The 144,179-nt window shown below is 42.3% G+C and overlaps 1 protein-coding gene across 1 annotated transcript; it reads left to right on the forward strand.

Annotated features, from left to right (window-relative positions):
• The first annotated feature begins 46,326 nt into the window (after positions 1-46,326).
• HMA1 (heavy metal atpase 1) lies at positions 46,327-113,037 on the forward strand. Its single transcript, XM_086821175.1, has 13 exons — positions 46,327-47,209; positions 49,222-49,372; positions 49,535-49,722; positions 49,870-50,016; positions 89,040-89,235; positions 96,119-96,231; positions 98,078-98,322; positions 110,336-110,441; positions 110,572-110,730; positions 111,748-111,961; positions 112,095-112,294; positions 112,398-112,484; positions 112,561-113,037. The coding sequence occupies exons 1-13, from the start codon at positions 46,646-46,648 to the stop codon at positions 112,747-112,749; spliced, it is 2,559 nt and encodes an 852-aa protein (XP_086677301.1). The 5' UTR covers positions 46,327-46,645; the 3' UTR covers positions 112,750-113,037.
• Positions 113,038-144,179: the final 31,142 nt, after the last annotated feature.

Below are 144,179 nucleotides of genomic sequence, written 5' to 3' on the forward strand. Positions count from 1 at the left end.
TTCATTTGTGCACCTGGTATAATACAACAAGTGCATCCCATGCCTGTTTTGAAGTCTTACATGACTGAATATGAGGAATAATGCTTTGCTTCACAAATAGTGCAAGCAATTCATGTGCTTGTGCATCTCTTCCATCCCATCTCGTTTGAGCAGTAGTGGGAGGTACTAGTGGTGCATGTGGAGGAGCCACATGCACCACTAGTGGTGCATGTGGAGGAGCCACATTTGTATCAGATTCTACTTCAGATGTACCTGTAACACCTGTGTGCACTGGTACTTGTGAAACAAGACGAGTTTCACTACCATTGACCACATTCCAAAGGCCTTTAGCAACCAATACATTCCTCATCATATAGGACCACAATGGGTAGTTAGTCCCATCAAGTTTGTCCTCATCAGACATGTTGAATACATCACTACTGCCAGCCCACGACTTTTTGCCAAATGCAAAATCTTTCAACACACTGCAAGTACTTAGTATTCACTGAATACAACCCTAGATGGCTATCAACTAATTGAATCACCTACAAAGCATCTAGTCGGCCATCACCGGGGTGCTCCTGGCATCATCTGGCAGCCCTCCCAAGCCTCAGAAAAATGGGAAAAAATAGGGGAAAAATGCGGAGAGTGGGGAAAAATGGGAAAACACCTCATAAGGGCGGGCACACCCACAACAAAGGCCCTGGTGTATAAATCTAGACAGGAGATGACTTCTAACACCCCCTCTCAGCTCCTGGCTATGTAACCAACCATTGGGAGCTGGGGTGCCGCCTGAGCAAATCCTGAGAGAGCGACTTCGTGAAGAGGTCCACCGTACTGTCCTCCGTCGAACAGAACTCTAGCAAGATGTCATTAGCAACGATCTGTTCACGAACAAAGTGCCTCTGGATGACCATGGGTTCCTCCAGTGGAAGCCCAAACCTGCAATGTAACCTCCTCCTGCTCTGTAAAACTGCTCCTGGGCCATAAGTAGATCTCCTCGTGTCCGGATCTCCTCCCCAAACCGAGTCACTCCAACCAGTATGAAAAATAACACAAAGTAGAGAACAGAGTGTTACTAGTGAAAGTATGATGGTCGATGTTGTCAAAGACACTGTAGATGTTGCTGCACACCAAATCTTTGCCGCTACACAGCCCAAACACCCAAAATTGAGCAAAACCAATAAAAAATGACGCCTCTCCAGAACGTCTGCAGAAACCTTGTGGTGCCCAAAACGCGCCTGAAACGCGCTGCAGACCCCCAAAACTATGTGTACTTTGTATATAAAACACTATAGTATATACCTTCTTCTCCTAAGAGGGTATCTCAATCGAGGACAAAAAAAAAAAATAGGGTCATAAGGAGGGAGGCAAACTACTAGATCAAGTGTCAAAGAAGCTAGCTCTAATACCAATTGTTGGAATTAGGGTTAGGGTTGCAACAATGCACACACACAAGATAGAGAAGCTTGAGAGCATACAAACTCACTAGATTAGAATGAACAAATGTGTGCAAAAACAAAAGATAAGTACACACCCCAAAATGAGTAGATAAGAGGGTGTACATACGCACGGGAGAAAAGACCTCCTAGTGAGGGAAAAAGTGTCCCAGCGCGGTCCTAAGTGTGTTCACACATCACTACCATCATATAATGCAACATATAAAACAAATAGTTCAAACACATTGGATAAATTAACTTATTTCACATACATTTCAAATGGTCCAATGTACAAAAACAATCCTCCTATGGACAAAACGAGCCCTCAACTCAATGGTTTGATAGACAAATCTAACTACGAAATGTATGAAATCAACAAGGTCAATTGTTTCAATCCTTCTTTAAATAGTTCATTGTATAAAGTCCAAATGTTCATTACAATTAGTAAGGTAGTGGGAACTACAAGTGTACCATTATAAAAATAGGGATCTTGTCTCATTTGCAGTGTATGATTTCTAGTTTGGGAAAAACTATGTCAAATTTTTATATTTTCTCTATTTTTTTATTACATAGCAAGAGCATAACCCTATATCCTTAGCTCTTATCATTATCGATATCTCTTTTACAAGAAAGTTGACGTACGATCTACCATTAAATTCCTTGATGAGAATGTGATTACTCATTTTGGTTGCCCATTAGAATTAGGGAGCGATTGTGGTACACATTTTATAAATAAAGTGGTGGAGTTCTTGCTTAAAGAGTTCCTTGTGGTGCACACAGCCTCTAAATTATAGAGAGGCTAGTTGCCTTGAAGCAACTTAGTGAGCAAAGATTATGATCATCTTGTAGATTGATGGTTGAAAAACTATGGTGCAAGCAGTGGTTTGACGCCAACTAAAGGACAACCAATGCATGATGGAAGTAGGGGATATGGTGCTTGTATACAGTGTCAAGAACACTAAATAGAAACTTAAGTATAGAGGCCAAGGTCCCTATCAAGTCACAAAAATTTTCTCAAGGCATAATAAAAGATAGAAACCCTAGATGGGGTTGAGATGGAAGGTTACTTCAATGGTAGCAAGCTGAAGAAGTGCTACTATAGACCTCTCGCCCCAGAACATGCTCTTCCAAATCCATAAGAAAAAAGAGGAGAAACTAGAGGCTAACAAAATGAGAAATGGAGGGCACACCTTAAGGTAAATGCTTGACGAAAGAAGACCCAAAGAGGCCATAAAGCCCCTAGGGTAAATATCTCTATACATATGTAGCCGATCTCCACAATGTGGTGAAAGCAAAAACATAGGTGGAACGTGCTCGCCTTGAGCTAGAGTTCCTCCTAAAAGACCAACTGCTTAAGCCAAAAAAATCCAAGTGATGGCCTAGCACCCATAGTACAACCTCAAAAATCAATATTTCATCAAATTTCATCAAACTTGCTAGAAGAACAAGGGTTCTACGAAGGGAACCCCCACCTCTGGTGGGTGCCAAGATAAAAGAAACCCATGCCCCTGCACCCTTGAATGATATATCCCCAAGGCTATGCCTTTGACACCAATCCCCAAAACTAATCAGGAATGGAGAGCAATGGCAACACCCCCCATATGCATGTCAACCGCTACTAATGAAGCAAGTGGAAGAAACCATGCACGTGCCGCTAAATCAGCATCATGCGATGGGTTGCACCCCCAACAATCCTAAGTTTTTGATGAGCCACCTAAGGTGCCAAGTTTTCCACTATGTCTCACGAATACTCCCTAGACCTAGAAGGATTTCCATGGTCCCATGACACCCCTTGCGTCACACTACAACATTATCTTTCTAGCTAGAAGGCCAAAATTCAAACCTGTGCACCAGCAAAGCTGATAGCAGTAGCATCCACGCTTTTTTATGCAGATGGGAAAGACATTCTCTACCCTTGCTTGGCCGCCGCCAAAGCATGCATGGTAAGCCGTGAAGCCTATGCCCTTATTGTACATATGTAACATAGCATCCCGACTCAAATGTATAGTTATCTCTGCCAAGATTGATTAAAAACATAAAACGCCAAAAATAAAACTCAAAACATTAAAAAAAACCTAAAAACACGCACATGCACACTCACACAATGTACGTACACACACACTTTGCATAGGAGCGTGCATCCCATGCACTTGTATAATGCATATACATACACAATTACATAATGTGCACCTATCACACAGGACCTCATGTACTTCTTGAAGGATTAATCAAACTCACATACACATCAGGGAACAAAGCATAGACTTGAATCAAATTGACAAGATTAAAGTATAACATAAAATATGAAAATAGAGTAACCATCACCATCAACACACTATTGGGTGCAATCTCTCCCCTCATGCATGCAGCTCCACTTAATTAGGTGGCAAAATTGGAAAGGATGACTATGCAACAACCTTGATGATGTGGCCATATTTTTATTCCACATCATATTACCACAACAATTGATAATATGACATGGTTGCACATGTGGCAACAACTACCACGTGTGCAACCATGTCATATTATCGAGCGTCGATAATATGACATGGCATACAAATATGGCCACATCATCAAGGTTGTTGTGCATGTTTTTCCTTTCTTGGCCATGTCAAGATGAACTGCATATGCCACATGGAGGTTGTGCACCGTCGTTTCCATGCAACCGTGTATGCCAAGTGGCAAGTGACATGGCACTACCACGTCATATTGCTGAGCATCAACAATATGACATGGTTGTTAACTGCCACATCAACCAGTTGACTAGGCCACATCATGTAATTGACTAGGACACATCATGTAGTTGACATGCAATTGACTAGGACACATCATGTAGTTGCTAAAAATGACATTTCTAGCACATTTATTATCCTCTTGTTAGCACAATTGACTAGGACACATCATGTAGTTGCTAAAAATGACATTTCTAGCACATTTATTATCCTCTTGTTAGTATTTTTTTCATTTTTTATGGGAAATCTGAATGTGACCTTCATGTAACAACTTTCTTTGTGGAAACAAAGGTTGGTAACACACTTTCGATGATTTTTTAAGTGCAATGATTTTTTAAGCTTTCGATGATTTTTCCCCAGCCTTAAAAAATAAAAAAAGAATCTTCCAATAGTTGGGTCACCTTGTGCATCTTGGTCTATTGGATGTAAGCCCGAGAACTTTCTTTTCATCAACTTTTTTTTTCGCATGAAAAGGCCTACATAAAGCTTGATAGAAAGATCAAAGGCTCAGGTAAGGACAGTAAGTGTAGCATGAATGAACAAGATAGATGAATAAAACCCCCAAGATAAGCTATAGGAAAGACAAATTCAATATATAGTCTAAGAAGATAGGATTTGAGTTTTTTCACATTCGCTCTCCAAATTCACCAACGTATGGGAGAAAGCCTTTGCTTGAAGGAGCCCAAAGGGTGTGAAACTTTATTGGAAAGGTTAACAATAGCAAGGAGAACCTTGGTTGCTTTATTTGCAATAAATATAAGTCTCACACTATGATTATCAATGGTGGTGGCTATAGGATCAGTTTCTCCACTTACCTTTGAGTATCCACCTTGACTTTGTCTTTAGGTGCTTGAATTTGAGCTTCTCACTCCTTGTTGATCCTTTCAACGATTGCTAGCTTTTGGTTGATCTTATTCTTCCCTTTGGCCACACATAGGCAAGTAACTTGACTTAAGTGCAAGCGGCTAGTTTTGGCCTCAATATCTTTATAATGGCATGTCATAATAATTTTGGACATCTCTACTACATGGCTTAGAAGCTCCAGCCTCTTGGTGCCATCTGTGATAAATATGTTAGGGTACTCGGCATTGCACTTTGCAGTTTCTTCTTGTAAGATCAATTTTCCTTGGATAGATTATGAAAGTGCCTCTTATAAGGCTTGAAGCCAATAGTAGTGGAAACACTTGGGGTGTGACAAAGATATTATAGTTTTGCTTTTCATATATATGAAATGGTAGCTTTGCTAAAAATTAAGGCATATTCTTGAGTAGAGTTTTCATCCACTATATCACATGTATGATCACTATCACAAAATTTCAACAAGCTTAATTCAACTAGTCATTTCCAAAGCTTCTTATACCTTTGAGCTATCTCAATACCCATTTGGCTACACTATAATGACCTCATTTTGGTGGCTCGCACAATGTGTGATAATAGAAGAATTTGCATGGAATTTGTATATTTTGGTTGAAAGAGAAAGTATACATTGCTTGACTTGTATACTTTGGTTCTCAAAACATCTTGCAAGATCCCAAAACACAACCACCAGCTATTATAGACCCGTAGGATCTTACTTTTATGTCAAGAGTGTTGAAATTAGAGCAATGTGATGAGCTATGGTGGATCAAATACTAGAATCAACATCATTAACAAAGTGATTAGCAAATAATTAAGATGTAATTAGTGAGTAATTAATGTAGGCATGGATAATAAAAAACCAGCAAATTCTCACTCCCCCCACCTATTTTTCAGTTCTAATAAGGTACGTTATAATGTTGACTTGCCCCCCACATGCATTACACTAGGTTGGCAAAGATAATTGGAGACTTAAATAAGTCAAGAAATATAAGAAACCAACCATCATCTTTGGGAGAATGTTCAATGGTGTGGACAAATTTCCCAATAGGGTTGCTTATAGAGGGACAATCTTGTAGTCCTTCGCTCAAACGTTTGGAAGAAAGAACTTGCTAAGACTACATGTGTCCTTGCCAATGAGTTTTTAAGAGTCTTTACTTTTACAATATACTTAATATTGTATGTATGAATTGCGAAAGATGCTAAATATTATTCCTTGAATGTGTGTAGAGAGAAGTAGTAGGGTGTAATTATACTCAAGAAGAGCATGACTTCGCGTGGTCTCATGGAACAACGTCCTTGTTTGTTGACAAGATGGAGCAAGAAGGAAACAAGCTCAATTGGGCCATATTGTCAACTATGGTATGAATTTTTGGTAATGCCTTTTGGCCTTACCAATGCCCCGGTAACATTTAACCGTATGATGGACAAGATATTTCAACCCCATCGTAAATTCACAGGTGTATTCTTTGATACCCTTCAAAGTGGTTGACAAGATCAATGAAGTGTCCTTCAAGCTTGCTTTACCCAGTCATTGGAAGATTCACAATGCTTTTCACGTGAGTGTTTTGCAGAAGTATATGGGGCCAGATCCAGAGGAGCCTTTCACAGAAGATCCGCCAGAAGTTGATGAGCTAGAGGAAATCCTCTAGCCATAGTAGATTGTATTTCACAAGGAGAGAAAATTACCAAATAAGAAGCTTTCCAAGAGATACCTTGTGAAATTTAAAAATTATTTGCCAATTGATGCAAAGTGGGTAGACAAGGATTATTTTACTGACTACTCTACAGAAGTTCAAAAAGATTTTCAGAAGGTGCATTAGAAATCGATTATAATCTGCTCAAAAGGCCTTATCCTAGGGGTCTAAATTTTTTGAAAATTTTAAATTAATGTTTTGAGGGGCCATTCAGATTCATCCAAATGTGTGGAGGAGATAAATAGAAGAAATAAAGAAAATCCCCCCAAAAATGAGTAAATATTCACAGAAGAGTGGACTAAGGACCAAAGGAAATACTAAAAAAATAAAATTTTGACACCTTAGAGTGGGGATTCCCCCTCATGAAGGAGGCGCCTATTTCACATGTGTGGTGGAGTTTTAAATTCCTAAAAATTGAGATATTTCATCTCTCATGTCTCCTAATTCAAGTCTAGTTCCAAAAAGTAAGCTAAACTGACCCAAAAATGGTCAAAAATTGACCAAACTGATCTGGAAAATTCTAGAATCAGTTTGCTTGGTTAGAAGCTCACTTTTTCCTATAAATAGAAGCCTCCCCCTTTGTTGAAGCTTAATACTATTTTACGCACTGTTACTCTACTCCTCCCCATAGCCAAAAACTGTGAATTTATTAATAATTCATTAGTTTTTGACCATTCCCTCTTCTAAAGAATTGGTGGCCACTCTTGTTGCAAACAAGAGTAGATCCCTCAAACCATCAAGCCAAAGGAAAGCTCCCAGAAATTCATGTAAGTTAGAAATCCTACTTTTTCTTTATTCTTTTAATGGTTTTCTAATTTTTGGTATCTTTAAAATGATAAATTGATGCTATGCCTTGTTGGAAAGGCTTTCCCCCTCTCTTCATTCTTAAATTCAGCCTTTCTTTATCCTAGTTAAGTAATCAAATTGTTAGAATTAAACTTTTCATATTATTTCTCTTTTAAAAGTGGAGTTTGATTAGTTTAGAATGCTTTAAACCATTTGGGGATAATTTTTTAAGTAATTTAAGGTTAGGAAAATTTGAAAAATGGTCAGCCATACAAAGGAGGATATGGCAAAATTTTCTTAAATTTTGTGAAATAAGTTTTATCTTTTATTATTCAAAAAGAGTAATCCCCATCGTTTGTGTATTCTTAAAGTGTTATTTTCATTCTAGACATAGAAAAATGCATAGTAGAAATATTTTTATTATAAAAGTGTTATTTTCATTAAAATTAAATTCTATGCATAGAAAGATGCATATTGATTATTTTTTTATTATAAAAGAATGATTTTCATTAGATTTAAATTCTATGCATAGAAAGATGCATATTGATTATTATTATTATTTAGAAAAGAGTGATTTTCATCAGATCTAAATTCTATGCATCGAAAGATGCATATTGATTATTTTTTATTATTATAAAAGAGTGATTTTCATTAGATTTAAATTCTATGCATAGAAAGATGTATATTGGATATTTTTTTAATTCTAAAAGTGTTTTTTCATCAATATTGATTTTTATGCATAAAATATTACATAAAAGAATTTTTTTAATTAAAAGTATTACTTTCATCAATATTGAATTTTATGCATAAAAGAAATTTTTTTATTGCAAAAGTGTTGCTTTCACCAATATTGATTTTTATGCATAAAATGATGCAGAAAAGAATTTTTTTATTATAAAAGTGTTACTTTCATCAAAATTGATTTTTTTAAATGCATAAATAGATGCATAAAAGGATTTTTTTTATATAAAAGTGTTATTTCCATAGAAGTTGGATTTTAAGCATAAATAGATGCATACAGAATTTTTATATCAAAATAAGGGTTCTCTTTAATCCTATATTTAAATCTTATGAATATTGAAAAATGAATAACAAAATACTCAGTGAAGGAAAATTATACCGTTTCATATTCTCTAGGATGGTAATGAGAAAATTCAGAAAAACTATCGAAGTCGAAAGTTTAGATAAATGATTAATTTATTTCTCACCCATAGGAATTCGTGTGACTAGTTTTGAGTTCAGTTAAGCAAAATACTCAATGAATGAAATTCAGTAAAGTAGTAATTGAAATATTACCCTTCGAGAAAGATAGTTCAGGGAGAACCTTTCCAGACTCAAACCCTGAATCAGACTATGACCAAGATGTAACTCCTTCGTCAGTTTCAAGAAAAGACGATGTGACCAGTTCAGTAATCTACACTCAAATCACCCACTGAATCTGAAACTAAAATGAGACCTTTGATTTTGATATGAGGATCAAGAATTCAGAATTCGAGGAATTCTGCTTGGGAATCTAGACCTGTGATCTAGAAGTCTTGGGATACGAAATTAAGATATACTCATTATATTCAAAGAAAATCAAAACTGAAAACTTGCATAGAAACCCTGTTTTCTTAAAGGACTGTCTTACGCTAGAATGCTGGAGGGAGCATTGGTATATGTGTTTTATAAGGGAAGTTCGATTGCAACAGCTGGCGGGGGGAGTGTTCAAAGGACGACTCACGCGGCAAAAACTTGCACAGGTCTCTTGACCAGCCTGGGTATGGTGTAAAATGGTGTGCTTCCGATACGATGGGCAAGGGCCGACGAAGCGATCCCTGAGTGAAGTGCTAGGACACCTAAGGAGGATCCTGGAGGGTTCTGACTAGGCGATGCACGGGCTTGCGGTGCTTAGGACACCCATGCGTATGTCGTGGTGGAAGATATATATATGTATGATGACGAGAAAATTATTGTAATCTGTTATACTGGATCTCGTTGGGGTTGCTGACCTGCTGGTCTCAACGGAGAGTCCAGAGTGATACTGTTTTGTGAGAAACAAGGATTGAATGGAAATTTTGAGTTATGACATCTATAGCCCTTGTCAATGGATTGTTTTATAAATTAAAGTTTAATGAGGAGTGTGTGCGTATCTGTATTCTAAAACAAAAGTTAAGAAAGGCATTCAATTATGGGTAGGTGAGTACTTGTCTGGTTCTACCAATTCCAGTGGTTGGGCGGTGGCTAACCCATGGGCCGGATGGGGTTAGGCTGGAATCAGTAGAGTTTTAATAATAAAATTGATCAATAGGAATACGCTTAGAACTCGAATAGTTAAATAATAACCTGACTTCTCAAATGAATAGATCAATGGCTATACCTGATTCAATTAGGAAAAAAGCATTGATTCCTTCAAGTTAAGTCTGTAATAGTTTCCCTTCTATCTGGTTTATTCATATGAAGATTAGTTCAGTATCTTGATCTCATTAGAAAAATTCGTTAAGAAATTCAAAATGGTGAAATCGTCCCCATTTTCCGGGCATGGGAAATTTTCCCGGTTTCGGTTTTCGGAATGACCACTAGCTTAGTCTCGTGCCCGGACATTCGAGGGCGAGGCCCTGAGTGGGAAACCCTACCCCCCCATGCAAGAGGGAGCTGATTTCGCTGCCAACAATCGGGAATCCAATGTGCGCGGAGGGGGCAGTGGGATCTCACATGAATCATCCCATGTGGCTGTTTCTCCTTGTGCAGTTCCCTCATGTCTCCAAAAGATCTAGAGCCACTACATGTTATGCCAACATCTTATGTGAGATTAGAACCAAGTATATAAGCAAAAGAAAATCCCAAAGCAAGACATTGTCATTCAAGGCAATCAAATACGTACGCCCAATCACCTTCGAGGGTCTCCTAGAAGATAATTGGGCAAATGCAACTTGAAAATGCAAGTAACTCTCACAACCTATCCCTTTTTGTTACACTCCTTAACTTGCAATCCACAGCCTTTGTCCATGCACCATAACCTCCCAAGAGATGGGCTAATATGATGTCAATGCTACTGGCTCTAGTTATTATTCACAATTCTAGTTATGATCATCATCCAAGTGCCCGTAGGTCTTACTCATGGAGGTTTACAATGCCAATTATGATAACAAATGCTAGACATCTCGTTATGATTACATGTCACTTGGGTGACTACAAATAGGCTCGTTCTAGCTGGTCTAGAAAGCCCATTTGTCTTCCATGTAGTTATCCCCATATGAGGCTGCTTCTTCCTTGCTTGAAGATGCTTCCTTCTTGATCTTGATCTTTTCGATGTAGCTCTTGACCTTCTTCATGTTGATGTAGCTCTTGATCTTCTTCATCCTTGATTTCATTGTGTTTTAAAAACCATGTAGGCAAAGATAAATCATTTTCTTAATATGTTCATAAAGCCTTACATGATATGATGTCCATCCCTTTCAAAAGATAATGTAATAAATATGCATAAGGGGGTCTTAGCCTTATGAATGGCTAGTGTCTTGCCCTTTTACAAGTGATTTATGAGCATGATTAATGAATTATATGATGCATACAAGCTCAAAAATCCCATTGTCCTAAGCTATGCTAATGCAGATTATACCTTGTTTTGGATTAACAAATTGACCACTCAAATCAAGGGGAAAAATTTGATTTGATGCTTTATAGAGGTTTAGCAACACTTGAATGTCAAATATGAACCTCTAACGGTCCTTAAAAAAACCTCAAATGATTAGCACTAATGAAGGTATCAATGAAAGTAATTTTCTCTTAACTATGCAAAAAATACCTTGATTTGTAGAGCACCGTTGGAGGGGAAAATCAAGGGGCTTTTTCAATATGAAGCTTTGGCAAGTTATAGCAGGTCCCCAATTGTCGGATTGAACCCTTGATGGCCCAAAGAAACTAGGATTAGTGTTGATTAATTATTGATTAGTAAAGGTAATTTTTTTGTTTGCACTTAGAGAGAAGAGATCAACTTGAAGAGTAAAATTGAAGGCCTTTCTCAAATCTTCTTCAAAAAGCTTTAAGAGACACTTAGAGCAATGGGCTTAGATGTGTTTTAAGCCCATGAACATAAGATTAGCCGTAATATCCATACCTTGATCTCTCCTTTACCAAAAGTAGACTTTGTGAAGCACATAGTCTTGTATTGGCTACTATAGGCGCCTATTCGCAAAATGGACAATGCAATCGGATTCGCAAGGCCCAAAACCCCCTGGTCTTGATGGAATGGCTCCAATTTGCTGTGTATATCCCGGGATCTATGTCTAATGTCGATGATGAAGCGACACAGATATGTAGCATTGACGTGTTGGGCGGCAATGCCTATGAGCTAGGAAGAAGGCCCAACAAGAATCTTGAGCAATGGTTGAGGTTGGAGTGAGAAATCAAAGCTCCACGAAGAGGGAAAAGCTTAAGGTGAGATTAATTAGAGATTAAGCAAGGTTAGTGGAATTAATGAGGATGTAAATGAGATGAGGGAAGCCTAAATCTAGGCTTTGATACCATGTTGGATTTCATGGTGGCTTCCAAGTGATGATTAGACTCGTGGTGAAGGTACCATTAAGAATAAGCAAAAGATATTAAGAGATTAATCATATGATATTAAGAGTAATGACAACATAATGACAATGTGAGAGAGAATGAGAGTGTTTTATTCCATTGGATGATGAGAGCCTCTTATGCAAGCATGAGGACAAGTGATTAACAACATACATTTTGCTGTTTATTTGCATAAAAGAATGGGCTAAATTGAGTTCTCAACACAAAGACATCTCTACTCACCAAAATCCACTTTATGGCTGGATGGCATAGTCTATACCCTTTGCTTTCTGAGTTGTAGCCCACAAAAATACATTTTACTGCCTCATCATCCAGCTTATTATGTTGTTGCTCAGGCACAAGAGTATAAGTAAGACAACCAAAAACACACAAATGAGCCACAGAGGACTTCCTGCCATTCCAAGCTTCATAAGGGGTAATTGTTTGCAAGGCCTAACCACATTATTGTTTTCCAGCACTTTGTACCTAGCCTCTTGCTCCTCGGTGACCTTTAAACTCTTCATGATAACATCTCAATGCATGGCCTCTGCTACTATCAAGTGTTCTTTTAACGTTTATACTTGTGTGTTGTTGGACTCTTGAACTTGCTTCCAAAGTGCAGCATTACGATCATGAAGTATATGTGTAGTGAGGAGATGGCAGTGCCATACTCGTTGCTCTTGCTCCCAAAGTGGTGCACTTGTGCCCATTGCCCCTTCCAGTCCAGGATGCGGCAGGTTCAGTAGCCCATCCAACCTTCCATAGTTTCCTGCATGAACTGTTCATAGTCTATATTCTATAGGAATGACAGTTGTTGTATCCTCCAGAAGCCTTCTTTTGCTCAGACTAGATGTATCTTCATCTCTTAGTCTTTTACCTGTATCAAGTGGTGCTGTTAGATCTTGCACTAGGATTGATGTTACTGTTTCAAGATCTCGTGATTCTTCGACTGGCACGACTTCTGTTACTGTCTCTGGCTCCATTTCCTCAGGTGTGTCTGTCATAATAGAATCCTTGAGCGGAGACATGTTTTTGAATATAAGCTGAGCCGGGGCTCTGAGGAGGAGTCATCTGCTATGTTTGTTCTTATGTGGCCTCTCTGATAGTGGCTTCTTGCAATTCCAATACTTCCTGGTATGATTTAATCTCTTGTGCGAGCTCAGCCTCAATCCATTGTGTTTCCTCAGCCACATCTGGAATGATGCCCCTCATCTTTCTTTCCATCTTCTTTTTCCTTCCTTTCTTGATTTCCTTCATTATGGCTTGTGTTTCCATGAGGACAGCTTGCCCTTCTTGCATCTCTGTTAACTGTCAGCGCTAGTTGCTCTGGAAGGACTGCCAATTGCATTTGCTCTACTAGTTCGGGTTTTGGAAGGGTCCTCTTCGCCACATGCTTTAGGACTTGTGTCATGAGGTATGGGTTGCATATCTTGGATTGATGAGCTTTGAGTTCTCCATTTCCTGGTGTATGTCGTATGCCTAGTCCTCCAACTTCTCTCATAGACTTTTGTAATTCTGTTTAGCAGTATCTTGTTGTAGCGGTCCACTGGCTTCACCTGCATGATTAAAGGCATTGCCATGCATGCCTTCTCTGTGGCCTCATCTCTGATGTTCTCATATTTAACTCCATTGGAATTATAGGAGCTCTTCTTCAGCATAGCATCCAAGGGCATCTTGTCAAAGGCATGGGCGTGTATCTTGATTGGTGGTGTTATAGAGCGTCACGGATTAGATCTTTCATGATCAGGACCTACTCTGTTGTGCCATCAGCCTTCATTATTGTACCCCACTTGGTAGCTTTGTCATATGTTTTGATGTACTCGGCACAAAGCTCCATGTCGATATTCTTGGGAAGAATCTGTGCCATTTTGCCGAGGCCCACCTTCTCCAGTTTGTCCTTTACTTCTGCCTCTTTCGGATTTGGAGGCACTCTGGGCTGTGGTAGTGCAGCGCCACCTTTCCATGTGCCGTATGGATCTCCTTGCTGATGATGCCACCATGGAAGGCTTGGGCATATGGGCCCAGGTAATTCATCTTTGGTCCCCATGTTGGCCTCTTCTTTTGACTCAACCGGGGAGCCCATAGCACTGGCCTGTGTTATCGCGGGGGTCTCTGCGGCTTTGGGGTCTAAGGTCGACATCTGTACATGTAAAGAAGATCAGTCTGTAGACTGGTGGGGCAGGTACCACTCCCTATTTTTTTTTCTCTTTTTCTTTTTTTGAATGGCAAGAAGGTTAATCGTGATGAGAAGGCTGTTAGTGGTGGGAGCAATAGGGGAGCAATAAACAAGGTGTGTTAGTTGAAGAGGTCAAAGGTCTAGGTGCTCAAACCATGAAAGTGCAGGTCGTGGTGAGGAGTAATCTCGTGAGTCGGGGAAAACCCGTGAGACAGAAATCCATGAGTTAAAAGCGTAAAGTGGATTTTCGAAAATCTGTGAGAAGGATTTTTGTGAAAGTTAAAAGCGTGAAGGTTAAAAGTGTGAAAGTTAAAAGCGTGAGAAGGATTTCCGTGAGATGAAAATCTGTGAGAAGGATTTCCGTGAAAGTTAAAAGCGTGAGAAGGATTTCCGTGAAAGTTAAAAGCATGAGAAGCATTTCTGTGAGATGGAAATCCGTGAGTTTTAATAGCGTGAAACTGCAGGTTTTGGGCAGTTCTATGAAACTGTAGGTTTTTGATAGTTACGTATTTATGTTTTGTTTTTTCTCAAAGATTTAATTAGTGCATGTTCTGTGAAATTGTAGGTTTTGATAGTTACGTATTTATGTTTTGTTTTTTCTCAAAGATTTAATTAGTGCATGTTGGATGAGACCACCTAGCGGAGTTTAGAGAGCGAACACAGGAAATCATTTGATGATAATGCAAGACGGTTGTTTAATGTGCAAGACTTTGTGTGCCCAAGACATTCAATTGATCATGATCAAAGTTTGAAAGATGAAAAACAAAGAAGGGCCCAAGCTCCCACCTCATGTCGATTGGAGTTCAAAGAAGTGAGGAGTGAGGCGATGCAAGAAGACTGATTGCATTGAGCACACGATGGAAGACTGATTGCATTGAGCACACGATGGAAGACTTGCAAAATGACAAAAAAAGGAAAGATTTTCAAATTTATGGCGCATCCGTTGGCCTAGGCAGCTGCCTTAATGAAGAATGCCATGTGTCATCTTGTGATTGGTTGGTGAGAAGTGACCGTTTCACATCGTGAAGCATTTTGGACTAGTTCACGGCATGAACTATTTTGCACCAATTCACGGCATGAATTATTTTGGATTAGTTCACGGTGTGAACTTTTTAATATTGGTTCACGACGTGAACCTTTTTGTACTCGTTTCACAGTGTGAACCTTTTCAGATCATGAGTGTGCAAGATTGATACCTTCTATTTTTTTTCATGCTCAGCCTCAAACATGCATATAAAGGAGCGCATGATACCCAGTTTTACCTTGTATCCATTTTGTGACTAATGAATAATTTCATCTTTTATTGCCATGTAAACCATGGTGACACCTTGGCACTTCTGGGTAGGTGTTGTTTGCAGGCATTTTAGCTCCGTGTGGGAGTGTTTGATTCTTCCCTCCACCCAACTGAATAGTTTTACTACTGATTCCTCTGGATTGGGACTTTTATCCGTGTCCCTTTACTGAACTTCTTTTTTAATCCCGTCAGGGTCCTTGTCCAGCTCCTTGATCAAAGTGGTTATTGGTATTGTTTTAGAAATATTCATCCCATCTTGTTGAGTTGTCTTCTTCCTCCACATCAGTGTTTGTGCAGTTTGAGCATCGGTTTTAATTGGGAGTTGGTTACGCATGCTTTTACTACCCTTTCCTTTGTATTTGGAGCTGTTTGCAAACGGTGGCCACTTGGGTGGGGTTTGAGCACCCACACTGTCGTATTGCCTTGGTAGTATCCTTGTGCCAGTAGTAAATCCTTTTGGACCTATTGCTTACGAATGCCTTGTGGAATGTTGATTTGTCTGGAGTACTGCCAACCTGCTTGTGAAGGCCATTTCTGATTTTTACTCCCGTTTGAACCCTTCTTATCGTTTCCTTATTATTAACCTCCTTCTCCTCCTTGTGGGATGGTTTCTAAGTTGAACCTTGGGCACCCATTGCTATGTACCTTGTGACTTAGGATGGTTTTTGTGTAGGGATTGTGGAATTGCTGCTTTTTTCTCTTTATGAGTTGCTGTCACCGTGCTTGGTGTTGCTATCTCCTCATCATGGCATGCTTCCTTGTGTTTGTTGAGCTCCATAAGGGTACGAACATGACAATATCGCCCACGATCGGCAGTGCTATCCTCTCTTCCCATTAGATATTACATTTGTTGGTGCAAATTCAGGATCGTCCTAGGATCATTTCCTCTTCCATGGAACCTACAGGCATGACAAATACCTTTCCAACCAAGGAATTATTTCTGATGAAAATGTTAACACTTAAAAATCCCTCATCTTTTGTAGTTGTCAAGTGCACACTGCGTACTTGTGCATTGGTGGGTTTAAGGTACGGTTTATCTAAGGCTATCCATGTCTCATATGAGATCAGGTTATGACTTGATCCCATATCTATTAGTGCAATGCTCGTTGCATGGCATTTAGCCATAGAGAGTTCCAACCTAAGTCGTGCTGGCTCAATGTTCAATTCCTCTTCATCTAGGAGAGTTAAGGAAGCCATGTTCACGTGCAACATTCTCTTCTGGAATAATTGTTAGCTTTGGCCTTTAGCTTTGGCCTCCCTTGCCTTTAGCTTTGGCCTTTAGCTTTGGCCTTTAGCTTTGGCCTCCCTTGCCTTGGCCTCTTCTTGAGCTTACTAGATTTTTTCCTTTGCGAGCTGTTTTTGTTGTTTTAAGAGATGTTCTTACAAGAGCATCTCTTGGGTCAGTGGTCCAAAATATTTTTTGAGTTTGCTCCCATTAACATAACCCTCCATTTGTAAGTCGTCAATTGTCTCAATTCTAATTGGCCCCTGAGGTGTGATCTCAGACACTCGGAAGGGTCCTAGGCCTCTGTACTTGAGTTTCTTTTTCTTGGTGCTTCCTACACCATACATGAGGACAAGGTCCCCTGCTTCCAATTCTTTTTGTTTCAAGTTTATGTGGAACCAATGCTTTCGACCATGATTCCATGCGATGTAATTAGTCTGGTCTCATCAAACTTCTCTAAATCGATTAGCCTTTCAGTGCATTCTCCGTCATTAGATGTTCTTGCATTGCAATCCTTAAGCTCGGAACTAGGTATTCCATAAGCATTACTACCTCAACACCATAAGCTAGACAGAAGGGAGTGTATCCCGTCGCTACCTTATATGATGTTCGATATGCCCATAAGGTTGCTATCAACTTATGCTCCCAGTTTGTTCGACTTACTTGTTTCCAAGGTTTTCGTCAAGATAGTACACAAAATTTTATTTGTACTCTCTGCTTAACCATTAGCCTATGGATAATAAGGTGATGATTTTCGATGGACTACTAAGAATTTAGTAAGTAAATGATCAATCACCTCATTAATGAAATGTGAGTCGTGATCACTAATTAATTCTAAGGGGTAGCCGAATCGTGAGATAATTTGCTCATATAAGAATTTTGATGTTGTTCGTGCATCATCTTGCTTCGAGGATCTGGCTTCTGCCCATTTGGTGAAATATTCTGTGGCCACGATCACATATATGCCTTGTGATGGATGTGCCACTGGACTAATAGGTCTAACAAAATCTATTTCTCAAAGGGTTGTCTTACAATAATAGGGGTGAGCGACATCTTGTCCCTTTGTTATGTGGGATAGCAAATCTCTGACATTCCTCGTACCTTTTGACAAATTCTATGGTGTTCTTGAACAATGTAGACCACCATAATCCTACTTCTTAAAGTACCTTGTGAGCCATAATCTCCCCAGCAAAATGCCCTCTGGTTAGCCCTGAATGAGCTTCATCCAATATCATGACGAACTCATCTTCTCTCACACATCTTCTTAGGACATTGTCTTTACCTAGCTTATATAGTTCTCCTATAATTAATTGATAAGGTGCAACAAGCTAGTCACCGCATTTTATCTTTGTTCAAGGGTGTTTCATGTGAAAAACTACAAGCTAGATAATCTGATATCTCCTCGCTCCATTGCTGGTTCCCCATTTGGAATTCTTGACATATAATTGGCTAACACATGCTATGTCCCTTTCCTTACCATAATTGTAAAGTCAAATTCCAATAGTAATAGCAACTAGCGTGTGATTCTTCCCGTGGTGCAAGGTTTGTTCACCAAGTAGTATAATAAGGCCTGATGGTCCACGAAGAATACGAATTTGTTGGCCAATAGGTAATGTCACCTCTGCATCATTCAATTAATAACTAGCAAAGCAGACTTGATAGTCCAATTTGAACTCATCAGGCTGTGCTAGTACGCATCCAATAGCAAAGTTTGATGCATCGATATGCACATGAAATATGAGGTCCCAATTGGGAAGCCTTAGAATTGGCGCACTAGCCAATGCCTGCTTCAATTGATCATATGCTTCCTGGCACTCCTTAGTCCATTCAAAGACAATGAGTTGCTTGTACAATGTCCTAGCGATTTCAGCATAGAAGATTATGAAGCGGCGATAATACCCAACGTGGCCCATAAATCTTTGAACACCTTTGTAATTAGTGGGTGGTGGTAGCTCCAAGATCAACTTGACCTTGGTGTCATCCGTGGATATACCGTTCTTTGAGACAATGTGTCCCAATATCACACCATGTTTGACCCGAAATTGGCACTTTAAAGGATTTAGGGATATACGATATAATCAACATCTCTCAAGCACCTTCCTTAAGCAAGCCAAATGGTCTGCCTATCGAGAGTGTGCACACAAATCATCAATGAATACCTCCAACCACTTTTGCAAGTAGTCCTTGAAGGGTGTGCACATCAATTGTTGGAATGTTGCTAGGCATTGGTGAGACCGAAGGGCATGACTTTGTATACAAATGTCCCCCACATTGTATTGAAAGCTGTCTTATGTTGGTTCTCTGGTGCTATCGACACTTGATTGTAGCCTAAAAATCCGTCCAAGAAGCTGTAAGCTTCTTCACTAGCCACTCTCTCCAAAACATGTTTCGTATAGGGCAATGGATAAGGTCTTTCCTAGTAGCTAAGTTGACCTTTTTAAGATCGATTCATACCCTAAGTTTCTCATTCTTTTTTAGCACTATTATGATTGGTGACAACCAATCCGTATGTTCTATCTCATAAATGAAATCTGTAGAAATGAGTTTATCTATTTCATCCTTTACAATTGCTGCATACTTAGGATTCATCTAGTATGGTTTCTACCTGGTTGGTCTTGATCCTTCCATGATTGGGATCGTATGTTGCACCACCTCAGTTGGTACACCCTTCATCTCCTTATAATTCCAGGCGAAACAATCCTTAAATTCCTTAAGGAGGGTAACGAGCTCATTTTCTTTAGCCTGAAGTCAAGCCCTTAGCAATATATATGGGTTTGGCTTACTCCCTTGGCCCCACAATATCAACTTCCTTGAGGCCATTGTATGATGTGGACAACCCCTTAACCCTTTTTTCCATTAGTCGAACCACTTTTAGTTCGTCACAACAACAATGTAGGTTTTGAAGTGGTCTGGCTAGTTTATCCTCATTCTCACTTTTTGTTTAAGCCATGACTTTTTTGGCCTCTCGCTTGGCTTTTGCCCCAGAGCTTTGTTCCGTTTTTTCCCATCTCTTGTAAGCTTAGGTGTTTCTGGCTCTTGAAGGATGACTTTCTCCTTATGTTTCCCATCTAGTGATATCTTACTCAATTCCTCACCCCAATCCTTAGAAAACTCATCGTGTGCCTTAATGGCTTCGAGGTATCTCATAATAGGGCATTTCGTCGGGTAATATATCTTTTCTGTTTTTGCCATCTTCTGAGGCGTTAAGCATTGTATGGCCTTGTGATCCAGTCCCTTCTATGCTAGAGGCCTCCTCTTTTGATTCTTCATCAATGGTTTTCCAACTAAACATACAGACAGAGGTCATGGGAACAATACCAGATTCCACATATTGGGTCCCTCTGGGTTGCATCACATCTATCTATGGTAGCTAGCACATGCATCCAGTATTCACAGAAATCCGGAGGAGGAAGTGATGCAAACATTTTCATTTCCTCTTCCTCTTTGGAATTTTCCATCTAAGGCTAGCATATTTGTATGGATGTGGTCTGCTCAATTGCAACCAAATCATTATCGAACAGTTGCCCTTCCATGGGGTGTGCTCTTCACGTCCTTAGATCTATCTTTAAAATTGTGAATCCCTACACACATACACATGATCTAATGCCCAATTGTACACCAATTTGGATTCCCTCATGAAGGGTCTCCCCAATATTATGTCATATGAGTCTGGTTGGTGCAATATGTCCATTACCACAAATGTGTGATGGTGGGGAAACGTAAATAGTTTGAGTTTCACATTCTCCAAAAGTCCAATGGGTCTTGAAGATGTTCCATCTGCCATTTTAACGATTAGATCTACTCTTTTTAGATCGGGTTTTCCCCAATTTTCCCAGCAATGTTTTGTGATGATGCTAACCCCCGCCCCACCAACCAGGATACCCAGTGCCTGGTACCCTTCATGATGAATCGGGATTGTAGCATTTGTGTCATCACTTTCATAATAACGTCCCAATTGATTAACTGGTATCTTGACGACTCTAGTTTTCCTTGTGTGTTTTAGGATTCTTTCTGCGCCAGAGGTGGCAGAACATCCTCTGTAGTGTCGGCTGCCGCCTTCTACCCATTCCTTTATGTCTGTCCATAGTGTTGGTGAACTGCATAGCAATTTCCCCAATGGAATTTGCATAGACGTGGACAGTACAGCCACGAGGCTTCCTATGTCTCTGGGCTCTTTGGAAATTGAGGGTTCCCTCCATGTGTGTGTCTCATATCCATCCCTAGTGAAGGAATGGATGGACCCACCCTACGCATTTTCCTCAAGCATCCTGGACATTGTGTTTGCTTGAGATCCCTCTTCCATTTCTTCTGGAATTGGAGTAGGTACGCCCAATTCTCTTTCCCTTGTTGGCTCGTTTCTTGGATACATTGTATCCCTGACCCACTTAGCCCTTAGCTGGCTTCATGAAGCTGTTGACATTTTTCTAGTAAGGTCCATGCATCTTTGAGCTTCCTTATCTCCTCTTCAGCATTTGGGTACTCACCGACTCCTTTAGGGGTTGATGGTGTTTCCCCTTGCTCCTCTAGGTCAGGCTCTTTTTGGTTGATTGCTTGATCTCCTTTTTCTCTCGATTGGGTGGATCTGGTGTTGATTGTATCTGGTGTTGGTTGTATCTTCTTCAGATCTATCTTGGATTGTGACCGTAGTGTCAGCCTTACCCACTTTTTTCACTCTTCTCCTCCGGCCAGTTCTAGAAATGGCCGCATCTGCTCGGTTCTTCCCCTTGTCCCCCAATTGGGCCTGGGCTCGTGTCAGGAAATTGAGTGGTGTGATATTTCCAGGCTGTACACTAATGGTCCAGATGGTGGCCTAATTAGAAGTGGAAGTCGAACCACTTGTGCGGTATGGACAATCCTAGTACTGTCATCATTGAGTGGAGCAGTCAATTTTTGGGGTTGGTGTGCATATGAACTACATTCTTGTTTGGACACTCAGCGATTCGATGCAGCCCACCATAGCTAAAACATTGTAGCGGTCCTCTCCTCATGTTTGAGTTCATGTCCTTACCCTTCCATTGTAATGTGGTTTGAAACATAGGTACTGGCGTGTTATTCTATAGGACATAGAATTCAGGTACGATCTCTGCAGCTTCCTTATAGTACTCTCCACTAAGTTCTACTTCACATACCATATCAATATCTTCTGATGGCTCTTCAATCAATACTTAGTTGATTTTAGCTTGTGGTGGTTGTGGTGATAGAATAGGTGGTGGTAGAGGTGAAGTGTTCTGTACCCGAAATATCTCCCTAGGTAAATAGGAAGAGTTGGGTTGTCTTGCAGCTTGTCTTGCAGCTGTAGTAATTTGCACAGGTAGTGCTGGTAAGGCCAATGGAGCTCTAGGTGGTGCTGGCAGCTGTGCAATTGTTTGGAACCTTGGATATATGCACATTGAAGTGTCATAATTCCCTAGTTTTACATAGTGTGCACAATAGAGTAGTGGCCTTGCTCTTAACTGTGGACATTCAGTGGTAGTGTGATTTAATCTACACATGGAGCACTACACCAATTCCCTAAGGGTTAAAGATGGTTATGCACATGCCCAGATGTTTCTCTTCCCTCCTTTACCTTCAATTTCTCTAGTATTGCATTACTGAGCTCGTCCACAGTCATGTTTCTGACTTGCTTGCTCCGAGTTCCAATCACTTGGTGACTCGAAACATGCAAAGTCATTATTGCCGAAGATATTTTGACATCTTTTGGTTGCGGCAGCGATTCCAACATATAATCTTCATATTCAATTGCCAGTTTGCAACATGCATCTAGAGTGGCCGATCGGGCTAGTACCAGATAATCATGCATCTTGTGATCTCTAATTCCTCTCCGAAAGCAAGGCAATAACTAATCGTCAATTAGCCTCTTACGTAGTTTTCACCTTTAATTTAAGTACTTTAGTCGAGACACATAGTCTCTCATCGACTCCATTTCCTTTTGTTTTGATATTGTGCAGTTGTGCCATCTGTTGCCACCTTTGGCAAAGCTGGGCACAAACACATTCTTGAGTCATGTGAAGTTAACCTTATCCTTGGGTTTGAGAGTTCAGAACCACTGATGCGCTTTCCCTTCTAGGATCAGTGAGAAAGCATGAATCATGTCACATCACTGACAGGCCCGCAGGTTTCGCATGTGGATTCAAAACTCTCTACATGTTGAATAGGATCCCCATCCCCATAGAATTTTTTGACGAGCTTGGAAATGATGTGTGGCTTCATCTGGGAGGGTCAAGATTCTAGAGCATTGCCTAGTTCCCTGACCATTCCTCGGCCCATTTCTACGGCCATATTCAAACAGATCTGTCCTTGTGGCTGCATTAAGATCAAGGGTTGGATCCATCCTTGGACTTTGAGGAATTTATCCCCCCTACCTAGACCTCGTCCTCTTCCTGTGTTGGCTCTTCTAGGCATCTCTGGTCCATGGGATGGTCCTGTCTCTACACCTTGGAATGGCTCATCATTAGTTGCCTCTGTACACCTCGAAGAATTAAGAGTTCCATGTCTTGTAGGAATGTAGGATGATTGATCATTTGCTCAATGTCCTTTTTAGTGTGTATAAACGGTCCTCCACTTTCTTCTCTTGCTAAATTATCCTGTTCTTCTAGGGTTACAAATCCTTCCTCTGCTTTGGGCTCTTCATTAATGGGTTCTAAGTTTAGAATTTCTCCCTCACTTCTTCCCATGACTATTTTTGGCTCTTTACCACCCTGTGATTGGAGTAAGTTTACACTTCCCATCTCCTTTTGTTCGGCTCTCACTCTTCGAGTATCGAGCTCTTGTTTCCTTAAGCTCAACTTTCATAACTGTCGTTCCACCTCGATCCTCTTTAGATCTAACTCTACTTTCTCTAAGGTTGGGAAGAATACTTAACCCGTCATGGCCGCACTTTCCAAGTCTTTTCTCATTCTTCGGGGGGTGCCAGTGTTTGACAGCCTCGAATTTGATGTTTGGATGGGCACTTCTTGCCTTGGACCAAGTCCAGCGCTGGTTGACAGACCCAAGCCTGCAAATTGTGCTTCTTCGTCATGGCTGGTTTGGAGACCAAAAAATCGCCGGGTAATATCAATGATACTGCTAGATCTGTTTGGGGAGGGTGGTTTCTCCTCTTCCCTAAACCCAGAGTATCGCAACCCTTCTTCCATGGATTTTTTACTACTAGTTTCAACGGCAGTCAGATTCCTTAAGACACTCAAGTGAGTGCTTACTAAGTGGCCTAAACCCACACTTTTTTTATAGGAATATCTTGGGTGATTTGATACACTATCGCTAGGTGTAAGGTCATCTTCGATGAGCTTTCCAAACTTAAGTGCATGTATATATGATTTGATAAGCTATTTTGTTGTCTTAATTAAATTTTGATCAAATTCTGTTGACCTGTTTTTGAGGCCGTGAGATTGCAGAGAACAGTTCATGGCATGAAGTGTCAGAAAATAGTTCACGTCGTGAATGATTTTCTACGTGCAGAGAACAGTTCATGGCATAAAGTGTTAGAAAACAGTTCACATCGTGAACGATTTTCTACACTTTCATGTGTCTAAAATTTTTGCTTTTGGACTCAAAATTCCACATTACCTTGTTATGATTTTCAATGGTCTCAAGACTTCCTTAGCCTTAATCCGACAATACCACGTTTGTGAGTTGGATTTGATTGAGGCGTGAAATTGTAGAAAAAGTTCATGCTGTGAGAAGAGAAAAGGTTTCACGTCGTGAACTAAAAATGGTTCACACCGTGAAGGGTTCCAAAATGGTTCATGTCGTCAACTAAAAATGGTTCATGTCGTGAAGTGTTCTGAAATATTTCACGTTGTGAACGATTTTCTGCACGTTCATAATTCTTAATTTTGTCAAACCTCGTGGTGTCAGATTAAGGCTACCTATTTTTGGCAAGGTAATCCCATGAATTGCATCACTGGAATTATCAACGTGAACAAGCAGGTTGGTGTTCTATTTTTTCTTCTTTTTAAAAAACTAGAAAAAACAGTGAAGCTCTCTTCCAAGACTACTCCATCACTGGAATTATCAACGTGAACAAGCAGGTTGGTGTTCTGTTTTTTCTTCTTTTTAAAAAACTAGAAAAAACAGTGAAGCTCTCTTCCAAGACTACTCCACCACCACACACATACACAACAAACACAACCAATTTCTCATGATTTTTTTAATTCCACACAAATCTTATCCATTCATTTCTTACACAATGCACTACCAGAATGCAAAGGCAATCAAGAATCTTCTGCAACGGGAGCTGAAACTCCAAGAGGAAGGAAGAAACAAAGGTGTTTCCCCGGCACAGCGGCGCCAAAAATGTTATGGGCTACCATACTTCCAAGAGGGAACTCAATGCATTCACCTAAAAGAAGAGCAATATAACACAACTGTCATAGGGCACTTACCAATGCTTTGATGAACTTGAGTCCCTTGAGGCCTCCAAGCTCACTTGTTAAGCTCCAGACCTCCAAGCTCCACCTCCACCTCCATGCTGTCACTGTAGAGTCGCTCACACCGTCGCATAAAGCAATCACTCTCTCTCACTCTCCCACACGAGCATGAAACATACAAGCATAAAAGAGACACAAATGCTAGAATTGTCTCTCTCAATATCTCTCAATCTCTCTCAAGACACAAAGAAGAGCCCTCAATAGCACAAAGGGGGATTGTGTCTTTTGATTAAGAAAATGCCTTATATACATTTGGCCCTTATTCATACTTGGGCGCCTAAAACTCACTTAACTAAGGCCTTGGGTGGCCAATATCTCATAATGTACAACTTTTATAATGCCTTTTCATGACACTTATTAATATCCTCAATTAGAGAAGCATACTTGTTAATCCAAAATGGGATTAACATAAACACATAATTAACATGCAGCCAAGCATTCAGAAGATCATGTGGCTTATAATCAGCTAAGTGTAACTAAAAAGATATCAAAGCCAATTCAATATCCTAGTGGGTTTTAGCCATGGACCTAGCCATATTTGTTCAAAGGTTCCTCATAATTGTCTCATCAAAAAGCTAACTCCAATATGCCCAATCCCACAAAATCATAGAAAACAATTGTATAAGTTTCTACAGGACACATCACGAGTGGGTTCATCTATCATAGAGAAAATATCTCGGTGCTGGGTCTGAGATCAAGATAGCTATGCGAGATAGTCAACCATTTATCACAAATGAAGACAAAGCAACGCCCTCATAGAGAAGTTAGACTTAATCAAGGGTGCTAAGTATTATTAGAGATACAAATATAGAACCCGAAGGCATGCACTGAACCTAGCCAACAAAATATATATATTTTTAGAGATTACTCACTGTTACGCTTATCTCAAAAACTGGCCTCATATATAGTTAATACATCGTTTAATCATAATTCAAGAGAATACATAGCACATGTACCCATTAATTCACGAGACAGCATAATACACAGTTTAAAGCATGGGACATAATTTCAAAAACAACCACACGAGACAAGTCCCCGTAGGTAGTCGATATTAAAGGTCCATTGCCTGAGATGCATTAGGGCTACCATTCGCAAAAATCAGAGGAGCAAAATCAAAAGCTTTTTCTAGAATATATATGCGTGGCATGAGGATGTGTATGCCAGAGTATTAATACCCCAAGAAAAACCTTTTAGATGGGATTCATAAAATCATTCTCCCATAAGCACCCTACCTTCATGAGCAAAATACGTATGTGTCAAAATCGAAGGGTTTCATTAATCACAAGTGTTAAGAGCCCTTTGCATGACATGACAACGCATTACTAGGGCAAATCGATGCAGTATTCAGAGAAATACGGCCAAAACCAAAGTCTATATGGAGCATGCAACAACAAGATGTGTATGCCCTAACATCAAAGAGAAAAAATTAAAATATCATCAGGTACCGTTAATCATCGATTTTAATAATCCTTTGCATGACGTGTATGCTAGGGTAAATAGTAGCAATATTCAGAGACATAAGAACATAACCAAAATCTATATGGGTCATGCGGCAGCAAGATGCATATGTCCAAAAATCACAAAGCCTTCGTGCTTGTAATCAGCAAAAAGGGATTCAAGTAATCATTATCCCATGCAATAAGAATGCCATCGGTAGCATAGACAATACATCAAACCCTTATAGAATAGTAAGTACCTGAGAGGATGACTTCCCAGCTCTGCTGATGAAGAGCAAGTACGCTAGACATGGCCGGAGAAAAACCAACAATGCACAATACACGCTAAGTGAGTTTGTGTAACTCACCCTATATGGTGTCCATTTTATAGTCGAGGCCGAGTAGAGAGTGCCAGCTACCATCACCATGAGCTTTCAGTCGGCGTGTGCAGAGCGATTATGCGCATGTAGCTAGAGTAGCCAATGTAATAGCCAGAGGTGCATAGCCCCCATTATGGTAATAAACCAAAGATATTTTAGCCAAGTTAAAAGCCCTTGATAAAAACAGCAACATGAGCATGTGTGTGTGTGTGTGTGTGTGTGTGTGTGTGTGTGTGAGAGAGAGAGAGAGAGAGAGAGAGAGAGAGAGAGAGAGAGAGAGAGAGAGAGAGAGAGAGAGAGAGAGAGAAAGAGAGAGAGAGAGAGTTGAATGTGTATTGATATTAGCTATGGAAGCCCAATAACTTATCGACAAGAAATGAAATCCCTTAAGATCATAGAATTTTTGAATATAGTACTTGGAGATTTAGTTTGTGCATTGTTGTTTGGTTTCTTTCATTTGATTTGAAATTGAAATTCAAGAATTTTAATAAGACAACATGATTTTTTTAGAAGATTCAATAATTCTAAGGTATAAAATTTTTACCAAAAACATGTTACTATCTACTCTACTCAATCACGTGTACAATCTAAGGCCTTCCTCTTTATAGTTATAGTGGCCACCTAATACACTATAGCAACTTGACTTTTGGCTTTAACTATAAGATTCCTCCCTCTAGCTTTTGAGGTGTACAGGTTTAAGAACCTCCCCTTTTAATCTTATAATTATTCCCCTCTCTGAAATAAAAGACCTGTTTTACCCTGTGTTGGACTAGAGAGACAAAATGTCTAGAGGGAGATAATTCAAAATTGAGATATATATATATATATAAATCCTCCTAGTGTTTAAAATGATTTTCTCTGAAACAAAAATTCAAAAAGAACTTTCCAATGTGCAATTGGAATTAATTGAAAATAGGTAAAAAGGACCTTATCTTGAGGGTCCAGATTTTTTAAAAATTTTGGATTAAGGTTCCTATGGACCAATAAGATTAATCCAAATGTAGGGAGGAGATAAATTGAATAATAAAAGAAAATCCCCCCAAAATGAGTAAATACTCACATAAGATGAAGAGTTGACTAAGGACAAGGTTTATTAGTTAAAAAGAAGAGATATTTAGAGGACATGATGCATTTTTGACACCTTAGTGTGGGGAATTTCCCTCATGAATGAGGTACCTATTTCACATGTGTGGATGAGTTTTAAACTCACAAATAATGAGATATTTTCATCTCTTCTCTCTCCTGTTTCAACTAGCTCCAAAAAGTAAGCTAAATTGACCTAAAAATGGTCAAAAAGTGACCAAACTGATCTGGAAAATTTTAGAATCAATTTGCTTGGTTAGAGGCTCACTTTTTTCTATAAATATAAGCCTCCCCCTTTGTAAAAGCTTAATAGTGTTTATGCACTGTTACTCTGCTTCTGTCCTAAGCCATTTAGCATTGAATTTCTTGATAATTCAATTGTTTTTTGGCCTAATCCTCTCCAAGTGAATTTGGTGGCCACTCTTGCTTCAAACAAGAGTAGAACCCTCAATCCCTCAAGCCAAAGGAAAGCTTACAAGCTCCATGTAAGCTTAATTCTTACTTATTGTGAATTTTTAAATCTATGGTTTTCTCAAATTTTATGCTTTGTAAATGTTGAATTAAAATCTGATGCTATGCCTTGATGGAAAGGCCACCCCCTTCTCTTCTTTACAATTCAGCCCTTCTCAATCCTAGAAAGTTTAATTGAAAGATTGATTAAACTCTTTTCATTGTTTACTCTCTTGATTTTTGGAAAATGGAGTAGATTAGAGATATTAGAATTCAAATTGGATTAATTCAAGTCATAAATTGAATGATAAAATTGAGAAATGGTCAGCCATACAAAGGAGGTTATGGCAAACTTTTCTTAAATTTTGTGGAACTAAAGTTTATCATTAGGTTATTCTAAAAGAGTAATTCCCTCCGTTTGTGCATTCTAAAAGATTTATTTTTATATCAAAAGTTCTATTCTCATTAAAATTGAATTAAGGATGCATAAAAGATTTATTTTTATTTCAAAAGTGTCATTCTCATTAAAATTGAATTTATGCATAGGAAGATACATAAAAGATTTATTTTTATTTCAAAAGTGTCATTCTCATTAAAATTGAATTTATGCATAGGAAGATGAATAAAGGATTTATTTTTATTTCAAAAGTGTTATTTTTCTTAAAATTAAATTATGCATAAATAGATGCGTAAAGAATCCTTATATCAAAAATTAGAATCCTCTTAAATTCTATGTTTAAATTCTATCAATAGAAGTGATGAGAATATGAGGCGAATAGATGTGATGAGATAAGATGTGAATCAGATAGATGATTGGATGGATGGTGTGATGTGAATAGAGGTGATGAGATATGAGGCGAATAGATGTGATGAGATAAGATATGAATCAGATAGATGATTAGATGGATGGGTGTGATGTGAATAGAGGTGATGAGATGTGAGGCGAATAGATGTGATGAGATAAGATGTGAATCAGATAGATGATTGGATGGATGGGTGTGATGTGAATAGAGGTGATGAGATGTGAGGCGAATATGTGATGAGATAAGATGTGAATCAGATAGATGATTGGATGGATGGGTGTGATGTGAATAGAGGTGATGAGATGTGAGGTGAATAGATGTGATGAGATAAGATGTGAATCAAATAGATGATTGGATAGATATGATGTGAATAGAAGTGATGATAACATGAGGTGAATAGATGTGATGAGATAAGATGTGAATTAGATAGATGATGATTGGATGGATGGATGGATGGATGGATGTGATGTGAATTAGATAGATGATGATTGGATGGATGTGATGTGAATAGAAGTGATGAGAATATGAGGTGAATAGATGTGATGGGAATTAGATAGATGAGAAGAACGGATGGATGGATGTGGTGTGAATAGAGGTGATGAGAATATGAGGTGAATAGATGTGATGAGATAAGATGTGAATCAGATAGATGATGATTGGATGGATGGATGTGATGTGAATTAGATAGATGTGAATGAATGGATGAATGGATGTGATGTGAATAGAGGTGATGAGATGAGAGGTAAATAGATGTGATGAGATGTGACGTGAATTAGATAGATGTGAATGGATGGATGGATGTGATGTGAATAGAGGTGATGAGATGTGATGTGAATAGATGTGAGATGTGATGTGAATCAGATAGATGGGAATGAATGAATGGATGGATGTGATGTGAATAGAGATGATGAGAATGTGAGGTGAATATGTGATGTGAATTAGATATATGGGAATGAATGGATGGATGGATGCGATGTGAATAGAGGTGATGAGATGTGAGGTGAATAGATGTGATGTGAATTAGATAAATATGAATGAATGGATGAGATGTCATGTCATGTGAATCAGAATGTAAATGAATGATATGAGATGTGAGTGAATGTGTATGTGAAGAATGGATGTGAATGAGTATGTGAAAGAATGGATAAGGATGTGTATGTGAAGAATGGATGTGAATGTGTATGAGAAGAATGGATGTGAATGAGTATGTGAAAGAATGGATGTGGATGTATGTGAAAGAATGGATATAGATGTGTATGTGAAAGAATGTGATGTGATGTAAAGAGATGAATGATTGGATGGATGTGGATGAATGAGATGAGATGTGTATGAATGAGATATGATGTGGATAGAAGTGATGTGATATAATGGTGATGACAATGAATATGATGGATATGAATGAAAGTGAATGTGATGGATATGAATGAATGTGATGTGATGGGATGTGAATCGGGATAGATGTGAATGAATGAGATGTGAGGTAAAATGAATGAGATGTGATGTGATGTGAGTGAATGTGATGTGGTCTGAATGGATGAGATGTGAGTGAATGTGATGTGGTCTGAATGGATGAGATGTGAATGAATGTGATGTGATGAGATGTAGATATATACGGGTAGATGCGAGTGGATGAGATCTGATGAGGATAAATTGAGGAAATATGTGATGAGATGAAAATGATGTGATTGGATGAGAATAGGAATACTCATGAAATGATTGTGGAATTATAATTAATGTGGTTTGATGTGGAGCAATGTGGAAAGACGAGAGTTCGTTATAGAAACTGTATTTTTGAACTGTTTTTAAATGATTGTTTTATGTCAAGAATGCTGGAGAAGCATTTTGACCGTCTTGTGAATGAGGTCGTGGAGACCTAATCTGATAAAGTTGCAACAGCTAACCGAGAGTCATTGGAGGACGTCTCGCGTAGTAGCAAGGTCTCGGCCGAGGTCTTGACCAGCCTCAGTTCAATTAAAATGGTGAGCTTCCGGTATGGTGGATGAGGGACCAAGGAAGCGGCCTATGAGTGAAGCGCTAGGTCACCTGCGAAGGATCCTAGAGAGGGCTGACCATACAGTGCTCAGGCTCTAGGTCACCGACGATACCCACATGTGCGTCGTGAAAGATATTGGAATAAGGAGTAAGAGTTGTTTTCTGAATTCGGGCATGGATCTGGTTGATTGACCTTGCTAGTCCTCAATGGATGAGTCCATCGATCTTTTATATGGATCCGTTGGTTGATCTTGCTGATCTTCAACGGAGATTCCATTTTTGATATGTGAATATATTGCCGGTTACTATGAGCTAGGAACTATCGAAAAGGAAAAGTCCCCTGAGTGGATAGGTGGTGAGCGTTAGGTACACCGATGAAGGAATGATTGGAAATAAGGATTCAACCAGAGATTTTGAGGATTATGATGAGTGACACAATGGTTTCATTAAAAGATTGTTTTTTTTAAAGATAGCTGATTCTGTGAAAAAGGCAATTTCATATTGGGTGTGTAAGTGGTGAGACTAGTTTTAAGTTTGCATGAATATCCGGCTAGGGGGGCTGGGAACTCTTTTCCCTGGTACCCGGGACAAACCTTAACCAAATTCTTAATTGGATCCCATCACTACAGTGGTTGGGCGGTTGGCTAACCCACGGGACTGGATGGGGTTAGGCTGGTGGACTGATGGATCCCTAAATTGAGACTCAATTCTGTTATGGTACGATAGATGAAGAAAATCCCGGACAAAAATTGTTCTATGGAAAAGAATCAGCAGGCTGTGCCTCTCAATGAGGAAAAAAACGTTGGTCTCTATGATCCAAGTGCAATCTTTTTCCTGATCTGACTATGGGACTTACCGGTTCAGTCAGATCAGTTCAGTTAGTTAAGGCTTTTGACTACGTTAGAGAAAAATTTATCTTGGAGGAATCGCCCGTGCTTTTGGCAAGGGAAGTTTTTTTCGGGTTTCGGTTTTGGAAGAACCGATGGATTAGTCTCTTGTCCAGATATCCGTGGTGGTGGGCGAGGCCCCGAGTGTGGGACCCTGCCCTGCGCAAAAAGTGCTACTTCTGCTACTAGCACCCCTGAATTCGTTGCGCGGTGGGGACTGGGATCTTACGGTTGGTATAAAGCGAATTGGCTAATGAGGATCAACCGAGAAGCTAAAAATGTCAAAAATTTATGAAGAAGCAGTAAAAGATTGTAATTACGTGATGAAATACAAATTGTTATTCAGAGTGAAATTCATAAATTATTAATTGGGTCTTCAAATGGAAGTATCGCAATTGCACGTAATCCCTGACTTGCTTGAGGCCTAGACATGATGGTATTTACCTTATAATTCTAAGGATCGTGACTACCCATATATACCGAGGAGGGTATAACTGTAGCTCTTTACTGGTAGTATATACGAGTAAATCTAAGACTTTAAATTATAAGCATAAATGCTATCCAGATGATGAATTTGAATGTGGTTGATATGATTTTTAAATTCTGGTTAAGAACTGATGAGTTGATTTGGATTCTGATTGAAAAATAATGATTCCTGAATTTTGATTGAAATGTAATAAGCTGAGCAAAACCATAATGAGGATGAATGGGACGAGTCCCTGTGATGATGTTCATAACTAGAATGACGTTAATGAATTTAGAAAAGCACTATGAGATTAGTGGATTGTGCTGACAGATTGCTGCTGTTAACACTTGACCTAGTAGATCAAGTTAACGAGCCATACCGCTTCATGAGTTCCTCGGTCCTAAAACTTCGTGTGAGGAACTGTCGTAGTCTTCGGCCTCCAATAGAGGATCGACACATGTTGGGAGATTGTTGCCAGTATTACAGCATGGCAGATCTGGAGAGCTAGATGCACAGAGGCAATTGAGGGTGTCGAGATTTTTGATCTCAGTGGTACTACATGGGGTGATATCATCCATACTCTCATGGCTACATGGGCTCATATTTAGGGGTCCTCTCATTCCGCGTAGGCAAAGTGTGTTGTATTTATGTGGGAGTGGGACCATGGCATTTTCTTTTCCTCCAGTCCCACATGTCTTTCATGGCACCATGATGTTCCTCAGTGGTTGAGATCACCTTACATATTGGGGTGATTCTATTGGAGCTTAAAGCGTTGATTGTTGTATGCTTTTCTCATACTTAATATACGTCTCTTCCTTGGCACTTTAGTACTCATCAAAAAGCCAGCATCAAGCTCTTCGAAATCGGTCTTGAGCGTTCGAGAGCAAAATCCATCATTTGGTCTCTAACCAACAGCCCCAAAACTCGACTCGAAAATCGAGGCAAAAAACAACTCTTAAAGCACTAAAAATTACCTAAAATAGTCCCAAAAAAATCAAAGAGACAACGAAATCATACAAAAATCAAAGAGACAAAGTTGTAGTACTCCAAAAATACTACAACTCTCTCATATACAGATATTTTTCAAATTCTTTTGGAACACATTAAAAAACGGACTGCGAAATAGAAAAACTTTCTGGAAAAAAATTGCTTCTTGAGACAGTGATGGAAAATAGGTTTTGAGACCTCCTCTTCCATCTGGGATACCAGTGACACGCACTTTTTTCGAAAAAATATCTTAGGTTGTTCACGTGCACAGCGCGTCGTCTAAGCTAATTAGGGCAAACGGACACTCGTTTGATCCAACGAAGGGTACGCCAAGCCTCCTGAGGCTGTAACGAAATGTAAGAAAACCTAACAAGCCCCCCAAAAAAACATGTGCTTGCTCATTAAGGAGAAATTAACAACATTAAGATAGGGCAATGATAGAGGGATTACCAGGGCTCACACCCCAGACTGAACAAAATGGCTCTTCAAGCCATTGAGATCCATGCCCCAAATGCATCTCCCAATTCCTTTTGCCATGTCGACAACAAGCGTGTCATTGGGTTTTAAATCCCCTATCACATCAATCCCTCCGAGATTTGGTCCCTTGCCTAGCACTACCATAAGACCTAAACCTTTAGAAGTGCTAGGTACAACCCTTTGTGACCCCTAAATCCCCAAACCTTGGACATATTGACTAATCTAGGAAGGGGGATTTCCCAAGGATTAAGTGAGTTTCTACCCACAAGAGCACTCATACACGGCCTCAGTGACTCATACAAAAACAAGACTATACAAATTCCCGAAATCATGGGTAAGTACAATGGAACGATTGATCCTATTCAATTCACACAAATGTTTGAACAAAGATGTGAAGCTTTTGGAAATCCAAATTGCCCACCAAGGTACATGCGTTGAACCTATGCTTAATGGGAAAGGCCAGTCATGGGGTTCATCACATTGATGCCAGCCATCAAAAGACGGACTTCAGGACCTTAAAAATAGCCTTTATCCATAGCTTTTCAAGACAAGGTGATCGGTGGAGTGTAGCAAAAGTACTTTATTCAATTGAGCATAAACAAAACGCAACCATTGGAGATTTTATCCTTTGGGCCATGGGAGAAACTAAACGATGCTCAATTGAAGAGATGTTTCATGATAGGCATAAAGAATATCTTACATAACTTTATCATTGTATCCAATCCGGAAACATTCAATCAAGAGGAAGTGGCACACTAAGGATCTCCAGCTCAAATTAGCTCTAGAACCCAAATTTGCTCCAAAATCAATGATTGGTATTTTGTTGAATATGACTCAATTGATGAACCAAATGGCTCAAGGTTTGAGCTATGAGTAGCTCGATCTATGCCTAAGCTTGCCCTAAGATGGTTTAGGCTAATTGTGAAGGTACACAGAGAAAGGTCTTCAGTCACTTTTGGTTATAGCGCAAAATTTCATGAAACCCTCTGATGAAGTGTCACCTAGGTGTGGGAGATATTCTCCTAAAGTTTGAGAGCCAATGGTGGCTTGTATACTGAGAATTGAGCCTGTCAAATTTGAGCCACAAAGAGGATGATACGATAAGTTTAAGATTAGTGGATGATTAGTGACTTAAACACATTAATGAGTAAGGATTAACTAAATGAAGTGATTAAGAGAAGCTCAAAGGAGAGAGGGAGGCTTTATATCATGATGAAATTTATGGAACCCTAATGAATGGTTATGAAAGCTAACCCTAATCACACTGATTAAGTTAGTCTAATCCTATGGAGGATGAAGCCTAATTACAAACATAATGATGAACTAGTTGAACTAATCAAGCTTGACTCAAGTTCAATTAGGTTACAAGATGGAAACTTGTACTCATAGAAACACTTGAGAGCAACTTGTGTTCATTGCTTGAAAATGACTCCTTTTATATAAGAAGGGTACACTTCTTACAAATGTGGTCATGTGGAATGATGTCCAAGGTTAATATGGTTGCATGGTCTTGATCATGCTCCTCTACTGATGCCTTACCCTTAATGGCACCACAAATCTCAGTGCCCCCCCTTGGTGCCATGATGTATAGGCTACTGCAAAGTGGTTGAATGTGAGTATAGGCTACTGCAAGAAGGTGGTTGAATGTGAGTATAGGCTACTGCAAGGTGGTTGAATGTGAGTTTACAAAAGATTGATCACTCCCCCCATAGTGCAACATGCTACTTAAGGTGGTCAAGTGTGGTATTACAATATGTCATCACCCCCCCCTCAATGCATAAGTTGCTACTCTTAGGTGGTCAGGTGTGATACAATCAAAAGACTAGGTCTACTCATTTGGTGACCTTTTACTATCATGGACTAAGGTGGTGAGACTTGTTGATGTAGCTTTGGTTTTAAAAAAGATGCTTATCAGAGGTCTTCTCTTTGCTTGATGAAGACTCCACGTTAGTTGGCTTTCTGGTTCTTCAGTTTGCATTCCTCTTCGTTGTGCTCGAGTTTGTTGTAGTGTCCACATTTGGGCTTATGTTTGAGTCTGCACTTGCTTTTAAAGTGTCCTTTCCTTAGACATTGGTAGCATTCTTTTGTGCCCTTGTTGGTGTAGAGCGCTTGTTTCCTTGTGGTTCCTCGTGTTCCATTCTTTAACCGCTTTTCTTCCTCAAGTAGAGATAAAATACAACCCTCAAATGTAGAGCGCTTGTTTCCTTGTGGTTCCTCGTGTTCCATTCTTTAATCGCTTCTCTTCCTCAATTAGAGATAAAATACAACCCTCAAATGTAGAGCGCTTGTTTCCTTGTGGTTCCTCGTGTTCCATTCTTTAACTACCTCTCTTCCTCAAGTAGAGATAAAATACAATCCTCAAAAGTAAGGTCAGGTAAATTCTTTAGAGTGGTCACTCTACTAGTGCACCATATTTCCCATGCATGCTTTTTATAAGTATGTCAAGTGCATCGTTTGACCTATCTTTGCAACAATGCCATCCAACTAGGTCATAATGCTTTTCATTTTGCTTATGAATTGTGCTAGTGACTCATGAAATTCCATTTCTAAGCCATAAAATTCTATTTTCAAATGGATTTCTTGATTTTTGGCTAAAGATTAGTTTTGGGAACAATTAATGCAAGCCTAAACTTGTAATCTTAGGGAAAATTCCCCTAGACCATAAATCCATAGTTTAGACCTAGTTTAATTTTTTGGTTATTGGCTGTAGCAAAAATTAACAGTTTTGGACTAAGGTTAGTTAAAAACAAATCAAGGTGCCCATAGGCATAGTTTGTCAAAATAGATTACAAATAAATGATGGTGGCCTATCAATACACTAATTTAGACCTTAGTCAAGCCTAGATTTAGATGGATATATTATTGAAAGGGATTGAGACTTAAAATCAAGTGCACAAAGAGTTCCATATTAGTACACATATCTTCAGCCTAGTACACATTGAGTTGGTATTAAAATAGAGGTTATGTGATATCTTCATGTAATTTTAGAATTTTTGTTATATATAGGTTTAGTTCTTAAAAATAATTATGCAAGGAAACTGTGCATACTATAACCATAGTAATGTTTAGAATTTACTTCATTCAAAGGAATTTTTGGATGTTAAAGGATGAGTTAGAGAAGAAAGTATGTGGCTTGAACATAGCTAGTAATTGGAAACCTGAGGGGGATAGTATTACTGAGACCCAAAAAAATTTGGATGTTAAAGGATGAGTTAGAGAAGAAAGTATGTGGCTTGAACATAGCCGGTAATTGGAAACCTTAGGGGGAGAGTATTATTGTACAACCTTGAGTATTATTGTACAACCTTGAGACCCAAAAATCTATAATATTCTAAAGAGAGACAATGAAACTCTAAAAATAAAAAAGTTAGGAAGAAATTAAGAATTAAAAAAATCAAGGTCAATAGAGGTTCAAGCTTAAGAGAAATAAAAAGAATTTAAGACCTTGAGGAAAGAATAGGGACTAATACAAATTTATGTAGAGGCCTTAGAGAGAAATCTAGAGCAATTTTTCAATGTATGTTTATAAGTTAACCCGATGTTGTCATTTGATAAATGAGGAGGGCTCATCCTAGATGGATTCGCTTCTAAATTTAAGAATAAATAATGTCTTAAAGAAAGATTAAGAATAAATAATGTAAGAGAAAGGTACTAAAGAAAGATTAAGAATCCCAACAATCTACCTTGGAAACATCAAGTTGGTTGAAAAGCTAGAAGCTTGAGACACTAAAATTAACACCTCAGCATAAAGATTAGAGGACGACTGAAACTCAATTAAAACCTTAGAGAAATAAGAAGAACCGCAATGTTAGAGAAAAAAAGAGACTACAAACTTTAAGCAAAAGTGTGTAGATTAGAATCAAGAGACCTTTTGCCTTGTTCTAGTAAAAGTATAGACTAAGGTTCAAATTATCAAATTAGAAACAAGTAATGGTGGGTTTAACATAGAAATTGAAAAGGCCTAGAAATGTATTCAAAGGCTTGGACAGAATGTGATTGGATCGCGAAACGCATTCGGAGATTCGATGGAGAACTGATGATGGTTTACCCCATTTCACGATACATGCGTGGTGCATGATTGGTTAATCATGTTTGAAATTTTTTTAAATATTATTTGAAATATACTTAGTGGAATTATTAAACATACTTAGGAGAATTATAAACTTATGATTATTGCTTAATCATGTTTGAAATTTGTTTAAATACTCTTTGAAATATACTTAGTGAAATTATTAAAATACTTATGGGAACTTATGAACGTACCTCACAATATGATGCCTAGTGGATATCATCTCAATGGTTAGTCCTATCTTACAAACACGGTCATCTAAGACCTTGACCCATCTCAGTAGACATGGGTATGCTCTTGACACACCTCATGTGAGAACAAAGGAAGCTCCAAAGTGTACTAGGCCGGGCAGGCCTACGCATCACCGGTCACACAAGACTCTGGTAAGAACGTAACCTGGAGTGTTCATGCCTTGGGAAGGATATGGCCATCAGAAGTGGTGGCTCCTTTTGGTCTAAGATGCGAGATTTATGGGCTCCTCATCGTTTCTGGTGGACAGTAGCACAAGTTGGAGTGCTCAGGATCAAATATGTGTATATTCTCCTAGTTTGAGGAGCAAAGGCATGGTGCAATGATATATTTTAATACATGTGACATTATTACTATTTGTTAAATGATATTTCAGTTTTCAGTATGATTCTTAGTATATATGTTTTTCTCTACTTTGAAAAGTTTTAAGTACACCCCAGTAGTCCCAATGATTTTGAGCTACTAAAAGCCACATGCTCCTAGCTAACACATACATGCATTGTGAAGGATTTTAATTACAACCACCTTCAAAATTCTCAAAGTATTATATGTTGTAGAGTGTGTGCATGAACTATCTTCCAACGCATTTCAATTGGGTGTGTGAGTAATGAATCAGGAATATCAATTATGGGTGTGTGAGTTCACGCCGGCTCCATACACCCAATGGTAGGGTGGCAAGCTAGACCTAGGGGATTGGATAAGGTCTAGGTTGTGCCTATGGATCTATTTGAAGTAGAAATTGGATAACCATCAAAAAGCAGTAGGTAGGGTTAACTCAAATAAATAGGTGCTTTCCAAATAAAATTCAAAAATTGTTTAAAAAACTTAGTAAAATGGGATTTTTATTTTAGGAAGTGGAAATTTGAGTAAAAACCTCTGCTTTGATAGTCTCTCTAAGTTGTCGATATGACTTCTATCTGTCTATGAGAGTTATGGAGGGACACTTCTTTGGAGGAATTATACACATAGTGCAAAGTCTGTTCGAGAATAGTTATGAGAGAAGCTGCTAGAATAGCTCACATTAAGATAGTGTCATAGAGCGAGGCCCCGAGTGAGATGCTCTACCCTTATGTTAGTCTTTCACTACAGCTATTTTGAGTGTATAATAGTTATTCTTGGGGAAGAGGCAGAGTTTGTATAAGCCAATTGAGTCTATAGCCAATTGAGTCTATAGCTGACTCCATGTTGTATATAAATAATTTTGATATATATACATGATACTTTTTTAAAATTTGATATATATATTTATTTATTTATTATAAAAAAATATTTTCATTTTCTTCTTTCTTGTTTTTAAATTGTGTTGATAAGTTAAATTGAGTAAATGAAAATTACAAAATGGTTGTCTAATATATACTGAGGCTATCTCAAGAAGATGACATAATAACATTTGCATTTGAATATCTTTTATCTTCTCGAAATCAATGTGAAAGGATCATCTTGATGTATCATTTTAAAGAGCTCTTCTTTCTGACCTGGCATGAACAGAGGCAACAATGGTAGGTCATTAATGACACTTGTTTTAGTATTGTTTATGCTTGGTGTCATCACAAGTAGGTATACTCAGAGAGAATATTTGTCTAACCATGATTCACTACAGGTTTGGGATAATAAGTAAGCTCCAGATATATGCGTCTATACCAAGATATCTAGTAACTCATAGACATATTCTTAGAGCTATTAAGTTCTTTATCCTGGGAACCCATATTCTTCTCTCTCCAGATTTTAATAACCACATACGGCATCATAGGATCCATTGTACAAGAATTGGAATACTTAACCTAAGTTATATTTAAGAAAACAAGGAGATAATGTTGTAGAAAATTAAGATTGATATACAAATAAAGCTTTCTCCTTTGTTGAGTATTATCTCTAATGTTAGAAAGTTAAAAGTATTGTTGTGTGACATAGAAAAGGCCCGCATCATCAACAGATCATTGATGATGCACGAACACTAAGCTATTAGTGTCGCTTTTCAATATATGATGAATGATAAGATAAGGATGGCCGCATACTATCTCGAGTTTAGATAGTATTATTTTGAACAACCTTACTAGTAACTTTTTACGTGGCCTCATCATAATGTAGAGGAAAATTTTACTATCAAGATTAACTTGGATTTTCTTTCTTTCTATGCTTAAATCAGAATTTAGCCATGATTAACAAGATATAAAGAGGATAATATGAATGAATTTTTAGAGTTGTCACAAGATGGAAAATCTGTCGACACATCATCAAGCCTATGCACATTTAAGCGATTTGCCCCGTCTATGGATGATGCCATGTTACTAAATAGGTTGGTTAGAAAGCTTGATTCACTTGTGGATAAGTTGTTCAAGAACGTTAAACCAGGCTCAATAGCAGAAGCAATGCATATGGCCGAAGACTTTGCTAAAGTTTTTTTAAAACAAAACCCTCAAGCTAAAAGAATGCCTGTGATTACTCCGAAAAGGTCATCAGGCGGCCGACGTGAACTAAAATCTATCCAAGTTAAAGAAAAACATAATTCAAAATTTAAGTCAAGATTTCCAAGATGTGGGACCAAGAAGAGGAAGTTCCCAAGTGCCAGATAGATCCTTACAAATAGCTTAGAGGGAATGAAGATGTTACATATGTCAGCAAAAAGCTAGGACATGTTATGAGTGAATTTCCCAATGCCTCAATTATGACTTATCCAATGCAAAGCACTACGGGACCTCATTTTAAAAGGCCATCATCCAAAGCAACTAGAGACTTGTTTCTCCCACCCAAAATGATCAAGGCCCTTAGGCCCAAAATTGGTAAATCAAAGAAGGAAATTTTCAGCTCACCCAGCTTCCACTCGAGTTGTCACTGTTGCCGACTTGGAAGAAGATAATAAAGGTAGAACTTATATAGGCATTGAACATCAAGGCTAAAATTAGTAATTTACAAACTATAAAGGTAAGTAGTTTGAGCTTTTGATTGATTATGGAAGCACTCATTCTTTCAATTCGCTTGCCTGCTTACTTGCTTACCTGCTTGTGAAAGTCAAAGATAGACCATAAACATGGTAAACCAATGCAAGTTGAATTGGCCAGTGGGGAAAATTTTGCTCACATGTCATGAGCCAAAAAATCTCAATTTACTCGATGGAAACTTCACTAAATGTGAATTCAAAGTCTTACCTTTAGGAATTTATGTGACGGAATTCTTGGAATAGATTGGCTCACTCAGAATCAAGCAAATATACACTGCCATAAGGGAACCATTTCTTTTTTAGATCTTGATCAAAATAAGGTCCAAGGTATTAGAGACACAAGATCTCAAAAGTTACAATCGGTAAAAGCATGTAGAATGATGAAGGGGCTTAGGAAGAAAGAAACAATTTACCTTTTTAAGCGTAACTCTACCAAAAAAGACTCAGGTTTATTGAAACCTAAATGGTTGAATGAATATGTAAATGTTCTTGAGGAATTGACAAAAATGCCCCTCACCTGAGAAGTGGATCATGAGGTATAACTTGTACCCGAAGTTGAGCCAATTACGAGAAGGGCTTATAAGATGGTTATACCTAAATCAATTGAACTTAAGGAACAATTAAAGCAACTATTAGAACCAAATTTCATCAAGCCTAGTTTATTCCTATGGGGTGTGCTAGTTCTCTTTTAAAAGAAGAAGGATGGAACTCTAAGATTGTGTATTAACACAAAAGATTGAATCAGCTTACTATCAATACCCAATATATCTAGGACTGATGAACTTTTGGATCGATTACATGTTGCGCAGATGTTTACCAAAATTAATTTGAAATCTAGGTATTATCAAATCCGGATTAAGGAACAAGATAGACCAAAGACAACATTCAATATTAGATATGGGCACTATGAGTTTACAGGTAGACTAATGCAAGAAAATTTTAGAGAACATCTGGATGATTTTATTCTAGTATTCTTTGATGATATCTTAGTTTACTCTAAGAATGCAGTTCATCATGAAATGCATGTTCGAAAAGTTTTACACATCTTAAGGAAGCACAAACTCTTTGCTTAAGAAAAGGAAATGGATTTTTCACTGATCGCATATAATACTTGGGGTCTATTGTGTCTAAGGATGCTATCTCATCTACAACCTTGCCAAAGTACAAATTGTTATATATTGGTCGAAACCAAAAATTGTAAAGGAAGTTTAAGGATTTCTTAGATTGACATGGTGGTATCACGCATTCATCCTAAGATATGCCAAAATTGTCTCGCCTTTGATGACTCTTCTAAAAAAAGATATACCTTTCAATTAGATGTTGATGTGCTAAATTGTGTTCGATAAACTCAAAACTACCTTGACCAACCATGTGCTAAAATTGCTAGAATTTGATAAGCCTTTTGAAGTGATTACCGATGTGGCTTTGTAATTGGTAGAATCCTTATGCAAGAAGGAAGGCCAATAGCCTATGAGTCAATAAAGCTCAGGCCCCATGTGTGACATTATGCAGTCTATGATTTAGAAGTTTTAGCAATTACTCATGCATTGAAAGTGTGGAGGCATTATCTTCTCAGAAAAGGATTTAATTTGGTAACGGACTACAAGAGTTTAAAATGGATATTTATGCAGAGTGATCTCAATATGTGTCAAAGAAGATGGATGTAGACATTTCGGTAGAGTGATCTCGATATGTATAAAAGAAGGATAGGGTTTGATTTTGAAATCAAGTACAAATCTGGAAAAGAAAATGCAGCCCCGTATATGCCTTAAGTCAAAAAGTATCCTTGCTTAGCATAACAGTCATATCAAAACCCCTTCTGAATCAAAGAAAAGCCCAGGACAAATGTATTCTTTGCTCCAATTATCACCTTATTGAGATAAGAAAGAAAAAAATTAAACAAAGTTCATGGATATAAATTTGAAGATGGAAGCTTGTATTTCAACAATCGTTTATGTGTCCCAAGTAAGGGAAATTTCAAGAATAGAATCTTAGCTAAGGCTCATAATAGCCAAATTGCAGGACATCCTAGTTATGTGGATATCTTTATATCAGTTAAGCTTCTTTTAGCTAGGAATGAAAAAGGATGTACTGAATCATGTCCATCAATACCTTATTTATCGAAAGGTTAAAGTTAAAAGAGTTAAGTTACCTAGAAAATTGCATCCATTAGATATTTTGATGATGAAATGGGAGTGCACTAGTATGGATTTTATCACTAAATTATCTTTCTAGTTCTGGATATGATTCCATATTCGTGGTGGTTGATAGACTTACAAAGTTTACACATCTTAAAGAAGACCTTCATTGCCTCAGACATTGTTGAGATATTCTTTTGAGAGATCTTTACATGGATTACCCCCGAGAATTGAGTGATAGAGATGCAAAGTTTACTTCTTAATTTTGGACATCATTTTTTTTGAAGTAGTTGGGACTTGTCTTAATCTTAGCACGGCTTATCATCTTGAGTCCGATGGTCAAACAGAAATGGTTAAATCAAGTTATCAAGGACACTCTCAAAGCCTTTCGTAGATATGAGCGAAAAGATAGTTGAACTACCTACATCTAGTAGAGTTTGTCTATAATGCCTCTGGGGGGGAATTAAATTAAATGGTCTAAGGTTCTAAGGTTGAGTGAAAAAATATGGTTTACATTAAAACAAGGTGGAAAAGTGAAAAGTAGTTTGGGTACTCGTGGTTTTACTAAGGTGGTTTATGGAAAGTGGAAAATTTTTTATGGTTTTGAGTTTAGCTAGTGGTTTAGTGGTGTTAGGATCCCTTAGCTTTAGTTAACTTGAGAAACTTGAGTTCCACAGTAGGTAGCCCACAAAAATGTAAAATATGCATGTATGTATGAAGCTTGAACCACCAAGAACTGGGAATTAACTCATAGAGCATTTGTGGTGCATGCATAGGGTAGAACTCCTATAAAAACCTCTTCTCCAAGCTAAAAATCCATGATTTTTTTAGTACTTTTAGGTTGTCATGATCATCATATACTTCTTCTTACAGTGTGTACTACTTATCCTACTTAGCCTAGTTACTTTTACCTTGAATTTTGGACATTTATTGCAATTTTTGGAGTCTATCATGCTAGGACGAAGCACATTGAATGCATTATCGTTTTGTGAGGGAGAAGGTTCTAGTTGGTGATGTGGATTTGGTATATGCCAACATAGAGGATCATTTGGTTGACATCTTTACAAAGGCATTAGGTACAAAGCTCCACAAGTTTAGGAGCTCACTTGGAATGTAGTGTGTGGAGTTGAGCTTAAGGCGGTGAGCTTAAGGTGGTGAGCTTAAGGCGAAGATATCGAGCTCAACTAGTGTTGTGAACATTAATGACCTGCCTGGGTAATAGCTTCCACACTTAAGCACTGGCTGAGTTGGTGAGATTATGGGCAATATGCCACCAGTGGTTTACAAGCCATGTGACAGTCACTTTGGTGTACTAGAGCTATGGTATAGTTAGTGCGCCAGCTCATGTAGTCAGGTTCACACTATGGACCAGCCTTTATATATTATAGTAGGGGAGTACTTTCCTTTATAGTATATACTCTTATCTCTTTATGTTATGGGTGTAGAGAAGAGAAGATAATAGACAAAAATCCAGCCATCCATCTCTCTTGTGTGCTTATTTACTCTTGTGTGTGTGTGTGTGTGTGTGTTTGCTTGCAAGGATATTGAGCATATAACTAAGATTACAATGTGCACACACCTATGTGTCCAATGGTCACTTACTTTGGACTAAAATTTCACCCTTCATAAAAATCACCAAAAATATTTTGTTATTTTTCTTTGATTTCTTGCTAATGTACCATGCCCAGCTTGAAATCAAAATTTATTAGCACAACTCTCAATGGCCAGCTTAAGAATTTTTATAGCTCTTTATCCAATAAAAATTCTTTTGTCTAATATTCACTATATCGTTATCCTATAAAATTTAAAAAATTATCTATTATTATCTATCTCTGAGTCTCGAAATCAAAAATTAAATTTATCTCTCTTAGCATTCCCCTCCCCCCAATTGATAATGCCCAAGCTGAAGCGGCTTTGAGGATGCATAGAAAAGGAATCTGCTGTTGGTGGGATATTTGGGATAGAGACATCAATTCTTGGATGTCCAGAGCTGATTTGATCAGAGACTAATGTCTCATATGTAGAATTAAACCTTATTGGGGCAAGAATCAGCTTATGGCACCAATCAGACACCCGGCTGCTGCTGTCGATTAAAGATTTGCCAACTCACAAAGCTTTCCAATGGAAGAATAAAAAAGGACTACTCCCTATTCCCCACAATCAGAGGACTGATCCTATCCATTGCACTTTAAACAAGAGATGGGGAATCCTTCTGGACAGATCACAATGGTATTTTCTGTTTGGTAAACATAGACTTGATTCCATTTTTAATAGTATGCCTACTAACAGTTTCAGGCCAAAAGAGAACTTGATACATGTAGGTGAAAGATTCATACAAAGACGGATGAAAGACTTGGACACCAAGCTTCATTGTCTGCATAAGAAAGCTAAAGGAAAGCAAGTGGACCAGGTGACATAGCAAATTCAAGATCTGTTGAAGATGAAAGAGTCCGTCATCTACAAGGATGTGTTGCTCATCAAAGCACTCTATGTTTTTTGAAAGTCACACTCAGAAAAAGTGGGAAAAGCTGGAAACACAGCTAGGCATACTTCTCAATAAAGTCAAAGGCAAGCTTGTGGAGCAGCTATGGCTTGCATTTTAGGAATTGTGGGTGATAAGAAGAGAATGTCATGTTTCATGGACATTGTACTCATTAGAGCTCTCTATATGTTGTAACCTGTCTCTTTCTAATCTCTTAATATAAGCAGCCTCTTTCTAATCTCTTAGTATAAGCAGCCGTTATTTGAAAAACAAATTAATTCAAACCCACAAAACGTTGTGGGTGCATATTCTTAATAATGTATAATATTATATACTAACTCAAAACAAACAGTTTTAATTCTAAATTAGCGACTTTTGGACGGGGGAGATCCTCCGCCTACCAGGGATGAGCGGCTGAGATTTTTCCGTTTCAATAGAGGGGTCAGGCGAAAAGGGCACCCACGATGAATGTGTGGGTTACAGTGGGTATGTTGACAGAGTGGCGTCATTCTCTCTCAGAAGAGGGTGTGGATTGCGACCTGAATTTGCAGAAGTTGCTACTCGTACTGTGACTGCGAAGGGTTGGGCGATGTTTGGAATATGGTTGGACAGAAATTGAACTGGCAATTAGCTTGATTTGGGCGCTCCCTTGGGATCAGAATGGCGCCTTGCCTTGCTAGCCCTGCCCAATTACTACTCCACAGTTCTCTCTTGGCCTCACCAGCCCACATCCGCAGAGTTGGGAAAAGCAAGAGTTTTTTGCTTGATCACCATATCCTGGTCTCACCCTTTCTGCGCTCCCCATCTCTTAACCAGCACAATTCTGGCTTACACAGAGGTTTCCGGTCAATCTCTTCTCACCTTCATCATCACAACAATGGGTCCTCTCATGATCACAGTGATGAGGAAGACCACGATCATGAATGCCACACCCAGTTGGGCGGCGCCCATTCAGGAAACCATGAGAAGAATGGACACTGTCATTCCCACAGCCATGCCGTGGAGGAAAAATCAGTAGACAATGCCGTACAGAGGATCATACTGAGAGTGGCAGCAGCAGTTGGATTGACCAGACTGGCTGATGCTTTGCGCGACAATTTTCGCCTCTGCTGCCTCTCAATGGCAATGCTTCTTCTGGCTGCGGCATGCCCATGCGTGATGCCCCAACCCTTAGGCTCATCAGTGCAAAGTGGACTTGCATTCTTGGCCTTTCCTGTTGTAGGGGTATGCCATCTCTAACCCCGGATTTTTTTTTTCATGTTTGACATCCATATACTCGATTGCTTTTTGTGTTTGTTTTCATGCAATGATTATTATCAAGTGCAGCATTGCTTGGTTGACTTTAACGTCTTTTGAATTGCTTGTGTGTCTTGCATAGAGATGTAATGTTTATAAATTTTGATTGATAACCATATGGTGCATTCAATTGACCCCTAAAAAACCTTTTTTAAAAATCGTTTTTACATTCATTTTATTTAATGCAGAGAGATTTATTAATACAGACATCGTGTCACAAACTAAAGTGTAGAGGCCTGTCCATTAAATGTCCCAAAATAAAGAGTTTTTTACATAATCAAAGATCTTTTGTAGCTTACAAATGGACTGTCTTAGGGTGTGTGCCATAAACTCTCCAAAAGTATAAATTTGGTCTAGTCATCAAAAGATAGATCAATTTTCCAACTAGAGTGCATGATTGATTTTCTGACTAGAGTGCACATCTGGCTCATGTTCCAGAAGCTCCATTGTCCTACATGTTATGACACAAGCAATTCCTCAGTGTACTTTGATTAGCTGAGAAAATATCAAGTTCATATAAAATGATGTTCCTTTGTAACATAAAGGTTTGGACTGGCAACACTCTTTTTTATACCATAGGAGACTTTTCCAGCTGCTGTGATAGAGCTCCTTTATCATGCCTTGTTGGCCTGAGGTCCGGGTGTTGGCACCAGTGGTGTGTAGTCCGGAGGCCAGCATTGTAGCTGTTGTTGTTGGCCTTCTCGAGTACTACTCTCCATTTGCTCCGAGGGGGGGTTTAATGGGAATCAGAGCTTCATGAAACAAACCTTTGTATGTGTGTGTGAACCACCTCTAGTGTGTACGTGTGCTTATGTGTGTGAACAGCCTCTTAAGGCTAGATTCTATGTGTGTATGTAAGCAATGATGTCATAGGCCATGCTATGTGTCATTGCCTTTGTGTGTGTATCTTAGTCAAAAGATAAGGCTCTAAGCCTATAAAAGCATTGTACTTGGTGAAAGATTTAAGACACCATTAATCTAATCATCATTGAGTCATGTGACTCTTTGAGCTTCATCATCTCTCTCTTACTACGCCTGCACTCACTCACACTATGGAGAACTTCCATCCACCTTAGTCTGTCTAAATCCTAACCCTGAACTCGACAGTCTCAAGGGAGAATCTGGTCTCAACGGAGATGTGTGCGGATATCTTCACAAAGGCTTTTGGGAGAGACTGGAGCAACATCTTCATTGACTCGGTGTTGGACTGAAGAGGTAGTTCACTTACGGGTGGATGTTGAGGGGAGTGCTAGCCGAACTCCTTGATGTTCCCTCGTTCGTGTGTATGTGTGTTGATCGGATGTGCGTGTTTGCAATGTCTTGGACGTGCTTCTCGAGCATTCAACTGTGAGTATCAGCCTTGGACAGACATGCATTCAAGTGGACTCTTACTTGCGGTGTTTCACTTGGAGCCTTACAAAATAGAGCAACCCGTCACATAGAGAGTGACTGTGATGAGGGTGGAGCATTGATTTCCAACAGTTTAAAAGATGACAAAGCTTAGGAGTGAAGGTAACGTGAAAACTTGAGGCAGCAGCTCTTCTACCCTGCTTGGACATTCTTGGCATCATTGCCCACCTAATTGGTTCTGTCAATGTAATTGCCAGGCTCAGATGCCTCTAAAAGGATGTCACTCACTTTATCTGGGAATAACACCAATTCTTGTACTATTTGTTACATTAACAGACCTCTATTTCTTTGGAAGAAGATATCAATATTCTTTTGAAAATTGCTTGCATACATTTTAGGGTTTGACTAAATTCTTAGAGCTTGCTTTAGCGTACACTTTGAAGACAGTTTGATCCAAGTGCAGGTTTAGAGCTGCCTAATTATCTTGTTGATAGTTTGACCATTTTTGGTTGTGCTTTGCTTCTTTTTGAATCTGCAAATTTGGGAGATCACATTAACTTTGGTCTCTGAAAGGCTTTTTTTTTTCACAGGTACCGGCAATTCTCGATGCCTCAATTGACATTGCTGGCTTGAAAGTGAACATACATGTTCTCATGGCACTAGCTGCATTCGCCTCGTTGTTAATGGGGAATGCGTTGGAGGGTGGTCTGCTCTTGGCTATGTTTAGTCTCTCTCATATTGGTGAGATTCTTGTCTGTGTTGTTAGGGGTGTCATTGTTGTTGTTTTTTTTCTTTTGTTCCGTACCTTATGTGAATCACTCTTGATTTTTTCCTCAACCTAACTCCCTCCCTTCCCTCCTCTTGGCTTGCATCTCCATTAATATCTGAGCTCGACGTTGGCAGCTGAAGAATATTTTACGAAGCGTGCATTAGGCGATGTGAAGGCTTTGAAAGAAAGCAATCCAGAATCGGCTTTGGTGTTGGAAATAAAAGGAACTTCAACATTTCCTTCATTATCAGCCATGACATACACAGAAGTCCCCCTACGGAAAGTAAAAGTGGGCTCCTTTATTCTTGTCAGAGCTGGTGAGGTGAGAATCTCATCATTTTTTTCCCCGATATTTTTTTTATAGATTTTTCTTTGTAAATCGTAGTATTTAGTGTTATGGTTTTGATGTGTAGACTATGTGTGTGAGCCATTTACTCGAGCCTGTAAAATGTCTTTTTGGGCAGCTCAGGCGGTCCCAGTCGATGGAGAAGTATGGCAAGGGAGATCAATGGTCACTGTAGAACACTTAACAGGAGAAGCTGAACCAATTGAGAAAAAAGTTGGTGATTTGGTGCCAGGAGGTGCAAGAAACCTTGATGGAATGCTGATTATTAAGGTATGCCCAATAGTTAGACATAGCATTCAAGAGCTCAGATATGGGCAACCCTTGTAAATATTCATTCATTCACTTAATAAAAAGTAGATTGGGTGAATCTCTTCCCTTCTCTTTGTGCATTTTCAGTTTGTGCATCTTAATTAGCATTCATTTCAGCACATAATCAGCATGCTTTTGCTCAGCATGTTACATTGTATCAGAGCAAAGGTTTTTTCTGAGTTGTCATGCATGTAGCTTTTTTTTTTTTCCCTCTGGAAAAAGATCCTGCTATTAGTTACTGAGAAAAACAGCCAAAACGGCTAAGTACAAATTCGTCTCCAAAGGGGAAACACGAGTCAAGATGAACAAAGGGGAGGATGCACTTCTCCTTCGGCTGGCCTCTCTAGGTGGAGAAGGCTATCTATAATCTCGTACAATGGGGGGAGGGGGAAATAACCACACAGGTGGTTTGTAATGCCAAGTGGGGTCGCCACCACTATCTGTAAGAAAGGGACCGTGCCGAGGGAAGGCCTCGTGACGCTCCCTCATACTGTCTGAGCCACCCTGAAGTTGCCCCACTGACCTTAGAGGGTGTGAATGATATCGAGCCAGATGGTGGGGTGAGGGTACCTTCAATGGCTTCGCTGCATCGAGCTCTCCATATATGCCACGTGGCTATGCTACTGCAAATCTCCCATCTCTGCCTTGAACTTGGGGTCCAACGACAAGTAGACGGAGTTGGAACTGGCATAGTGGAAATACAAAGGTGAGAGACCTAAAGGGCTAGTCCCCCACCTTCCTCCTCATACGACATGATGATCGTGGCCTCAGTGGCCCAAGCAACAATGCCCCATGTAACAATATGGGCGGAAGCTTGATCCATAGTGGAGATGCGTAGGATCCTCTGCTAGACCCGCTGGGCCTTTGGGCAATCCCAAAGATAGTGACACTGAGACTCCTGGGAATGGCCACACCTTTGACATAATGCTGGTCTGCCCTCAATGGCCAACCAAGTGCCAACTGCTAAGCTCCTATGTGCCAGCTTCCATAGGAAAAGAGTGATCTTCTGCGGCGGCGGTCGAAAGCTGTTCGATAGCCGCTTCCAAAACTCTACAAGAAATTGCGGGAGGCCTTGGGATTGCCAGTGTGCTGTTGTGCTGGAGTGCCCTCCACCTCTTTGACATCTGAATCTTGCGGCCCAACCGTGAAGTGTAAGCAAAGAAGGGGGTACCAGGCGACTCCTCTCTATCCTCTGGATCCTACCATGCCCACTCTCTCGACTCCCATTGGAGATTGGTAATAGGTCGGCCCTCCCACATCCATAGCTGCCATAGTCCCTCTCTGGCCAGTGGGCCACCTTGGCGGGTGGAGGGTCGATGTGCCAATCATGTGCGTGAAAACCAATCACCCTCACTCTCTGCAAGGTGCATCCCTTGAGGTCCTCTAAGGGGGTCTCTGATCTCTCCAGTCTGCCATGAGGCCCAATAGAGAAGGTGAGTCGAGCGGAGTACTCATCCGTGCCATGAACTGCCAGGGCTATACGGTATACCGTGCTTGGTGAACACTTCCATCCACTGTGGAGGAGAATGATCCAGTATTGGGGCTAGCCACTCCAGAGGGATGGAAGAGTTGATGTTGAGGCTAAGTTGGTCTCTGTCCGGATCCCAACAAGGCCTCTCTCTTGAGCCTTTGGGGGTAGCTATTTGAATGCAAGCCAATCTCCATGTGACCTAGCAGGGCCCACACACAAGGCTCCCCATGGTACGTGTGGGCGAGCCTTGAGCATGTGACCACCAGGTAGACGGGCCATAGGGTTCCCGATCAAAGGCTGCCGAAGCCGCTCCTCAGAGGCTATTGGAGCTGATTGCTGCAAGGCTGATCCGAGATGATCCGAGAAGAGACTGGCTGCAAATCTGTTCTCAAATGCTTGGCTAAAGCCACGTGTCCGCATCTTTGTGAAGATCCATCTCGTGCTCTATAGCCAAGGGCCCCCTAGGATCGAAGTGCGGGCAGAGATCCTAGCTAGGACGAAGTCCTTTCAAGGCTCATTGCCCGCAAGAAGACCTCGAACGATCAACGTGCCCAACAGGGCACGGCTTTGAATGGAGGGGTCGATGATGCCCAGTTCCCCTTTTGTGTAACTTGGTTGAACACAATGCTAATCATTACACATAAATACACTAAGATTTGATGGACACATGCTCAATACAAGAAGTAATTTTTTTGAATTGGCAAGAGACACACAATGAGCCTGAACGGCCGGCCCCTCCCTTAAATAAAGTATATTGATCTTGGGAGAATCAAGTACATAGTGTCATGGGCATTTCTGACCAAATTTCCATACCAATGTATATGAATACAATATGCAAACAAGTGGTTGTCGGTGTAGACTTGCAACTCACACTACCCTCTCAAGTGCCCATGTTCCCTACCATCTGCTCTCTATTTTTCTACCAACACATGGTAGCAACAATCTGCAAGAGAGCACGTAGGACAAGAGAACACTACACAGGGTATGTGATCTTGTAATCCGGTTCCTCCCTCCTGCTACTTGCTTTCATATTTAAGCATAAAAGCTTACCAAGTGCAAGTAGAGTCGATGACAGCGGAAGTCTTCGCGATGGAAGTCCTTGAGTGATGAGATCTTCGATTTGGCGCATTTCTTTGCGACAAAAGTTTTCAAGAGGATGAAGGGAATCTTGGGAAAGCTTCCCCAATGGTTCAACTTGAGAAAGGAGGGCTGAAATTAGGGTTTTCAGCAAAAAGATCAGAAATTACAGCATTAAAGAGAGCTGTTTGCTGAATTTCAGTCATTGGGAGTGTGTAGGAGAGTGATTAGCACCCAGAAACACTCTTGGAAGCTTGAGAAACACCTTAGCGAGCTTGGATATGGAGTTGGGAAGGAGAAAATGCAGAAAATACAGCAAGCACATAAAGATGCTATGCAAGGCAGCATTGGTATGGACAATCCCCGTTCATGAGACTACACCAAATAGACGTGCTCGAGGCAAGTACACGAGGTACCGGACCCAATGGAACACCAATCCACCAGGAATTTTCGGGCATGTACACAGAAGCACAAGTCCCAACAGAAAGCCAAGTCCAGAGTATCACATGAGTGGCATCAATCTCCGGCATATTCAATTGCCATGGACACCAGTCCAGTGTACATACATGATGAGAAAGCATGGGTGGACCAATTGGGTGGCCAAATGGTGACATCCCCCCGGCTTCTAAAGAGTTGTCCGCAACTGAAAAGCATCCAAATATGTCTGAAGCACATGCGGGCAATCTCTGAAGAACTCTTCATCTACCCATTAGCATCAATGGGAAGATAGTTCTTAAACTTCACAAGGTAACGCTTGACAACTTTGTCTGCAGCAGCAAGCTTGCGTTCCTTGTGATACACAATCTACTCTGGCTGCAAGATCTCCTCAAGCTCATCCACTTCTGGTGTCAATGACCGTTTCACTGGGCTCCGGCCCTATATACTTGAGAAGGAGACTCACATGAAAAGCATTGTGTATGTGCCAATGACTAGGTAGTGCCAATCTAAAAGCCACTTCATTGATCTTCTCGATCACTCGAAAAGGCCCATAGTACCTGCTTGCAAGCTTAGGATATGCACCCTCTTTGCTAGGCCTCTTTGTAAGTCTTACTTTCTCAAATTTCAGCAATACCCAATCATCCTCTTTTTCTATGCTTGTCGCCAGCCTTTTTATGCTTGTCTTGTGACCTTGCAATGGCTGTCCGCACCTGAGCAAAAGCAATATCTAAGTCTCTAACGTACTCATGAGCTGCAAATATGTGATTCTTTGTGCGAAGGATGGGTGGCAAAACCACCTTACCATAAACAATCTCAAACGGGGCCTTTTCCGTAGAATGTACGACAAATATCATCCTATTGGGTTCTAATAATGTACAAATGTTGCACTGCTGATGATGAGCCAGTTTGTCACCATGCACTGAGTGCAGAGTGCATGTGACATTCCCTCCTGCTTAGCTTGGCGGCAGGTTCATGGCTTCCAAGTAGTCCACCAATAACTGGGGGTACTCCCAGAAGAACTCCTCGTCTAGCCATACTGAAACCGATCCCGTCTAGTGGGAAAGACTCCGTTGGACACCCACACGCTTAATAGCACAACTTTAAAACCACAAATTTGAAATGGACAACTTAAAACAACTTGAAATTTAAATGAAATGAAATGGAAAGATGGACACCAGCACTGGGGCCGGAACGGGCCGACCCCCCCCTCAATATATGATATATTTATTGGGAGTATTTAATAAATACAATGCTCCATGGGTTCCAAGAACCAGATAATGTCCATGTACATATGAAAACAGTACCAAACAAATAGGCTCGAATTTCGATGTAGAAGCTCGAAGCAGAACGACCACTAGTGTGGTCCAATCTCTACGGTCCTGTGCTTTCACTGGACTCCGCGGAGAGCGCCTCACTGGTGTTCCGAGACCATGCACAAACAGGCGCTCTCGTACTAACGCCTGGCTCTCCCGATCTCAGCACCTTTGGACCGAGGTTCGCCAATATAGCTTGGACAACCCGGCACCGAACGGGTGTTGGCCGAGCGGGATGAATCCTTTATCAGATTTAAACATAAAATACTTTACTCAAATCTGGAAATCACTTACTCGTAGATGGTTGATAGAAAACCAATACTTGTGGTATGATGAAGTCACCCAGGTGATGCGAAGTCTCCTTGTAGAACACCAGTGGAGAGGATGTACCACCACAAAGGACACAGCCGCCTGCTGTGAGAGAGAAACATCCACTTGCAAGTGAGGAGAGAGACCTGGCTGCTGATTGGAGATGGAGTGCACAACCTCTTGCCTGATTGGAGAAGAAGTGCACAGTCACTTGCAGCCTGCTGGACAGTAAGAGCAACCACTTTGTTGATATGGCACAGTTGCCTGCAGGAGAGGAGGTGTAGAGTGAGGCGTGGCCTTCAGATGGTGGCAACCAACTCTGTGTAGGCAGAGCGTGTGATGGGCGCCTGGCTGGGAAAAGAGAAGCAGGGCAGTCAAGGTGAAGTTGCCTGTATGTGAGGTGAGCAGCCGCCTGTAGTACAGTACAGCCAGCCGCCTGGGAGAGTGAGTAGCGTGGAGTAAACAGCCGCCTGTAACAACTCTCAGCCACCTGTAGAGGGAGGCGCAGCCAGCACAGCCAAAGACAGTCGCCTGCAAGGTTCAAGCTGTCACCAATTGGCCGACCATTTGGTTTATTCCTAGTTTTTGCGTCTCGTTCACTTGAGGCCAGGCCGGTGTCTCATGTGAAGAGGCCAGTATTTTGCTGACATGGACGGGAGCCAGACTGGTGCCACCCGTGTGTTAGCAGGATGGTGTCGTATGGACGGGAGCCAGATCAGTGCCACCCGTGTATGACCTGGACTGTGCTCGATCCATGGGACTGTCACGCCATGGAAGAGCCAGTATTCGTGCCGAGTTTTACCTATGGGACTGTCACACCATAGGGAAACTCGTGCCTGGAACTGTGTCTTACCTATGGGACTGTCACTCCATAGGAAGACCAGGTTTTTATGTTTTTATGTCGTGCCAGTTTTGTGCCGACAGATATTTTGTACATGTTCCATGAACGGGAGATATGTCCATGTTACTTTTTGCACATGCACACATGATTTGTATGCTTGAAACTGTTTTCGCATGACATGTATTCGTGTGTTTGCCTACTTGACGTGTTACTTACTGAGCAGGGACGCCTGCCAGTGAGTCGTGAAGTCTGCTCTGTATTCTGACGAGTTTCAGTGCATGTGAACAGGTGGTAAGTATATGGTACATGTTGTTTTAATGTTTTAAATTCTAACCCTTTAAATTATAAGGTTAGCTGTTCACATTCATTTAAAAGTGGGCACCCCCTTTGGGCACCCACTTTGGGGCCAAGGTGGGGAGCCCCACTTTTAAGTGAGTGTGGGGGTGGGCATGGTCACCTACCCCAACTAATCCCTCCACATGCATGCGTGGAAACCTTTAGTTTTACTCCTCCTTCTACCTTAATAAAATAAACTCCACGACCACCCTTTGGAAAAAGAGGTATGCGCTCCCATCGTGGCTGCGTTCATCTTTTCGCTTCTTACAGGTTGCGCCAACTTCTCTCCCTCAAGCTGACGGTGGCGCTCTCAGTTATACAGGCTGCACAAGTTACTTCTCCTTGAGGCGACTTCATTTGTTTCTCTATTGGTGGCACCTGCGTTGAATCTTCAGCAGGCTGCGTTGAATCTTCAGCAGGCTGCCTCCTCTTCGCCTGGCAACCTTGCTGGCGGCTGTGAGCCTTCCCATACAATCGGCTGCCATCATCTCACTGTACTGCTGCTCTTCACAGGCGGCTGTCTATCTCTACAGGCAACTGCACCATAGGTTGACGGCTGCCCACTCTACAGGCGGCTGTGTGTTTTATCTCTAGCAAGGCTACGCTGCCTTCCTCTCTGCAGGCGACTGTGTGACCAGCTTCAGTAGCCTACTCCTCTTCTCCTGCGGGTGCCTACTCCTCTTCCCATACAGGCGATCCCTTCTCCATACAGGCGGTTGTGCCTTCTACAAGGTGGCTGTACTTGTTGTAGCCAGGCGGCATCTTCCTTCTTCAGGTGGTTACACCTACTCCACAGGCAGCTACCCCTCATCCTCCTCGACAGGCTGCTGTGTCTCGATGTCCCTCTCAAGTGGCTTCTTCATACTTCGAGTATGGGTTTTCTATCAACCATCCACAAGTAAGTGACTTTCAGATTTGAGTAAAGTATTATATATTTAAATCTGATAAAGGATTCATCCCGCTCGGCCAAAACCCGTTCGGTGCCGGGTTGTCCAAGCTATATTGGCGAACCTCGGTCCAAAGGTGCTGAGATCGGGAGAGCCAGGCGTTAGTACGAGAGCTCCTGTTTGTGCGTGGTCTCGGAACACCAGTGAGGCGCTCTCTGCGGAGTCCAGTGAAAGCACAGGACCGTAGCGATTGGACCACACTAGTGGTCGTTCTGCTTCGAGCTTCTACATCGAAATTCGAGCCTATTTGTTTGGTATTGTTTTCATATGTACATGGACATTATCTGGTTCTTGGAACCCATGGAGCATTGTATTCATTAAATACTCCCAATAAATATATCATATATTGAGGGGGGGGTCGGCCCGTTCCGGCCCCAGTGCTGGTGTCCATTTTCCATTTCATTTCATTTAAATTTCAAGTTGTTTTAAGTTGTCCATTTCAAATTTGTGGTTTTAAAGTTGTGCTATTAAGCGTGTGGGTGTCCAACGGAGTCTTTCCCACTTGACGGGATCGGTTTCATTGGTATCAGAGCACGGTTGTTTCCCTCTTCCTAGTGGGGAAACGAACCTGTGTACTGGACATCCCGCTTTTAGCAAACTTTGAACACAATGGACAGCCAAGGCAACCCTTTGGAAGTACCAAATTCGAGGGGTCCCTCTAGTGCTTCTCGTGGGTCTGATGCCCTGCGTGGTAGGCACAAGCCCCTTGAAAGGGTTCTTGATAGTGAATCCAAGGGTCAACTGTCTCCAAGAAAGACAGTTATGCTTGAACAAGACCCTGATGCTATGAGGGCTGAAATGGAACATATGAGAAAACTTTTGCAGGCTCAAGAGCAAGAATTAAAGTTTTTACATGAAGATCCCCATCTTCAAAGTGCTATTGAAGCCAGGAAGGCTGATGCTATGGTTGATGTAACCTTTGAATCAATGGCTCGTGAAGTGGGCAAGAAACCAAGGGAGTTGGCACTTGCCTATCTCCTTCGCAAAGGTGATATCAAAGAGGGGGATGACGGAGAGCTGAAATTCAGAAATCCACCTAGTTTGAAGCATGGAGATCCCGCATCCCAGAGGCTGAAATCTTTTATGCAAAAGGAAGAGGTCACTGTCACCTCTCGTCATGCATCCTCTCCACAAGGCACTAAGCCTGACAGATATATGTATGCCAGTGCTCATGGAGGGCACGAAAGTCACATGCATGCAAGATATGTATCTCATGGTGACAGGTCTACTTCTAGAAAAATTTTGCCTTCTGAGTTGTCTCATGGAGAGACCATGCCATATGCAGGTAAGTCACATGCATCTGAGCTTCGAGTTCGTGGAGCACATGCCACCGTGCCCCATGAAGCTTCTATGACGGCCCATGGAGCCCATGCAGACAGGGCTACCCCGTTGGATAAGGGGAAAAGAAAAAGAGAAGACCATGAGCCTCATGCCAAGAAGCTCAAAGAATTCAAAGCAGGTGATAAATCTGTCAAATTTGATGTCTTTCATGGTGAACATGATGCTTCTAAGGTGTTAGCGTTTGTGGCACAGTTCGACATTGCTTTTAGCGATGAGGACTTTACAGAAAAGTCGAAGGTGCGCCATGCTAGCATGTTTCTGAAAGGCACTGCTGCCCATTGGTGGATCACTGAAAAGATCACCAAGGATCCCATCTCTACTTGGAAGGAATTCAAAGATAGATTTTATGCTCAGTTCTTGCCACCCAATGCGGAGCAAACTCTCACTCAAAAGTGGGACAGGCTGGAACAAAAAGATAATGAGAGTGTGCAACAGTATGTTAACAAATTTTGGAAAGTGTTGCTGGAAGTGACTCCCTTCATGCTAATCACAGAGGATGAAAGAAAGAGGAAGTTTCGTTCTGGATTGCAACCAGCTTATAGATCGGGTATTGAATTACACCCAAAACATACGTTGCAACAACTCACAGCTTCTGCCCTTGCTACAGAGCAATTGGTGCTCAAGATCAAGCAGGATCAAGGAGGTTCCAAGGGGAAGGACAAGGCTGTCCCAAATCAGCAAAAGGGTGGACAGCCACCTAAAAAGAACTTCCGGGAGCCTTACAAGGGTGGTAAAGCTGAAAATAACACATCTAAAGATCAGGGCCCAAGAAAGAACAAATTCGGCTTAACCCCGGAGCAAAGAGAACAATATGCTAAGGATGGAAAATGCTTTTCTTGTGGTAGCAAAGACCACATGTTCCGACAATGCCCAGATCGTAAACCAAAGCACGAGGACAAGCACTCCAAAGCAAATGTTCATGCAGTTCCTGATGTGCAAGGTAATACAGGTCATGATGCAAAAGAGCGTATGGTTTGCAAGGCTTGGGGGCAAATCAAGGATCAGCCCGCACTCTTTATGTTTGATGACTGTGCAACTAACAATTTCATCTCTATGCAAATGGCAGCTGCATTGGGTATCGAGGTTGAAAACATGGGACCTCAGATTGAAGCCGAAGCTGCATTTATTGGTAAAGAGGTGCAGGTTACCCCTTTGATTGGGAAGTCGCGTATCCATATACAGGGCTACCTTGATAATGAGCATTTCCTAGTTGCTCCTCTGAATGGATGTGATGTATTGTTGGGCAAGCCGTGGCACCATAGGCTTGAGCCCCGTAAAGACTACAAGTCCAATATGATTTCTTTTATGCATAAAGGCCGCATGCATTTTATTGATGCTGGCAAAGAAGGAGATTCCATCCCAGTTGTATCACACATCCAAATTAATAAAGCAATGAAAAAGAGTCTTTCGGCGTACTTGGTTTCTGTGCGTGATAGTCTTGTGCCAAATCATCAAAACGTGGATGCTATGTCTAATGATAGGCTGAATTTTCTTAATGCATTCAACGATTGTTTTGCTGACTCATTGCCAGGTGAATTACCTCCCCAAAGGCCCGAAGATCACCGTATAGATCTTGTGCCAGGTAGTTCTCCACCTAACAAACCCGCATACCGAGTGAGTGCTGCACAACAAGAAGAAATTATGAAGCAGGTAAACGAGCTTTTAGAGAAAGGTTTGGTTCAACCCAGTTCCTCACCTTACTGCTCTCCTGTGCTTCTTGTTCAAAAGAAGGACGGATCATTCCGTATGTGTGTAGACTATAGAGCTTTGAACAAGCTTACCATCAAGAACAGATTCCCAATTCCACGTATTGATGATATCTTGGATAAGCTTGATGGTTCAGCTTGCTTTAGCAGACTTGATTTAAAGAGTGGTTATCACCAGATTCGTGTGGTGCCCCAAGATGTCCATAAGACTGCTTTCAGGACAGCCTTCGGATTATATGAATTCTTGGTAATGCCTTTTGGTCTCACCAATGCTCCTGCTACTTTTAATCGTATGATGGATAGGATATTCCGACCCCATCGCAAGTTTACAGGAGTCTTCTTTGATGATATCTTGGTTTTCTCCAAGAATGAGCAGGAACACAGAACTCATTTGGTCATAGTGTTCGAAGAGTTGCGGAAGCATAAACTTTTCGTCAATGCCAAGAAAAGTGAGTTTTTCCTTTCAGAGATTCATTATCTGGGACATATTGTATCCAAGGATGGAGTTACAATGGATCCTGCAAAAATAGAGACTATTCGGAATTGGCCCGAATTGCAAAACGTACATCAAGTACGTAGTTTTCTGGGATTATGTTCGTATTACAGGCGTTTCATAAGGCATTTTGCTATGATTGCAACTCCTCTACATGATCTCACGAAGAAGAAAACTGCTTTCAAATGGACTTCAAAGGAACAGGATGCTTTCTCGCAGCTCAAGCATGCGATCATATGTGGTCCAGTATTGATTGTTCCTGACTTGCACAAGTCATTCGTGGTTGAATGTGATGCTTGTGGTGATTGCATAGGAGCTGTCCTAAATCAAGAAGGGCATGCAATTGCATACGAGAGCCGTCGTTTGCATGATGCTGAGCTTCATATGGATATCTATGAGAAAGAGCTCTTGGCTGTAATTCACGCCTTAAAGATTTGGAAACACTACCTTCTTGGGGCTGAATTTGTAGTCAAGACAGATCATCAAAGCTTGAGATATTTTCTATCTCAAACCAAGCTTTCAGAGAAGCAGATGAGAATGGCAAATTTTCTTTCCATGTTTCATTTTCAGATTGTGCATACTCCAGGAAAGAAAAATGTGGTGGCCGATGCACTATCTAGGAGGCCTTATGTTGCTGCAGTCTCAGTGGCCTCTCATGGAGATCTATCTGCTATGAGAGATTTGTATCTTTTGGATGCTGATTTTTGCCATATATGGACTGATTTGATGGCTGGTCATTCACATGCCTCTTATGTTATCAATGAGGGTTATCTCATGAAGGATAATTGCCTATGTGTGGTGAAGGATTTGCGTCCAAAGGTTATGGACGAATGTCACGCTCCACCTTATGCTGGTCATCGAGGTATTATGCCTACTACTCGCATGATTCAGAGGTATTTCTTTTGGCCAAGCATGCGTAAAGACATTGAGGCTTATGTGCGTGCATGTATTACTTGCCAAAAGGTGAAATTTGACAGGCAAAAGCCTCCAGGTTTGCGTCAGCCATTGCCTATTCCCTCGCAACCTTGGGAAAGTATCACGATGGATTTTATTATGGATTTGCCTAGATCCCAGCATGGGAATGATGCTATTTGGACTATTGTGGACAGGTTTAGCAAGCAAGCTCATTTCTTGCCCGTCAAGAAAACCATTAAAGCTGATCATATGGTAAAGCTTTTTCTTGCTAATATTTTCAAGCATCATGGTATGCCTAAATCCATTGTTGGGGATAGAGATCCCAGGACTACAAGCCTATTTTGGAGGGCTTTGTTTGATAATATGGGTACTAAACTTGAGTTTTCATCAGCTTATCATCCCCAAACGGATGGCCAAAGTGAAGCTGCAAATTCAGCCGTGTTGGATTTGTTGAAGTGTTATGTGGCAGATCAAAAGAGTGCATGGGAGAAGTATCTTCCACTTGTTGAGTTTGCCTACAACAATACAATCCATGCTTCCACAGGAAAGGCTCCGTTTGAGATTATTTATGGCAGAGTGGTCTTGCCACCCATCCTTCGTACAAAGGATGAGATTTTTGCAGCTGATGAATATGTTCGTGACTTGGATGTTGCCTTTGGTCAGGTGCGGACAGCCATTGCAAGATCTCAGGATAAGCATAAAATGGCTGCTGACAAGCATAGAAGGGACATGGAAGTCAAAGAAGGTGATTGGGTATTGCTGAAATTTGAGAAGGCTAGGCTTCGGAAGAGGCCAGGACGAGAAGGATCATATCCTAAGCTTTCTCCTCGCTATTATGGACCCTTCAAGGTGATTCACAAGATCAATGAAGTGTCCTACAGGCTTGCTTTACCTAGTCATTGGAAGATTCACAATGCTTTTCATGTGAGTCTATTTCGGAAATATGTGGGGCCAGATCCTGATGAGCCTGTCACAGAAGATCCGCCAGAGATTGAAGAGCTTGAGGAGATCCTCCAGCCAGAACAGATTGTTTTTCACAAGGAGAGAAAGCTACCTGCAGGAAAGCTTTCCAGGAGATACCTTGTGAAGTTTAAGAATTATTTGCCTATTGATGCCAAATGGGTAAATGAAGATTACTTTGCAGATTATACGCAATTGTTGCAGGCATATCTTGAGGCTTTTAAGTTGAGGTCAACTCTTTAGAAGCCCGGGGGGATGTCACCAATTGGCCGACCATTTGGTCCATTCCTAGTTTTTGCGTCTAGTTCACTTGAGGCCAGGCCGGTGTCTCATGTGAAGAGGCCAGTATTTTGCTGACATGGACGGGAGCCAGACTGGTGCCACCCGTGTGTTAGCAGGATGGTGTCGTATGGACGGGAGCCAGATCAGTGCCACCCGTGTATGACCTGGACTGTGCTCGATCCATGGGACTGTCACGCCATGGAAGAGCCAGTATTCGTGCTGAGTTTTACCTATGGGACTGTCACACCATAGGGAAACTCGTGCCTGGAACTGTGTCTTACCTATGGGACTGTGAAACCGATCCCGTCAAGTGGGAAAGACTCAGTTGGACACCTACACGTTTAATAGCACAACTTTAAAACCACAAATATGAAAAGGACAACTTAAAACAACTTGAAATTTAAATGAACAGAAATGGAAAGATGGACACCAGCACTGGGGCCGGAATGGGCCGACCCCCCCCTCAATATATGATATATTTATTGGGAGTATTTAAAGAATACAATGCTCCACGGGTTCTGAGAACCAGATCATGTCCATGTACATATGAAAACAGTATTAAACAAATAACTCGAATTTCGATGTAGAAGCTCGAAGCAGATTGACCACTAGTGTGGTCCAATCGCTACGGTCCTGTGCTTTCACTGGACTCCGCGGAGAGCACCACACTGGTGTTCCGAGACCACGCACAGACAGGCGCTCTCGTACTAACGCCTGGCTCTCCCGATCTCAGCACCTTTGGACCGAGGTTCGCCCATTTAGCTTGGACAACCCGGCACCGAACGGGTGTAGGCCGAGCGGGACGAATCTTTTATCAGATTTAAACATATAATACTTTACTCAAATCTGAAAATCACTTACTTGAATATGGTTGTTAGGAAACCAATACTTGTGGTTTGCTGAGGATGAAACCACCCTTGTTGAGGAAAGGGTAGCCTCGTGAAAACTCACTACGATAAGTTCCACCAAATAGGGCACAGCCGCCTACTGTGAGAGAGAAACTTCCACTTGCTGGTGGTGGACAATGTCCAAGAAGCAAGAGACCACTCGTTGACGATGCACACGCAGCCTGTAAGGACTGGACCACACAGCCAGTTGCTTTGAAGGGCTGCGTAGAAAGGAGAGGATGTAGTCGCCTTGTGAGGGTAGCCCACGTCCAAGAGCAGCCACAGCAATACCTTGTGAAGGGGCAGTTTCAGCAGTCGCCTAGGGTAGTAGGCGCATGCAGGGAAGGTGGAGATGGAAGTCAACCGCCTGCAGATGGAAGACAGCCGCCTGCAGCAGCAGGTTCCGTCACCTGTAGAGGGGCAGGCGCAGCTGGCAGAGCATAGATGGAGACAGCCGCCTGTGAGCAGTTCGCAGCCACCTGCAGCAGCATGTGTAGAAAGGAAGTGGCCGGCTGTAGAGGTGCACTCAGCCGCCTGGTAACTGGTTGCTGTAGGAGTAGCCTGTAGGGGATGACCACGTGGAGTAAGCAGCCAGCCTGTAGCAGGGTTCAGCCGCCTGTAGAGGATTATGCGCAGGCAGCAGCAGCATAAGCACCCCCAGCAGCAAGCGCAGCAGAACTCCAGCCACCTGATAGCGTACGAAGGGTGATGATAAAACGCCAGGGAGAAGCGATGATCTTTTTACGCTTGATGGAGAGATTTCTTTTAATAAATTAAGGTGGATTTAAGTGTTGATAATACCCACGCATGCATGAGGGTGAGGGAGTTTGGGTAGGTGCCTTTGCCCACCCCCACACTCACTTAAATGGGGCTCCCCACCTTGGCCCCAAAGTGGGTGCCCAAAGTGGTGCCCACATTTAAATGAATGTGAACACTTCACCTTATAAATCAAAGGGTTAGTATTTAAAACATTTAAAACAACATGTACCATTTACTTACCACCTGTTCACATGCACTGAAACTCGTCAGAATACAGGGCACACTTCACGACTCACTGGCAGGCGTCCCCGCTCAGTAAGTAACACGTCAGGCAGGCAAACACACGAATACATGTCATGCGAAAACAGTTTCAAGCATGCAAAATATGTGTGCATGTGCAAAAGTAACATGGACATATCTCCCGTTCATGGAACATGTACAAAATATCTGTCGGCACAAAACTGGCACGACATAAAAAACATAAAATCCTGGTCTTCCTATGGAGTGACAGTCCCATAGGTAAGACACAGTTCCAGGCACGAGTTTCCCTAGGTGTGACAGTCCCATAGGTAAAACACGGCACGAATACTGGCTCTTCCATGGCGTGACAGTCCCATGGATCGAACACAGTCCAGGTCATACACGGGTGGCACTGATCTGGCTCCCGTCCATACGACACCATCCTGCTAACACACGGGTGGCACCAGTCTGGCTCCCGTCCATGTCAGCAAGAATACTGGCCTCTTCACATGAGACACCGGCCTGGCCTCAAGTGAACGAGACGCAAAAATGTAGGAATGGACCAAATGGTCGGCCAATTGGTGACAGACTGTCACTCCATAGGAAGACCAGGTTTTTATGTTTTTTATGTCGTGCCAGTTTTTGTGCCGACAGATATTTTGTACATGTTCCATGAACGGGGAGATATGTCCATGTTACTTTTTGCACATGCACACATGATTTGTATGCTTGAAACTGTTTTCGCATGACATGTATTCGTGTGTTTGCCTGCTTGACGTGTTACTTACTGAGCAGGGACGCCTGCCAGTGAGTCGTGAAGTCTGCTCTGTATTCTGACGAGTTTCAGTGCATGTGAACAGGTGGTAAGTATATGGTACATGTTGTTTTAATGTTTTAAATTCTAACCCTTTAAATTATAAGGTTAGCTGTTCACATTCATTTAAAAGTGGGCACCCCCTTTGGGCACCCACTTTGGGGCCAAGGTGGGGAGCCCCACTATTAAGTGAGTGTGGGGGTGGGCATCCAACTAATCCCTCCACATGCATGCGTGGAAACCTTTAGTTTTACTCCTCCTTCTACCTTAATAAAATAAACTCCACGACCACCCTTTGGAAAAAGAGGTATGCGCTCCCATCGTGGCTGCGTTCATCTTTTCGCTTCTTACAGGTTGCGCCAACTTCTCTCCCTCAAGCTGACGGTGGCGCTCTCAGTTATACAGGCTGCACAAGTTACTTCTCCTTGAGGCGACTTCATTTGTTTCTCTATTGGTGGCACCTGCGTTGAATCTTCAGCAGGCTGCGTTGAATCTTCAGCAGGCTGCCTCCTCTTTCGCCTGGCAACCTTGCTGGCGGCTGTGAGCCTTCCCATACAATCGGCTGCTCATCTCACTGTACTGCTGCTCTTCACAGGCGGCTGTCTATCTCTACAGGCAACTGCACCATAGGTTGACGGCTGCCCACTCTACAGGCGGCTGTGTGTTTTATCTCTAGCAAGGCTACGCTGCCTTCCTCTCTGCAGGCGACTGTGTGACCAGCTTCAGTAGCCTACTCCTCTTCTCCTGCGGGTGCCTACTCCTCTTCCCATACAGGCGATCCCTTCTCCATACAGGCGGTTGTGCCTTCTACAAGGTGGCTGTACTTGTTGTAGCCAGGCGGCATCTTCCTTCTTCAGGTGGTTACACCTACTCCACAGGCAGCTACCCCTCATCCTCCTCGACAGGCTGCTGTGTCTCGATGTCCCTCTCAAGGTGGCTTCTTCATACTTCGAGTATGGGTTTTCTATCAACCATCCACAAGTAAGTGACTTTCAGATTTGAGTAAAGTATTATATATTAAATCTGATAAAGGATTCATCCCGCCGGGCCAACACCCGTTCGGTGCCGGGTTGTCCAAGCTATATTGGCGAACCTCGGTCCAAAGGTGCTGAGATCGGGAGAGCCAGGCGTTAGTACGAGAGCGCCTGTTTGTGCGTGGTCTCGGAACACCAGTGAGGCGCTCTCTGCGGAGTCCAGTGAAAGCACAGGACCGTAGCGATTGGACCACACTAGTGGTCGTTCTGCTTCGAGCTTCTACATCGAAATTCGAGCCTATTTGTTTGGTATTGTTTTCATATGTACATGGACATTATCTGGTTCTTGGAACCCATGGAGCATTGTATTCATTAAATACTCCAATAAATATATCATATATTGAGGGGGGGGTCGGCCCGTTCTGGCCCCAGTGCTGGTGTCCATTTTCCATTTCATTTCATTTAAATTTCAAGTTGTTTTAAGTTGTCCATTTCAAATTTGTGGTTTTAAAGTTGTGCTATTAAGCGTGTGGGTGTCCAACGGAGTCTTTCCCACTTGATGGGATCGGTTTCACAAGCAGCCAGCTGAAGATTAAGCGCAGCCACCAGCACTCGCCTGGGAGCAGAAGCGCATACAATTCAGCAGTCGCCTGGGGTAAACATGCGCAAGGAAGATGGTCGCCGGGTGTTCTTACGTAAAAAGAAAGAAGCGAATCCTCCCCACGCTCGAAGGGGGAAACCTTTTTAATAGAAATTAAAGTGAAGTTACCACTAAAGATTTCTACGCATGCATGTGGGTGGGGAGTTTGGGTAGGTGACCATGCCCACCCCCACACTCACTGAAAGTGGGGCTCCCCACCTTGGCCCCTAAGTGGGTGCCCAAAGGGGGTGCCCACTTTTAAATAAATGTGAACACCTAACCTTATAAAATAAGAGGTTAGAGATAAAATAATAAAAGCAACATGTGCAACATACTTACCACCTGTTCACATGCACTAAAACTCGTCAGAATACAGAGCAGACTTCACAACTCACTGGCAGGCGTCCCCGCTCAGTAAGTAACACGTCAAGCAGGCAAACACACAAATACATGTCATGCGAAAACAGTTTCAAACATGCAAAATATGTGTGCATGTGCAAATAGTAACATGGACATATCTCCCGTTCATGGAACAAGTACAAAATATCTGTCGGCACAAAACTGGCACGACATAAAAACATAAAAACCTGGTCTTCCTATGGAGTGACAGTCCCATAGGTAAGACACAGTTCCAGGCACGAGTCTCCCTATGGTGTGACAGTCCCATAGGCAAAACACGGCACGAATACTGGCTCTTCCATGGCGTGACAGTCCCATGGATCGAACACAGTCCAGGTCATACACGGGTGGCACTGGTCTGGCTCCCGTCCATACGACACCATCCTGCTAACACACGGGTGGCACCAGTCTGGCTCCCGTCCATGTCAGCAAAATACTGGCCTCTTCACACGAGACACTGGCCTGGCCTCAAGTGAACGAGACGCAAAAACTGGAGATGGACCAAATGGTCAGCCAATTGGTGACATCCCCCCGGGCTTCTAAAGAGTTGACCTCAACTGAAAAGCCTCAAGATATGCCTGCAATAACTGCGGATAATCTGCAAAATAATCCTCATTTACCCATTTGGCATCAATAGGCAAATAATTCTTAAACTTTACAAGGTATCTCCTGGAAAGCTTTCCTGCAGGTAGCTTTCTCTCCTTGTGAAAAACAATCTGTTCTGGCTGGAGGATCTCCTCAAGCTCTTCAATCTCTGGCGGATTTTCTGTGACAGGCTCATCAGGATCTAGCCCCACATATTTCTGAAATAGACTCACGTGAAAAGCATTGTGAATCTTCCAATGACTAGGTAAAGCAAGCCTGTAGGACACTTCATTGATCTTCTGAATCACCTTGAAGGGTCCATAATAGCGAGGAGAAAGCTTAGGATATGATCCTTCTCGTCCTGGCCTCTTCTGAAGCCTAGCCTTCTCAAATTTCAGCAATACCCAATCACCTTCTTTGACTTCCATGTCCCTTCTATGCTTGTCAGCAGCCATTTTATGCTTATCCTGAGATCTTGCAATGGCTGTCTGCACCTGACCAAAGGCAACATCCAAGTCACGAACATATTCATCAGCTGCAAAAATCTCATCCTTGGTACGAAGGATGGGTGGCAATACCACTCTGCCATAAATAATCTCAAACGGAGCCTTGCCCGTGGAAGCATGGATCGTATTGTTGTAGGCAAACTCAACAAGTGGAAGATACTTCTCCCATGCACTCTTTTGATCTGCCACATAACACTTCAACAAATCCAACACGGCTGAATTTGCAGCTTCACTTTGGCCATCCGTTTGGGTATGATAAGCTGATGAAAACTCAAGCTTAGTACCCATATTATCAAACAAAGCCCTCCAAAATAGGCTTGTAGTCCTGGGATCTCTATCCCCAACAATGGATTTAGGCATACCATGATGCTTGAAAATATTAGCAAGAAAAAGCTTTACCATATGATCAGCTTTAATGGTTTTCTTGACGGGCAAGAAGTGAGCTTGCTTGCTAAACCTGTCCACAATAGTCCAAATAGCATCATTCCCATGCTGGGATCTAGGCAAATCCATAATAAAATCCATCGTGATACTTTCCCAAGGTTGCGAGGGAATAGGCAATGGCTGAAGCAAACCTGGAGGCTTTTGCCTGTCAAATTTCGCCTTTTGGCAAGTAATACATGCACGCACATAAGCCTCAATGTCTTTAGGCATGCTTGGCCAAAAGAAATACCTCTGAATCATGTGAGTAGTAGGCATAATACCTCTATGACCAGCATAAGGTGGAGCGTGACATTCGTCCATAACCTTTGGACGCAAATCCTTCACCACACATAGGCAATTATCCTTCATAAGATAACCCTCGTTGATAACATAAGAGGCATGTGAATGACCAGCCATCAAATCAGTCCATATATGGCAAAAATCAGCATCCAAATGATACAAATTTCTCATAGCAGATAGATCTCCATGAGAGGCCACTGAGACTGCAGCAACATAAGGCCTCGTAGATAGTGCATCGGCCACCACATTTTTCTTTCCTGGAGTATGCACAATCTGAAAATGAAACATGGAAAGAAAGTTTGCCATTCTCATCTGCTTCTCTGAAAGCTTGGTTTGAGATAGAAAGTATCTCAAGCTTTGATGATCTGTCTTGACTACAAATTCAGCCCCAAGAAGGTAGTGTTTCCAAATCTTTAAGGCATGAATTACAGCCAAGAGCTCTTTCTCATAGATATCCATATGAAGCTCAGCATCATGCAAACGACGGCTCTCGTATGCAATTGCATGCCCTTCTTGATTTAGGACAGCTCCTATGCAATCACCACAAGCATCACATTCAACCACGAATGACTTGTGCAAGTCAGGAACAATCAATACTGGACCACATATGATCGCATGCTTGAGCTGCAAGAAAGCATCCTGTTCCTTTGAAGTCCATTTGAAAGCAGTTTTCTTCTTTGTGAGATCATGTAGAGGAGTGGCAATCATAGCAAAATGCCTTATGAAACGCCTGTAATACGAACATAATCCCAGAAAACTACGTACTTGATGTACGTTTTGCAATTCGGGCCAATTCCGAATAGTCTCTATCTTTGCAGGATCCATTGTAACTCCATCCTTGGATACAATATGTCCCAGATAATGAATCTCTGAAAGGAAAAACTCACTTTTCTTGGCATTGACGAAAAGTTTATGCTTCCGCAACTCTTCGAACACTGTGACCAAATGAGTTCTGTGTTCCTGCTCATTCTTGGAGAAAACCAAGATATCATCAAAGAAGACTCCTGTAAACTTGCGATGGGGTCGGAATATCCTATCCATCATACGATTAAAAGTAGCAGGAGCATTGGTGAGACCAAAAGGCATTACCAAGAATTCATATAATCCGAAGGCTGTCTTGAATGCAGTCTTATGGACATCTTGTGGCACCACGCGTATCTGGTGATAACCACTCTTCAAATCAAGTCTGCTAAAGCAAGCTGAACCATCAAGCTTATCCAAGATATCATCAATACGTGGAATTGGAAATCTGTTCTTGATGGTAAGTTTGTTCAAGGCTCTATAGTCCACACACATACGGAATGATCCGTCCTTCTTTTGAACAAGAAGCACAGGAGAGCAGTAAGGTGAGGAACCAAGGTAATGGTATCCAGAAGGGGGGCCCAGGGGTAGGTTCCTCGAGGGAATTGCGAGGGGCCCATCACTGTCAAGCGGATGCTGAAATAAATGCTCAAAACAGTTCTCTGACAAAACCATATCTTCCTTCATCTTGCGAGCTTGTTGCGCTTGCCGACGCCGCTCAGCCCTCGTCGTCGACCAGTGGTCTCGCCTTGAGCCAGCAGTCTACCACCCACTGTCCTACGCCGGCCTCATCGGGGGTCTGGTGCTCTGGTACATGGGGATGTGTGTCCCGCCCACTCCCCCTGGGGAGGGTTTGGGCCCTGTGAGGGGGGGGATAGTTGGAGGCGGCGTCCTGAGTTGGCGAGGGTAGACTCTAGCAAGGTGTCCCATTTGGTGGTGTATGAACATTGGCCTGGGGGCAAGAGTACTCAACTCTCTGCAAAATTGGGTCCCCCCCGCAGACTAGGGAGCGAAATGATGTGAGGCACTAAGTTTGGAGAGGCAATGTAGATACGCAGGGATGAAATCTTAGCCGTCCGCGCAAGAACTGAAGGGGGGGGGACTCCATCACCCTCCCCATAGCACCACCTATCACTGGGAGGAGAGGAAGTTATTCCTTCCTAAGACCTGGAAGGCAGATTGTCGTAGGAAAGCCTGAGACACTAGCTAAAGGATCGGATGCCAGCTTGAAGCCGTTCTGCCACCAAAGAAGGCTTGGGTCATATGCAATGCGACGAGGCTCAGTTGCATGACTTTGTTTGAAGTTGCAGGCGAATCGAACTAAACTCGGTAGTAGCCACGCTCTAGAGGATGAATGTATGTGATCTTTCCAGGCATGCGGAGAAGGCTTGCCTGTAACAAATCCTTGAACTATCCACTCACCGGGCGGCTACCCACAATCTTGCATACCAAGGTGGAGGCCTCCAAAGAGGCAACTGTTGAAGCGAGGAGCTGGAGATCCTCTTCGAAAAAGGAGAGGCAAGGGACAGGGGCCTCGGTCGGGGATGGGTTGTGCCATGGAGTCCTTCTGGGGGTTCAAGACCAGAACATGCAGAAACTTGCCAAGGATTTAAAAAACCCCCCAAAAAATGATAAGCACCTAAGGCGGAGGAAGGTGGGGAGACGGTGCTAATTAGGACTTAGAAGGCGGTAGGCGGAGAAAGGCTGGGCAGCGGCATAGATTAGGGCAGGGCAGAGGCGAGGGTTGGGGGGAGGAGAAGGGGGGTTATATATATATATATATATAATATATATATAGAGAGAGAGAGAGAGAGAGAGAGAGAGAGAGAGAGAGAGAGAGAGAGAGAGAGAGAGAGAGAGAGAGAGAGAGAGAGAGAGAGAGAGAGAAATGAAATGATATATTAACGTCCTCAAAAGGCCAAAATGACCTATGAGACCAAAAAGGTTACAACAATTGGTGGATCTGATACAATGTCTGTGAGAGAGAGAGAGAGAGAGAGAGAGAGAGAGAGAGAGAGAGGCGACCTGCTGTGGGGCACCCAATAGGCAAGCACTAGGCGCACTGGCGGGCAATGGAAGGGGGGGACTGCTTCTACAGGGGATGCACAAGGGACATGCTATGTGAAGTTGGAGGCAGCGAGAGGAGGGAGGCGGCAAGGGGGAGAAGGCGGGAGGAAGCTGGGAAGGAGGCGGGAGACAGCGGGGCAAGTTGGTCCAGGAGAGTTACAGCTACAACAGTGAAGCACATAGTACATAGAGATGGTGATGGATAGAGATGCAAAGCTGTGGATTGCATTGGAATATGTGGAGTTGAGAAGTCAAGCCACATATAATATCAAAGTACAACAATAATAAAAAGGTGGGTGTTGTTTCACACCATGTGTGCTAGGGGGAAAAACCCATAGGAAAAAAGTGCCCCTAGTTATACCTTGTTCATAGGTGGCACTACAACCATGTAATATATGCCAATAGCCCAGGAGAGCTATAGCTACACACAATACATAGAGATCACTGGGATGGTGATGGATAGAGATGTAAAGCTATGGATTGCATGGAATATGTGGAGCTGAGAAGTCAAGCCACATATAATATGTGGAGCTGAGAAGTCAAGACACGTGGCTACATAAGTGGCGAGTTCACTTTCAGTTTCATCCATATGATGATGGAAAGAAGATCCAGTTAGCAGCAGGTTTCCTGTCCGGCAAAGCTTTGCTTTGGTGGAAGGAACTCAACCCTAAGCCAACGACTTGGGCACAATTCGAAGACGTTTTCAAGAAAGAATTCCTCAAGAAAGAGGATGACTACGATGTTGTTGCCCGGTTTTCAGCTTTGACCATGACCTCACGGCACCTCACTTATGAGGTCTACCTCCAGAAGTTTTGTGACTTGCAGATGAAAGCTACAAAGATGGATCCCACTACTCTTTTGGGGTTTTTCGTAGCTGGTTTACCAGACTCGTACCGATTACAGGTTAAAAATAACAAATGTAAAACACTGGACGGGGCCATTCATTCAGCTCGTATCTATGATGATACGATGGTCTCTTGAGTTAGGGAAATACTAACGGGCGAGCACCCAAGTATGGACGGGCGGGCGCCCAAGTGTGGACGCCCGATGACCGGCCAAGAGCCTATAAAAGGGTGGCCAAGGTTAGTTATTGGGATATAGAGAGTCTCGCGAGTTTGTGAGAGCTCTGTGGTCTTGGAGCCTGGATCTAGTGCAGACGTGCACCTGCTTTACGCAGCCGAGGCCGGCAGCAATCTCGAGGCCCGCGAGGGCAGCTTCGTGGCGGTATGGGACGTCGCGAGGAGGAGATTGGTCGGTACGTCAACCTAGTTAGCTCAGCTCGTGCCTCGGTGGGGACAGCCAAGACTGTGGGCTCGCCCACGGCTGTCATGGTTGGGAGGTGAGTCAGGCCTGCACCCCCTTGCTTGTTTGTTTGTTCGTTTGTTTGCAGGATTCGAGTCTCGAACCAAGATCGATCACGAGGGGATCTTTGGGGTTTTGACACCTGTGTAGTGTTCTCTTGTCCTACGTGCTCTCTTGCAGATTGTTGCTACCATGTGTTGGTGGAACAATAGAGAGCAGATGGTAGGGAACATGGGCACTTGAGAGGGTAGCGGGGGTTGCAAGTCTACGTACTTGATTCTCCCAAGATCAATATACTTTATTTGAGAGAGGGGTCGGCCGTTCCGGCTCATTGTGTGTCTCTTGTCAATTCAGCAATTTACTTCTTGTATTTGAGCAAGTGTCCATCAAATCTTAGTGTATTTAAGTGTATCGATTAGCATTGTGTTCAACCAAGTTACATTTACCAAGTCCCATATGTTGTTTTTGTGGATAGACTGCATGCAAGCAACATCTGCATGTTCTCTTGCATTACGTGAACCAGCCCGTGTCATGCTACCAAGTGGAGCTGAAAGCTTGCTCTTTTGTAAGGTACAGAGCAGCCAATGAGGCACAACTCTAGCCTCTTCCGTTGCTGTCCGCTCTTCCTCCGCTGCTTCTTGTACATTTTGAGGTGTAATGAGCTGATTCATGGGCTGATTTTGAGCACCCATATGCTGTCCATTAGACAGAGTTGATGGTTGATCTATTGTGCCATCAATTCCCAATGGGAGTAGTCCTTCAAACATGTCATGTGGGCCTTTAGGTGGTTGTCCATAAAATTCAGCCAATTGCTGGCCTTTAGGTGGTTGTCCATAAAATTCAGCCAATTGTTGGTCTGGATTTTCAGCAAACACGTCTCTGCTGTCGAAAATCCTTTGTGTGGATGGGTTATAGAGATGGTACCCTTTACTGCCACTGTTGTAACCCACAAATATGCACTTAGTAGCTTTGTTATCAAGCTTACCTCGCAATTGCTGAGGCACATGTGCATAAGCAATACTTCCGAAAACTCTGAAGTGATCAACTTTAGGTTTTCTTTCGTGCTAGGCCTCATATGGCATTATGGTTTTCAATGCTTTGGTAGGGCATTTATTCAAAACATGTGTAGCACAGATGATCGCCTCCATCTAGAATTGGTGAGGCAAGCCTTTGCCTTTGACCATGCATCTAGCCATTTCCATCACAATGACCTATTCTTTCTCTCAGCAACACCATTTTGTTGAGGAGAGTATGGCATTGTGCATTGATGCTTTATGCCCTTTTCTACCAAAAAAGCTTTGAAAGCAATAGACATGTATCCCCCCCTCGATTTGTATGGAGGGACTGCACTTTACGACTTGTTTGATTTTCAACTTGTGCCACATAATGCTGAAAACATGCATCAGATTTTGCCTTCAGAGGATATACCCAAGTAAATTTGGAGTAGTCATAGATAAAAATTACAAAGTATACATGCTTCCTAATGGATGGTGTCTACATAGGACCACACACATTGCTGTGCACAAGCTGTAATTTCCAGTTAGCCCTTGTTGATCCATCTTTTGGGAAAGCATTTCTGTGCATTTTACCCAATATGCACCCTTCACATCCATGTTTTGGTGTTAGCTCTACACGAGACATGCTCTGCACCATTTGATGCTTTTGTAATAGCATCAAACTGCCATAATTCACATGCCCAAACCTGGCATGCCACAATTCTACATCTTGCATGGTAGGTGTTAAGAGTGGAAACCACATGAGCATCATGTCACATGCGGAAGCTCTAGGAGTCTTCTTTTATCCCTAAACACTTGTCTTGGAACAATTTGATGCAAAACGCAAGCAAGAGATGAAGAGAAGAGAGAGAGAGATAGCTGAGTTGTACAATCTGGCTAGCTATAGGCTGCCCCTTCAAAAGGTGTTCTTGACTCAAAAAGAATCCTATCCTATTGACTCAATCCCTAGGGGACCGAATACCTGGCAATGCTCTTTGCATAGTCTTTTATAGGCTCAAAACATGCAAGAAGCCTGGTCGACCTCCTATCGGCCAGCAGAGAACCACTCGACGTGTTGTCTAGCATCTGTGTCGGGGCGAGCTACAGTGGCTGGAGCCGACAACCCTCTAGTCCTTTTCTGGGGTTCTCCTACACATACTTGAGCCTGGCTTGTGCCCTAAATTCCTGTTTATTCTGCTGCCCTTAAGGGATTAGCTCAGAGACTAGCATGTACATGTCATGCACATGACATCCCTCCTTGCTAAACTTGATGACTGACCCTGGATGACTATCATCATCCCGTTGTCTCCTCGTGGACTCCCAAACCTATCGTCCTTCCCTTCCTGGCAACCTTTTCACTGAAAAATCTTGCCCGATCTCTGACCCCACTCCAAAAGTGATGAAGATTTGTGCATTTGTTCCACCTTGTCTCCTTGTCCTTCAAGCCTTGTCCCTAAACACTTTCTTTGGTCTTCTTTTCCTGAGTATTGAGTCTGGCGCTCTCACTCAACATTGTGCACCTTCCGTATTTCTCGTTTAGCCTGCATGTGGCTTATGAGAGGAAAGTTCGGGATTCTTGGCTCACACTTAATGATTACTGGGGCTTTGGACACATTTCGGATAATCCAAAAAGTTTGCCTTTCCCAATTAATGTATGGTTGGAATTTGTGAAACCATTGAATGCCCAAAATAATGTCTACTCCTACAAGAGAGGCAACCATAAAGTCTCGCACAAACTCTATGTCCCTAAATCACTAGTTTAGCACCTTGAGCTTCAAACTTGATGCTCATCATCATGCATGTGCTAAATCCCTCTACCTTGTCTATCGAAGTCAACAGGAACCAAGCTCTTTGAGTGGCCTGTTCCATGACCACATCCTCTGTGCTACTGCTGTCAAATAAGACGACTCTGTGGCCACCTATGTAGCTAAATGTTTTGAGCAATTTATTGCACTTATACTCCTGGTCTTGGTCGCCCTTCTGCTCATCTTCGAGCTCTCGACTAATGATTGCACCAACCGAAGAACGGGGGTCCAAAGAACTAGGGACGACCGCTAGGGTCTATGTGGAAACAGGCTCACCACAGAAGCTGTGGAGGATCGGGTGGGAGTGTGGGGAGTGGTAGTCTTCTTTGGACAATCTTTAGAGGTGTGTCCTTTTGTATGACAAAAGAAACACCTACCTCCTCCTTGTACTAAGCTGTTTCTTTTGGGCTGAACCATCCACCGGTCTTGCGTGCTTCAGCTTTCCGGTTGGGAGTAAGCTTAGGTGCATTAGTCGAGTTCTTGGAGCCAAAGGCTCCCGTGCTCTGTCTTGGGGAAAACCCCGTCTGGTTCTGGCCTTTCCCCCCTGAGGCGGGTGCCTTGGGAGTGGAAGGCTGGGAAGTCTTGAGCTTTCCTCCATTGTACTTCATCTCCGCACTCTTTGTAAGTGAGAGTGCATCTTCAAAGGTGGCTGGCCGAAACATACGCACTTCCCACTTGATTTGCGTGTCAAGGCCATAAAGGAAATGCTCTTTCTTGTCCTTATCAGAACTGCCCAATTGCAAACATAAGTTCGAAATTTTGTTGGCAAACTGTAGGACTAGTTGCGCGTTTTGACGTGTCCCCCTTGAACTCGTCTTTGAGTCGCTCAAGGTAATGGGGCGGTATCAAACCTATCAAGCTAGTATAACCCATGGTACAATGTGCCGGATGTGACCAGTGCGTAGTCACTCTCATAGTCTTTGATTGTGCACCTATCGTCCTCAAAGTTCATTGCATATCCTCTTTTAGCAATAGAGGAGATGGACATTAAATTCTTCTTAATCCCAAGCACATACAACACAATTGGAAAACATAAGTCCATTTGCTATTGTGAGGATCACCTCACCAACTCCCTTGACTGGATAAGAAGAATTGTTTGCACATGTTACCCCGTTTGCCCTCAAGGGCAGCCATAAGCTTCCTAAACAAATTCCTTTGTGAGGTTATGCACTGTCAAAGTACCATGTGTCAAGTCTTTCATTGACACTGAGAGACATATGCTCTAATGATGCATCATAACTACAAACAAGAAAAGTCCACTCATCCTTGTCAAAGTACCATGTGTCAAGTCTTTCATTGACACTGAGAGACATATGCTCTAATGATGCATCATAACTACAAACAAGAAAAGTCCACTTATCCTGCACAAGATTTACTGACGCATCATCTTTTACTGTAGGTGATAATGAAGAATCTATAGCCATGCCGCTTTCCTTTTCCTTTTCCTTTGCAAGCCGCTTCTTGCACTCATTTACATAGTGACTTGGCTTTTTGCAGTAGTGACACTTGCCCTTTTTCTTGGGCTTGCCTGCAACATTGTTAGCCTTTTGTGAAGGCTGTCCCAAATCAGTCCTTGGCTGAAAATTGCTTTTGGCTTTTCTGTTGCCCTTGCCTTGGGCAACAAAAGCCCCTAGCTATTCAAATATGATTAGTTTCGGGTTTCCCCGCATAGAGAGAGTGAGCGATGTGTGGAAATTCAGGTAAGTCTATGGTAGTGATGATAGTGTTCCAGAGACCAACTGCTCGTGAAGATCTTGGATCTTCATAAGATGATTGCCATGCTGTCCCCATCTTCCATGGACACATTTTCCAACTCCCGTTCAAGAAAGGCAACTCTGGCCTCATTCTTAGCTTGGTACATGGTCTCCAATACATCCCAAGCTCGTCTCGTGAGGTCTTGTAAGACCGGATATGTGGTATAATTGATCGCTTTATTGACAAAGCAATCAAAGCCATCGCTTGGGCATCACAAGTATCCCATCTCTTCTCCTCCAAAGTTAGAGGAGCAGGTGCTGCAACTTGCTGAGCACCATGGCTAGGTGTGTTAGGTGCTATGTTTGTAGGGCGTACATCATCACCTGATACATAACCCCATAATCCTTTGGCCACAAGAAGGTTTCGGACCATGAAACTCCATAGGGAGTAATTACTGCCATCTACTTTGTCCTCTTGGGACAAAACCCTGTATATATCAGTTGTATTCCCCGCCATATGACGACACTTGCAATACAAATTCCTGCACATTCACTGCCCAAATATCCAAACAAGGTCTCTAGAATGAAAAGCCCCAATTTTCTGTGCACCAACGGCTATAGGATGTGCCAATTGCACATACATGCGAAAAGTCCCAAATTTTTATGAACCAATGGGCTCAATTTTGTGCCAGTTGCACATAAATCACAAAAGCCCCAAAATTCTGTGTACCCTGTAGCTTCAATTGTGCAATTAAGCACGAATTTTAGAAAAGCCCCAAATTTTATTGAGTCCTGCACCTTGAATATTTTGCATTGAAGCATGTAATTCACAAAAGCCTCGAAATGTGTCCTCTGTACTGTATCACCTGCAAGTTCAAAGCATCACGAAATGACTAGAGTCAAATTGCAGACTTGCAGATGGCGACAATCAAGTCGGGGAAGTACAGCAACAGGTCGGGTTGGCACATCGACTGTAGCTGGTCGGAACAGCAAGCGACGGCAACTGCAGCTGGACGGGACAATAGATGACAGGCGACGGTGAAAGAGACAGCAGGCCAACTGTGAGGGTGGCGAGAAGGCACAATAGAGGCAACGACGGGGAGCTTCTACGGACGGAGACGGGACGACGACCGTTGACAAGGCGACTGCGACTGCATGGAACAGCGCGTCCGCGACGGCAAGTCGATGGCCCCGCTGACAAGGCAACGATGAGGGCACGGTACAACGTGATGGCAAGTCGGCCAGAACAATGGCAGCGACGGAGAGAAGGCCCCAAAAATTCAAGAAATCCAACCCCCTGCCACGTGAGCCACAAAGTGGGCAGAGCGCCACACGCTTGCAGCTCCACCCACGGGCTAGGCGGCGGTAGACCTCCTTGCACTAGAGCCGCTTCTTGGTCAGATGGCCAAAATGGGCGGCGGCGAAGAGAGTTGGCGAACAGTGGTTTATAGAAGCATGTAGGCATATGCTCACTTATAGTAGTGCTTCGTGTGAACAAGGCTTAACCAAGGGCACTTTTTTCCATGTGGTTTTTCCCCTTGGATATCAAGTGTGAAAGGACACTCTTATCCATACAACTTTTGTACTTCTATATTATATGGATGTGACTCACATGCAAGGGTTGACTTGCATTTTGTGATCACCACACATTTTGTGTCTAGCTCTCTCTCTCTCTCTCTTCTGTGTGAGCTTCTTCTCCTTGCATCTAGCCCTAATCTGTAGGAAGCATTGCTGTGTGTGAGTGTGTGAGTCCCCCAACAAGTGGTATCAGAACTGGGTTGCAGCCCTCTGGACGTACAGTTCCTAGCGCCTAGCTTTCGGCGAGCTCCTGCATCCTTCCGTCGCTGCACAGTCCCTTTGTCGGCTGCAGGATCCGCGAGCCACCCCCACTTTCCGTCCGTTGTTCCGAATTTCCGGCCATTGTATACGCCCGCCTCTGCTCCGCCCGTTGGGCGGCCCTCGCCTGTTTCTACCTCTTGGAGCGGCGATGCTAGTGCGTAGTGCTCCACCTCCGCCTCCGCCTAACCACTGGGTGGTGCTGTCACCACAGCGGGCGGCCCCTGGCGGAGCTTAGCCACCTTTGTGGCTTATGTGGGACCTACCGGAAACTTGCCTTTTTTTGGGCCTTTTTTCCGTTGCCATCCCAGATCCGTCCACACCGCTGGCACCCACGTGCCGTTTCCATCCACGTCGCCCAGCTGTGCCACTCCGTTTCCGTCCACCCCGCCGTCACCATTGCCTGCAGCTTCTGGGTCCCGCCACTTGCGACTGAGCCTGGTCGCCCATCGCCGTCTGGGTCTAGCCACCTGCAATCCTCCTGCAGCAGCAATAGCACGCCTGCGGTCCCGCCACCTTACTTCCGTACGTGGTCCCCTTCTGTATCTAGTCATTTCAAGCGGGTCACTTGTAGGTATTTTTATTTCAAAAATAAAATAAAATTTGTTGCAGACATTCTGGTGAAGGTTCAGAGAATTTTGGGGGTTTGGCAAAATTCTCCTTTGCATGGAAAATTGCAGGAAGCACCATATGCAGAATTCTCAATTTGATGCAGAATTGCTAAAAATTGAACATGCTGCTTTGGTTGATTTAGGGGTTTTTCAAATTAAGTTCAAAATCAGCAAATTAAGCCTCTTCTAGTTGCAGAAATTTGGGGCTTTTGCGAAAATTGGACAATTGACTGCACATTGAAGCAATTGCAGTGCATAAAAATTGGGGCTTTTCAGTTTGGAGCATGTAATTGGGGATTATAGCGGTGATTTGACACATATGTATACACATTGTGTGTAATTGGACAATTTGGTGTTGGTTTATACTTGCTTCAAGTTGCAGGCAAAAATTTGCACAGGACATTCGGTTGCATGGCAGTGCACATTGGTGCTTGGTTTGCCTGCAAGGCTCAAAATGCTATAGATGTATTTGGTGTGCTCACCCAGGAGGACAAGTTGGATGGATCAAACTACTACCTCTGGAGATTCATGATCCATAATTTGTTGGTAGCCAAAGGGCTTTGGGGCATCGTGTGTGGTGACGACACACGCCCACTTACCATACAGCGAGCAACGCCTCAAATAGGAGGTGCTCAAAGAGCTCCTGAGGTAGAGCCTGCTCCCACACAAGAGCAGAAGAGATGGGACTCTAGGGATGCACATGCCATGTCCTTGATAGCCCTTTCAGTGAAAAGGTCTATTATTCCACACATTCGGTCTTGCAAGACATCGAAGCTTGCATGAGACACATTGGAAGCAATGTATCAGGTACGCAACGAGGCAATGTTAATGAACCTACACTTCGTGTTCGGACAGACATTGGAGTTAATGGTTGCACTTTTGAGTCGAAGTCTTTTTTAAAGTTTAGCTTGATGTTTGGTTTTGGCTCTTAGTGCTTAGGTCTAGAGTTTACAGTTCTCTGTTTTGCTATTTTGTTTTTTGTTTTTGTTTTTGTTTTTTTTTTGGTTTTTTGGTTTTTTTTGGTTAATGTCTTAATTAAAAGTCTTCATTTGATATTATCTTTTGATTTCCTCTCCTTAGTAGCTAGGTTTTTTTAGTTTATTTATTTTTGATCTTTCAAATGCTTTGTTTTTGTCTTTGTCCTTCTTCACTATTATTTCTTTTTCAAATCTCTCAATTCGTAAGTTCAGATTTTTTTGACCTTATGAAGGTATATATATAGCAATTGGATCTTCTTTCTATGGATGAGGGTGACTCCCTGTCAGATCATCTCACCAAAGTGAAAGATTTGGAGGAACAATTGCTCAACATTGATGAGGTTATCCTAGACAGACAGTTGGTCACCAACACTCTTTATTCTTTACCACCTTCCTACTTGGGCTTTCACACCTCTCTCAACCTCTCTGTGAGAGGAGGTGGTGATCCCGTCACTTTTGAAGAGCTGGTGGGCTTACTCTTGCAGGAAGAGCAAACAAGAGCAAACCTATCTAGCAACCGTGGTGGAGACAAGGCATTTACAGCCAAGGATAAGGGTAAAGCAAAGAGCTTTAAGCATGGGGGACAACAGTCTAGGAAGGCTGGTCATGGACAACCCTCTTCTGGTGTTTGACAAAGGGGATGCAAACAAGCCTAAAAAGAAGGGCAAATGTGACTACTGCCATAAGCCTGGCCACTACATCAATGAATGTAGAAAGCGGCTTGCAAAAGAGAAAAAGAAAGATGCAGGCAATGCAGTAGCAGACTCTTCTGATGACAAAGCACATTAATCGGCTAATGTAATTCAGGAAGAGTACACTTTTTTGGTCACATGTACTAGTGACATACCAAGTGCTTCAGACATTGATATGTCTTGCATTGCATCTGATAGACAAGATGTATCATGGTATTTTGATAGTGGTGCTTCGAGCCACATCACTTCATGCAAAGAGGTATTTTAGCACTTGGTTTATGCTTCAAATGGCCGCACTGTATCATGTGTAGATCATACCACATATCCAGTAAAAGGAATTGGCAATGTCATACTTGCTGCAGCCAATGGTGCCAATATATGTATGACAAATGTGTTGTATGTTCCAGGGATATAGAAAAATCTGCTCTCTGTCTCAGCCATAAACGACCAAGGTTTAAAGGTTGAATTTGAAGATGGGAAGTGTTTGGTAAAAGACCCATCAAAGGGTTATGAAATAGTCACTTTTGGAACACGATACAAAGGCTTGTATAAGCTGGACAACTATGACAAGCATACTAATGATGCAAATATAGTGGCTACCCACACTCCTGCTATGACAAGCATACTTATGATGCAAATATAGTGGCTACCCACACTCCCCTGCTATGCATGATGTAGAGCTATGGCATGCTCGTTTTGGGCATGCAAATTTTCAGAGTTTGATGCTTTTGCAGAAGCATCATATGGCTGCATCGAAAACCATTCCCCAGGGATGGAGCTGTTAGAGCTGAAAGTAAATTACAGCTCATACACAGTGATGTATGTGGTCCAATGGGGACACCATCCATAGGGGGGCATCTTTATTTCGTCACATTCATTGATGACTACTCCAGGTTTGCTTGGGTTTACCCCTTGAAAGTGAAAGCAGAGGTGTTTACATGCTTTCGACACTTTGTAGCAATGGCTGAAAATATGTGTGGATGTAAAGTCCAAACACTCCGCCCAGATAGAGGTGGAGAATACATGTCAAATGCATTCAAGGATTATATGCTTCAAAAGGACATCAAACAACAATGTATTGTGCCTTATACACCACTGCAGAATGGTGTAGCTGAGAGGAAAAACATATCTCTTATGGAGATGGCAAGATGCATGGTGAAAGCACAAAAGTTGCCTCACAATTTTTGCATGGAAGCTATAATGTGTGCAACTCACGTGTTGAACAGGTGACCACCAACAAAAGCTTTGAAAGCCATAACACCATTTGAGGCTTGGTATAGCCGAAAGCCAAAAGTGGATTATATGCATATATTTGGGTGTTTGGCATATGCACATGTGCCAGAACAACTCCGAACAAAGCTAGATGATAAAGCAATGAAATGCATTTTTGTGGGCTACAGCAACGAGAGCAAAGGATACCGTCTTTATTATCCAACAACATCCTGGATTTTTGTCAGTAGAGATGTGGTATTTGCTGAAAATTCATTACAGCCCATGTACATGTACAACTTGTATAAAAGTCATGATACAGGCATACAGGACATGTTTGATGGGCTATTACACATTGCAATTAGGGGGGATTCAGATCAGCCAGCCCTTACACAAGAAAATCCTCATGTAGAACATGTGGAACAGCCAGCAATTCAGCCCCCTTCTATGGCAGAAGTTGAAGATCTTGTCAGGGAAGAGCAAACAGCCATAGACACAACCAAGTCGGTGCCAAGATGGTTGCTGAAAACTTTGCAAGATAGCAAACTTGCAGCTCCACTGACAGGTAGAACAAGGGCTAGTTCCAGCCATGCATTGAATATGCAACATGGGGAGTTTGCATTAGCCATGGGTGGTCTCTTTGATTCAGAAGAGCCTTCTTCTTATGAAGAAGCACAGGAGAATGAGCACTGGGTGCAAGCCATGCAGGATGAAATTCCATCCTGAAGAACAATACTTGGGATCTTGTGGACTTGCCGAAAGGGAAGAATGTCATTGGAACAAAGTGGGTGTACAAAGTCAAAAGGAAGTCTGAGGGTACCATTGACAGGTACAAAGCAAGACTTGTGGCTAGAGGCTATTCTCAGAAAAAGGGAATAGATTATGAGGAGACTTTTGCTTCTACTTCGAGAATGACTACAATTCGATCAGTGATTGCATTGGTTGCACATAAAGGATGGAAAGTACATCAATTGGACATCAAAACTGCATTCTTAAATGGGGATTTACAAGAGGAAGCATATGTAAATCAGCCCATTGGTTTTGTAGTTCCTGGTGAGGAACATAAAGTATGCAGGTTACACAAAGCATTGTATGGGTTAAAGCAAGCTCCAAGAGCTTGGTATGATAAAATACATGCTCATCTAACCAGCCAAGGTTATGTGAATAGTCTAGCTGAAAGCACATTGTATGTGAAGAAATCCGGTGCCGATATTCTCATAGTCATCTTGTATGTCGATGACATACTCATAACAGGGACTAGCAAAGCACAAATTTCAGATTTCAAGGCTGATTTGAAAGCTGAATTTGATGTCAGATTTGGGGCCTTTACACTACTATCTCGGCATACAGTTTATGCATACAGATGATGACATTGTTATGCAGCAAACTAAGTACATAAAAAGTTTGCTAAAAAGGTTTCACATGGATGAATGTAAGCTAATTTCTACTCCAGTAGAACCAGGTGTACGGCTTACTATGCATGATATTGGAGAGCCTTTTGAGGCCGACATTTATAGCCAGGCAGTGGGATGCCTCATTTACTTGTGTAACACGAGGCCTGGCATATCTTTTGGGGTGTCTTTGTTCAGCAAATTCATGGACATCCCAGGCACAAAGCATTAGCAAGCAGTCAAACGCATTTTTCGTTATCTTTAGGGTACCCTGGATCATGATTTGTTCTATCCCAGGGGGACCAGCTTGCAGCTTTATGCATACAGTGATTCAGATTGGGCTGGTGATAATGATACCAGGCAATCCACCAGTGGGAATTGTTTTTTTCTTGGCAGTTCATGCGTATCTGGGTTGAGTAAAAAGCAACCCACTGTTGCCACATCTTCTTGCAAGGCTGAGTACAGGGCAGTCTTCACAGCTACAGTAGATTGTGTATGGTTGAGGAGATTATTGGCTGATCTTCGTGAGTATCAGCCCAGACACCCACCACCACCATTCTCATTGATAGCCAGAGTGCTATGGCTGTGGCACGAAATCCCGTATTTCATGCACGTACCAAGCACATTGAGATTCATTATCACTATGTCAGAGAGAGAGGCTACATGCAGGGGAGATCAGTTTATCTTACTGCACCTCAAGAGAAGTTTGAAGCTTTCCGCAAAGCTTTGGGCTTACTCTCATACAGAGAGTGATCTACTACCTTGTATAGGTTCACACTTCCACTACAGGGGGGATTTGTAGGCATATGCTCACTTATAGTAGTGCTACATGTGAATAGGGCTTAACCAAGGGCACTTTTTTCCATGTGGTTTTTTCCCTTGGATATCAAGTGTGAAAGGACACTCTATCCATATAACTTTTGTACTTCTATTGTAGGAATATGCTCACTTATAGTAGTGCTACGTGTGAACAGGGCTTAACCAAGGGCACTTTTTCCCATGTGGTTTTTCCCCTTGGATATCAAGTGTGAAGGACACTCTATCCATATAACTTTTGTACTTTTTTGTACTTCTATATTATATGGATGTGACTCACATGCAAGGGTTGACTTGCATTTTGTGATCACCACACATTTTGTGTCTAGCTCTCACTCTCTCTTCTGTGTGAGCTTCTTCTCCCTGCATCTAACCCTAATCTGCAGGAAGCATTGCTGTGTGTGAGTGTGTGAGTCCCCCAACAAAGTAGACAGTCGCAGGCGCAGGCAAACATGAGGTCCCTCCAAGGAAAGTTTCATGTGTATGTCCAAGCAGTCCCTCCCTCTTGGGGTGTCCAGCTCTGATACCACCGTTGGCCCAGGAGATCTACTTCTACACATAGAAGCACACAGTACATAGAGATCACAGAGATGGTGATGCAAAGCCTGTGGACTGCATTGGAATATGTGGAGCTGAGAAGTCAGCCCACACATAATATCAAAGTACAACAATAATAAAAAGGTGGGTGTCCTTTCACACCATGTGTGGTAGGGGGAAAAACCCAAAGGGAAAAAGTGCCCCTAGTTATGCCTTGTTCACATGTGGCACTACAACCATGTAATATATGCCAATAGGTGGTAGGTGGCGAAGGCCAGGGCTGTGCAAAGAGGGGGGGAGGGGGGGTTGAGCGGGCGAGGCGACTGCAGGTGCACGAACGGGGGGAAGCTCCATCTCTCGAATCCTGCACATGTGTTTGGCCATCTATGGATGTAGCTTATGCAATCGCTTAGGTCTAAGCATAGGAGTCATGCATGCATATAGCTTAGGTTATCAGCTGTAAGTACTAAAGAAAGTCTAGTGAAGTTTTAGCTCAAAAAATTGTCTCCTATCTTTTTGAGCTGAGTGGGAAACATGGACTCCGTATTAGAATGGTACTTGCGAGAATGAGCAATCAAGGGGGAGCGATTTTGTTGAAACTGAAAAGCATGGGAGGCTGCCTGGGAAGCACAAGACCAATAAGAACGGCAAGCATGGGAAGAACACGAAACCCAATATTGATGTGAAGATGAAGAATATAAAGCCAAGTACTTGAAGGAGTGGGATAACATGTTGGAGGATTGTTGAGAGACCTTGTCAATGCAATGAGGCAGCTTTGGCAAAAGCAGATGCAGTTAACAAAACCACAGCAGTGGTGAGTTCACCAGGGACTGAAATTCAACAAGAGGGAGTTTCCTCGATAGTCAGACTGGAAGTTGTTCAGGATGGAGTTTCCTCAATGATAATTGGAGAACCGTAAGGACATGAAGCTATTCAAGAGTTTGAACTGGTGGAAGACCAAGGTCAGAGGGATATTAGTGACACACAGAGGATAGTCTGGATGCCGCACAATGGGTAATCAACCAAGAGGTGCTTATGTGGGACTCTACAGAGTCAATGCAAGTCTAGGACCAGTCTCCGAGGTATAACCTTGAGTTGGTGGCAACACCAGTTAGAGTCACCAAATTTCATTCTTGGAGTTCACTTTGATATCAGACGAGGTGAGTCCACAAGTTTTTCCCTCGTCAGTACCTCCAGTGCAGTCAGCATTGGAAGAAGAGCCTGAAGAGATGGTGCAATGCACATAGTTTGACCTCAAGGAGGCAGGTGTTTCCTTTTTTTTTTTTCTAGTTTGGACAGGCAGATTTTTGGAAGTTGGAGCCACAGGTTACAGTGACCAGATCACAGTCAGTTTTGTGATGATTGGGATATTTTGTCCTTTGCCATCACAAGGGACCATTATAGAACCCGATAGAAGATCGAAAGAAGAACACAAGGGAGGTGTGGATGATCCAGGATTCCAGGTGGAAGTAAAACAAAGGTGAATTATGTTCCCTAGTTCTCGAAGTTGAGCAAGATGGGATGCCATGTGCACCAATTAATTTGGTGACACATGGACATAATCCAACAGTTTAGGGGGAGCTTTGGACAATTTTTGGGCAGCCTAGCATATGTAAACCAGTCTAGCCAAGAGGCCGAGAGCTGGGCACCTTTTTAGCCCAATAAAAATGACATAAGTTTTGGGTTTGCAAGCAGTGTGGTTATAAATAGTAGGGCTAGGCTTAAATCTTAGCATTCAGTCATAGATTTGCACTGCGCAGGCACGTGCAACAGAACAAATTTCTAGATTACCAGTTAGTAGCCATAGTGCAGCAGGCTTCGGCCCTGTTCCACTTTGGAGCAGCAGAGTAAAGGCAGTAGCATAAATCAGTAGTTAATGTACAACATTCAAAAGCCCAGAAGTAGTTCAGATCTCCGATTTTGTTCAGATCTCGGATCTAGTTCAGTTGATATGCAGTAGATTAGGTAAATCTCTTCCCTTCTCTTTGTGCTTTTTCAGTTTGTGCATCTTGATTAGTGTTAATTGTGGCACATAATCAGCATGCTTCTGCTCAGCATGTTACACCTATCATTGGCTCCAGGGAGAAATACCAATCCAAAGGTTACCTATGTGTAGCGGTGAATGCCACGATGAAAATGACAACACTTAAGATCTTGAACTGCTGCTGGGTCAAGAGAAATGATTTTCCTGGTGTCATCACTTCTAGCTCCGGTCTTTTCTTGTGCATGGCTGCCACATATCAACACGCACATAAAGTGATAATGGTTCTGATTTTAACTTCCTAGAGGATAGTTTGATGTGTTGAACTTGCCTTTCTAAAGTTAAGTAGAGAAAGTGTTCGTGACCATGCCATTTCTTCAAGGCTTCTTTAGGACAGCAACTAGATAAAGCATGTTTACAAAGCTGAGATTCTTAAACCATGTTTACAGCACAATCATCATAAGGAAGCATCTTTTTGCACACCTAACACAAAATGCTTGTTGCACTACAAAAGAGGATGTAAGAATAAAACTATAATTGGTGAAGGATTATGATAGGTGGTGCATTTTTCCATACCTGTATGCCGTGGCAAGGTAGAGGGCTGAGATGGCTGCCATATTATCTTGACAGATGTGTTTAGCACGAAAGACGGCTGTTGCTGGAGGAGTGGATGCTTGACAATGGTAGGGAGGGACATTTTTAAGCTTATGAGTGACCACCTCTTAGCCTACTGTTGCAGGCACCTTTTAGTGAGTTGTAGCAAACGTAGCAAGGTAACCAGCATTTATCCCTGGTCAGCTAGGTCAAACCTGCCATGTGCCAGTAAAGCTTCTGCCCTCACATCTGTGCATTCTTTCTAGAGGGTTAAGAGTCCCCCAAAAGTGCCTACAGGAGCCTGTAATGCTTGAGCATCTCTCCCAGGTGCATCTTGGCCAAATGGGATTTCTCTTACCTCTGATTTGGCACCTAATATTGCTGTCAGGTCACCCATTCATGCTGTCTTGTGGCTTGCCGTCAGCTGCTCAAACATGGCTTCTCCTCATAAAGGAGCCTTACAAGGTGATGCTTGAGTAAGATGAGGGAGTGTCGATTTCTAACAAAAGCACATGCTTCGTTCTCAATCCTTGGCACCATGTGGCATGGATCTTGGTTTTGTATATGCTTAGTTTACAATAATGGGTAGAGTTTGGGCTCAATATGTTGGTTTGCTTTTATGTTTTTTGGATAAAATAAGAATAGAAATTTTTTATAAACTCAAGTTCTGTGTAGAAAATCTTTATGTTCTTCTAACATGATATGCTGACATTTCTTTAGGGAACCAAAAAATGGGAAGACTCAACACTAGCAAGGATCATGAAGTTGACAGAAGAGGCACAACAAAATCGGCCGAAACTCCAGAGATGGTTGGATGAATTCGGAGAACGTTACAGTCAGGCTGTTATTGCCATGTCTGTGTCTGTGGCATTGTTGGGGCCTTTGATTTTCAAGTGGCCTCTTATTGGTAGCTCAGGTTGGCAGCTGTCTTCTTGTGATAGCTTTCGTTCAAGCTTGTTTTAATGTTGCTTATTGGAACACTTATGCACAAACATGACCACAAAGGTTGACTGACACTTTTACAATCTTCTTACTACTTTTCTTCTGGTGAGTAGAGAGAGAGAGAGAGAGAGAGATATTGCCTTCAAAAGACCTAGAGGGTCTATAAGACCAAAAGGGTAGTACAATGTTATAAGACCAAAAGGGTAGTACAATGTATCCATGATGAATACAGAACCATGTAAAACAAAAAAACTGTGCCAAACTAGCTACATAAGCAAAAGTATCCATGTGATGCCACATGGTGACAATGTGTGGTCATACAGTGATACCATCCTCCTCCAGAGAATAGATCGTTGAAGAGATCTTGGATCTGCAGCTGTCAGGTGGAGGCTAAGATCCAGGGCGTCTGGCTCTCAGAAGCGATCACGCATGCTCAGTAGTGACACCCTGTGAACGTGGTGCCAGAGGATCAGGTGTCCAGTGTAGGCCATTGTGGACATGGCTGGTCCTGCTGCTGTCCTGTCCGGCCATGATAGTCGGTGGCTGTGACCCAAAGAAATCTGTGATGGAGGTTTGGGAAGCACCTCACTGACAGTCTCTCGAGTGCTGCCTAAGCATGAGAGAGAGTATGTGTGTGTTCAGGTGTCGGGGTTCAAACTCAGGTTCCCTTCATGTAGTCTATGTTATGCATGCTGATGTTGATTGTAGGCATATGCTCACTTATGGTAGTGCTATGTGTGAACAGGGCTTAACCAAGGGCACTTTTTCCCATGTGGTTTTTCCCCTTGGACATCAAGTGTGAAAGGACACTCTTAACATATAATATTTTGTACTTCTATATTATATGGATGTGGCACACATGCAAGGGTTGACTTGCATTTTGTGGATATCACACTTTTGGCTCTCTCTCTCTCTCTCTCATTTCTGTGTGTGAGCTTCTCTACCCTGCACCTAACCCTAATGTGACGGTTTGTGTGTGTGAGTGTGTGAGTCCAACACCCAACATTTGGTATCAGAGCTGGGAGCTGGGAGCTGGCCTTGGAAAACTGCTGCTGGAAAAATTTCTGTAAAATTCCGTCCACAGGCTGCCAAATTTCATCGCCTGCGTTTTTCCGTCTGTCAGATTCCGTCGTCGCTGTGTTTCCGTCCGCCGGTTCCGTCCAGTTGCTCCACCGTCCGGCCGCCAGAGACGGGCGGCGCTAGTGGGGAGCCCACCACCTCCGCCCAGCCTCGCGGCGGCGCTTCCTCTGCAGCCGGCGACCCTGCACCGACGCCGCCCAGTTCCGTCAACGCCCAGGTGCGCCCCGCCGTTCCGTCCAGGCTCCCACTCTCGCTCCGGCCTGTCGCCGTCCGTTCTGCTCCGTTACGGTCCGGCTCCGGCTCCGGCGCCGCGTCCGTCCGTCTACGCAGTGCTCGCCGTATGCTCCATCCTCCACCCGCGCTAGCCCACGACTGACTCGTGGCCTTCGTTCCCCGCCAGCGACGGCTCCCGCCCGTTCCGACACCAGCGACTCCGGCTCTGCTCGCCCGTCGCTAGTCCATGGCCACCGTCTGTGCGCCGTCGGCCGTCTATGCTCCGTCTCGACTGGCGTGACTCCAGGCGCCCGCATTGGTCCAAGGCCGCCGGCGCACCTTCCCAACGCCGCTTGTGTCTCCCGCTTCTGGCTCGCCCGACACCAACGCCCAGCGACTCCGTCTTCAACGCCCGCCCAACTCCAGCGACTAGCTCGTTACCTGCCTGGTGCAGCTCGCCTTCGCCTCTGCCATCAGCTCCGTACGCTTCAACCAAAGCTCCCCGTCGGCTGCCCACAGCCATCTGCCTTCTCCACCTGCAACGACTCCCTCCAACGTCTCCACCTGCAACAATTGGCCACCTGCAACGACTTGGTCCATTGCCCAAGTTCCTTTTCAATTTGTCTGCTCCAAGCCTGCTGCCCTTCCCTGAAGGTATTTCTCTGTCAAAATTTTTTATCAACACCAAATACAAAATCTGCAGCTATTGCAGTGCAGGTCATATGCCGATTTTGCAATATATGTATGAAAAATGTATTGTATGTTCCAGGAATAAAGAAAAATCTGCTCTCCGTCTCAGCCATAAACGACCAAGGTTTAAAGGTTGAATTTGAAGATGGGAAGTGTTTGGTAAAAGACCCATCAAAGGGTTATGAAATAGTTACTTCTGGAACACGATACAAAGGCTTGTATAAGCTGGACAGCTATGACAAGCGCACTTATGATGCAAATACAGTGGCTGCCCACACTCCTGCTATGCATGATGCAGAGCTATGGCATGCTCGTTTTGGGCATGTAAATTTTCAGAGTTTGATGCTTTTGCAGAAGCATCATATGGTTGATAATATGCCGCCTCTTGAGTCTCCGCCAAGACATGTATGTGAGGGGTGTATTTTGGGAAAGATGCATCGGAAACCATTCCCCAAACATGGAGCTGTTAGAGCTGAAAATAAATTACAGCTCATACATAGTGATGTATGTGGTCCAATGCGGACACCATCCATAGGGGGGCATCTTTACTTTGTCACATTCATTGATGACTACTCCAGGTTTGCTTGGGCTTACCCTTTGAAAGCGAAAGAAGATGTGTTTACATGCTTTCGACACTTTGTAGCAATGGCTGAAAATATGTGTGCATGTAAAGTCCAAACACTCCGCTCAGATAGAGGTGGAGAATACATGTCAAATGCATTCAAGGATTATATGCTTCAAAAGGGCATCAAACACCAATGTACTGTGCCTTATACACCGCAGCAGAATGGTGTAGCTGAGAGGAAAAATAGATCTCTCATGGAGATGGCACGATGCATGGTGAAAGCACAAAAGTTGCCTCACAAATTTTGGATGGAAGCTATAATGTGTGCAACTCATGTGTTGAACAGGTGTCCAACAAAAGCTTTGAAAACCATAACACCATTTGAGGCTTGGTATAGCCGAAAGCCAACAGTGGATTATATGCGTACATTTGGGTGTTTGGCATATGCACATGTGCCAGAACAACTCCGAACAAAGCTTGATGACAAAGCAATTAAATGCATTTTTGTGGGCTACAGCAATGAAAGCAAAGGATACCGTCTTTATAATCCAACTACACGAAGGATTTTTGTAAGTAGAGATGTGGTATTTGCTGAAAATTCAGAACAGCCCCTGGTCAGCTTGTATAAAAGCAATGATACATGCTTACAGGACATGTTTGATGGACTTTTACCCATTGCAATAAGGGGGGATTCAAATCAGCCAGCCCCTACACAAGAAAATCCACATGTAGAACATGTGGAACAGCCAGCCATTCAGCCCCCTTCTGTGGAAGAAGTGGAAGATCTTGTCAGGGAAGAGCAAACAGCCATAGACACAGCCAAGTCAGTGCCAAGATGGTTGCTGAAAACTTTGCAAGAAAGCAAACTTGCAGCTCCACTCACAGGTAGAACAAGGGCTAGTTCCAGCCATGCTTTGAATGTACATCGTGGGGAGTCTGCATTCGCAATGGGTGGTCTCTTTGATTCAGAAGAGCCTTCTTCTTATGAAGAAGCACATGAGAATGAGCATTGGTTGCAAGCTATGCAAGCTGAAATTTCTTCTATCATGAAGAATAATACATGGGATCTTGTGGAATTGCCTAAAGGCAAGCATGTAATTGGCACAAAGTGGGTGTACAAAGTCAAAAGAAAGTCTGATGGTACTATTGACAGGTACAAAGCAAGACTTGTGGCTAAAGGCTACTCCCAGAAAAAGGGAGCTAAAGGCTACTCCCAGAAAAAGGGAATAGACTATGAAGAGACTTTTGCTCCTACTTCGAGAATGACCACAATAAGATCAGTGATTGCATTGGCTGCCCATAAAGGATGGAAAGTGCATCAGTTGGATATCAAAACTGCATTCTTGAATGGGGATTTACAGGAGGAAGTATATGTAAATCAGCCCATTGGTTTTGTAGTTCCTGGTGAGGAACATAAAGTATGCAGGTTGCACAAAGCATTGTATGGGTTAAAGCAAGCTCCAAGAGCTTGGTATGATAAGATACATGCTCATCTAACCAGCCAAGGTTATGAGAATAGTCCAGCTGAAAGCACATTGTATGTGAAGAAAACCGATGCCGATATTCTCATAGTCATCTTGTATGTAGATGACATGCTCATTACAGGTACAAGCAAAGCACAAATTTCAGATTTCAAAGCTGATTTGAAAGCTGAATTTGATATGTCAGATTTGGGGCCTTTACACTACTATCTCGGCATACAGTTTATGCATACAGATGATGGCATTGTTATGCAGCAAACTAAGTACATAAAAAGTTTGCTAAAAAGGTTTCACATGGATGAATGTAAGCCCATTTCTACTCCGGTAGAATCAGGTGTACGGCTTACTATGCATGATATTGGAGAGCCTTTTGAGGCCGGCCTTTATAGCCAGGCAGTGGGATGCCTCATTTACTTGTGTAACACGAGGCCAGACATATCTTTTGGGGTGTCTTTGTTGAGCAAATTCATGCACAGCCCAGGCACAAAGCATTGGCAAGCAGTCAAACGCATTTTTCGATATCTTAAGGGTACCCTGGATCTTGGTTTGTTCTATCCGAGGGGGGGCAGCTTGCAGCTTTATGTATACAGTGATTCAGATTGGGCTGGTGATTATGATACCAGGCAATCCACCAGTGGGAATTGTTTTTTTCTTGGCAGCTCATGCATATCTTGGTTGAGTAAAAAGCAACCCACTGTTGCTACATCTACTTGTGAGGCTGAGTACAGGGCAGTCTTTACAGCTACAGTAGATTGTGTATGGTTGAGGAGACTATTGGCTGATCTTCGTGAGTGTCAGCAGACATCCACCACCATTCTCACTGATAGCCAGAGTGCTATGGCCGTGGCACGAAATCCAGTATTTCATGCACGTACCAAGCACATAGAGATTCATTATCACTATGTCAGAGAGAGGCTACATGCAGGGGAGATCAGTTTATCTTATTGCCCTACACAGGATAATGTTGCAGATCTATTCACAAAGGCTTTACCTTGAGAAAAGTTTGAAGCTTTCCGCAAAGCTTTGGGCTTACTCTCATACAGAGAGTGATCTGCTACCTTGTACAGGTTCACACTTCCACTACAGGGGGGATTTGTAGGCATATGCTCACTTATGGTAGTGCTATGTGTGAACAGGGCTTAACCAAGGGCACTTTTTCCCATGTGGTTTTTCCCCTTGGACATCAAGTGTGAAAGGACACTCTTAACATATAATATTTTGTACTTCTATATTATATGGATGTGGCACACATGCAAGGGTTGACTTGCATTTTGTGGATATCACACTTTTGGCTCTCTCTCTCTCTCTCTCTCTCTCATTTCTGTGTGTGAGCTTCTCTACCCTGCACCTAACCCTAATGTGCAGGTTTGTGTGTGTGAGTGTGTGAGTCCAACACCCAACATTGATGAATTAAAGCTTTTTAAGGATGTCATTATTGCACCCCCCCTTGTTGCCAACAGTTTCTGGTATCTCTGCACCAGCAGGCATGCAGATTTGATTTGATCTCTTTGGCCTAGCTGTGGTTATCTGTAGCGTCTATATAGAAAGTGTGGAGTGGAAAAATGCACTTACATGTGAGAGATTGAGGCTCAATGTTGAGTTCAAATTATTTTTACAGCAAGTACATAGGTAAAAGGAGGAACGCTGGATGGGCTTCTTTGACTTGCCGTGAGCTCGCCCTTCAGGGCCTTTGTATGGTGGGGGGAACATGTCCCATGTGGGCTTTTCTCCCTTGTAGATTTGAGGGCAAGTAGTGAAGAAACCTTGGAATTGGAGATGTAGCCTGTAGGTGAGGAAGAGAGGAAGAGGGATGACACAAGGTCACTAAGGACTACCTTGTTTGTAGAATATTATAGGCACAAAACTATTGTTGGATCATATCGTTTCAAGTACATCAAGAAATTATGTAGAATTCTAGTGAAAACCCGCATGCCTTGAAATAATGGCCACATGTTGCTCATGCTCATCCCACATGGTACATGTTGACTCTCCTACATGTGCATTGCGGCATTCAGTACAGCCTCATGATTCCTCCTGCACCTCTCTAGCCTATGCTTCAACTTTCTCAAATTGGAATAAACCAAGTAACTGACGCATTTCTTAGTAGCTCTCTTCTCCTTGGATGCTGATGTAGGGATCTAGTGGGAAGTGCTTTGCAATCTGGCAATTTGTTTCACTGTTTCCCCCTAGATACGTGCCATTTCCCTCTTTGCAGTATAAGCCACTCCAAAGGGGGTGGGGGTGGGGGGGGGGTTCAAGGTCTGTGCCGACCTCTCAAAGGTGGAGATTACTTGATAGATACTGAGTTTGCAGATAATACCCAGCTGGACAATACCATCCTCGTTTTTGAGTTGCCATGGATTTTAGCCAAGGGCTTGCATCAATTGGTATTGGTCCTATAGTTTCTAGTTCAGTTCCATCCCCTACACCACTTTGAAGAGGTACTTTGAAGAGGTAGGGGTTGGGTATCAAACTCATTCCAGTCCGCTCCTAGGTTTCTGGGTTGGGGTAGATGTGTGACACATCTGCTGTTTTCCCCTTGCTGAAACATTCATGAGAAGTTTCTGTATAAGTAGGTGGAGTAGTAGTGGTGGTCCTTGTCAACCATGTGGTGTCACACTTCTTGCAGGTGGTTCCCCGGGGCATGTATTAGGCAATTGCAGATGTGGATCTGCAACTGTCTTGGTTGCATATCTTTGCAACACACTTAATCTTTGTATTCTATTTGTATTGAAAAGGTAGTGCTTGTGCATGTGTATTCAAATCATTTGATAAAGGGTTTTTATCGAGGGTTTTTATCGGAAGTGTCCATTTACCTTTATGTGCAGTGTCTCGCGGATCAATCTATAGAGCATTGGGATTTATGGTAGCAGCTTCTCCTTGTGCTTTAGCTGTTGCACCCTTGGCTTATGCAACTGCAGTAAGCTCTTGTGCGAGCAAGGTAGCTTTCTTACCTTATCAGCTTAATATCAAACAGTGAAATTGGGCACTTATGGCAAAGTCTTGAATTTGAGAGTTCTTTAAGTTGTATGAACATCTTTGCATGGAAGATGTGGCATTCTTCTATTAAATAAAGCATTTAGAGAGGCTTAACACTGTAATCCCCCCCTCCCCCCTCCCCACAGGCGACTGCCCTTGTGAAGCAGACCGGTGGGTGTCCACAGCTTTCCATGTGCAATGCCCACAACTGCTCCAGCCTTCTGGCTTCTTCTAGCCGCCCCCGGATGCCTTTCATGATATAGTAAATGATAAACTTAGAGACGAATCTTGAAAAATCCCACAGGGCTTACAATAAGCCAAGAGTCAAAAAATAAGAGAAGCTTTCTCTAATGACGGCCAAAATGCGAATAAAGCGTATTTATGGAAGCGAAAAGCCCTTACTTGATTATGGAAAAATGAAAAGAAATAGCAAGTAACCTTGCAAGGAAAAGCATGTACCTGCTATGCTGCAACAAATACAGATAGAAAATTTGAAGAATTTTGTGTATGAGCTTTAGAACCCAATGAGGAAGCTGGTTGATGATGCTAAGAGGAAAAGCTTGAGGAAAGGAAAAATCTTGAAAAGCATGCTAAGATGTCATCTACATGGCATGGTGTTACAACAAGAACAAACTAGGAAAGGTGTATAAGATACTCTTGCTGATTTGCAGTTTCTGCTTCCTGCCAGAGCTTGAACAAAGAAACGTGAGAGAGAGCTAGATGCTGGTACCTGGAAACGTACTCTCTAATAATAATAAGATGAAAGTACAAGTGAGTACATAAAAGGCCTAGGGTTAAGTGCCCAACACACAGGAGTGTGTTCACATGGGAAAAAACCCATGTCCAGCCATGGTAAAAAGTGCCTGTGTGTAAGCTCTGATCACATTTGAACTTCTTACTGACGCCCTTTGTGCACTTCCAAAAGGAAGCGCTAAATCGAAGACTGCCTATCCTTGATCTTCTTTCACAAGTAGTTGAGTTCGTTGAGGGTGGCCTGCAGGCAGCCCTCAACAAGACAATGATTACGGTGAAATGCCAGAGCAGCTTATTCACCTTCTCTCAAAGATGGTGACTCATAACCCTTATTGGCACCGCCTGTAAAATCTTAGCGACGTCCCTTAATCTTTGCCTATGGCTTTTGATTGCTAACCTGATTCATAGTTACCACCCTGAATTTGTGCTGGATCTGAGCAGTTTTGACACGCACCGAGCTGTGACTATCTAAGAGACCACAACTTTTGCAGAGGCAAAAGAGCTGGCAGTTCTTTCATTGTATTTTGTGAAGGCTTGTAATAGGATGAGTGGATGTTCTTGAAAGGTGGGACTTTGAGCAGTTCTTAAGGGACCAGGCTACAACTGTTGCTGCACCTTTTGGCCCTGTTGGTGGTCATACAATCCAGATTTGCAATGAGAAGTACTGTTTAGAAGAAACCCAAGGTTGTTTGCAGCTGTGTTACCTCTCATTGGCTGTGGCTACACAGAGGCTCGTTCTGTTATCACTGTAGAGAGATGACTACTTTGATCCAGTGAATTGACATGTGCTATACACGGTTGTGTGCTAAGTTCTAACACGCGTATGCACCGGCATCCCACCTGAGCAGGAATAGAGGTCCTTCTTACGTCCATACCTACTATGCAGTTGTTGTAGCTAGATCTTGTCTATGTGAGCAGGAAACACCTTGAAGTCTGTGCCAAGATCTGTTGACTGTGATGGAATTATGATATTAATGAAGGTTTGTCATGCTATTATTTGAAGCTATCTGCTTTCTCACCTAAAATGGGCATGTTCTTTTTTTATCATATTCCAGGGCATTCTGCTGAAAGGAGGTGAAGCGTTGGATGCTTTGGCAAGTTGTGATACAGTCGCATTTGATAAGACTGGTACGCTTACAACAGGCGATCTTGTTTGCAAGGCAATTGAGCCAATTTACGGCCACGTGTCCAAAGAACAGGACAAATCCAAACTCGAGTGCTGTTGCAACCCTAACTGTGAGACAGAAGCTCTTGCTGTAGCTGCTGCAATGGAACAAGGAGCCTCTCATCCAATCGCAAGGTAGCTGTACGATGCCTACTGATATTTTGTTTTTGCAATTAGTTTCTTTGCCATTGATGAAAGAATCAAACATAGTTGAAACATTGCTAAAGGTCTTGCACTGATGATTATTGGCTCCATATGAGTCTCTGTGAAAGATTGATGGGCGTCCTGATGAGCCTCCAGTAGAGGATCTTGCTGATTATTGACTCTACATAATTCTACTTCAAAGATGGAGGAGACTCCTGTCGAGCTTCCAGCCCCAACCAGTGCTGGAGTGTCTTTGATGGACAACGTTAGGGTCAACTGCTATAAGTGTACTGTGTAAAGAATTCATGTTGGATATAATGTCCAATCATCCCAAGGTATGCGAGTATTGTGATGGACTCATGATCGCTGGATAGAGCTCGAGAGAGGTTTGAGATGATATATATTATGCTTGGGGTCCAGTCATCATCACAACATGTCATCGCATGCATCCATGTAGGCATGTCCAATTTCTCACTTATTTAAGCATTGATGTAAGCTAGGTTGAAGTGACCCTTTATGTGGTCAAGGGTTAAGAATCATATGTAAGAGGCATTTGGGAAAGCTGCCTTTTTGGCCCCTTAAATTTTTTAACCCACTCATACTGCACAAATTATGCTCTTGGAGCTCACCCCAAACATACATTTTTATCGGAGTCATTTCCTACACGGCATAGGATGGCTTCTCTAGAAGCCAGGTTATCTTCATAGACACATGTCACATGCCTTGCGAATTGAGATAGGGCAGATCTGAGTCTCATCACACCGCCTGCGAGAAGAGACAAGGAGAGCTGAGGGCATTGCACAGAACAGGTATGCTTTCTGAAGATGGAGAATGAGGAGCACCACATCTGCTGATTCCTGGTGTATTATGAGATACAGGGGAGATTTATTGCCTCTTCAAAGATGGTTCTGGCCAACTCTCTAAGATCATGAACTTCCTGGACCAGCAATGTCTAGGTCTATACCTGATGTTGCTATGCTGACATGCAGATCTACTTCTTAGGGAGGCTAGGACTGAGTGTGGGACACCTCACAACAGCCCATCACTAGCTTCCTCCAAGATACGAGGCGCAAGCTGTGTGATACCCTGATCTTGAGGTCCCTCACAGATGGAAGAGGCAGCACACACAGGCGAGACCGGGGGCACTTGTTGACAAGTGACTTGATTGCAACCACACACTAGTGGGAGAGAGAGAGAGAGAGAGAGAGAGAGAGAGAGAGAGAGAGAGAGAGAGAGGATGATCAACAAGATAATCAGCACAAGATTAAAGGGATTGTGGGAGTACAAGATGTGGTGGAAATCATAAATTCATTATAGAAGTAGGTCCTTTTTATAGGAGAGACCTCATTACATATTCTAAAGCATATGCCACCACACACTAGTGGGGGGAGAGAGAGAGAGATGATGATCAACAAGATAATCAGCACAAGATTAAAGGGATTGTGGGAGTACAAGATGTAGTGGAAAGCATAAATTCATCATAAAAGTAGGTCCTTTTTATAGGAGAGACCTCATTACATATTCTAAAGCATATGCTAGATGTGATGCTACCACATATGCTAAATATGATTCCTCCACATATGCTAAGTATAATGCCACCACATATGCCAAATATGATGCCACCACATATGCCTTTTTAGAGGATGTTCCCACACAAGAGACTTATACATACTAGTGGTTGTTCACACACATTAGAACCGCTTTATTTAAGGCTTACATTCAGTGCTAGTTTACTCAACCACCGATTCCCACATTAATCACCATTAATAGTTAACATCCCCCCCCCCATAGTGATAATGTGGCTAGAAAGCCTAGTCATCCTAGAGCAGGTTTAGTTTCTGGCTATTGCTTCTTGTCGTTGGAGGTAGAAGAAGCGGAGTTTGCAGAGTCTTCATCAGCTTTTAGCTTTGCAAGCCTCTTCCGACACTCTTCGATGTAGTGCCCTGGCTTGTGGCAGTAATGACACTTTCTTCTTGTCACCCTGTGACAAGTCCAATTTGCTTTGTCCCTAGAGAAGTAGGCTTGGTCTCCTCTACTTGCATCACCCCTGGATTTGTTCATCCTTGTCTACCCCTCATGGAAAGTAATCCAACCAGCTCCTCAAAGGATATAGGATTGCCATCTCTGTGATCTCCCTCTGATGTAGTCTGGGAGTGTGGTAGTCTGGTGCTCTCGGTCTCCGTCTGGCTTGGAGGTCCGTAGCGCGCTAAAGTGTAACCCCCTCCTGTGTCGGGGTAGGCACTCTGATAGATCTCTGGAAGAAATCAGTGAGCTGGAGCTGTCGCCCACCTCTCCCTGTGGTATGAGTCCATAGCAGTGTCTCTCTGTGGCGCTGTGTCTCTAGCAAGAACTGGCCAAATCTGCGCTGGTCTGCAGACTCCATGATCTGGCGGAGAAAGGGATGTCCAGTGAAGATGGTGGTGTATCTCTCTCTAATGACACTATATGCTCTGCATCTGCATACATAATGTTCCTCACTCTCAACCTCCTCCTGGCATGGTCTGCATATCCTCTCTGCTTTGGGGATCCGTGCTGCCCTACCTGTGATGACACTCTGAGCTGGCCAATCACCACTCGGGCACTGGGAGGCATGTACACATCCATGTATCCAGGTCTCTGTATGAATCCATCCACTGAGATACGCATAAACTGATCTCTGTAGTATAGCATCTTCGGCGGTAGAGGTTGACTGGGTGTAATCCAAGACTCTTGAGTGTATCGCTGCCATAAATCCTGCCGAAGGACTCTGTTCCTCTCACTGTGAGAGAGTTGGATGTGTGGTGCATGTATATCATACTGGAAAGGTGGCAGGTGATCTATGTCAAGACCATGCTGAGTGAGCCACTGTATCATCTGTGAATACCATGATCTCCTATCTCCACTCTCTGCGAGCTGCCTGGACGCCTCAAAAGCTCTATGTGAGAGTCGATCTGATGGCATATCTCTGATCCTCTGTATGAAGCAGATCGTCTGGAAGAGGGCCTCTACTAGCATAGGAGGTGCAGCAAACTCCGTCTGGACAATTTCATGTGGGACGGAGGGTTTGCTAGGGATCATCCGTGAGAGCATGAGAATCTGAGGCCTCTCTATCTGAGACCATGTGGAGGTGGCGAGCCCAGGTGCCCATACTACTGCAGCATACATCAAAGCAGGGGTGACTAGTGTGTCAAACAACCACCCCTTCGTGCGGGGCTCCTGGAAGTGTGCCTGGTGACACTGTCCCTCTAGCATGGCCAGAGCTGCATACCCTCGTGTGAGTCTATCCCTGGCTGCCTGTGCCATAGTAAATCTTCTTGGCAGAGTCGTAAATGTAATCCCCAGGTACACATATGAGTCTACCACCTCTACCTGTCCTCCTGCTAGTGTGAAGATGGCCTGTCGTCGAACCGGCCCTGAGGTGTGGAAAATCATGGCCTTGGTTTTCCCAAGGTTCATTGTAAGCCCCCTCTGTGTGCGGGAGTCATCGAGTGCATGGAGATGGTGCTGTAGTCCCAACCGCGACTCAGAGACCAGAATAATATCATCTGCATATAGCATAATGTGGACTGTGGTACCTGAGATGTCTACCCCGTCCCCACCACCGTGACCAACGAAGTCAGCCACCTCATCGATGTATAGCCCAAATAGTGTAGGAGAGAGTGGGCATCCTTGCTTCACACCTATGGTGCTAGCAATAACATCAGATAGCCCCCCGGGGCATCGTATGCGCCCGAAGACCTGCTCATATAAAGCATAGATGCCCCAAACCATCTTTGATGGGATCCCCAATGACTGTAGGTGCTGGAAGAGTCTCTCTCGTGGCACCGTGTCAAATGCTTTGTGGAAATCCACAAAGCAGCAGTATAATCTCTTCTCCCGCGCCCTAGCCTGGTCAATCAGACAGCTCAGAGTGAATATATGGTCAATAGTGGAGAAAGCTCGCCGGAATCCAGCCTGCTGCCCTAGTACTCGCAGTCCCTCCTTCTCTGCATATGAGCTCAACTCTGCCTGGAGCACTGCGCCATAAAGTTTGGCCAATGTATGACCAATCATGATAGTCCTGTAGTTGCTGGGGTCTAGCATGTATTCGGCTTTGTGGAGAGGCACGATGGTGTGCATAGTCTACTCAGTTGGTAGGCCCTCCACTAGTGCCCTATTAAAGAGGTGAGCAACAAAGAGTCCCAGTGTGTCAGCTGCATAAATAAGATGCTCACTCTGTATACCTGTGTGGTCAGCCGATCTCCCATGCTGTAACCGGTGGATAGCTCTCTCTACCATCGAGGCGGTAAAGAAAGTAGAGGTGGTAGGGCGGGATTCTTGTGGCTGTGGTATGGGCGGATGCTGAGGGATATGGTAGAGGCTCTTTGCATATGTGTGCCATGTGTGTGGATCCTCAATCGGGGTACGAGGGCAAGGCTCTCTCATCCTGTGCCATGCAGTGGCTGCATCTCTGCTCATGAGTAGGTGGTATATATCCCAGTACTGTGCCTCCTCATATGCAAGCCTCTTACGGCATGTGAGGATCCTCATTTGTCGGCTCTCCTCTCTTTGTACTGGTCCCTAGTGCTCTCTGGGCACGAAGGTGTCTATATAGCTCTCTGCACTCATCATCATACCACCGATTCTGGGGCATGCTCCCAGATCTATCTGTGTGTGCAATGTGTGTATGATGGGGGAAGCTGCGGGTGGCGGCCGTATGTAGTAGAGATGACAGCTGGGTGGTGAGTGTGTCTAGAGGTGACAAGGGATCCATCTGGAATAGCCCGTCATATACACGATGCTCATATATGTGTGCCAAGTCATGGGTGAAGTAGAAAGTTGTATGCGATGCCTGTGTGGGCTGTGGGTGCTGGTGTGGAGCTCGCCAGTGACAATAAGAGGTACGTGTGATCCGCACCAATAGGATAGGGGGGGATGGTGAAAGATGTCACTGCCTGTGTGGTCTCCATGGACCCCATGATGTAGTCCACTGTGCTACCCCCCCTGATCGTGGAAAGCATGTCAGTGCTCCTGAATCCTGCCACTATCTCATCCCGTTATAAATAACGAGATGGTGTCGTGCTCCCAACTCAAGTAAGTGATGACCATATCTGGTGTTATCCGGCCCCATGTCCTCTGACACCCTGCAAGCTCCCATGTCCTCCACCTCTAGTGTGTGCATCACCTCGGGGTGCTCGAAATCATAAATGTCGCACTGTCGGGTCTGTGTCCGTGCAGGAGGACTTTCCCCAAGTTGGAGTAGTGTATGATCTCATCTGAAAGGGCTGCATATGGTGACTCTCCCAATGGCCCTGTGTCCTCCTCCTCACCTCTACTCTCATCCTCTGCTGTCATGGCATATCTCGATCCTCGAGGAGAGAAGTAGCATAGAGCAATGTATAACACCCTGTCTGCTGAGAGCTGCAGTCTAATCCACATGTATCTAGCCTCCTGGTCACGTGCTACCACTTGTAGGCGCTCCTATCGCTCTCGCTTGAAGAGTACCGCTATACCTCCAGATCCTCTCGATGTGCTCTGCCGTGTGGTCCCCCTGTATGTAAACTCCGAGTGATACCTCTCTACTTTGGGTAGCCCCCTCTCTGGGCTCTGGTGCGTCTCGTCTCTGTAAGTAGTATGATGTCCCGTCCCTCCATGACCTCCTCCATCCTCCCAGGATGTGTCCAAAGTGCTCCATTGCAGTTCCAAACTGCTATGTGTATCTGTGAATCTGGATCCTCCATAGCCGATGTCCCATAGGCTGCCTGGCGCTAATTGGTGGCCTTGCCATCGATGATGACACGGCCATCGCGAGAGAGAGAGAGAGAGAGAGAGAGAGAGAGAGAGAGAGAGAGAGAGAGAGCTTCTTGTGTTTGGTTCGAAGGGTGAGGTCATCTCGCCATGGGATGGTCATTACCCTTTGGCACGTGCTCGGGAACTCCAGAGTCCAAGGGCAGTCTGAGATCACAAATACCATATCTAAAAATGCAATGCTTCAAAAGGTTCGTGATTTGGCAGATTGTCCTGGGCCTAGTACACGGCCTTGTTGATTCCTTTTCTGGGAAGGCTTATGAAAATTATACAATGGAATGTATAGGGTATTTCTTCGCGCCAAAAGCAGTTCAGGCTTTGGCGTACAACTTTTTGTCATGGTTGGGATGTTTTGTGTGCAGTTGAACATAAGCAGCATAAGTTGGCTGGCAAAGCCTATGTATATAAGGGGTTTCATGTTTTCTACAGTGGACATCCTGCTTCGCACTGCTTCGCAGTCAGGTGTTATGTTTGTTGTTCGTTCGCAGTTTCAGCCTTCTCTTGTGATTCAAGATGTTCATGGAAGATTTCTAGTGATACAGATTGTTTGGGATGATACGCCTTTATGGTTGTTAGGGGTGTATGCTCCAAATAATGCTCGTGCACGCCGTTTGATGTGGAATGACTTGTGTGCTCTTTCAATCTCTCATCCTGGCTTTGTGATGGGAGACTTTAATATGTGTGTCTCCAGGGAGCAAGCCACGTTGCCTCATTCTATAATGGATGGCCCGGAGAGAATGGCGTGGGAAGCTTTTGTAGCAAGTTCGCTAAAACAAGACATGTGGTCTTGGTTGCATCCAGATGAAAGGGGTTACACTTATGCATCACAACAGTTTCGGGGCACTTATGCTAGATTGGATAGGATGTATATTTTACATCAAGATCTCTTTTTACCAGAGGTTCTTACTATGATGGTTGATCAGCCAACAGGTTTTGTCGGATCATTGGCCGCTTGTGTTTGAAATGGTCTATCATCCTGTGGATGCATATAAAGGCTTGTTGGGACGCTTGCCTTTGCGCTTAAATCACACTTTTTTGGCTCAATGGCGCCCGATCTCAATGGCCCAGGACAATCTGCCAAATCACGACATTTCTCCACAAGAGTTTATCTGTAGGTGCTCCTGTAGCTCTCGCTTGAAGAGTACCGCTATACCTCCAGATCCTCTCGATGTGCTCTGCTGTGTGGTCCCCCTGTATGTAAACTCCCAGTGATAGTCCTCTACTTTGGGTAGCCCCCTCTCTGGGCTCTGGTGCGTCTCTGTAAGTAGTATGATGTCCCGTCCCTCCATGACCTCCTCCATCCTCCCAGGATGTGTCCAAAGTGCTCCATTGCAGTTCCAAACTACTATGTGTATCTGTGAGCCGATGTCCCATAGGCCGCCTGGCGCTAATCGGTGACCTTGCCATCGATGATGACACGGCCATCGCGAGAGAGAGAGAGAGAGAGAGAGAGAGAGAGAGAGAGAGAGAGAGCCTCTTGTGTTTGGTTCGAAGGGTGAGGTCATCTCACCATGGGATGGTCATTACCCTTTGGCACATGCTCAGGAACTCCAAGGGCAGTCTGAGATCACAAATACCATGTCTAAAAATGCAATGCTTCAAAAGGTTCGTGATTTGGCAGATTGTCCTGGGCCATTGAGCCAAAAATGTTTATATGCGTCAGTGGATACGACATTTCTCCACAAGAGTGTCCATGGCTGATTATCATGCTTGGCCAGTGTTCCTTACCAACACTCGGAAATTAGCGCGGCATTATGGTCTTGCTAATGCCTCTATACAAAAACAGCATGTGGCTCTTCTTGAGTCACTTTTAAAGGGCTTGCAGGCGTTCATGTTTACTGACTCTATGGATGCTGAAGTTGTGGATGCCATAGAATGGCTGAAAAAGGAGCTATCTAGGGTGCAGGAAGCACAATATGTTCGCACGTCTTGATGCTTTGCGGGATGCTAACTGTCAATCTCATCGCTTCTATGATAAGTTGTATCAAAAACATATGCGTGAGAATATTGTTAGGCTGATGGATGCCCAAGGCAACCTTGTTACTCAAGCTTCTGAGGTTATTCAGCATTGCATCAGGTTTTATGAAAATTTGCTTGCCCCTCGAGAGGATGTCTCGCCGGCTGTCCTGGCTGCAAGGGAGTCATTGTTTGCTGAAGTACGATATCAAGTTGACCCTGATGTGGCGATTCAGCTTGATGCTCCTGTTACTCAAGGGGAAGTGGAAGCTGTTCTCTCCAAACTTCCCATGGGAAAGAGCCCTGGTTGGGATGGTTTGACAGATGAGTTCTTTCGAAAATATGCTGATCAGCTTGCAGAGCCTTTGACGCTTATTTGTCAAAGGGTTTGGGATGAGGGATATATGCTTGCCGATTGGAAGTTTGGCATACTTCGTTTGTTGCCCAAAGTCCCTTCGCCTACTTCTTTGGCTCAATGGCGCCCGATCTCACTTATGGGTATTATGTATAAAATCTTTACAAAGATTTTTGCCAATCGCTTGCAGAAGGTGCTTCCTACTCTTATTCATCCATATCAATATGGATTTGTGCATGGCAGGAATATTTTGCATAATATTCTTAATGTTCAAATTGGAGTGGATTATGCCAAGGCAAAGAAGCAAGAGATTGTGATGGTGCAGCTGGATCTTGAAAAAGCTTTTGATCATGTCAGCTGGTCTTTCCTTTCTCAGTTAATGACAGCCATGGGCTTTGGTCCCAAAATGGCTAATTTGGTGCATTTACTTGGCTCTGGCTCTATCACGCGGATTATGCTCAATGGAGGACTTTCGGATGGTATTTCTCTCACCCGTTCTCTCCGGCAGGGCTGTCCTCTTAGCCCTCTTTTCTTTGCCATTGCCACTCATCCTATGTTATCTTGCCTAGATGCTATGGCATCGCATGGTGAAGTGGTTGGTTTGCATCTCCCTCATGGCAAGCAATTGGTTGCTCAAGCCCTTGCGGATGACACTTTTATGTTTCTCAGGGCCGAAAAAGCCAATATAGATCGAGCAATGGAAGCTTGGAATAATTTTGCATTGGCTTCTGGGCTGAAAATAAATTCATCAAAATCAGCCCTCATTGTATGCACAGAATTTGATCTTGAGGCATTAGGGTGGCAAGGCCGTGTGGTGCATACAGGAGACATTGTTCGTCATCTTGGGTATCCGGTGGGTGTGGATGTGGACCCCCAAGCGCTTCTTGCTTGGATTTCTGCTCAGATCTCGGATAAATTTGTGTATTGGAAAGCTCAAGGGCGGCCTATGCACGTGAGGGTTAAGGTAGCTCAGGTTATTATGCTTAGCATGATTTCCTATTTTTTGCCTTTGCTACCTTGGACGCACAAATCTCTTCTCCGTTTGGTTGCTCCCATTCGGTTTATGCTGTGGAAGAGGCAAGGAAATATTTTGGGTCAAACATGGATAGCTTGGAATCACATTACGACACCCAAAAGAATGGGTTGGGCTGCTTTACTGGATGTCCGCTTGCATATGGTGGCGCGTAGGTGGGCGCTTTTTCAGGATATGTGTTTGCAGGAGCAGCCTTGGGTATTCATGGCTCGTGACTTGATTGAGTTGGAGGGATTGTCACATGGACGGACACGTGTGCAGGCTTCATGGTGGGACGTTGTGAATGCGTCTCATCCCGTCTATATTCGCTCATCTCACATTTTATTGCATATTCTCCTTTCTTGGCATGAAGCTCTACTATTGGCTCGGTGGGATCCTGGTCATGAAAGACTACTTTTGAACTCTTTGCAGTTCGAAACATTTCTGGAGTCGCGTGTCATTGTTTGGCCAGACAGAGATGCTTCACGCATACGACTCAACCGCATGGTCAGGTTAGGCTCGGTTAGAATCTGAGATGCTGTGATACCTGGTCGTGACAGGCCATATTCGTTTCGTCGTATTCGGCAGCACTTTAGGGTTCCTCGGACATTTCAGCCACTATGGGTTGACATCATGCATGCAGTTGAGCCTTTTACTCCATTGCCTCGGCCATCTGCAGATCAGCCTTGGCTTGATTGGGCACTATGTAAATCTGGTGACTTGATATCACTTTCAACTAACCAGGTCTATCATAAGCTCGTATCAGAGAAAGATTGGGTTTCAGCCAAGGCCAATAAGGTGTGGGGATTGCACAGGGCTAAATCATGGTGGCAGAAAACTCTTATGCGTGGTTGGCAGTCTAAACTCCCTTACCAAGGTAAGGTTTTCATTTGGAGGATGTTGGTGGGAGGGCTACCTACACGGGATCAGCTCAGCCCCGTCGTAAAATTACATTGGCCTCTTGCTTCTTTTGCACGACATGCACTGAAACAGTTATGCATCTGTTCATGAGTTGTCCAGTGGCCCGTCAGATTTGGTCTTTTGTCTCTCGCGTTTGGGAGGCAGTAGAGAGGTCTACTGTTTCGGCTCATCAGTGGATATTTGGGATTTGTCCTCAAGTCATTACTTCGGACAGTCACCTTGTGATATTCCATTTCCTTAGATGGACAGGACTTTGGCATATTTGGACTACACGGAATGGGTTCATCTTTGATTCCTTGTCTGGAATACATGGGCACATTCTACGTATCCGCGGTTTGCTGCTTTGGAAATTTTCTTCTCTTCTCTCAGCTCAGCTACTGGATGCAGATGTTATTTCGTTATGGTCTACGGCGGCTCGGTTGGCTCATCTTTGATGCTTTTATCTGGGATGCTTATTTGGCTAGGAGGCTTTCTTATTAGTGTACAGGTTTGCATGGTCATGATCCTTTAGAGGATCTTTTGTGGGGCCATAGGTTTTGTGTGAGCCATGTGGCTGATGTACATTTTTACATATAATATAAAACACCATTTCACGAAAAGAGAGAGAGAGAGAGAGAGAGAGAGAGAGAGACCCCGCCTGGGGGGAGGGAGGGGGTGGGGAGGGTGGGTGGGTAGGAGAGAGATTGCAAAACATGTTATCACTGAAGCTTGTACCCCCATTTCCTGGTCATCAGAAGGGTGTCATTAACTCTCATTATGCACATTGTTTTCACCAACTCAGCCATGCAAAATGCTTATGGCATTGTTCCGTACTTTGCTTAGGCTTCCACTATGGAATTGGGGGAAGATCTTCAGGTTTTCTATGTTGCTTGGAACTAGCTTTACTTTTGGTTGCTTCTTCCTCTTCTAGCTTATTATGCTCTTTCTCACTCTTACTTTTGGTTGCTTCTTCCTCTTCTAGTTTATTATGCTCTCTCTCACTCTTACTTTAGATGGTGCACTAGATGTGCCCTTTCTTTGTGGGTCAATCCCCCAAGACGCTTGCTTTTGTTACCAAGCAAGAGGTGCAACTCTTTTGCTTTCGTCTTCAAAAGATCTGTCTTGTTTTATATTTTCCTTGAGCCAGTGAATCCAGATCTACTTGATGATGAAGAGGTGCAGGATTCTTTGCTTGCCAAACCTGCTTAGCTGCTGGGCAATCCCATAAATAGTGAGGGTGAGATTCCCATGGTGCTCCAGAGCGGGCAGTAGTCTGCTAGCTGCGGATGGTGGAGGGCCGTGCTGCCTCCTTGATGAACAGTGAGCTAGAGGAAGTAGGACATCTTGCGTGTAAGGATTATTTATCTAAAGTGCAGGTGATTAACAGAGAAAAGAAGACTTAGAAGAAACCACTTGCAAAAGATAGCAAGGGAAGATCTAGAGAAACCATTTGCACACAGATAGACGTAATCTACTCCTAGCAAAATAGCTCTATGTTTAACCATGTGGAGCATGGCTAAAGCTGAGCTGATGGGTTGCTAGAATCAGCTGGAGCTCCACACATAGCAACTCGGCTTGCTAATCTGGGGAAGAAGAACTTGGCATTCACATCTGGAGGGAGGAGGGCTGCAAATCATGTGAGGCTCCAAATTACTCAACTAAGGATATTGCACTTACCACTATTCAATATAGGAAAATCTTTTGTCACTCTTGAAGACTCGTTCACACATTCAAAACCATGTGCAACATCCACGTTTTATCATCATATGACATCATCATGACACAAGCATAACAACCTTTTTAGAACGAGAGAGAGGGAGGGAGAGGGAGAGAGAGGGAGAGATGACAAAGCTGTAATTCTAGAGCAACAGTTACAAGATCGCAATATGTAGATTACTTTAGTCAATGCAAACACATTAAACATATGGTTTTTCTTCTGATTTGGTCGCTTCCTATCAGATTACAGTATAAAGCTGAACTTAATCTCAATTAGGTTGTCTTGGTATCAATCCCAGGGCAGTGGTTGACCATAGTGAAGGGAAAGTGCTACCAGCTATTGCAATTGAGAATTTTGAGTCTTTCCCAGGGAAAGGGTTAGAAGCAACAGTATCTGGTTTGAAGGTAATATTCAACATCAGCTCTTCAGAATAGCTCGTCATATTAGTGATCAGTTTCAAAACATTTCTTGATGTGTTTTAGATGGTACAAGCATATTTTTTGTTGAATTTCATCATCCACGTCTTCTGAACAGTCCCAACATGGAGGAAGCTATAAGGCGCTGTTGGGGTCGTTGGATTATGTTGCATCCTCTGTGAAATTTACGTCGAGCTCTGGAAAGATCTTTGATGCAGCGAGGGGTTCCACTTATGGCAATGAGCTTGTGAGAGCAGCCTTGTCTGTGAACGAAAAGGTAGTGAAAATAGTTTTTTGCCTTTGTAAAGACTGTTAGAAATGGTGGGAACATAGATACATGCATACATGTGTAATTGCGCAGTGTGCACGTACTTACACACATGCGTGCAGGCACACATGTACACAAACACACATGAATGCATACATACACACACACATACATTTATCCATTCATCCACATGCATGCATACATATATGTACACATACACATACATGTGTGTGCACCATGCACATACTGCACACACACACACATTTCATGTTGTATGTGTGTTTTATCATTGACACAGTCATGTTTTGCTAATGTTTAGTGCAATGTGCTTTTTTGGCACGGTTGTCTACGGTTGTCTAGGATTTCTCATCATATTCATCATGTATCTTCAATTTTCTGGATCTCCTTGCAAGGGTCTCATACCTTTTGCCTTGTCAAGGTTGTAACTTGTCTAGGAGTTCTCATCTAATTATCTATCCTCAATTCTCATCTGATTATGGATCTCCTTGCAAGGGTCTCTTACCTTTTGTACTTACATAGCTTTTTTTAATCTTGCAATTTCTGTGGAAAATCTTTAGGAATCACTCACTGGTTGGTGTTTAAACTTCAAGAAATGCTTCTGGTTTCCACGGGTCAGTACACTATGGTTATTTGAAGGTCATCTCGATGTAGATCAGTCGATGCATTTAGCCGAGTTAATTACAAATTAATTGCAACATAATTGCCGAGCTGCTCAATATGATTAGGGAGTGATGTCTTTTATTCAATTTGGTCTTATATGCACATCTCCTCCGTCATCATTCAAAGAATCCCTTTTTGCAATGAAGTGAGAATTTAGCATGATGCCACTCCTCATCCATCCTTTTATTCAGTTACCTTAGTGAGCTTTATTTAAATTCAATTACAATAAATTAGTTGATCAAGTAATTAAAATGGTAATTATATAAAATACGAGTTTTCTATAACTCGTCAATAAGCCCTTATTTACTATAATTCAATGATGTTGAGATGTGCGTGCATGCGCAGGTGACACTATTCCATTTTGAAGACAAACTTCGCCCTGGTGCTGCTGAGGTTGTGGCATCTCTCAAACAAGCTGGAATGCAGATTTTGATGTTGACTGGTGATCATGCATCCAGTGCAAAAAGGGTTGCGAAAGCAGTGGGAATTGAAGAGGTGCATTTTGGGATGAAACCGGAAGACAAGCTTCACCGCATAAAGAACCTGTCCCGGCAGAGTGGTGAGTCCCCCCCAACCCTCTCTCTCTCTCGTCTTTGTGTGGCGGCATCCATCTTATCTTAATGGCTAGTTTTAGCCTGCAGAGTTTATGAGGCAGCCAACACACTCTCTGATACATTTGCATTTGTTTTCAGGTAAAGGGCTGTCCAGAGGCTTGATTATGGTGGGAGATGGAATAAATGATGCCCCAGCATTGGCAGCAGCAACTGTAGGTGTAGTGCTAGCGCGTTATGCAAGCGCGACAGCAGTTGCAGTTGCGGATGTGCTGTTACTACAAGACAACATTGATGGTGTCCCCTTCGTGATTGCTAAGGCTCACCAGACCACCACTCTGGTAATCAGCCCTCTAGAGAATAATACTGCGATTTTCTGGCAAGATGATGTGGCATTTGTGCACCAATTGTTTTGGTGCCTACTCTTACTGTTGTGTTGTGCAGGTAAAGCAGAGCGTAGGTCTCGCGCTGTCATGTATCTTCATAGCGGCTCTTCCATCTGTCTTGGGATTCTTGCCACTCTGGTTAACGGTATACTAGCTTGATTCATATAGAACATTTTGTTTTAGTTAATGCAACACTAAATGCTGTTTGCATATGCTTTCAGGTGCTCTTGCATGAGGGTGGGACACTTCTAGTCTGCCTCAACTCTGTGAGGGCATTGAATGACCCGACAAACGGTTGGAGCTGGCAACATAACATGAAAAAGATAGCTGATGCTATAGCTGCAATTGGTACCTTACTCCATGGTGCCAACTCCTTACAAAATGTACAACCTGCAGGCTCACCATCCTAAGCTCTCTCTTAAAGGTTGTAAATCTTCCCATCATCATCAGCCCTCTTTGAAAATATAGAGGGCGTGTACAAATCCTCTTCCAAAGCAAAGCCATTATTTATCTGTTGATAGTGGTGCAAGGCATTGGGAATCAAGCATGTAACATATGGTCTTTTCTTCTCAAAGATTGTTCCATTCTTCCCCTAAATAAACATGGTCACATGGCTGGTGTTATATGTTTTCCCTGATGGCTCCTCTGTATGAGACAAGGTTTTTTCCTATGAGATTTGAAGATTATCAGTTTTAGAACGACTGTATTTTGACAGTTGTTGATCGATTGAGTAAGCAGATTCACCTCATCCTTGCAAGTCAAATATGATGTGCAAGAGGTAGTTAGACTCACCTAATCCCTTGCAAGTCAGACGTAGATGCTCAAGAGGTGGCCAGGCTCCCCTCATCCCTTGCACAACTTGATGTAGATGCCCAAGAGGTGGCCAGGCTCCCCTCATCCCTTGCAACTTGATGTAGATGCCCAAGAGGTGGCCAGGGTATTCATTCATGAGATTTTCTGGCTGCATAGGCTTTTGCAGATGCTTCTCAAAATTTATGTGCTTCTTGGTTGTATTCTATATCCACATTTGATCACCCCTGATGATAGTTTGTCACTTGTAATAATTGTGGGAACAGTCCTATGCAAAGGAGGAAAATTATTGAAATGATGCCAATCAAGTGGTTGTCAGGTTCTTGTCTGAATGGCCATCAAATCTTGCTGCCCATAAGGGGGGTGTGTTTTAACCTGGGCAACTAGAATTTATGATTTACGTCGCAAAAAGGGATTGTCTGGTAATCATTTGTCAAAACATCGATGTATATGAGGCTTATACCTCCATGCATTTCCAAAAACCCTAACTTCACAAAATATTCAGTCTAGGTGTCATTTTGCTGCAATCATATCAGGATGATCCATGCAAATTACACAAGATTCAGTGTAGGTGTCATTTTGATGCAATCATATCAGCATGATCCATGAGACTTGGTCAACAATGGATCAGATAAAAAGGGACTATGGTAATTATTTGGCAAAACATAAATCTACATGAGGCTTGTACCTCCATGCTTTTCCAAAAACCCTTACTACACAAGATTCAGTCTGGTGTCATTTTGATGCAATCATCTCAGCATGATCCATGCATTTATAAAATCCCTAACTACACAGAAGATTCGGTCTAGGTGCATTTTGATGCAATCATTTCAGCAAGATCCATGAGACTTGATCAACAATGGATCATTGACATGTTAAACAAACAGATGTGGAGCCAATAATTAAGTAGGTGTGAGGAGAAATCTAAAGAGTTTCTGTCAATGACGTCCCCTAATGAAGACGGCAAGGGCAATGGACTTCCCCTTCTGCTAGAAGAAGGTATACATGCCATGGCATTCCTTAAACATGTGAGGAAAGTGTGTATTGGTGGCATACATAGTTTACTATATTTCTTGCACTTTGAGAGAGCATTGTGTGCAGGCCATTTGTGGCTTAAATCCAACTTACCTTTGTCTTGTAGATGATGGGAGCCTAATCAAATGGCAATAAAGTGGTTAGCATAGTGTGGCACTATGGACGTCACTTGGGAGACTGTCCTACAAACCTCCTTTTGGAAAGAGAGAGAGAGAAAGAAGTCTGTTACGTCTACAAAGACGTAAAGGGTCTTTGAGACCATGAATAGTACAATGATACCATGGAAAAACTAAAAAAGAATGTGAAAACTGAAAACTGAAACATGATTATACAAGCCTTTTGAAGGGAGATGTGGCTATAGTGAGGGCACGCCATGTCGTCTATTAACCACTATGTTGGTTAACATGGTTTCATTCGCTTGATCTACCATAAGTCACTTTGCCATCTTACTCACGAGAACGGGCACTTAACTTCTGTAAGACGATGTTGAAATATATAAAGTAGCCTTACCATGAGCTTAATGTCAAATAGGAAAAGTCTATAGACTTGGTAATTTGCATAAAATTGGAGCCCAAGAGGCTTAGATTTCATTGTTTTGATCTAAGAATTAGCTTAGCAATTGTGATTAGGAGTGGAATCCACTTCGAATGAGCATCGAGTTCCATCAGGTTGAATTAGAGTAAAACTATCAACTTTTGTTCATGTATTTCATATTTTTTCATAATTTGTTCGTACATTCTTGGAATTGGTAGAGTAGAAGCGTACTCAACTTTTTAAAAACAATTAAAAAACACTTAATTAGTTGCATTTATAACTTTTAATTAAGATTAGGAACATTAAACACATGCCATCAAGTTAAAAAAAAACCAAAAAACAGGCCAAATGAGCTCTCAAGTAAGAGACATGAGCTCATAGTCTTGTGCAAAAAACATGAATTTGGAGCCATGAGCCTACATACGTGAGCCTGGAGACATAAGCTGTGAGCTTGAATATGTGAACTTGCAGACATGAGCCTAGAGATGGATATACCTAATATAGTATAGATCAGCGATAAAGACTTGTATGAACACACATATACATGTCCTTGTAAGATTTTCTTGTCATATAATCTGTTAGCGAGAAATTTCAAGGAAAATTCTTATTCTTCGTAATTATTAAAAAATTAAGTACACTTATCCAATAAATTGACATAATCCCTATCATAGGTCGTGTTCTTAGATTTTCATGCTCTAGATAGGCTTATTTCATACGAGGGAAGTCCGTGAGCCGAGTTCACATAAAAAAACAAAAGCTTGCATACATGAACATGGATACGTGAACCTATATACGTGAGTTAAGAGCTGTGAGCCTAGACACATGAACCTACAAACGTAAGCTTGGACACGTGAACCTACATGCATGAGCCTAGATATGCAAACTTGTATACCTGAGCATGTAGATGTGAGTCTAGAGTTGTGAACCTAAACACGTGACCCTAGTAAGAAATACTAATAATAATTGTTTGAATTAATTTTTAGATCTAATCTAGAAGCACCTAGAACCTTTGATGCGACTGATTATTGGAAACGCCAATGCAGCTAATTACAATAAACCACACCTCCTCAAACCCACCAAGCCTTTTGTTCTAGCAAACAACCAGCACTCATCAAAGTGTTCCCCAATCAAGAAGGCCAGACTCCTTTGGATCACCTCAAGCGAGGAGCTTTGGGATGACATGAGCCAATGAAACACAGACGTGAGTGGAGGAACAATGAAACACCTGGAAAGAGGAGCCAGCACCACGATCTGTTGAACTTCGCGTTCACCAACTTGCTTTGTAAACAACACCTTAAATTTTAGCGTTTAACCGCCCTATCTTTGGGTGCAACTCCACGAAAGAACCAAGAGCAGGACCTAGAATCTCAAGGTTTTCTCCCATAGAAACCGGTCAAACCATGTTAGATGCCCCAATGTTTGGTGTCAATCCTTTATCCCAAGCTAACCATGACTAGCAAACAGTCCAATAACTCTAGTTATGACAAATGGGACATGTCTCTTTTGTTGTACCACCACGGACAAGTGGTCCACAATATATCCAACAATAAGTGCACACATCACAAGAAGCAGGAGTCTTTCTCTCCATAGGAGCCTACTATAGAAGTGCCTTTACCACCAAGTACCAGTTCTTCTTCATTTGGACAAGGAACAAGGATTGCGAGGGTAAAGATCCAATGTTAGGGATTATCACATCATGAAGGGATTCATAAGGGCATTCACAAAATGTGTCCTCGGCTAGCAAGCCAATAGTCTCAAAGCCAAGCCATTGGAAACTGCATAGCCTATTCCCATCGGCAAGATATCCCGTACCCTGAAACAAAGGGTCTCGTGCAACCACCTCCTTATGTTTCACCGCTATATGAATATGCAGAAGACATGCTTAAGAAGGTGGTTGAAATGGGAAAAGGGGGGTTGTGATGACCAACATAATACCTAGAGGCTGTGAGTTGAGAAAAACCAAGCCAATCCACATCTCAAGGATGATGATCAAATTTGATGGAATTGGAGATCCCATTCATTACCTAGAGAAGTTCGATCAAATTTGTGAGGCCATGGGATGGACTGATGATCCCACTAAGATCTATTGATTTGGACTTTGCCTTGCAGGCAAAGCAGGCTAGTGGTTTAGGTCTCTAAGTCCATAGGAAAAGGCCAACTACAAGGTCTTAGGACACACATTCATAGTGGGATTCTCACCCAATGGAGCCAAATGGAACACTCACATAGATCTATAACCTCAAATAGGAGGAGGGAAAAACAATGCGGGACTATATTGCTAGAACCAATATCTCCACATGAGATACAGTACCCCCACAAAAGACTTGATGACTTGTTGCTCATCGATCGATTTATGATCGAACTTTAGAGAAAGAGGCTACATGACCATCTCTACATGTCTAGATATTACATCTTTGATGAGTGCTGCCACCATGAGGCAACATACCTCATAGAAAATCACCAAGACAAGGAGGTAGACGTTGTCCACCACCTAAACCGAGAGATAAGGGACACATCATCCAGCCTCATCGTCAGCCAAGGGTGCCCAACCCTAGCACAACCTAGAGTCCTAGTCAAGGCATGAGCATGGATGAGTTGGCAGAGAATTTGCTCACTCAACCACCATTTAGGCCAAAAGTGTGGTAGGCCTAGCTCCAAGGCCCACCACCCCAGCCAACACCTCAAGCAGGATAGCTACCTCTGTTCCCACAAAGAGATATAGTTTAGTGCACAATTTGACACCGAAATCATATAAGCACGGAGTATCTAGATACTGAGGCCTACATAACAACAATATTGTGATCATTTTTTAGTACCACACAGACACCATGACACAGCTCATTGTTGGTACTAGGGAAACCTGGAACCACATCCTATGCTCCTAGCACCAAATCAACCACTAGCCCTATGGCCCATAACAAATGCTTCTCAATCAGTACATAATCCATCATCCATTCATCAGAACCCTTCATCAAGAGAGGTATGTAGAGACCACCACCAATGCCATACCCACCTCTGATATCACCACCCCAACTGGTTCCTCTTAGAACCGCACCACAAGGAATAGTACTTTGTGACATTGCTAGTGGACTCCAAGAGTCCAAAATAGGAGAGCTATGAGTCATATGAGCAATATGATTCATATGGATCTAGAGAAACCCTTAGCAGTATGAGTTATACAAATATTCAGAGCAACCCCCAGCCATTGACTATACCTTTGTATTTGAAGCCATGGTGCAACAAAGAGCTAGAGGCCTCAACAATATGGCATGTAGGCCACCGATGAAATGCTTTCTTTGTAAGGATACACTGTCAAATCCCACGTCGTTCCATATGGAGGCACATGTTACAAATGTGGATTTGAACATGCCTTCAAGGATTGTCCCAATAGAATGACAATCACCCCAATGGGCCGAAGCATTAGCCACTTCGACGAGCCTTAAGTTGTTAAGTGTACAAGGTGGAATTATTCATGGGTTAACAAAGAGTGATGAGGGACCTCAACAATATGGCATGCAAGCCACCGATGCAATGTTTCCATTGTAAGGACTTGCATCGTGTTATTGTTAATCCCATTTTGGATTAACAAATATGCTCCTCCATTTGAGGACATTAATAAGTGTTATGCAAAGACACTATAAATGTTTCCGTTGTAAGGACTTGCATCGTGTTATTGTTAATCCTATTTTGGATTAACAAATATGCTCCTCCATTTGAGGACATTAATAAGTGTTATGCAAAGACACTATAAAAGTTGTAAATTATGAGATATCAGCCACCCAAGGCCTTAGTTAGTAAGTTTTGGGTGCCCAAGTGTGAATAAGGGCCAACTGTATATAAGGTATTTTCTCATAATGAATGGACACAATCTCCCTTTGTGCTATGAGAGTTCTTGCTTTTGTCTTGAGAGAGAGATTGAGAGAGAGCACTCTAGAACATGTGCCTTATTTATACTTGTATGCTTGTATGCTTGTGTGGAGTGAGAGAGAGTGATTGCCTTATTTATACTTGTATGCTTGTATGCTTGTGTGGAGTGAGAGAGAGTGATTGCCTTGTGTGGTGGTGTGAGAGACTCTACAGTGATAGCGTGGAGGTGAAGCTTGGAGGATTGGAGCTTCTCAAGTGAGCTTGGAGACCTCAAGGGACACACGCTCAAAGCATTGGTAAGTGCCCTATGACAGTTGTGTTTTATTGCTTCTTCCAACAGTGAATGCATTGAGTGCCTTCTTGGAGGTGTGGTAGTCCATAACATTTTTGGCACCGCTCGAGAAAACACCTTTGTTTCTTCTATCCTCTTTGAGTTTTAGCTCGCATTACACAAGTTTCATCATTGCCTTTGCATTCTGGTAGTGCATTGTGTATGGAATGAATGGATAATATTTGAGTGGAAGTGAAAGTTTGTGAGAAATCGGTTATTTTTATTGTGTGGTTGTGTATTGGAGTGACCTTAGAGGAAAGCTCGACTGTTTTTTCCTTTCAATTTTAATGTTTGTATCACCAAAATCGTGAACGTAATGAGTAGGGTGATACTTTGTTTTTGTTTCTTTAAAAAAATCCATAAAATCACTAAAATAAGGAGCCATTAGTTGTGTTTTAAACTCGCATTACATTCTTTATACCTGGCACAATCATTTTGGAAGCATTTGGATAGGTAATTTACACCCAAACTCCTTTCTGTCGATGCGAGCATTGTCCACGTGAAACTGAAAGAAAACATTTCACGACGTAAACTACTTCCTACAATCTCACAGCGTGAAACGCTCCCGAAATCATTGTCGCAATTCACGAGATTACCTTGCTAAGAATAGGTCGTCTTATCTTTACATCTTTGACACCACAAGTCTCACAAAATTGTAAGCCATGAACTAGCAGAAAATGCTTCATGATGTGAAACATTAGATAGTTCACGACATGAATGATTTACATTTCATGGCATGAACTATATAGGAACTCACGACATGAATGATTTACATTTCAGGACGTGAACTACATAGGAGCTCATGGCGTGAACGGTTTCCATTTCACGATGTGAACTGTTTCTGCAGTTTCACGACTTAACCATATCTAGCTCACGTACTTGGTATTATCAAATTAAGGTTAGGGAAGTGCTTGAGACTAGTAAAAATTATAACAAGGTAACGCTGATTTCTGAGTCCAAAGTAAAATTTAGAGCATGTGAAAGTACAGAAATTAGTTCACGAGGTGAATGGTTTACCATCTCACGACATGAATGGTTCTCTAACTTCTCACGTCATGAATTGTTATCTACATTCTCAGAGCCTCAGAAAACAAATCGACAGTATCTTACCAAAATTCAATTGGGATAGCAAATTAGCTTATCAAATCATATTCACATGCACTTGAGGTCTAGAAAGCTCATTGGAGATGACCTCACTCCTGACAATAGTGCATCAAATCACCCAGGATCTTCCTATCAAAAGAGTGTTGGTTCAGACCACTCAGTGAGCACTTAATTGAGTGTCTTGAGGATTCTAACCAACTGAGACAAGTAGTGAAGAATCCATGGAGGAATGGGTATGATTCTCTAGGTTTGGGGAAGATGAGAAACCACCCTCCTCTACTAGATCTAGTGGTATTGGTCTCCAAACCAGTAGCAACAAGGAAGTGCAATCTGCGGGCACGGGTCTATCAACCAGCACTGGAATTGGTCCAAGGTAAGAATTACCAATCCAACTATCAAATTCTAGGATGTCTAACACTGGCATCCCCAGAATGAGAAGAGACTTGGAAAGCGGAGCCAGGACAGGTCAAGTATTCTTCCTAACCTCAAAGAAAGTAGAATTAGATCTAAAAAGGATTGAAGTAGAACGACAGCTCTGAGAATTGAGCTTAAGGAAACAAGAGCTCGATAGTCGAAGGGCTAGGGCCGAACAAAAGGAGATGGGAAATGTGAACCTATCTCAATCACGTGGCAAAGAGCCGAAAATGGTCATGGGTAGGAGTTAGGGAGAAATTCCAAACTTAGAGCCCATTAATGAGCCAAGAGCGGAGGAAGGGTTCGTAACCCAGGATGAAGGGGATAATCTACCAAGGGAAACGGGTGAAGTAGAAGACCGCTTGTACACCAAGAAATATATCGAGCAAATGATCAATCATCCCACGTTCTTACAGGACATGGAGCTTTTGATTCTACAAAGGCGTACGGAGGCTGCTAATGATGAGCTAGTAGAATGAAGTGGTCGGATCGTCCTATAGACTAGAAATTCCTAGAACAACCAATGTTGGTAGAGGAGGAGGTCTAGGTAGGGGGGAGTAGCTCCTCAAAGACCAAGGGCGGATCCAAATGTAGATCTTAATGTGGTCACAAGAACATATTTGTTGAATGTGGTTGCGGAAATGGGCCAAGGAATGGTCAAGGAACTAGGCACTATTCTAGAATCCAGACCATCCCAAATGAAGCCACACATCATTTTAAAGTTTATACAAAAGTTCTCTGGGAATGGGGATCCGATCCAATATGTAGAGATCTTTGAGTCCACATGCAAATCCTGCAGGCCAGTAAGTGATGTAACCATGATTCATGCCTTCTCACTTACCCTAGAAGGAAAATCTCATCAATGGTTTCGAACCCTCAAGCCAGAAGATAAGATCAATTTCACGCGGCTCAAGAATGTGTTTGTGCTAAGATTTACCAAAAGTGGTGATAGATGGAGTCTTGTGGCACAGTTGTATAACATCAAACAGAAAGAAATTGAGTCGATGATGCGAGACTGCGGCTAAAGCACTTGAAATCAAGATGCAAACTACGGGAGAGGCTAACTGATGAATCAATTATTGCCATGCTTTCAACGAGTAGTACGAGACCACAAAATGCATGATTATCTAGTATTAGCCCGACGGGCTACTCTGGATGCATGTTGTAAGCTGGCAATTGAATATGAAGCCAATATGCTGGAATTGCCACAACCAGAAGATGTCAAACTATCTTCGGTAGCCGACTTCGCGAGTTTCGAGTCACCAAGAGATTGGAACTCGAAGCAAGCAAGTTGGGAGCATGACTGTGGATGAACTCAGTAATGCCATACTGGAAAAATTGAAGGTGAAGGATGGAAGAGAAACATCTAGGCATGGGCATACCCATCTTTACCCTCGTAGGGATTTGGTGTGGTGTTCTATGTGCACATTGAATCACACTACCGTTGAATGCCCACATTTAAGAGCAAGGCCATTACTCTATTCTGCGCAGTGTAAAATTAGGGAATCATAACACCTCCATGTGCAGGTATCCAAGGTTCCAAACTGTAGCACATCTATCGGCACCTAGAGCACCACTGGCCTTACCAGCGATTACCTTTGCCACCACTTGTTCTACCACCACAACAACCCACCACAGGCTAAAATCAACCAAGTATTGATTGAGGAGCCATTAGAGGATATGGAAATGGTGCGTGAAGTAGAAATTAGTGGTGATTACTATATGAGGAAGCTATGGAGATTGCACCAGAATTTTATGTCTTACAAAATAACATGCCAGTACCTATGTTTCAAACCATGGTATAGTGGAAAGGTAAAGACATAAACACAAATATGAGGAGAGGACCACTATAATGTTTTGGTTGTGGTGAACCACATCGAATCGCTGAATGTCCTAACAAGAATTTGGTTCATGCACATCAACCTCAACAATTGACTGCACCACCCAATACTTGTACTAAAAGTGGGATTGATCATTTGATCAAAGATTGTCCAAAGATTGTCCATACCGTGCAAGTGGTTCTACTTCCACTTCTAACCAAGCCATCGTCATCCGGACCATAAGTGTGCAACTTGGACACATCACGCCATTGAATGTCCTGACACAAGCCCAAGCCCCAACTAGGGGACAAAGGGAAGAACTTAACAGATGTAACCACGTCTAGAAGGAACTGGCAGGAGAAGGAGGGTGAAAAAAGTGGGTAAAGGTGACACTAGAGTCACAATTCAGGATGGATCTGAAGAAGATACAATTGAACTTGATCCACTCAATCAAGAGAAGAGAGGGATCAAGCACTCAAACCAAATGAGCCTAACCAAGAAGCGCAAGGGGAAAGACCATCAACCCCAAAAGGAGTTGGGGAAATGCTAAAGAAGAGATAGGGAAGCTTGAAGAAGCTAGGGCCCTAGTAGAGGAGTGTCAACGACTTCATGAAGCCAAATTACGGGCTAACTAGGCCAGGGATACAATGTATCCAAGAAATGAACCAACAAGGGAAAGGGAATTGGACATACCTACTCCAATTCCCAGAAGAGTCGAAAGAGGGATCTCAAGGAAACCTGATGTCAAGAATGTTTGAGGAGGTTGCGCAAGATGAGTCCATTCGTTCGTTCCCTAGGAATGGATATGAGACACACACATGGAAGGAATCCAGAGAGCCCAGAGACATAGGCAGTCTTGCAGTTGTACTGTCCACTTCCGTGCAAATGCCATTGGGACAATTGCTATGTATTTCACCAGCATTATGGTCAGACTGCAGAGGAGATTTAGTCACCTTTAGTAGAAAGAACCTTAAAACACGTAAGGGAAACAATGACCAGTCATCAAAATACTCGTTAATCAATTACGGCATTATTACGAAAGTGACAACACTAATGCTACAATCCCAATTCATCATAACGGATACCAAGCTCTGGCTATCTTGGATGGTGGGCGGGGTTCAGAATCATCACAAAATAATGTTAGAAAAATTGGGAAAAACCCGATCTAAAAAGAGCATATCTTATCGTTCAAATGGTAGACGGAACATCTTCAAGACCCATTGGGCTTTTGGAGAATTTGCCACTCAAACTCTTTATGTTTTGCTACCATTATACGTTTGTGGTAATGGACTTTCTACGCCAACCACTTATATGACATAATATTGGGGAGAGGGAATCTAAATTGGTGCACGATTGGGCATTAGAGCAGTGTATGTTTGAAGGCACTCGCAAATTCTAAAGATAGATCTGCGGACATGGAAAGCACACCCCATGGAAGAGAAACTGTTTAGTATGATTTGGTCACAACTGAGCGAACCACATCCGTACAAATATGCTAGGCCACGGTGGAAATTTCCAAAGAGGAAGAGGAAGTGGAAATGTATGCATCACTCCCTCCTCCGGATTTCAGTGAAAACTGGATGCATATGCTAGCCACCATAGATGTGATGCAACCTCGAGGAACCCAATACATGGAATTTGGGACGCTTCCCCCACTACCTCTGTCTATATGGTCAATTGGCAACCCATTGAAGAGGAATCAGAGGAGGAAGTTTCTAGCATAGAAAGGATTGAAGTTTCTAGCATAGAAAGGATTGAATCACAAGGTCATACTAGTGCCCAACGCCTTAGAAGATGGCGAAAGAAGAAACGATATATCGCTCGACAAAATGCCCTTCTATGAAGAAAACCTACAGATGCCCAGTGGCGGTTGAGATACCTCAAAGCTACTAAGGTACATGACGAATTTTCTAAGAATTAGGGTGAGGAATTGAGCAAGATATCCCTTGAAGGGAGACATAGGGAGGAAGTAACCCTTCGAGAACCAAAAACTCCTAAGCTTACGAAAGCTGGGCACCAAAAACAAAACAAAGCTTTGGTAGAAACTGAGCAAGAGGCTAAGAAGGTGATGGCTAAAACAAAAAGTGAGGATGAGGATAAAACGGGACCTGCTTTCAATACCAGACCATTTCAAAATATACACAATTGACAAACGAAAAATGGTCCGATTGATGGCCCAAAGGGTCAAGTAGAATGGGTTATCCACATCATACGATGGCCCAGCTAAAGTCAAGGAAATTGATTTTGCAGAACCAGGGGAGGAAACGAAACCTGTTTATATCACTAAGGACTTGACTCCGGCTAAAGAAAAGGAGCTTATTGCTCTCCTTAAGGAGTTTGAGGATTGTTTCGTCTAGAACTACAAAGATATGAAGGGTGTACCACCTGAAGTGGTGCAACATACGATCCTAATCATGGACGACATATTAAGACCAACCAGACAAAAACCATACCAGATGAATCCTAAATATGCGGCAATTGTAAAGGAAAAAATTGATAAACTCATTTTTAAGACAGATTTCATCTACTACACGAGATAGAACATACGGATTGGTTGTCACCAGTCGTAATAGTGCCAAAGAAGAATGGGAAACTTAGAGTCTGTGTCGATCTCAAAAAGGTGAACACAGCTACTAGGAAGGACTATTACCCATTGCCTTATATGGAACACGTTTTGGAGAGAGTAGCTAGTGAAGAAGCTTACAAAGTCATGCCTTTCGATTTTCACTAATGCCCTAGTAACACTCCAACGATTAATGTTGTGCACAACCTTCAAGGACTACTTGCAAAAGTGGTTGGAGGTATTCATTGATGATCTATGTGCACACTCTCGATAGACAGACCATTTGGCTTGCTTGAGAAAAGTGTTTGAGCGATGTCGATTGTATCGTATATCCTTAAACCCTTTAAAGTGCCAATTTTGTGTCAAACACGGTGTGATATTGGGACACATTGTCTCTAGGAACAGTAAAGTTGTGTATAGATTTATGGGCCACGTTGGGTGTTATTGCCACTTCATAATATTTTGTGCTGAAATTGCCAGACCATTATATAAGCTACTCATTGTCTTTGAATGGACTGAAGAATGCCAGGTTGCATATGATAGATTGAAGCAAGCACTGGCCAGTGCGCCATTTCTAAGACCACTTAACTGGGACCTTATATTTCATGTACACATTGATGCATCAAACTTTGCTATCGGATGTGTAATGGCGTAGCCTGGTGAGTTCAAATTGGACTACCCAATCTATTTTGCTAGTCCCTAATTAAATGATGCAGAGGTGAATTATACCACCACAGAATGAGAAGGGTTGGCCATGGTTTATGCTGTCAAGAAGTACCGACATTACCTATTGGCCAACAAATTTGTATTCTTTGTGGACTATTAGGCCTTATTATACTTGATAAACAAGCCTTGCACCACGGGAAGAATCACACGCTATTTGTTATTACTATTGAAATTCGACTTCACAGTCACGGTAAGAAAGGGAAAACATGTGTTGGCCGATCATATGTCAAGAATTCCAAATGGGGAACCAGAAACTAGTGTTGATGATGACCTCCCTGATGCGTGTTTGTGACATGGTGCCCGAATGGAGCGAATAAAAATTAGATTATCTAGCTTATGATTTTTCGCCAACTGGTGTTGATGATGACCTCCTTGATGCGTGTTTGTTAAAACTAGACATGGTGCTCAAATGAAGCAAAGAAATATCAGATTATCTAGCTGCTGGTTTTCTGCAAGAACACCCCTTGAACAAAGATAAAATATGTCGACTTGTTAAGTTGACTGCACCGTATCAATTAATACCTAGAGAACTATACAAGCTAGGTAAGGATAATGTCTTAAGGAGATGTGTGCGAGAAGATGAATTCGTCATAATATTGGATGAAGCACACTCAGGGATAGCTAGAGGATATTTTGCTGGGAAAATTACAACTCGCAAGGTGCTTCAAGCAGGACTATGGTGGGGAAATTACAACTCGCAAGGTGCTTCAAGCAGGACTATGGTGGCCTACATTGTTCAGGGACGCCATAGAGTTTGTTAAAAGGTGCGAAGAGAGTGCGAGCGATTTGCTATTCCACAACAAGGGGACATGATGCCACTTACCCCTGTTATTGTAAGACAACATTTTGAGAAATGGAAAATTGATTTTGTTGGACCTATTAGTCCAGTTACACATCCATCAAGCCCGATATGTGATCGTGGCCATTGACTATTTCATGAAATGGGTAGAGGCCAAAGCCTCTAAGTGAGCTGATGCATGAAGAAATAGCTAAGTTATTATATAAACAAATCATTTCAAGATTTGGCTGCCCGCTGTTCACACTTCATTAATGAGGTGATTGATCACTTACTTGCTAGATTCCTTATACTCCATCGAAAGGCATCACCTTATTATCCACAGGCTAATGGTCAAGCAGAGAGTACAAACAAGATTTTGTGTACTATCTTGACAAAAACATTAGAAGCAAGTCGAACAGATTGGGAACATAAGCTAACGGTAGCTCTATGAGCATATCGAACATTGTATAAGGTAGTGATGGGATATACTCCCTTTCGTCTAGCTTATGGTGTTGAAGCAGTAATGTGTATGGAGTACCTAGTTCCAAGCCTGAGAATTGCAGTGCAAGAACGATTGACTGAGAATGCATTAGCTAAAAGGCTAATATACTTAGAGAAACTTGATGAAACTAGACTAATTGCATCACATGGTATTATGGTCAAAAAATTACGAAGAAAACGCTGGTTTGACAATAGCTTGAAACAAAAGGAACTAGAAATGGGGGACCTTGTTCTCATGTATGGTGTAGGAAGCATAAAAAAAAAAGAAACTCAAGTACAAAGGATTAGGACCTTTCTGAGTGTCTGAAATCACACCTCTAGGGTTACTTAGAATTGAAACAATTCAGCATGTACAAATGGAGGGTTACATCATTGGGAGCAACCTTAAATTTTTTTTTTTGGACCACTGACCCAAGAGATGCTTGTGCAAGAGCATCTTTTAAAACAACGGAAGGAGCTTGCAAAAGAAAAAATCAAGCAAGCTCAAGAAGAAGCTAAGGCAAGAGAGGCCAAGGCCAAATTGATACTCCAGAAGAGGGCATTGCATGTGAACATGGCTTCACTAACCCTCCTTGGTGAGGATGAACTGGACATTGAGCCAGCACGGCTCAGGGTGGAAGTCTCTCTATAACTAAAAGTCATACGACGAGCATTGCATTGATAGATATGAGATCAAGTCATAATCTGATGTCATATGAGACATGGGTAGCTCTAGACAAACCACACCTTGAGGCCACCAATGTACAAGTATGAAGTGTGCACTTGACAACTACGAAAGCTGAGGGATTTCTAAGTGTTAATGTTTCCATCAGAAATAATCCCTTGGTTGGGAAGGTGTTTGTTATGCCTGCAGTAGAATCTATGGAGGAGGAAATGATCCTGGGACGATCTTGGATTTCGCCAGTAACTATAATATCCAATGGGAAAAGAGAACGGCACGAGACTGAACAAGGGTAACAATGTCATTTTAGTGCCCTTATGGAGACCAATAAACAAAGGGAATCAAGCTATGATTGAGGATATGGAAACACCAAGCACGGTAGCAACAGCTCACGTACCAGAAAATGCACCAACCCCACAATCCATACACAAAAAATAGCCAAAGTCACCACGTACTCAGTAGCAGTGGGTGCGTAAGGGTCAACTTGGAAACCATCTATACAATGATGCAAAGGGAGTAAATAAGGAATTAGGGAAAAAAGTTCAAAAATGAGACAAGGGAAAGAGATTGCCTTCAAATGATATGGGTACCCAAATCCCACCCAAAGCCCATCATTGCAAATACCTTCAGAAACAAAGAAAAGGACAGAAAGAGCAACCAAAGCCAAATCTCGGCTAAAAAAAATGCTAGGAATGCATAAACATTGGTGTGGAGAAAGAAGCCAATTCAACAGGATGAACTAAAAATAACAAACCCACTACTTGTACCCACCACAATAGAGGATTTGGGCGATGTTATTGAGAAGAAGAAGGCAAAGGTGCAACAAATGGACATAGATATAAATCCCAATTAATAGGATTCAGTAAAATCACTCTTCAGTTGGATCAAGCACTCTCACACGGAGTTAAAACGATTGCAACAACAAATGCCCAGAAGTGTCAAAGTACCACCTTAGTTTCCATGGCAATAAACAAATGGAAGTACAAAGGTATCCATTACTCAAAAATGGATACAAGGTTAAAACCAGTTTTTTAAAAAAAACAAAAATAGAAATGATCATTCACTTCATCCAACCAACTTTTGAATGCATGATTGAGTGTTTGAGCATGAAAGGAATGTAGGGTATCAACCTTGCACACACCCGACACAAAATAGTTCACGCCATGAACTGGTTCCAAATAGTTCACGCTGTGAAACAGTCCAAATAGTTCATGCCATGAACCGGTTCAGTGGTTCACGTCGTGAAATGGTCACTTTTTCTTTGACTAATCATGGGAAGCCATGTGGCATACTACATTAAGGTAGCCTCCCAGTTCGATGGCGACACCATAAAATCAAATTTCTTTCTCTTTTCGTGCATTCTGCGTGTGTGCGATCCTCGAGCTTGCATCTCCACGCTTTCGATTCCCATTTGATCATTTGCCTGCGAAATTGACATGTCCAAGTTGAGGTGGGAGCTTGTACCTTGCCTTCGTGTTTTCTTTCCATTTTTTCAGTTCTTTTCTTGTTGAGCATAATCGTAATTGCATGATAAAAAATTCACACAAATACAAGAGTTTATTTAATTGCATAGGTGTGTTTGATTGCTCCCCGTATCTGCAAAAACCTACATTCTCATCGTTTCACAAAACCCCGCAATCACATGGTAAATCAAACCCTGCACTTTCATGGAAAGCTATTTCAAGGGATTGAACCCTGCACTTTCACAAAAAACTGTTTCACGGGATTGAACCCTGCACTTTCATGGAAAATTGTTTCATGGGCTTGAACCCTGCACTTTCATGGAAAGCTGTTTCACGGGATTAAACCCTACACTTTTATGGAAAATTGTTTCACGATATTGAACCCTGCACTTTCACGGAAAACTATTTCATGGTTTTAGACCTAGCACTTTCACGAAAATACCATTTCACGGGTTTCGACTGTCTCACGATTTTAGGCAGTTTCATGGTTTTAGCCCGTCTCACGGAAAGCCTGCACTTTCATGGTTTTAGACTAACTCACGGAAAAACATCTCACAACTTTACACCCTGCACGTACATAAACCTGCACTATCACGATGTGCACCTTCGCACCTAGAAATTCATACCTCCTTATTGGCTCACACCACTAACACACTTCTCATCAAATATAACCTTACATACACTTCAAGAAGAAGAAGAAGAAGAAGAAGAAGAAGAAGAGAAAACAACAAGGCATGTCACATGCTCTCACTAGTCATCAGACTAACCTTCTTATCATTCTTATAGATGTCAACCTCAACTACCTCTGACACGGAAGCCGAAGAAACTCCGGCAGTGACATAGGCCAGTGCAACTGGATCACCAGTTATTTAGCAGAAGGAAAAGACCCACAAGGAGCCCGAAATTGATCTATTTGCGTCAGTATGCACATGGCTCCATCATAAGCAAGGAAGTCCACACTACTTATGGAAAGATAGCTCTGCAATACCATAGCCCTGAGTTCTTGTTGCAGATCTTAGAGGATGCAAAAGTCAAGGACAAACTAGAGGAAGTTGGCCTAGGACAGATGGCAGAATGTCTCCCTCGAACCATTGATACATAGTTGTGTGGTGCGGAGTACCTTAAGTCATACGATAAGGCCACTAAGAGGGGAAAAGTAACTAAAGTAGATGGAATCATAGAATAGGTTTTAATCTTAGAGGATTTGATACGAGATGCCCTATAGTTACCACCATCTCTTAAGATACACTCCCACAATTACAAAAAGATGCCCCTAGATGCTATGCTGAAAGAAAAGTTCTTACAACTCCAATGGGGTTGAGTATGACAATATCAGAGATGAGGTGACCAAAAAGGCCTGCAGGGCAATGTCACTCATAATGCAAGTAAAGCCAGTTGGACAGGTACAATAGGGTTCCCTTTAACAGGATAGCCAAAGTAGATGAAGAAAGAGAAGATGACTAGGCATATTACATCCATAGAGAAATCGAAAATTATCTAAAGGCACACCAGTCAAAGGTATGCAACCCGTACTTGATGACGGAGGTGCTGAATCATATAGCACAGCGGCCTCTTCTAGATCTAGAACCAAAAAAACAGATGCAACTGGTAATACAGATAGCACCACCACCACTTACCTCTCTGAAGAAATGCAAGAAGGATAAGCCTTACTGATGGACACAAAGGAAATCATGAAGGAGCTTAAGAAAAGCAGAAAGAAGAAAACTGAAAGGAAAATGAGAGGAATAATGCATGACGTTGCAGAGGAAACACAAAGAATAGAGACCGAGCTAGCCCAGGAGATAGCATCTTACCAGGAAGTACTAGGGCAGTGGGAAGCAGAGCAAGTTTCAGCTTATCAGCACCGCCAGAGGGGACAGTAGCACAAACACATCATCAAACCCCCCCTCTAAGTCCGGCACAATTAATTTAAAAAAACCTTTCCCCTCTTAAGAATTCAACAAATGTCAGATACACCTACTTCTGCTGAGCTGCATAAAGAGAATCAATAGGAAAAATTGCCAAAAGCAGAGCACCAAAGTCCCACGAAGAAGCCACATCACTCCAAGAAGAACAACTGGATACAAGAAAGCGACAAAGAATTGAAGAGACACCAAGCCCTAGCAAGAGGCAATGTTTGGATGATGCAAAGGGGATTCCAGAGACATCCTTCCTTCCTTCATAACATTTATTACGACAAATTTCTTCATGAGACTGTGGAAGGCCTAGATAGTCTCTTACAATTGCCACACTCTGGACTAAAAGGAGCAGCAGAAACAAGTGCTTCTCAAGAGCAGAGAGTACGGTAATGCCATGTCATGACAGCTCATATGCTTCATGATAGAAATACAACGCTATGGAAGAAGGTCCAGGATGCAACCAATCAAATTCAAACACTCCAAGAGCATCTATTAGCAACAGAAGTAACACACAGAGATGTAATCCTAAAAAGCTTAAAGGCTATCGAGAGGAGGAGCAAGAAGTGAGATACCAAAAACTTGAAAATAATAATCTTGTTCTTAGCCAAACCTTGGTACAAAGAGTCAAGGAAAATACAAACTTGAAATCACAACTGGAAACAGGCAAAGGAATATATTCAAAGAGAAGTGACACATAACAAGGAACAAGCAAGCATCCAGGCTTAACAGCTACAAGAGTTCCAGAGTACCTTCCAAGCTAAGGAAGAAGAACTACAAGGCAACCTAAAATCACTATCCATAGCCCTTAAGGATGCTAAACAAAGAGTGCTCCAAATCCAACAAGAAAGAGAACAAAGCAATAAAGCAAATGCAAAAAAAATACGAGCACTAAACGAGACCATCAACACCAAAAACTTGAAAATGCAGAAAATGATGGATACACACAAAGAGGCAATGTTGTAGATTACACAGTAACTCCAAGCTAGTCAAGCTGCAAGATTGCAAAGGCTTAAGGAATGATGGATACACACAAAGAGGCAATGTTGTAGATTACACAGTAACTCCAAGCTAGTCAAGCCGCAAGATTGCAAAGGCTTAAGGAATGGAAGCTAATCCAACTTACCTTGTATATTCAAATGTCGCAAGTAAATTACTTAATCCATACCCAAATGCTCCTCCTACTACAAATCTCAGGCCGACTATATATTTTCTAGACTTCTTGCTCAACCTTTAGATTTTCCCACTAACACTCTCACCCCCGAGGAGTTAGCGGCACCCAACCCATCTCCACCACGGCCAACTCAAGAGGTTAGTACCACTCTACCCCAAGATACTCTTGAGTCATTTACTAATAATACTATTCTTGAGTCTTTGTCTACTATGCAGAATATGAGGGTTTTATCGGAGCAAGGAATCCTCTACACAAACCAAAGTTAATGTTCAAAGTGTTAATGCAAATAACACCTTTTAAACCTACTCGGACGGATCTTGCCAGAGGCCTATTCTGATGTTACTCCAACGAAGCCATATGTACTATTGCATGACATACAAAGCTTGCAAACCCGCACTTGTCAAATCTACTTGAAATCAGAATTGTTACATTCTTGGTAAGTTACTGCTTATGCAGGTGGAGAAAAGAAAACCCATTCCATACACACAAGGAGGATATACAGCCATTGTAACAGATGATGCCAGCTCCAAACTAGAAGATTTTGGAATACAGCCAGCATGGAGGAAAGAGTATGTAACTATTCTAGGATATAGTCATCAGTACATGTGTGCGCCGCCAACATAGAGGGTGGACCCTTTGTATATGCCAATCAAAAGAAGGTGGATACCATTGGAGTTCCAAGAGACAAAGCAGAGGGATTCACATGTTTGCTATAACTTTCCTTTATTCTTGCCAGCAACATATACACATATAGGAGAGCAAAGGAAGCAATTGCTCACTTGGATACATGCATGGTGCCGCATTCCGGACCCGACAATTGTCGCTAGTGTCCGATTTCTAAAATTGATTGTGGTCCTCATAGATAAATCTAAAGAAAGATATGATGTTCATTAGCTACAATTCGACATGGATCAAGGACCTAGTGATAGAGGCATGATGTTATATTATCATCGCCTAAAGTGTCTATCCACATACATGCATATAAAATTCGAAGATATGGTTGATGTCGGTTCTGGAGATCACACTCTGCATTTAGAAGAACCCTCAAAAAGCTTCAATCACGTCGGAACTTCTATCGTCACAAGTTCGGTGACCAGGTCTTTAGACCTCGGTGGTGACAGGTTCTGAGAACAGAACCTACATCAGGTAGGGGGGGATGTCAATCCCATTTTGGATTAACAAATATGCTCCTCCATTTGAGGACATTAAGTTGTACATTATGAGATATTGGCCACCCAAGGCCTTAGTTTAGTAAGTTTTGGGCACCCAAGTGTGAATAAGAGCCAATTGTATATAAAGCATTTTCTCATAATGAACGGACACAATCCCCCTTTGTGCAATGAGAGTTCTTGCTTTTGTCTTAAGAGAGAGTACTCTAGCACATGTGCCTTCTTTATACTTGTATGCTTATATGCTTATGTGGAGGAGTTACAGAGAGTTATTGCCTTGTGTGGTGGTGTGAGCGACTCTATGGTGATAGCGTGGATGTGGAGCTTCTCAAGTGAGCTTGGAGACCTTAAGGGACACAAGCTCGAAGCATTGGTAAGTGGCCTACGACAGTTGTGTTCTATTGCTTCTTCCAAAGGTGAATGCATTGAGTTCCTTCTTGGAGATGTGGTAGCCCATAACAATTGTTGAGCATCCTCACACAACCACCATTACACCTAGTGCCCAAACTTCATCTATGAGTCTAGTGCCAAATCCCAATGTCATTTCATATTAATACGGAGGCATATGCTATAAGTGTGGATTCGAACTTACCTTCAAGGGTTGTCCCCCAATAGAATAACAGTCACCCCCATCCAATTCAACGAGTATTAACTTCGTCACCACTGTACAAGGCGGACTTATTCATACGGCTCCCCTTAAATGTTATCATAAGGCATCCAAACCAAGTCGACAATTTCCAAGGAAATATATCCAAGGCAACAAAGAAGCAAAAATCTCAAGCTTTGACCTCAAAGCCAGCAGCCCAAGAGCCAAAGAAGTTGTCAAGGGAAATGATATCATGACCATTGAAAGTGGTTTGGATGATAGCTCCAAAGCTACCTACCTCGTAGAGATATAACGAGTGATCTCTTGTTCAAACTCTCTCTTTCCAAAGAGAAGAAACCCATTAACCATGAAAACCTTCCAAAAAAACTCAAAGAGTATCCCAAACCTGTGTTAGAGAAAGAGTGAATGAAACATGCCTAAGAGTTTGTAAGGAAGGTACAAGCTAAACTAAAGTCAGCACTTGAGCAAGTGGTTGTGTATGAATCACTAACCCTACCTAATCTGATCCTTAATCCCATCCCAACACCAATCATAGAACCTTAGAGCTTGCTAAAGGCCTTGATTGTTGCAACTGTAACCATTCTTGAGAGGCCATAAAACGAGCCAATTAAGGAGCCTCTACCTCTAGAATCAATCTGATTCCATGTACTGCTAGATACAGTGAAAGGACTCAGTGGTGGGAGGTGAAAGTTGGCCTTCCATTCGTAGCAACCATTATTGTGGTAAATAATTCTCAATCTATGACGATGGTTATTTTGAAGAAGTGGATTTTTTTATTATATTTAAACCTTCATCGTGAAGTTCTATGTGACCTGCAGGTACATTGAGAGAGAGCATGGATTAAGGCCACGAAATGCATCATCCAACTAGCAAACAAGCATTGCAACACTCAAGCTCCCCTTCAAAATTATTACCATCCTTGGTGTGGATGAGAGCACCCCAAACAGGCCAAGATTTACCCTCCACTTAATGAGCCACCACCTCAGGTAACTCCTAACACTCAACACTTCTCTCATCTTGTGGTGTTGGCCACCCCCTTAAACCATTTTGGAGATCCTAAACCTCGTCGTGGGACTGCCTCCAAAACGTCCACCTCAACAACCTTTTAGGGAGGTCACCAAGAAAGAATGGGTACCTAAGAGTACCTTGGCTAGCTAGGGCAAGTATAATGCCTATGCAAGGAACCAATTGGCCCAAAGCCTTGCAGATATTCGTCCCAAGAGGATGCCCAAAGCAACATAGTTTTACCCAAACCACGAGCCCTGATGGGTCCTTGTCAAGCTGCTAGAGAATCAAGGCCTTTATGAAGGGATCCTATCCATTTGGATCCGCAAAACCTTGCCTCTTCAACATAACCTTAGAGGAAGCTAAAAGATCTAGGTGGTGAGGGCGGTGGCCTAGGTAATAGTACCATCCTAGAAGTCTATGCTTTGTTGGATCTTGACAAAGTTTCTTAATGCACAAGGATTCTAGGAAGGAAATCCCCACATCTGGGTGAGATCAAAGAAACCCATGCACTGTATCTCCACAAATGCACCCTTGAACGTCAAATCCAAGTGGGTGTAGAGACCCAAAGCCATGCCTCCGATGCGAACTCCTAAGTTTAAGCAAGAATGTGAAGGCTCAGAAGCACCCGAATACATTTCACCATGACTGAGTGTGATAGGAGCCTTCTGTGGCCTCGTCTTTCAACCACACCACCCATTCAACCCACCCTACCTCTATATATCCCAAGTTCTCGACACCACCAAATCCCTTGAGCCATAGAGGCCGCATAACACTATTACAGCCATGGGCACAAAGTACTAATCTTGACTCCCCTAGAAAAGGGATGTCAGGTAAATGTCAAAGAAAGGAGCAAAGAGAGTCGAAGAAAGTAGTTGAGCTAGAGAAATTTTCAAATTGGATAAGCGTACACATGGGTGGCCATTGGCCATGCATGTCACCTGCATATTTCATGATGACGGGCATAATTATTTTTCACTTCTTGCATCTTAGGCACATAGAAACACATGCACCTACAAATAACTTTGTCAATGTCAACCCTCCATGTACATCTTTGGATGGGGGGACCATGGTGGGTGCAAGTCTAGCCCATGGTATGACCCATTGCTTGGGAGAACCCTCAACCATGCAAGTACTTCCAACAAGCTTCTATGACTATATCCTCTACTTGTTCTCTAACTCAACACCTCACCTTGGCTGACAAATTGATCAAATAAATCCTTAATCTATATCTTTTTGACAATGATTCATTAAGCCCTAATTAAGCTTTTCTTTCTCTTCACCTGAAACCCCATAGTCACTGGAGCTTCTGGTTCTCACTCCATAGAGAACCATTTGCCAAGATTTTTTCATCAAAAGGAAGTTCTCTTAAGGCACTTATTATTGCAGCTCAAAGAGTTGCTTTGAGATCGAGGTCTCCATTGCCAGCAACAACCATTTATAACAGTGCATTTTTTGAGAAAAACATAGATCCTGACCTCTGTCCTTCAAAATTAGCTAATTCCTCTTAGCCCTAAGGGTTTTCAGGCATGCCCAATATAATGTTGGGCTCAGTTTGTTGATTGGTGGTGGCCTGTATAGCAGTCAATACAAGCCTGTGGTATTTACAAAGGGCATCTTTGGTAAAATTAAGACTAATCTTAATTAAGAGTGGTTAAATCTTGTGTTTATGATCTTAACACTAGTCTTGTAATTGAGCCACTAAAGTGGCTATAGCCACAAAAGTGGCTCAGGGTCTCATTTAGGTTATCAAAAGGAGGAATAGGTAACCATATTGAAACTTAGCAATTACTAAAAATAGTAAAAAGCCACAAAAGTGGTTGAAATATTCAGCACCATGCTCTAATTGGAGGGCCAAAAAATGTTGTCAGCTTTGATTCTATCATCATTTTAAGTGAATACATGTTGATACATTTTCCACGGGATTTTTAGCATGTGTAAATATTATTTGATTAGGTTTTAAAAAGATATACAAACATTTAGTGCTACTTGGTAGGTTCCACCTAGTTTATGACTTAAAAATTAGTATTTTTGATTCATTCTTTGCGGCTTTATTTTTTTTCAACTTCGTATATGTGTTAAGAAGAGTTTCCTAGGAGGATTTTGTTTGAAACTCAATAACTTAAGAGATATGAATTTTTCAAAAAGCCACAAAACTGGTTTTTTTAAACAAGACTAGTGTTAAATCTCATCAGTGGTTGTTTCTATTACTTGGTTTATGCTCATTTTACAAAAGCCCCATCCTTTGGTGCATTGATTTCACTCTCTAAGTTGATGCATTCTCTATAGTGCAAATAGAAAATTGCCTTCACTAATTAGTGATTATTCAGCATGAATCTCAATTTTTTGAAACCATTGAACATTTGTGCAGGTCATCTGACATTGTAAAAATCCTTTGATCCAAATACCCACTCCAAATTAGTCTATTCTCTGTTTTTATGCTTTTGGGAGTGTGTTTGGCATTCATTGATTAATCTTTGTATTTAGCACCAATAAAAACCATTTGTCAAGGGATTAGACACTACCATGGGACTTCTAACACCTTCTCAAGTCTTTCTTCCATCAAGAGATTCTATATTCTTTCATTGTGTTATCATTTCTATCATCATAATGAACCTCATTATGATGTCTAAACTACTCTTTGAAGATGTAATGAGAGCTTCATTAACAAAGGTTGAGCCAACCAAGGCTTCAACCAAGGGGTGCATGTGGAGCTTCATCGAATTGAAAACAAAGACTAAGTACAACATTTGTTGGAGGTACAATAATGAAAAAGAAGCTGAGGAGAAAGAAGAAGAGGCCTAATCCAAGGCCCCAACTACATCAAGGATAGCTGGGCTTTCTAAGCCTAATAGAACCAACCCACCTGGAAGTTTTCTCTCTATCCTAAACTTGATGTAAACATAACTTGATCTCTAGCATCAACCATCATAATTGACATTGTAAGCCTAAATGAGTTAAGACCTATGGGCACCAGCATTGCCATCATAATTAGCATTGTAAGTTGTAACTAGGACTAGCATTGTCATCATCTATAGTCATGGATATTTTGTTAAAGGGAGGGTGTTGAAATAAACACCAAAATATCATGGGGCTAAAGGCATTAGGTTCTAAGGTTGTAAATTGGGTAATCACCTTACAGTCAAGATGCTAGTAAACATGGAAGAATCCATGAGTTGTAGAAGGAGCTAGACAACATTCAATGTGGCCACCTATGTGAATTTTACACCTAGAATAGTGGAGGAGAATATGGAGGCTAGAATCATGGAGAGAATTATGGGGAGAATCATGGAACTTTATTAGTAATTAGGCTTGATTAGCTTGACCTAATCACTTTATACTTAGCCTATATAATGAGGCACGCATCTAATGGAAGTACACTCTCATTCTCATTATTATGCCTTGCTTATGCTAATCACTATGTGATTAAGTTAATCAACATTACTTAGTGCTAATGTTACCTTCACCATGAGTTCATTCATCATGTTTGATCCACCAGGAAAATCAACAGTAGTTATTCAAGAATAGTAATAGAGACCACACCATTTTTAAGTTTATCTAGCCTAGTGTGAAGACTAGTCATTTGTATATGTCATTTTTTACAAAAAGCAAGAGAATCATTCCCTTGTAATAGTTTACTTATGAGCTCTCCTTCTTCCCTCTTATTTCTTGCTTGTATGCTTTTGAATCTTGCTCATTGTTGATGGAAGCATGCTAGATAGGTTTAATTACATGTTTTCTTCTTGCTATAGCTTGTCTTCTTCCTTGCCTTTGTGAGAGAGAACCATCACGAAGGACCATATCTTGCTGTCTCCATCAAGGCATAGAGAGCTCTCCCTTCACCCCTTTGGCAAGGAGTATTCTGATGTGACAATAGAGTGAGGATGCGATGGACGAGCTAGTGCATCCACATGGGAAGTTGCAGATTGTGGCTCTAAGACAAAACCCAATGACACATGCTTCAACAAGGCTAAGGTAATATCTTGACTTGAACGCCATCGAAGAATCTCATGGATCTACCTTTATAATCTTTGACATGGATAAACTCACATTAGAGGCTTTGGAGTCCACATTTTTCTATAATTGAAAGAATCTAGATCTGCCTTTATAATCTTTGACATGGATAAATTCACATTAGAGGATTTGGAGTCTACATTTTTCTATCATTGTTGAAAGAATCTAGATATGCCAAATGAGTGGAGACTGGGATACGGCAAAACGTGAAATGGGGTGGATTATCTAAAGGTGCCAAGCCACAATAACCTAAAGATGAAGCGACACATTGATTGACACATTAGCCAAGATTTCAACCCATCCTTGTTTGATATGGCTATCTTGCCAACTTTTCTCTTCCAACTTTGGATGAGGTATCAACATATCCTCATTATACACAATCATATCGCTATGCGTTATCATATGATCTACATGTTGTGGATGTTAACATAGTGGTCTACATGTCTAGTCCATCTCGCTAATTTTTGTCTTCCATGTAAATGTCATCCTCATTTGGTATTTTGATATTCCTAGCCTACATACTACCACATGATCTTCTTGCCAACCATCACATGATCCAATTGCCATATATATGCATATGGAATTGAAATTGTTATTTTTATTGTTCATTGTATGTGCCCTTGGCACATAAAGAATTTACAAGATTTTTTCCTTTGTTTACACAATAAACAAACACATCATGCTAGATAATTTACAACATTTTTTCCACTAATGCGACCTAACATCATGTGGTGTACAAAATCACTTCCCAAATGCAACAAAACCTTTTATATAATTGATATGTATGCATAATTTTGATTGTTAAGGGTGTATACTTAATTAATTGATCACTTAATGTAGTTAAGATTAATGAATTTAAGGTTGATAACTATAGATAGCACCTTCTCTTCCTCGCTTCCCTATCGGGCCTCCAACTTGCTACTATGCAAAGATGAGCCAACCTTGCATACATGGAAGATATAATAAAATATTTGTAGATCTTTCTCTTAACCTTTGCAAATGATTTTTTTCCTTGAAATATTTGATATAAAGTAATCAAAGCGATTAGAAAAAAGATTATGGCTTGTAACTTGGTTACATCCCCTCCCGAAAGGGGGCTTTCGAGGAAAAAAAAGTGTGGAATATGTTGGCAAATTTATTTCACACTCTCAAAAAGAAGAATGTTGTGGTCTCATAGCCTTGCAAAGCTAAAAACAATGGACCAATTTTTTTAAAAGAGTCGGGGGATTGGGAACTCGAAGAGGAGATGAAGAGACATCGTGAGGAGCAAGAAGGTGATAGTGTTGCGAAGAAGTTGCAACAAGATTGGATTTCTTCCCACCTCCATGCTCAAACTCAGCAAGAAAATCTTCATAGCAGGAAGGTACGTGTTAATATCCCATCTAAATTGGTTAGAAGGCAGATAGGCTTGTTCTCTATGTATAGTGCTATTCTATTCCATCTGGGGAAGCCGCTGAGCAAGGGATATTGGGAAATGGCTATAGGGTGAGGTGTTTCATGAGAAAGTCGTGTCTCAAGTTTTTTACCTAGGGAAAGGTTTCTTTAATGTGCTATTCATAAAAGAACAGACTGTGTTGACCTGTTTGTGAGGGCCCCCGCTATTCATGGGAACAAAGCTGGTGCATGAAATGCCTTTTGACCCTGATTTCGATGTAAATAGGAGTCTCGGAGAAGCCTGTCGACATCGTGGGTCTTTCGCACTGGCTGCTAAGACCTCCTGCATTGAGGGATTTGGCTAGCGCATTAGGTCTAGTGTTGTTTTTACCAAGAGATGACGATAATGTCTGCCATTCAAATAAAATTTGTATATCTCAGAACACACTAGTGGAGACGCCAAAAGTGCTGGAAAGGGATTTTCTAAGAGCATGCTTTAGATGTGGAGGCTTTGGCTACATAGCTAAGAATTATGGATTGGAAAAAAAAGCGAGGATGGATGGAGAAGGAAGGAAGGAGGAGGACTCAGATGGGGGGAGCAAGGTTGGGACTAGTAGTAACAGATAGGTTGATAAGGAAGATAAGGGAAAGGGGTCATGGAGGGAGGGGAACTTGAGGATCAGGGGTGGACTAAGGTAAGAGATAGAACTAAAGGGGGAAGTAATCTCAAACAAGTTAAAGGAGAGGCTAGGAAAAATCAAACCAAAATGGTGGAAAAGAGGGTAGGGGCAAAATACTTAGAAGGGTTGAGTCCTCGTTTTTATTCAATCCATTCAGCCCACTAGGAGAGGATAGTGAAACGTCCTCCATGGAGAGGTTTAATATACAAGTGGACATAGCATGTAGGGATTTACAATGAAAAGCAGGGGAGCATAGGGAAAACTTAGGTGGGGAAGAGGAGGCTGAAGTGGAGATGGTGCCGGCCAATGATTAAGGAAGGCGAGGATATGAAGAAAAATTCAGCTGTTTGGGGGTTGGTGAAAGACTGGAGGTTGTCAGTAATGGAAATTCAAGAACATAATATTTTTGGTATGAAGCGTGAGAGAAAGGAAAGCTTTAGGGATTGGGTGGTGTCGTATGGGGGAGTAAACTCAGGATTTAGTGGTCTCTTGACCATTGTTAAGAAGCAGTTAAAGCCCAGCATCATTGCCAATCATTCTAATGGTAGGATCTTAGTTGTAGAGATCCAAATAGATGAAGAGAATATGTGGATAGTCAATATTTATGGTGCTCATAATCATAAGGTTAGAGGAGAGATGTGGGGTTGGATTGCTAGATTGGATATTCAGTGTCCGTGCATTATTATGGGGGACTTTAATACGGTAGAGAAGCAAGTATATAGGTGTGTGGGAAGTACTATCATGAGATGAGTTAAGAGAAAAAGAAGTGGGAGAATCTTAGAGGCAAGATGAGTTAACAGAAAAAGAAGTGGGAGAATCTTAGAGGCAAGATGGGTTAGGTTGATGGTTGGGAATTGGGGGCATGGGGTTTTGATCTTGGGCATACTTATTTTAGCCTTCAATATTTTGGGTCATCCTCAAGATTGGATAGGGTCTTTTTAAGTCACCAAGATGCTTGGGTTCCTCACACTATTTCAGCTAAAGTGGAGACTTGCTTTGTTTTATCAAATCATATGCCTTTGATTTGGGGGTGGCACATAGCTGATTGGGGGGAAGATAAGCTCAGAAATTTTCCTTCAAGAAAGCTGAGGGTGAATAACCTATTGCTTAAGGATAAGTTATTCATCTCCCTTATTACTAAAGAGGCTATTAATAGATTAAAAGTAAGGGGGATAGGGAGGGGTCTTGGAGGAAATTTTCTAATGAAATGCAAGGTATCATTAAAAGGGTGGGTAAGTTAAGAGCTCAAGAGAAGAGACAAGAGAGGAAGGTTTGGGGGGAATTATTGGAATACTTACAAAAGAAGAGGTAGAGTGGAGGTATGTCTAAGCTAGAGATTGATCAATATGTGGAGTCCGAGGTGAATTTGAAGAGTGAAGATGATAAGCTAGCTAGGGAGAGAGAGAAAAGGGGGACATGTGGATCTCTTTTAATAATAACAAGAGGAAACCAGGTAGATATCTATTTGGTTTAGCCAAAGGTAAAGGGAGTAGGGAACTTCAAGGGCAAGTTAGACATGAGAGAGGCCAGGAGTTGGGGGATATTAATCAGATGCTGTAGAATGGGTTGAGTTCTTGGGAGCCACCTTGAGTTTGAAGGAAGATGGGTCCTAGAGAAGATTGTAGGCAAAAAACAGGCTGCTAAACTTGGTTAGTAAAGGTGTAGAAGCTGATAGGCTAGGTGGCTAGAGAGGGATGTGGAAATTAATGAATGTTGGGAGGCTCTTCAAAAACTTGGGAAGGAGTAATCCTCTGGGTGGTATGGACTATTAGTAGAGTTCTTTATTTCCTTCTGGGATTCTCTTAAGGACTGGGTGTGGTCTACATGCAAGAATGCCTTTGGCATAGGGTTGATGGATAATGACTTAAAGGAAGGGATTATGAAATTAATTCCTATATAAAATGCTTGCAACAATTTCAACCACTAGAGACCTATTACCTTGCTCACAATGATTTACAAGACTAGCAAAGGTTATTGCACTAAGGATAATCCCAATTAGCCCAACCTTGCAAGAGGTAATCTCCAGTGAACAGCATGGGTTCATTAAAGGAAGATCCATATATATGATAATATCTTCTCAGTAACAAAATAGGGAGAGAAGTGGCTCAAAGAACTGGCTAGAATTGTGTAATCTTTTAATTGGATTTAGAGAAAGCTTATGACAGGGTTCATTTGGTCCTTTGTAGCAAGAGTTATGGAGAAATTAGGCTTTGGAAACAGGATAGCCACATGTATTTATACTCTTATTGTTGCTAGAGTCCATTCTAAGTTGTTACTAAATGGGAGATTAGTTGGTGGATTTGAAATCAGAAGGTCTATGAGATAGGGTTATACTTTGGCCCCTTTGATTTTTGCTATTGCTTCTCACCCATTAATAGTGGCTTTAGAAGAAGTAAGTGGAAGAGGGATAGTGACTAGGCTGAAGCTAAAAAATGGAGAGTAGCTGGTTATCCAGTGCTTTTTTGATGATTCTCTGCTATTCTTGAAAGCTGATAATGAGAATGTAAGGAATGCATTGTAGTTATTTGTTGATGCCTCTAGCTCCAGATGTAATATACACAAATCCAGGATAATTAGTTTGATTGGGAAGCATAGTTTTGACATGGAAAGATAGGGTTGAAAGCTGATAATGAGAATGTAAGGAATGCATTGTAGTTATTTGTTGATGCCTCTAGCTCCAGATGTAATATACACAAATCCAGGATAAAATTATTAGACATTTAGGGGTGCATTTTGGGGTTAGAGAGTGACAAACAAGGAGCAATTGGGTGATTGAAAGGTTCTTTGGCAAGTTGAAGAAATGGGAAGGGATTAGAGTTCCCTTTCATTATAGGATGGCCATTGTTAACTCAGTAGTCCTTAATGCATACATTATGTTTCTTTGTCGTCCCATGTGGTAGAATTTAGAAAGTGTCATTGGAAAAGTATTATTGTCCCAATCCGAGATTTCATCTAGGCAAACTGTAATGATGGTAGGAAGGCATCTGCATGGCTTGGGATAAAGTAAGCCCTTCTAAAAAGTTAGGAGAATTAGGGATTTTACATTTTCCTACTCATGCTAAGGCTAGGATTGCAACAAGCCTACCTGAATGTCTTCAACAGGAGATTAGAGAGCTGGTTGAAGAGTTTGAGGTTCATTTTAAAGGCAAGTGGATTGGGTAGGATTGAAAGGATAAGTTGATGTCCTATGCTCCTTTGAAAATTGTGAATTCCCCTTTTTGCAAGTTCCTATGTCTGAATTGGAAAGAATTGATGGGCTTGATGAAATGGGATGGATGTAATAGGGCATCAGAG

Source organism: Cibotium barometz, chromosome 27 (genome assembly GCF_041138505.1).
Source record: "Cibotium barometz isolate CiBa-2024 chromosome 27, ASM4113850v1, whole genome shotgun sequence".
NCBI classification, from domain to species: Eukaryota; Viridiplantae; Streptophyta; class Polypodiopsida; order Cyatheales; family Cibotiaceae; genus Cibotium; species Cibotium barometz.

Excerpts from the sequence above, each read along its gene's own strand:
- HMA1 (XM_086821175.1), top strand. The coding sequence starts at position 46,646 with ATGGCGCCTTGCCTTGCTAGCCCTGCCCAATTACTACTCCACAGTTCT. Across the intron at positions 49,723-49,869 it reads TTCTTGTCAGAGCTGGTGAG|GCGGTCCCAGTCGATGGAGA; the intron begins GTGAGAATCTCA and ends TGGGCAGCTCAG. Across the intron at positions 112,485-112,560 it reads TCTTGCCACTCTGGTTAACG|GTGCTCTTGCATGAGGGTGG; the intron begins GTATACTAGCTT and ends ATATGCTTTCAG.